General features: G+C 45.9%; 3 protein-coding genes across 4 annotated transcripts; 2 read left to right on the plus strand and 1 right to left on the minus strand.

Moving 5' to 3' along the window:
• Positions 1-54,006: 54,006 nt before the first annotated feature.
• Positions 54,007-74,417, minus strand: clip3 (CAP-GLY domain containing linker protein 3; the record flags this gene model as incomplete). The annotated part of the gene is made up of 13 exons (XM_079245901.1): positions 54,007-54,061; positions 55,539-55,611; positions 55,693-55,760; positions 55,835-55,958; positions 60,105-60,236; positions 60,305-60,460; positions 60,557-60,692; positions 63,307-63,543; positions 63,629-63,747; positions 63,866-64,027; positions 67,261-67,354; positions 69,353-69,492; positions 74,045-74,417. The coding sequence occupies 13 exons, from the start codon at positions 74,415-74,417 to the stop codon at positions 54,007-54,009; spliced, it is 1,869 nt and encodes a 622-aa protein (XP_079102027.1).
• A 5,652-nt stretch (positions 74,418-80,069) lies between these two features.
• Positions 80,070-87,636, plus strand: LOC306760284 (E3 ubiquitin-protein ligase TRIM7-like; the record flags this gene model as incomplete). Its single annotated transcript, XM_079246084.1, has 2 exons — positions 80,070-80,274; positions 85,886-87,636. 2 exons carry the CDS (start codon positions 80,070-80,072, stop codon positions 87,634-87,636), a joined length of 1,956 nt encoding a protein of 651 aa, XP_079102210.1.
• A 1,690-nt stretch (positions 87,637-89,326) lies between these two features.
• Positions 89,327-121,656, plus strand: timm50 (translocase of inner mitochondrial membrane 50 homolog). Of its 2 annotated transcripts, none has more exons than XM_079246806.1 (11): positions 89,327-89,568; positions 92,896-93,052; positions 95,118-95,149; positions 101,882-101,903; positions 109,986-110,044; positions 110,220-110,339; positions 112,864-112,968; positions 113,237-113,335; positions 116,256-116,412; positions 116,506-116,612; positions 117,012-121,656. In XM_079246806.1, exons 1-11 carry the CDS (start codon positions 89,338-89,340, stop codon positions 117,108-117,110), a joined length of 1,188 nt encoding a protein of 395 aa, XP_079102932.1. In that variant the 5' UTR covers positions 89,327-89,337; the 3' UTR covers positions 117,111-121,656. The 2 variants fall into 2 exon arrangements, with proteins under 2 accessions (XP_079102932.1, XP_079102933.1); XM_079246807.1 differs by lacking the exon at positions 89,327-89,568 and adding an exon at positions 92,700-92,812.
• Positions 121,657-121,896: the final 240 nt, after the last annotated feature.

A 121,896-nucleotide genomic window follows, 5' to 3' on the forward strand; every position in this document is an offset into this window, starting at 1 on the left:
GCAGCTCTACGTTCCTGCTGGACCTGCTGGAACGTAAAGCAGCTCTACGTTCCTGCTGGACCTGCTGGAACGTAAAGCAGCTCTACGTTCCTGCTGGACCTGCTGGACCATAAAGCAGCTCTTCGTTCCTGCTGGACCTGCTGGACCATAAAGCAGCTCTACGTTCCTGCTGGAACGTAAAGCAGCTCTACGTTCCTGCTGGACCTGCTGGACCGTAAAGCAGCTCTACGTTCCTGCTGGACCTGCTGGAACGTAAAGCAGCTCTACGTTCCTGCTGGACCTGCTGGAACGTAAAGCAGCTCTACGTTCCTGCTGGACCTGCTGGAACGTAAAGCAGCTCTACGTTCCTGCTGGACCTGCTGGAACGTAAAGCAGCTCTACGTTCCTGCTGGACCTGCTGGAACGTAAAGCAGCTCTACGTTCCTGCTGGACCTGCTGGAACGTAAAGCAGCTCTACGTTCCTGCTGGACCTGCTGGACCATAAAGCAGCTCTACGTTCCTGCTGGACCTGCTGGACCATAAAGCAGCTCTACGTTCCTGCTGGACCTGCTGGACCATAAAGCAGCTCTACGTTCCTGCTGGACCTGCTGGACCATAAAGCAGCTCTACGTTCCTGCTGGACCTGCTGGACCATAAAGCAGCTCTACGTTCCTGCTGGACCTGCTGGACCATAAAGCAGCTCTACGTTCCTGCTGGAACGTAGAGCTGCTCTACGTTCCTGCTGGACCTGCTGGAACGTAAAGCAGCTCGTGGTAATCCTCCGGTTGGAGATGTAGTGCTGCACGAACACTGAGCCGAAGCTGAAACTTAAAAGATTTCATCTCAACGTGACGTTTTTCTTTAAAATCCTGTTTTTAAAAGAATCTCCTGCATGTTGGTCATCTTCACTGCGGTTTGTTTGACCTTGTTGACCTTGTTATTCTTACATTTAATGGTGTTTTGTGTTTTACTGAGCTTTTATTTATTCTTATGGGTTGTATCCACTTTACAACCAAACTTCAGAGTTCTCGCTATTCATCTTTGAGTGTTTTTATTGGGGGTTTATTTGTGTGTGTGTCTCTAATGTGTTGCTTTTTATGCAAACAATGGCCTCTCCCACTTTACTGCACAACAAATCAACCCTTGGGTATCAATAAAGTTACCTTAAACTTTAAAAAAAACCCTCCATATTCAGGGCAACCCAATGTTAGGAGAAACCGGTATTACAATGGTCCCTATCAGCTGAGAGTTCCCTGAATGCAGCACGTCTTTGGTGACTTGCATCTTTTGGATTGAAATCATTGATCAGGATCAATGTTTCCAGTCTGACCAGCTTCATCTGAGTGCAGAAAGCAGCTGATCCTCCGTAACGCTGCGTTTTGATCAGAAAGGTGATTGATTTTGATGCTAAAGGATCAGATTATCTTTTCCTGCCCCGCTGGCAGATTGACAGCGCGATACCTGCAGCCGTCTCTGCACATCGTCCGGCTTTAAGTGCAAGACGTTTCCGCTTGTGCTGCTGGAGTGAAACCAGGAACATCCACAGATCATCACTGAAGGGAGGCGGTTCATCTTCGCCGTTAAGATGATGAGGATCTCTCTTCCCTCAGGTGAGCATCGCACTGCTGGATGGTAGAATTTATGTTATTAAGATAAGGAAAGGAGCTTTTGTTGGACCTGATGTTGATCTTGAGCTGAGGGAGAGATTATGCAAGTTTGACTCGAAGGGCTCAGCTTCGTCTAAGCTGCAGGATTCTGGGGGGCGGGGCTTCTGCACGGCTTCGTTATCATGGCACTCAGGTGGATTTACACAGCTGGATCATTTAGCACTGGAGGAAATTCAGCTGTGAAGGAGACGGAGGTGAAAAGAGGCCAGTTGAGAGAGCGGTAATGTCCCCACGGTGTCTGCTTGCTGAGACAATGTTAACTCAGCTCGTTGGAGCTGATGGGGAGCAGAGACGATCGCTCGCCGCCGGAAAATGAAGCCATCTCGTGAATATTGGAGCTAAACTCAGAGCAGGACATCACTGAGGTGCAGAAACTGTAGAGTTTTACAGCCACAACATGAACAAAGCTGCCAATAAAAAGAAGACTCTGTAGAGACGAGTCCAGAATAGAGACTTTAATTCATGGTTGCAGAAGAAGATGCTCCGAGTCCCGTTTTGGATTCAGGGAGAAAAATTATTATATATTTACACTTTTTTTCTATTTCTAGTTGTTTATACAAGTACTATTTAATAAATCTACATCAGAAGCGTCTTCTTGGCATTTTTGACGCAATAGAAGATCAATATTTTCCTTTTTCATTCTCACTTATTGATCTTTGGCTGCTCCTGATTGGCCCTTTTAATCATTCATGCAAACGTCACCAACATGTGCTCGTAACGTTCCACGAATAAACTCTAGATATTGTGGATGGATTGTAGACATCCTGGACAGATAGAAATGCTGGAAAACTTCCATAGATCAGCGAAACCAGGGGGTGTCCAGCTCCAGTCCACCAGGGCCACAATCCTGTAGGTTTTCCATGTATCCCTGCTCCAACACACTTGACTCAAACTAATCAGTCATTGTGCAGAACTTCATTGACTACTGGATCCGTTTAATGGAACCCAGGTGTGTTGGAGCAGGGACACATTGAAAACCTGCAGGATTGTGGCCCTGGAGGACCGACTTTGGGCATGCCTGGTCTAAAGCGTCACAGTTTAGCCCTCAGATATAGACTACTGTTCCTAAGACACTGGTGATGATATGAGTTAAGTTTCATCCATCCAACTTCTGCTTATCCGGGGTCGGGTCACTGGGTCAGCAGCCTAAGCAGGAAAACCCAAACTTCCCTCTCCCCAGCCACATTTGCCAACTCTGCGGGGGGATCCCGAGGCGTTCCCAGGCCAGCCGAGAGATGTAATCCCTCCAGCGTGTCCTGGGTCTTCCCCGGGGTCTCCTCCCCGAGGGACGTGCCTGGAACACCTCACCAGGGAGGTCCAGGAGGCATCCTGACCAGATGCCCAAGCCACCTCAACTGGTTCCTCTCGATGCGGAGGAGCAGCGGCTCTACTCTGATCTCCTCCCGGATGACCGAGCTCCTCACCCTATCTCTAAGGGAGAGCCCGGCCACCCTGCGGAGGAAACTCATTCCAGCCGCCTGTATACGAGATCTTGTTCTTTCGGTCACGACCCACAGCTCATGACCATAGGTGAGGGTAGGAACGTAGATCGACTGCTGAAAAGGTCTTCAAAATTTTCCTTCCATCAACCCAGAACCTGCCGAGCCGCGGTCAGGATATATTACAAGGTTAAAGAAAATATCAGGAAGTTTTTACGTCAGGCAGAATTTAGGCACCAAAACAAGAAATCTAAATGCTAACGTTAGAAACATGGCGATGAGCTAATTAGGCTTCGCTGTCACACGAACCGTTACAGGAAATCATTCCTGCCCACCTCAAGAAGACTGTTCAATGCTTCTTGCTCGAATGTCACCAATGTTATTTATCTCCTCTCAACCGTTTTGCTAAAACTTTTTAACTTTATACTGTTCTGCTGTTGTGTTTATAACACAATTGTACATGGAGCCTTCAACTACTAAATTCCCCAAGTTGGGATTAATAAAGTACTTCTATTCTATATATTCTAATTCATGTTTAATGGATAAACTGAGCAGTAATTTCACTTTTCTTTTCATTTAAAATGATGCTTTTACTTAGTTTTGGTCCGTTTTTGGTTGTTTTCTTCTTTCTTCTGTTTCCTGTTAAATCAAGCCTAAAGGAAGCGTCGAAGAAGGTCATTATTCAGTGAGTTAAACAAGGAATCATTTCCTCCTGGGAAATTATCAAAGTTCTGCCATGTTAAATTAAGTTTAACCCTCCACCACTGCAAACCTGCTGGCCGTTTAAAGGCTTTAATGGTGAACAGATTGTTAATATGAGTGAATTTTGCCTCAGCTTGTCAAACAAAACAGGTGGAAAGCAGAACCTCTGACAGCTGAAAACTAGCAGGAGGTGTTGGAGCGTGCTCTGCTTCAGCATTTCTACTTATTTCATGTTTCATTACCTTTAACTTTTAGAGCTATAGGGCGGCAGAAAAGAAATGCTGAATATGAGGTTTCTGCTTTCTGTGAATGCACCAGTACACCTACTGGTTCATTCCTGCAGAATGAAGCCGAAGGAAGAAGTTCAGACGTTTTCATTTCCTCCTGAGTTTAATATTTAGAAAGAAGAGCAAAGAAACGAATCATTCCTGAAGATTCAGGAGAAAAGATCCAACTTTACTGAAACATGACGAAGTCATCACAAGAGAACTGAGATTCTGTTTAAATCAAGACTCCGTCTGGACCAGAACCAGAACCAGGAAGCAAAACCTCTATCAGGACCAGAACCAGGAAGCAAAACCTCCATCAGAACCAGAACCAGGAGGGAAAACCTCCATCAGGACCAGGACCAGGAAGGAAAACCTCCATCAGGACCAGAACCAGGAAGCAAAACCTCCATCAGAACCAGAACCAGGAAGGAAAACCTCCATCAGGACCAGAACCAGGAAGCAAAACCTCCATCAGGACCAGAACCAGGAAGCAAAACCTCCATCAGGACCAGAACCAGGAAGGAAAACCTCCATCAGGACCAGAACCAGGAAGGAAAACCTCCATCAGGACCAGAACCAGGAAGGAAAACCTCCATCAGGACCAGGACCAGGAAGGAAAACCTCCATCAGGACCAGGACCAGGAAGGAAAACCTCCATCAGGACCAGAACCAGGAAGCAAAACCTCCATCAGGACCAGAACCAGGAAGCAAAACCTCCATCAGGACCAGAACCAGGAAGCAAAACCTCCATCAGGACCAGAACCATGAAGGAAAACCTCCATCAGGACCAGAACCAGGAAGGAAAACCTCCATCAGGACCAGAACCAGGAAGCAAAACCTCCATCAGGACCAGAACCATGAAGGAAAACCTCCATCAGGACCAGAACCAGGAAGGAAAACCTCCATCAGGACCAGAACCAGGAAGGAAAACCTCCATCAGGACCAGGACCAGGAAGGAAAACCTCCATCAGGACCAGAACCAGGAAGTAAAACCTCCATCAGGACCAGAACCAGGAAGCAAAACCTCCATCAGAACCAGAACCATGAAGGAAAACCTCCATCAGGACCAGAACCAGGAAGGAAAACCTCCATCAGGACCAGAACCAGGAAGGAAAACCTCCATCAGGACCAGAACCAGGAAGGAAAACCTCCATCAGGACCAGAACCAGGAAGGAAAACCTCCATCAGGACCAGAACCAGGAAGTAAAACCTCCATCAGGACCAGAACCAGGAAGTAAAACCTCCATCAGGACCAGAACCAGGAAGTAAAACCTCCATCAGAACCAGAACCAGGAAGCAAAACCTCCATCAGAACCAGAACCATGAAGGAAAACCTCCATCAGGACCAGAACCAGGAAGGAAAACCTCCATCAGGACCAGGACCAGGAAGGAAAACCTCCATCAGGACCAGAACCAGGAAGTAAAACCTCCATCAGGACCAGAACCAGGAAGTAAAACCTCCATCAGAACCAGAACCAGGAGGGAAAACCTCCATCAGGACCAGGACCAGGAAGGAAAACCTCCATCAGGACCAGAACCAGGAAGGAAAACCTCCATCAGAACCAGAACCGGGAAGGAAAACCACCATCAGAACCAGAACCAGGAAGGAAAACCTCCATCAGAACCAGAACCAGGAAGGAAAACCTCCATCAGGACCAGAACCAGGAAGCAAAACCTCCATCAGAACCAGAACCAGGAGGGAAAACCTCCATCAGGACCAGGACCAGGAAGGAAAACCTCCATCAGGACCAGAACCAGGAAGGAAAACCTCCATCAGGACCAGGACCAGGAAGGAAAACCTCCATCAGGACCAGGACCAGGAAGTAAAACCTCCATCAGAACCAGAACCAGGAGGGAAAACCTCCATCAGGACCAGGACCAGGAAGGAAAACCTCCATCAGGACCAGAACCAGGAAGGAAAACCTCCATCAGAACCAGAACCAGGAAGGAAAACCTCCATCAGAACCAGAACCAGGAAGGAAAATCTCCATCAGAACCAGAACCAGGAAGGAAAATCTCCATCAGAACCAGAACCAGGAAGGAAAACCTCCTGGTTCTGGTTGTGGTTCTGCTGGAGGTTTTTTCTTCTATTTAAAAGGCAGACTGTATTCTGACTGGACAAGAGGGAATTTTCCTGCATTTAAAGTCTGTAAAAGCATCAAGCTGCTTCAGTTTTAGGTAAAAACTCAAAATGAAAAGTAAATTTCTAGACGTAAAGTTTCCCGACGTTGACGATCTTGCTGAATAAAAACCAGAAAACTTCTGTAAAACTAGAAACAGTTTTTTCTAGAAAGAAACACAACCCCCCCCAAATCACTGCAGGGAACTTAAACTCCTCGTTTTCTTTTGTATTTGTCCCTTCAACTTATTTCAGCTCATTGCCCCACCATCATCCTCCTCCTCTTCGTCCTCTGCCCCCCAGAGTCACTCTATTGTCTTCTCAGGACAAAAGCAGGCAGACGGAGAACAAAAGTCTTTCTGTCGTCCTCAGAAAGAGAGAAAGGTGACGTCAACGTTGGGCAGAAAAAGACCGAACGGAGGATGACAGTTGAAGGTGTAGAGTTTACACATCATCCCTTAAATATCAGCCAGGAGCGGAAAACGACGCGAGAGCCGGAAAGACGAGTCGCTCTTCGACCTGGACCTGCATGTTCTTCACGTATTAAAACCATCCGGGATTCATGTTTTTCATGTGTGATTTGCAAGCGGATTTATGTCAGACACATGGGATTCACATGTGGATTGCAAAAATATTCCAACAACACGTTTTGCATATGTGAACACATGAATCACATGTCACAAACATGTAATTTAAAGATCCTTTGTATATGATTTACAAGTGGTTTTCATGTTTTTCAGCTATATGTGATTCATATTCAGTTCTCCTGGTCTTCACATGTGATTTACATGTGTCAAACACACATATTCACATGTGGATCATATAAAACAGGTTCCAAACACGTTTGCACATGTGATTCACATGTAGATTACATATGGGGAATCAAACAGGTGGTTTGACACATGATTTACAAGTGATTCACATTTTCTTTACATGTGGATAAAACCTTTCCAAGGACACAGTTGTAGTTCACATGTGCATGTAGGTAAATCACGATTTTCGGTGGGTGTCGTTACGGATCATATCCATGTCACCATTACACCTCCTCTACCGCCATCAGCTGATGTTTGGAGGTTCCACATCAGCCAGCATCAGTCATTCATCAAAGAACTTAATCTATAAGTAAATATAAGCCAAAAGTTCCCCAAGGCTCTGTTTTTGGAACATCTACATCGTCTCACTCACTCAAATTATGATTATAGAGCTATACATGTTGCCATGGTTACATAGATGACACACTTATTTACATAAATGTCCAACAAGCAGACTAGTCTGATCCAAACTGATCGGATGCGTTGATCAGGTTAAGAATGCGATGTTGCAGTGTTGTTAGCATTAGAAGGAGAACATCCACTAGTGTTGTTAGCATTAGAAGGAGAACATCCACTAGTGTTGTTAGCATTACAAGACTGTGAACATGCGCTAATGTTGTTAGCATTACAAGACTGTGAACATGCGCTAATGTTGTTAACATTACAAGACTGTGAACATCGCTAGTATTGTTAGCATTACAGGACTGTGAGCATGCGCTAATGTTGTTAGCATTACAATACTGTGAACATGCGCTAATGTTGTTAGCATTACAAGAACCAGAATATGCGCTAGTGTCGATAGCATTACAAGAAGCCAAACATACGCTAACGTCATTAGCATTACAAGGAGCACATCTGCTAGTGTTTTTAGCACTACGAAAAGCAAATTATTTGCTAATGACGTTAAGGCTATGAGAAGCAGAACATATGCTAATGTTGGTAGCGTTGGTACATGGGGCCAAATCACCAGCCAGCATCCTCTGTTGTGCCACGATGGTGGAATGATCTCCCAAACTCTGTCCGCTCTGCAGAGTCCCTGTCTACTTTTAAGAGCAACCTGACGACTCAGCTCTTCAAGGAGAACTTCAACACTTAGTTTAATTATACTTGTCAGAAAAGTTGTAGAACTTAGCCCAGTTCTTTGCAACAAATATTATGGTATTAATTTTTTGTATTTTAACAGAGAATATTGTGGAGCGGGACAAAAAAAAAAAAAAAGCCTGTGGTACCACACGTCAAGACTGGCATCCAACTGGACTCCAGCAGTCCACCAGTAGTCCAACCAGCACCTTCCTACAATGCCCTCTACTGTTTGATTTTGTGCTTGTGTTGTTCTCACCCTCTTATGTAAGTGGCTTTGGACACAAGCATCTGCTAAATGACTGTAGAATAGAATAGAATAGAATAGAATAGAATAGAATAGAATAGAATAGAATAGAATAGAATATGCGTTAACTAAACTAACTAACTAACTAAATAGCTAACTAATGTACGTTGTTAGGATTCCAAGGAGAACATCCACTTGTGTTGCTAGCATTACAAGACGTCACATTTAGTTTTAGGTTAAATTGGACTCAGAAGAGCCTTCATGCTGAAGAGATTTAAATCTTCTTGTGTTTCACCTGAGATGTGAACATTAAACAAACTCATCTGGACGAAAGCAGCAGTGCAGAGGAAGAGAAACGCTGGAGTCTGCAGATGGAGAGCTGGAGATGGCAGACACTATCAGAAGGAAAACAGAGAAGCTCGCGTTCTGTGGTTTGACCAGTTAAAAGCTGAAAACCAACTGGGACCAGTTTCCCTCCATCAGTCATCCTGAATGACCCAGTAACACAGTTTGTGTTCGGCAGCATCCTCATTATCACGAGGAAGAAATGAGAACGGAAAAACGATGAAGACGAAAGACGAACAACCATAAAAATAGGCTGAAAAAATGTTTATTCAATATTTTGCCTAAAATTTTCAGTTATTGATATTTATCTTTTTTTTTTTTCTCTTGATTAATTAAGTGAAATTTTGTGATTTGATTTAATTTTTTTAATTTATCTATATATGTGATAAATGAAGGGATGGGATGTATATGCTGGAAACCTTCCGTAGATCAGCTGAAGGGTCCGATGTTCCACACTGCCGTTCCTGAGACACTGATGATGGTAGAGGTGATGGCGTTCGGAGAACGACGGACATCTAGCAGTTTTATTCACACATATTCAGACCAGTTAGACCATTTAAAAATAGATTACAACTCTAGAAAGTGTCTGAGCAGCAGGTCAGACTGAAACCAACAGTCCAACACAACCAGCTCAGCCTTCGTCCCCCAGCTGAACAGGTTTGTCTTCGTCTTTACGAGTCTGCGTCACAGATTTTCACCAAAAGACCCAAACAATGCACAGGAAGCTGATCTGGGAGTGGAAACCAGCTGGAGATGGTGCAGCAGACGGAAACATGTCGCTTCACATCGCAGCACCTTCATCCAGCAGAATCCGCAGGCTGGTCTGCAACGGCTAACATGCTGCTGTGGAGCAGCAAAGAGTCTCCAATGAAAACAGCTTCCAGGTGGGAACTGGGTCAGAGAGATTTCCCAACATCACAGCACCTCTGCTGTAACTGGAAACCGTCCACAGCGAGTCAGGCTGCCATGAAACACCGTGGTCATGTGATACACGACACAGTTACAGCTGTAGGTGTTCTGCAGGTGTCAGTCACACAGGAAACCTAATGACCACAAACGCATCGTAGCCGCTTCTCAGAGCCAACGAACGCTTTCTAAGATGCTGCATCTCTAAAACACCTCCAATCCTTTGAGCTAATCAGAGACGACAGACACAGGATGAACCCTTACGTAGCGCAACACACCGTTAGCCTCATAGCATATTAGTATGAAGCCTCCTGATTCCACGTCCACGTTTAAGCCAAAAACCCTGGACGCAGCAGTCCTTTTTGTCCAGGACTTAGTGTCCACAGCATAGACTGTATAAAAAGAGATGGGCGGAGCCTCCGCGACGTCACCCGTAGTTCCTACCATCACCATCTTGGCAGGGGCATGCGCGTCGTCTCACCCTGAAAATACAAGTATGGACAAAGAGGTGGAGCTGAGAGGGGGGCTGTGAGCGTCATGGTGGATGATTGGCATCGAGCGAACTCCGAGCTTTCTGTAGCTAAGAGCTAACCGAGCTAACCCGGAGATAACAGGAGCTAACCAGCTAACAGAGGTAAGCGGGCTAGGGCTAAGTCATGTTGTTAACCTGCTAAAATCCGCGTTTTCTACGTTCTTCTTACTTGAAGCGGGAGATCAGTACCTGTCACTCAAAATGACACGCCCCTAAATGCTCTGATTTGGAGCCCCTAGTGGATGAAGGGGGAACTGCAGTTTTATGCACTTCGCATAGGCTTCACTTTTAACCGCCAGAGGCTCCATCCATCGTTCACATATGGTCTATGGTCGACAGCCTTGTTTCCTTGGTTACCACATAGATTAGAAACCAGCACGTCTCTACTACATCTGCACAACTTCACTTTACAGAGCAACAATGCCCACAAATAAACAAGTTAAATACCTAAAAAAAAAATTAAAAAACCAAATCAAAGCCAAACAGCCCAACTTGTACACTTCAAGCTAATGTGGCTGTTATTTCTACCATCAGGACAGATGCCACATTGTATCTAGACCTGACCTGGAACAAATCCTTACACACCAAGATTAGGTGCTGAACTGCGTATAATGGCGTCAGTCTGGGCTAGCCGTTAGCATCTGCCATGGCATCGTGTTGCCAATGTTCCTGGGTATTACCTGTTGAGTTGGAACCTCTAATGGTAAAATGATCCTTATTTCATCATGGTAAAGAATCCTTTCAGACAAGTCCTGGATCCAGACGGTGATCCGGATCGGACTCTCATCATTGATTCCTTTATTCCACTTCTGATGGTTGTTTCATGTCTCCAACATGGTTCAGCTCTCATCTGAGGAGGCGTCAGCTGGTCTTCCATGAAAGGATATTTAACGCAATACGTCAAAACGTTGATTTTTTTATACAAAACGTAACATTTTCCCAAATTTAACCACATTTCACTTTTCTAAAATGGGTACAACCTTCCGATATGTCACCGAACGTGCAAGAATACAGCGACACAAATAAAGAAAATGCTTTTTAAAAAAAGGAAGAATAAAACAGCAGCTGAGTATAAAACATATAGAAAACATGAAATTAACAAAAAAAAACAAAAAAAATCTGGTTTTCTGGATGATATTTGTTGTCTTCCACCATCAGACCCTCCTGCCTCCTAATGCAGATTATTATTATTATTATTATTATTATTATTCACCCCAAACACCAGAAATCATAATAAAATAAGAATTGATCTCAACAAAAATACAAAGAAACTGAGTTTCTGATGTTTTGGGAACAGAAAAGCAGCTAGTCATGTATGAACATGTAAAAACCACAACCCGCTCTTATCGCTGATCGCTGTAAATAAGTCGGATCAAAGCGTCTGTTTGCCGGAGGATTCGCCAACATGTCAACACGTTAAGTCAGGTGTGTCATCAGACAACTAAACAAGCTGTTGGGTGGAGAAACATTCCTGCAGAGGATGGAAAGATTCTCCACATCGCTACAGAAAAACTCTGCAGAGACTCCATAACAGCATTCAAAACATGTCATCTGACCAGCCAATCACACGGCGGCAACTTCAGACGGCAGTTCGCGCTCAAACTGAGCATCAGAACGACCAGGAAAAGGGATTTAAGTCACTTTGAACACAATCACATGATTGTACCGAAGCTAAGAGCTAATTAGCATCGACATTAGCATTGACGGCAGGTAAACAGTAAACACAAAAGAGAAATGCATTAAATAAATACAGAAAACATTAAGTCATAAATACAAACATAAACTGTAAAACACATATCCTATATCTTTGTTTTATTATTTATACACTGATATAAATTTATACAGATATATGCGGGGCTCTCTCATCTGGAAAATAAACAAAAAACTGGAACAAAGACGCCAGTTTGGATGGCTATGTGTCGACACGACTTGATGATGTCATCAGATATGGCCGACAGACGTTAACCTTTAAGGTCGGCTCAGAAATGCAAAGCAGCAGAATTTATTGTTATTTGAGGCAAACAAACAAAAATTTCTCTAAAACTCTACGTGGCTCGTCTCATATGTCGACACTTTGACACAGAGGAAGAGTTTGATGTTTAACATGTTCCCAACGTGTAAAAGTTGTGTCATTAAAAAATTAAAAAACGAAACTAATAATTTCCAATATTACATTTTAATGCTGATATCAGATGATACTGAACATCTCTAACATGTATTTACTCAGGTCTCAGGTAGATCTTCTGCAGTCATAAGCTGCTAAACTGCAACAGTCATAAAGATCTTCCTGTCTCCATTTAAACCATTAAAGCAGATAAATCTGATAAATTACCGCCTTCATTCTTCGACATGTTAACTCATAGACAGCAAAGTTACACAGTAAAAACCCAAAGTGGCGCCATGTCTGTGATGGAAGCTGATTCCAGGCTTGTAGGCGTCTCATCACAGCGGTGAAGCGAATCCACTTCATCCTGCGTGTTTCTGAAGATTCTGACATTTTTCCACATTTAGAGGATAAAACGTCTGATTTATCACATTAATCAGTCGTTGCATCCCCTCCTGCTGCGGATCAATAACCTGCCATCCAGCGCTCTACGGTTAGATTATAAACTGTACACGGTGTAAATAGTGAATCATGATGGCCGATACAACCTCAAACCAATGACACCATTAATTCCACGTGTTGTCACCATTAAATTAATCCGCAGTTATTTTTAGTTCACTGAAAGTTTTGGTTGGAAATTTCATCAGTCAACCTAAACGTCGTTGTTTAATGAATATTTTCAAATATATCTAAGATAAATCAATCAATGAACTGACATGAGGGAGATTGATGATTGATCCTGAATCTCGGTTTTGATTCGTTTTTTATTTTGAATCAAATTAAAATCAAATTAATCAATCAAATTAAAAACTCAGCAGAAACTTCATAAGGATGAAGATGTGAAGAGGATTTAAAGGAGAAAAACAGTGTGAAGACAGTCAGATGTCAGCAGGACCCCCCACCACCACGAGGACCCCCCGACCCTGAAACCGTCTCTGGTTTCTACTCTAAATAAAACCCGTCTTTACTGCAGCCTCCGTGGTGCGTTCAGGTGCTCCTCTGAAGGAAGAATGGCGTCATTTTAATTGATCTCTGCATGACTGGTTTCTGTCTCTGCTGCCATGGCAACACAGGGGACACCTGCTGAACGCGCGCGCGCGCACGGAAGTCCGGACACAAACAGAAAACCGGTTTTAAATAAATGAGCTCCTAAAGCAGCGCGCGCTGAAAACATGCAGTGAAGCGAAGTTTCGGGTCAAAGGAAAAGCAAACAAACACGTTCAAACTGAGAAATGGATCCTAAAGAGTTTAATCAGCTCAGGTATGATGGCGGACTCACCTGGTGCACGCGCTGACTTCCGAAAACAGTGAAGAAGAAACCGAGTTAAACTTCAAACTTTGAGAGTTTCAGTCTGAAACCTGCTGATCTGCGGCGATCCTTCATCTCTGAAGCACAGAGGGAGAATAGAGCAGCTGGAAACCCGAAACTACCTGCTGCAGGTAGCTTCCAGGCCACGCCCCCAATTTCCTGCCTGCCTGCCTGCACGCACACACACCTGCACACCTCATCCCAGGCGCCTGTTTCACCTCCTTTCGGACCATTTCGCTTCCTGGCAGCTCTACAGGTAACTTTCCCCCAGTCACGCGATCATTTCAGAGGGTTTAATGATACCTGACGTCCACAGGTGTCCGTGAAGGAGGCATGGAAGGACACCAGACTTCAGAATGGAACGCAGCCTTCTGTCGTCAAACAGTAAAGACTCAGAACTTCAGCATCATCAGACACTTGTAAACATTTATATTAATATTTAATCACAAAGCTGCAGACCTCATAATGTCCCTTTTAATTGTCTCACTCTTCATTCTAAAACACATTTCTCTCTTTAGAAGGAAAAATCTGCATTTATTCATCACACAAACCATAAAATGATTTTACTGGGTTTTTATTCTAACAAAGTAAAGGGAAAATAAAACTAAAATGCTGTGATTTGTAAATATTAGTAAATATTTTATTCCCAGTAGAAGATAAACAACATGTCAGATGATGAAACTGGGACATTTTATCATTTCCGATGCAGCAACACATCTGGAAAACACTGGAACAGGAGCAACAGAAACAACTGGAAGAGTGTTTCATGTCACTAACACAACGGACCTGAACCGATTCAGAGAAGCAGGAGGAATCTCTGTATGTCAGGGGACAAAGTTGGATGTTGGTGAAAACATGTTTCAGCTCAGAGGCTGTCCAGCTTTAGGAGGAGCTCCCAAACTTCATGCAGCTGGAGGTTTGTCTGGTCCAGCAGGATGCATCAAGATAAAAGATAAAATCAGCCGTTTTATTGGTTCAGACATTTAACAACAAGCATAAAAATCACAGCATCATAAAAGGCTTGATGTTTCAGCCAACAGCACATTAAACAACAGACTGAAGTTCTGATGGGCAGCGGTACCCGGGTCATGATGCTGCGGTGATAAATGCAGGATGAGGTTCAGCCTTGTGTTGCTGAAATCTGCAGGATCTTACCTGAAAGAAACGCCTGGATGGTTTTAGTCTGCAGGACGCCGTCCACGCCATCGGCACTAATGCAACCCCATCCCATCAGAGATGCAGGCTGATAAGAAGCTGGATGCTCCCTCTCCTCTTTAGTCTGCAGGACACGCCGTCCATGCTGTCCACAAACTATTCCACATCTTCATCCAGGTTTCCACTCAGAACGTTTTAAATGAGCTTTGGTCCAGAGAAGACGGCGTGTTTCTGGATCCTCTTCACATATGATGGAGCTTTAACCTGCATGTGTGGATTTCAGCCTGAACTGGGTTCACACTGGTTTCTGGAAGCTTCCAGAGTCCATGCACTGGTTTCCAGCAGAGAATCATGTCTGGTTTTAGTGCAGATCTGCCTGAGTGAAGACCCTGACATACAGAGATTCCTTCTCATTTTGATGTTGGAGGGATCTTCAAAGTCGAGGGAATGTTTTTCTGAAACTGTTCAACCATTTTTAAATCTAGTTTGTCTCAGAAGACAAGACGCTGCCTCTCAGAAACGGCTTGACGACTTTTCTAAAACATTCAGTTCTCTTTATACTCTGAACTGGAGTTGTGTTTGAACATCTCCAAGGAGTTTTTATATAATGCAAAATGAAGGATTTCTACTAAACACGTTGCTTAATATGATTAAAACCATCTGCATCGTTGATATGCTGCCTGAGGGAACATTGTCACCGACATACAGAGATTCCTTCTGATTCTATTGATGAAAATATACATTGAAAATAATGAGACAAGTCTTTGTTTGGGATGATAGGTGCTGACATCAGTCCTGCTTTTATAACCTGAACACCAGTCACCTCTGTGCTCCGTTTGCTTAATGGTTTGTTTGCTTTACATGTATGAAGAAACTGCTTCTCTTTCATCACGCAGCCTAGCGATGAAGTCTGAATGTGTTGTCGAGGCGTTCCTTTCAGTTTTAATCCCTTCCTGGAGCTTTACATTCATCATCTTCCCTCCCTGCAGAGCTCCATACGTTGTGTTGGGGATGGGATGGAAGCGGCTTTCTTCAGGCAGACATGTAGAGGCGTGCCAGCTGAAACCACGGCCCACACGCCAACCGCACACGCAACGACAGTCCACATGTTTTCCTCACGCAGCTTCAGAAGAAGACGCACCCGGACACACCTCCAGCCGCCATCACATCTGTTTTTTAAGGTTCTGGTTTGGTACGTTAGCGGCGATACGACAGGACGCACCTGAACGATGAACAGGACTGGTCACTGGTCACCGCTAGCTTCAGGAAACCGCCACCAGTCAGCAGGACCCGTCTTTACTGTAGCTGTGGAGAGGAGGGAACTGGTGGAGACGTACTGGGAGGATCACTTTGACCAAACTACAAAGTTCCTTCTGAGAGAGACTCCTTCACATGTGAAGGAACGCTGTCGCAGATCCATCCTACCTGTGGCAGGTGGACTGTAAACCAGTAACGCTCCCAGTAGCACAAAACACACACCAGGCAACACAGGTTATTATTGTACATATCGTAAATAACGAACAAGATTTAATTCTGATTCTTTCTGTCTGCTGCCAGTAAAATTCATCTCGTCTGATTTAATCTCATCTCATGTCTTCTTTCTCATGTATAGTCATCTCATCTAATGTCTTTTTATGTCATCTCCTCTAAATCAATCCAATCTCACGACATTCCATGTCATCTCACGCAATCTCATATCATGTGTCATTTTATGTTGGGTCATGTCATCTTATGTCATGTCATGTCATACCATGTTGTGTCATTTTATGTCGTCTCATCTCATCTCACCTCAATTAATCTAATCTCATCTCATGTCTAGTCATCTCATCTAATCTCATTTTATGTCATCTCATCTCAATTCATCTAATCTCATACATTCCATGTCATGTCACACCATATCATGTTGTGTCATTTTATGTGGTCTCATCTCATCTCATCTCATCTCATCTCATCTCACGTTATGCCATGTCATCTCATCTCATCTCATGTTATGCCATGTCATCTCATCTCATCTCATCTCATGTTATGCCATGTCATCTCATCTCATCTCATGTTATGCCATGTCATCTCATCTCATCTCATCTCATGTTATGCCATGTCATCTCATGTTATGCCATGTCATCTCATCTCATCTCATGTTATGCCATGTCATCTCATCTCATCTCATCTCTTGTTATGTCATCTCATCTCATGTTATGCCATGTCATCTCATCTCATCTCATGTTATGCCATGTCATCTCATCTCATCTCATCTCATGTTATGCCATGTCATCTCATCTCATGTTATGCCATGTCATCTCATCTCATCTCATCTCATGTTATGCCATGTCATCTCATCTCATCTCATATTATGCCATGTCATCTCATCTCATCTCATCTCATCTCATGTTATGCCATGTCATCTCATCTCATGTTATGCCATGTCATCTCATCTCATCTCATCTCATATTATGCCATGTCATCTCATCTCATCTCATCTCATCTCATGTTATGCCATGTCATCTCATCTCATCTCATCTCATGTTATGCCATGTCATCTCATCTCATGTTATGCCATGTCATCTCATCTCATCTCATCTCATGTTATGCCATGTCATCTCATCTCATCTCATATTATGCCATGTCATCTCATCTCATCTCATCTCATCTCATGTTATGCCATGTCATCTCATCTCATCTCATCTCATGTTATGCCATGTCATCTCATCTCATCTCATGTTATGCCATGTCATCTCATCTCATGTTATGTCATCTCATCTCATCTCATCTCATCTCATCTCATGTTATGCCATGTCATCTCATCTCATCTCATGTTATGCCATGTCATCTCATCTCATCTCATCTCATCTCATCTCATGTTATGCCATGTCATCTCATCTCATCTCATGTTATGCCATGTCATCTCATCTCAATTAATCTAATCTCATCTCATGTCGTCATCTCATCTAATCTCATTTATGTCATGTCATCTAAATTAATGTAATCTCATGACATTTCATGTCATGTCACGCCATATCATGCTGTGTAATTTTATGTTGTCTCATCTCGTGTCGTCATCTCATCTAATCTCATTTATGTCTAGTCATCTCAATTAATCTAATCTCACAACATTCCATGTCATGTCATGCCATCTCATCTCTTGTCATGTCATGTCATGTCATTTTATGTTGGGTCATGTCATCTCATTTCATCTCATCTAAATGAATCTAATCTCATCTCGTGTCTATTCATCTCATCTAATCTCATTTCATGTCATCTCATCTCAATTATTCTAATCTCATAATATTCCATGTCATGTCACGCCAAATCATGTTATGTCATTTTATGTCCTCTCATCTCATCTTGTCTCATCTCATATCATGTCATTTTATGTTGGGTCATGTCATGTCATGTTGTGTCTTCTTTTCTCGTCTCATCTCAATTAATCTAATCTCATCTCATGTCTAGTCATCTCATCTAATCTCATTTAATGTCATCTCATCTCAATTAATCTAATCTCATGACATTTCATGTCATGTCATGTCACACCACATCATGTTGTGTCATTTTATGTCATCTCATCTCATCTCATGTCATACCATGCCATTTAAACTTATATCGTCTAATGTCATGTCAGTTTTTTTAATCATTCATTTTATCTCATATAATCTTATATTGTGTCATTCCATTTCATTTTATATCATCTTACTTAATCTTTTCTAATGTAATCTCATCTCATCTTGTGTCTTGTCATCTCATCTCATGTCAGGTCATGTCATTTAATCTAATCTTCTCATTTAATCTCATCCATGCCATTTCATCTCATCTCATGTCATTTGATTTAATTTCATGTCATGCCATGTGATGTCATGTCATGTCATCTGATCTCATCTCATTTCCTTTTTCCTTTTTGCCATCCTTTTTGTCTTGAACAAGCGGATTTAACTGAATGAGTTGATCCTGCATATTCAGGCTCTGTTCACACTGCAGGTAAAAGTCACCAGATCCAACTTTTTCTCCATGTGACCCACATCGGATCTTTTACTCCAGAACCCGACGGTTTGTTGACTTGCAGGGTTTTATCCATCTGTTATTCGCATGTTTCTGAAAAGGAGGAACATCCACCAAACAGCAGGTCAATACCGACGTTTGAGACTTAAACAGGCAGAAACATCAAAACCCAAACTTCACTGCTCAGCAGCTTGAAGGATATTAAGTTATTAACCCTTTAATGCTGCATGCATCATATCTGATACAGTTTCTGAGATATTTTGCATCACTTTATGGTAAAACCTTCGGTAAAAACACCTTTAATACTTAAACTCTTCTCTTCTTCCCCCGTTGGACACCTTTTGCACTACAATCAGTAGTTGTTCGAAAAACTATTTTCTTCTTGCTTTTTTCTTCTCTGTCTGAATTTTATTTATTTTTCTTGATTTTAAAGAGTTAATTAATGTTTCAACATCATCATGATGAGCATGGTTTCTCTTCTTGTGTTTTTATTTACATTTACAGGTGCGAAACCTGAGAACTTCAACATAAATAAAAACTCCGACATGCTGGAAAAAGCTGTTAGACGCACGCGCTCCGTATCGCCCCCTCTGGTCACAACGTGGAACTTCATGTATTCACTCTGCTTCACCTTTCCACCATCAGATGATTGGCTCAGATTTGCTTTACTAGTAAAAAGATTACTAATGCCTAAACTGAAGAGAAAAGTAATAACAATGGCTGCAGAGACGTTTCAAAAGGAGGAATCGGACCATCGGACGTCCTCTGGATCGGTGAAACTGTCACACAGAGGGTCTACATGAAACATGCAGACACCAGCAGACACAACAAATCAATCCCTCATCTGGATGCAGCTCTCTCAGCACACGTGTGGCCAATCTGCATGTATGGAAATGAGTGAGCACACATAGTTATGTAAATGAAGCCTGGTTTTTTTAGGCTGGTTACGTCACGCGGCGTATTTCAGAAAGAGGTTTAGTGAGGAATTACATAAGAAGGTGGTTCTGTTTCTATTTACAGCCACGCTGTGACGATCCACGCGGACAACGTGAAGCGTTTACGGCTCAGAGTGAAGAGATTTTAACACCAAACGGCCGCCAAGCGGCTGCGAATGTAGGTCAGAGGGTGCTTTGCTTTCTGGAAGTCTTTATTTTTGCCAGATTAAAGCTTCAAACCTCAGAAATCATCTCCTGCTGGTGTGAAGAGTTTTATGTTTTACCAGAAACTTTCCACCAGATTTATGATTTCTGGCTTTTCTGGCTGAAACGTTTTAAATCCAGTCCGGTTGCTGCTTTGATCTCTGATCAGGTCCGATCGGACATTTATTTCAGATTCATTTTCACTGGAACTCAAACCAGGTTTTTATCACTTTAACAGAAATTTGATTCTTCATTTAAACCATTTTTAACCTTCTGTTGTTATTTTTTATTTCACGCTGTTGGCTTTTAGATGAGCTTTATTTTGTACAGCTGAAATGTTCTGTGTGTTTCCTGCACAGGACGTCATGTCTGACTAAATAAAGAACCAGAATGACGCCTCTGAGGCTTGATAACTGAGGCTTGATGGATGAAAGATAAACAGGTGTTAGCTGGACAATCACCGAGCAGACGGACGACATGCAGGCCATGAGTCCAGTCCCGTTAGCTATAGCATCACGCTGGATGTGTTTCTGAGCTGGAAACGGATCCGTTGGCTTCCAGCAGCTGTCTGAAGGCCTCCTTCCGAGGTGCATGTGGCTTTTCTGCAGTTGATTAAGCTCACTTGGAGCTAAGTAGGCCCACTTTGTGGTGCGGAGCTCTCTTTAACACGGTGGATTGGGTTTATCCCGTTACTGAGCTGAGCAGAGGCACCTCTGCGGCGGCGATGCTGCAGAGGATTAACCGATGGCGGCTGCATCTCTCGGATCCACTGATGATGTCCCACACGGTTCGCTGAGCTCAGTCCACTGAAGCCTGGGGGGGGGCGTGATAGCATTAGCAATATGGCGTCCTCTGAGGGCTGAAATAATATGTTTTCATGGGTTAAACGTCCAGACAACCAGTTATTTCCTTTTGGCTTCCGTCCTGCAGTAATCTGGTCCTGATGGGGCCTTAATGCAGCATCTGTTGCTGTAACATCTCAAAGAACTTTCCTCCATTTCTTCCAACAAAGACCTCCAACTTCTGCTGTTGATGGTCCATCCCAGACGCCTCCAAGTCCAGGAAGCAGAACTCTACTCCAGGAAGGTCCAACGTGACAAATTCCTCCAGACTGATGATATCTGACCTGAAGAGGGAGAAATGTGTAAATCCCTTCCATCTTTGGGGCTTTTTTGTCCATTTTTGCTCCTAAAAGACTCGGTTGATCATGGCTGCTGCTTGGAAGCACAAGTTATAATCTAACGTCTTTAACAGCATCCTTTTTATTTCCCTCATTCCTGTTCAACACTAGATTCATGTAAACATGTTCTGAAACATGTTGCTGCCCTGAAAAACAAACATGGTTGCATGTTGACATCTTCATCACGACAGCCTCCTTCACACGGGCCAGCATGGCAGACCAGGTTAGCAATGCTAGTATGTAGCATAGCAACACGAGGAGGAGGCTAACGGACTCGACCAGCATCAGCATCCAAAACCAAACACAGTTCAAACCCAAACCGAAGATATGGGAACATCCTGGAACATTTCTCCACTCAGAAACTCTGCTGGTTACAGAGACGTCTGTCTCGTCACGGCGGGACGGAAACTCTGGAAGACGTCTGTCTCGTCAAGACGGGACGGAGACTCTGGAAGACGTCTGTCTCGTCAAGACGGGACGGAAACTCTGGAGGACGTCTGTCTCGTCAAGATGGGACAGAGACTCTGGAAGACGTCTGTCTCGTCAAGACGGGACGGAGACTCTGGAAGACGTCTGTCTCGTCAAGACGGGACGGAAACTCTGGAGGACGTCTGTCTCGTCAAGATGGGACGGAGACTCTGGAAGACGTCTGTCTCGTCAAGACGGGACGGAAACTCTGGAGGACGTCTGTCTCGTCAAGATGGGACAGAGACTCTGGAAGACGTCTGTCTCGTCAAGACGGGACGGAGACTCTGGAAGACGTCTGTCTCGTCAAGAAAGGAAGGAAACTCTGGAAGACGTCTGTCTCGTCACAGCGGGACGGAAACTCTGGAAGAAGTCTGTCTCGTCAAGACGGGACGGAAACTCTGGAGGACGTCTGTCTCGTCAAGATGGGACAGAGACTCTGGAAGACATCTGTCTCGTCAAGACGGGACGGAGACTCTGGAAGACGTCTGACTCGTCAAGACGGGATGGAAACTCTGGAAGACGTCTGTCTCGTCAAGACAGGACAGAAACTCTGAAAGAGGTCTGTCTCGTCAAGACGGGAAGGAAACTCTGGAAGACGTCTGTCTCGTCAAGACGGGAAGGAAACTCTGAAAGACGTCTGTCTCGTCAAGACGGGACGGAGACTCTGGAAGACGTCTGTCTTGTCAAGACAGGAAGGAAACTCTGGAAGACGTCTGTCTCGTCACGGCGGGACGGAAACTCTGGAAGACGTCTGTCTCGTCAAGACAGGACGGAAACTCTGAAAGACGTCTGTCTCGTCAAGACGGGACGGAAACTCTGGAGGACGTCTGTCTCGTCAAGATGGGACAGAGACTCTGGAAGACGTCTGTCTCGTCAAGACAGGAAGGAAACTCTGGAAGACGTCTGTCTCGTCACGGCGGGACGGAAACTCTGGAAGACGTCTGTCTCGTCAAGATGGGACGGAGACTCTGGAAGACGTCTGTCTCGTCAAGACGGGACGGAGACTCTGGAAGACGTCTGACTCGTCAAGACGGGACGGAAACTCTGAAAGACGTCTGTCTCGTCAAGATGGGACAGAGACTCTGGAAGACGTCCGTTTGGTCACGGCGGGACAGAAACTCTGGAAGACGTCCGTTTGGTCACGGCGGGACGGAAACTCTGGAAGACATCCTTTTGGTCAAGGCTGGACAGAAACTCTGGAAGACGTCTGTTTGGTCACGGCGGGACGGAAACTCTGGAAGACGTCCGTTTGGTCAAGGCTGGACAGAAACTCTGGAAGACGTCCGTTTGGTCACGGCGGGACGGAAACTCTGGAAGACGTCTGTCTCGTCAAGACGGGACGGAAACTCTGGAAGACGTCTGTCTCGTCAAGACGGGACGGAAACTCTGGAGGACGTCTGTCTCGTCAAGATGGGACAGAGACTCTGGAAGACGTCTGTCTCGTCAAGACGGGACGGAGACTCTGGAAGACGTCTGTCTCGTCAAGACAGGAAGGAAACTCTGGAAGACGTCTGTCTCGTCACGGCGGGACGGAAACTCTGGAAGACGTCTGTCTCATCAAGACAGGAAGGAAACTCTGGAAGACGTCTGTCTCGTCAAGATGGGACAGAGACTCTGGAATACGTCTGTCTCGTCAAGACGGGACGGAAACTCTGGAAGACGTCCGTTTGGTCACGGCGGGACGGAAGCTCTGGAAGACGTCCGTTTGGTCACGGCGGGACGGAAACTCTGGAAGACGTCCGTTTGGTCACGGCCGGACAGAAACTCTGGAAGACGTCTGTCTCGTCAAGACGGGACGGAAACTCTGGAAGACGTCCGTTTGGTCACGGCGGGACGGAAACTCTGGAAGACGTCCGTTTGGTCACGGCGGGACAGAAACTCTGGAAGACGTCTGTCTTGTCAAGATGGGACGGAAACTCTGGAAGACGTCTGTCTCGTCAAGACGGGACGGAGACTCTGGAAGACGTCTGACTCGTCAAGACGGGACGGAAACTCTGAAAGACGTCTGTCTCGTCAAGATGGGACAGAGACTCTGGAAGACGTCCGTTTGGTCACGGCGGGACAGAAACTCTGGAAGACGTCCGTTTGGTCACGGCGGGACGGAAACTCTGGAAGACATCCTTTTGGTCAAGGCTGGACAGAAACTCTGGAAGACGTCTGTTTGGTCACGGCGGGACGGAAACTCTGGAAGACGTCCGTTTGGTCAAGGCTGGACAGAAACTCTGGAAGACGTCCGTTTGGTCACGGCGGGACGGAAACTCTGGAAGACGTCTGTCTCGTCAAGACGGGACGGAAACTCTGGAAGACGTCTGTCTCGTCAAGACGGGACGGAAACTCTGGAGGACGTCTGTCTCGTCAAGATGGGACAGAGACTCTGGAAGACGTCTGTCTCGTCAAGACGGGACGGAGACTCTGGAAGACGTCTGTCTCGTCAAGACAGGAAGGAAACTCTGGAAGACGTCTGTCTCGTCACGGCGGGACGGAAACTCTGGAAGACGTCTGTCTCATCAAGACAGGAAGGAAACTCTGGAAGACGTCTGTCTCGTCAAGATGGGACAGAGACTCTGGAATACGTCTGTCTCGTCAAGACGGGACGGAAACTCTGGAAGACGTCCGTTTGGTCACGGCGGGACGGAAGCTCTGGAAGACGTCCGTTTGGTCACGGCGGGACGGAAACTCTGGAAGACGTCCGTTTGGTCACGGCCGGACAGAAACTCTGGAAGACGTCTGTCTCGTCAAGACGGGACGGAAACTCTGGAAGACGTCCGTTTGGTCACGGCGGGACGGAAACTCTGGAAGACGTCCGTTTGGTCACGGCGGGACAGAAACTCTGGAAGACGTCTGTCTTGTCAAGATGGGACGGAAACTCTGGAAGACATCCGTTTGGTCACGGCGGGACGGAAACTCTGGAAGACGTCTGTCTTGTCAAGATGGGACGGAAACTCTGGAAGACGTCCGTTTGGTCACGGCGGGACAGAAACTCTGGAAGACGTCTGTCTTGTCAAGACGGGACGGAAACTCTGGAAGACGTCTGTCTCGTCAAGACGGGACGGAAACTCTGGAAGACATCCATTTGGTCACGGCGGGACGGAAACTCTGGAAGACGTCTGTCTCGTCAAGACGGGACGGAAACTCTGGAAGACATCTGTCTCGTCAAGACGGGATGGAAACTCTGGAAGACGTCCGTTTGGTCAAGGCTGGACAGAAACTCTGGAGGACGTCTGTCTCGTCAAGACGGGACAGAGACTCTGGAAGACGTCTGTCTCGTCAAGACGGGACGGAAACTCTGGAAGACGTCCGTTTGGTCACGGCGGGACGGAAACTCTGGAAGACGTCTGTCTCGTCAAGACGTCACGGAAACTCTGGAAGACGTCTGTCTCGTCAAGACGGGACGGAAGCTCTGGGAGACGTCTGTCTCGTCAAGACGGGATGGAAACTCTGGAAGACGTCCGTTTGGACACGGCGGGACGGAAACTCTGAAAGACGTCTGTCTCGTCAAGACGGGACGGAAACTCTGGAAGACGTCCGTTTGGTCATGGCGGGACGGAAACTCTGGAAGACGTCTGTCTCGTCAAGACAGGAAGGAAACTCTGGAAGACGTCTGTCTCGTCACGGCGGGACGGAAACTCTGGAAGACGTCTGTCTCGTCAAGACAGGACGGAAACTCTGAAAGACGTCTGTCTCGTCAAGACGGGACGGAAACTCTGGAGGACGTCTGTCTCGTCAAGATGGGACGGAGACTCTGGAAGACGTCTGTCTCGTCAAGACGGGACAGAGACTCTGGAAGACGTCTGTCTCGTCAAGACAGGAAGGAAACTCTGGAAGACGTCTGTCTCGTCACGGCGGGACGGAAACTCTGGAAGACGTCTGTCTCGTCAAGACGGGACGGAAACTCTGGAGGACGTCTGTCTCGTCAAGACGGGACGGAAACTCTGGCAGACGTCTGACTCGTCAAGACGGGATGGAAACTCTGGAAGATGTCTGTCTCGTCAAGACGGGACGGAAACTCTGGAGGACGTCTGTCTCGTCACGGCGGGACGGAAACTCTGAAAGACGTCTGTCTCGTCAAGACAGGAAGGAAACTCTGGAAGACGTCTGTCTCGTCAAGACGGGAAGGAAACTCTGAAAGACGTCTGTCTCGTCAAGACGGGACGGAAACTCTGAAAGACGTCTGTCTCGTCAAGATGGGACAGAGACTCTGGAAGACGTCCGTTTGGTCACGGCGGGACGGAAACTCTGGAAGACGTCCTTTTGGTCAAGGCTGGACAGAAACTCTGGAAGACGTCCGTTTGGTCACGGCGGGACGGAAACTCTGGAAGACGTCCGTTTGGTCAAGGCTGGACAGAAACTCTGGAAGACGTCCGTTTGGTCAAGGCTGGACAGAAACTCTGGAGGACGTCTGTATCGTCAAGACGGGACGGAAACTCTGGAGGACGTCTGTCTCGTCAAGATGGGACAGAGACTCTGGAAGACGTCTGTCTCGTCAAGACGGGACGGAGACTCTGGAAGACGTCTGTCTCGTCAAGACAGGAAGGAAACTCTGGAAGACGTCTGTCTCGTCACGGCGGGACGGAAACTCTGGAAGACGTCTGTCTCGTCAAGACGGGACGGAAACTCTGGAAGACGTCCGTTTGGTCACGGCGGGACGGAAACTCTGGAAGACGTCCGTTTGGTCACGGCCGGACGGAAACTCTGGAAGACGTCCGTTTGGTCACGGCCGGACGGAAACTCTGGAAGACGTCCGTTTGGTCACGGCGGGACAGAAACTCTGGAAGACGTCTGTCTCGTCAAGACAGGAAGGAAACTCTGGAAGACGTCTGTCTCGTCACGGCGGGACGGAAACTCTGGAAGACGTCTGTCTCGTCACGGCGGGACGGAAACTCTGGAAGATGTCTGTCTCGTCAAGACGGGACGGAAACTCTGGAGGACGTCTTTCTCGTCAAGATGGGACACAGACTCTGGAAGACGTCTGTCTCGTCAAGACGGGACGGAAACTCTGGCAGACGTCTGACTCGTCAAGACGGGATGGAAACTCTGGAAGATGTCTGTCTCATCAAGACAGGACGGAAACTCTGGAGGACGTCTGTCTCGTCAAGATGGGACAGAGACTCTGGAAGACGTCTGTCTCGTCACGGCGGGACGGAAACTCTGGAAGACGTCTGTCTCGTCAAGACAGGAAGGAAACTCTGGAGGACGTCTGTCTCGTCAAGATGGGACAGAGACTCTGGAATACGTCTGTCTCGTCAAGACGGGACGGAAACTCTGGAATACGTCCGTTTGGTCACGGCGGGACGGAAACTCTGGAAGACGTCCGTTTGGTCACGGCGGGACGGAAACTCTGGAAGACGTCCGTTTGGTCACGGCGGGACGGAAACTCTGGAAGACATCCGTTTGGTCACGGCGGGACTGAAACTCTGAAAGACGTCTGTCTCGTCAAGACGGGACGGAAACTCTGGAAGACGTCCGTTTGGTCATGGCGGGACGGAAACTCTGGAAGACGTCTGTCTCGTCAAGACAGGAAGGAAACTCTGGAAGACGTCTGTCTCGTCACGGCGGGACGGAAACTCTGGAAGACGTCTGTCTCGTCAAGACAGGACGGAAACTCTGAAAGACGTCTGTCTCGTCAAGACGGGACGGAAACTCTGGAGGACGTCTGTCTCGTCAAGATGGGACGGAGACTCTGGAAGACGTCTGTCTCGTCAAGACGGGACAGAGACTCTGGAAGACGTCTGTCTCGTCAAGACAGGAAGGAAACTCTGGAAGACGTCTGTCTCGTCACGGCGGGACGGAAACTCTGGAAGACGTCTGTCTCGTCAAGACGGGACGGAAACTCTGGAGGACGTCTGTCTCGTCAAGACGGGACGGAAACTCTGGCAGACGTCTGACTCGTCAAGACGGGATGGAAACTCTGGAAGATGTCTGTCTCGTCAAGACGGGACGGAAACTCTGGAGGACGTCTGTCTCGTCACGGCGGGACGGAAACTCTGAAAGACGTCTGTCTCGTCAAGACAGGAAGGAAACTCTGGAAGACGTCTGTCTCGTCAAGACGGGAAGGAAACTCTGAAAGACGTCTGTCTCGTCAAGACGGGACGGAAACTCTGAAAGACGTCTGTCTCGTCAAGATGGGACAGAGACTCTGGAAGACGTCCGTTTGGTCACGGCGGGACGGAAACTCTGGAAGACGTCCTTTTGGTCAAGGCTGGACAGAAACTCTGGAAGACGTCCGTTTGGTCACGGCGGGACGGAAACTCTGGAAGACGTCCGTTTGGTCAAGGCTGGACAGAAACTCTGGAAGACGTCCGTTTGGTCAAGGCTGGACAGAAACTCTGGAGGACGTCTGTATCGTCAAGACGGGACGGAAACTCTGGAGGACGTCTGTCTCGTCAAGATGGGACAGAGACTCTGGAAGACGTCTGTCTCGTCAAGACGGGACGGAGACTCTGGAAGACGTCTGTCTCGTCAAGACAGGAAGGAAACTCTGGAAGACGTCTGTCTCGTCACGGCGGGACGGAAACTCTGGAAGACGTCTGTCTCGTCAAGACGGGACGGAAACTCTGGAAGACGTCCGTTTGGTCACGGCGGGACGGAAACTCTGGAAGACGTCCGTTTGGTCACGGCCGGACGGAAACTCTGGAAGACGTCCGTTTGGTCACGGCCGGACGGAAACTCTGGAAGACGTCCGTTTGGTCACGGCGGGACAGAAACTCTGGAAGACGTCTGTCTCGTCAAGACAGGAAGGAAACTCTGGAAGACGTCTGTCTCGTCACGGCGGGACGGAAACTCTGGAAGACGTCTGTCTCGTCACGGCGGGACGGAAACTCTGGAAGATGTCTGTCTCGTCAAGACGGGACGGAAACTCTGGAGGACGTCTTTCTCGTCAAGATGGGACACAGACTCTGGAAGACGTCTGTCTCGTCAAGACGGGACGGAAACTCTGGAAGACGTCCGTTTGGTCACGGCGGGACGGAAACTCTGGAAGACGTCCGTTTGGTCACGGCGGGACGGAAACTCTGGAAGACGTCCATTTGGTAACGGCGGGACGGAAACTCTGGAAGACGTCCGTTTGGTCACGGCGGGACAGAAACTCTGGAAGACGTCTGTCTCGTCTTGACGGGACGGAAACTCTGGAAGACGTCCGTTTGGTCACGGCGGGACAGAAACTCTGGAAGACGTCCATTTGGTCACGGCGGGACAGAAACTCTGGAAGACGTCTGTCTTGTCAAGACGGGACGGAAACTCTGGAAGACGTCCGTTTGGTCACGGCGGGACAGAAACTCTGGAAGACGTCTGTCTCGTCAAGACGGGACGGAAACTCTGGAAGACGTCCGTTTGGTCACGGCGGGACGGAAACTCTGGAAGACGTCTGTCTCGTCAAGACGGGACGGAAACTCTGGCAGACGTCTGTCTCGTCAAGACGGGACGGAAACTCTGGAAGACATTTGTCTCGTCAAGACGGGACGGAAACTCTGGAAGACATCTGTCTCGTCAAGACGGGATGGAAACTCTGGAAGACGTCCGTTTGGTCAAGGCTGGACAGAAACTCTGGAGGACGTCTGTCTCGTCAAGACGGGACGGAAACTCTGGAAGACGTCTGTCTCGTCAAGACGGGACAGAGACTCTGGAAGATGTCTGTCTCGTCAAGACGGGACGGAAACTCTGGAAGACGTCCGTTTGGTCACGGCGGGACGGAAACTCTGGAAGACGTCTGTCTCGTCAAGACGGGACGGAAACTCTGGAAGACGTCTGTCTCGTCAAGACGGGACGGAAACTCTGGAAGACATCTGTCTCATCAAGACGGGATGGACACTCTGGAAGACGTCCGTTTGGTCAAGGCTGGACAGAAACTCTGGAGGACGTCTGTCTCGTCACGGCGGGACGGAAACTCTGAAAGACGTCTGTCTCGTCAAGACAGGAAGGAAACTCTGGAAGACGTCTGTCTCGTCAAGACGGGAAGGAAACTCTGAAAGACGTCTGTCTCGTCAAGACGGGAAGGAAACTCTGGAAGACGTCTGTCTCGTCAAGACGGGACGGAAACTCTGGAAGACGTCCGTTTGGTCACGGCGGGACGGAAACTCTGGAAGACGTCTGTCTCGTCAAGACGGGACGGAAACTCTGGAAGACGTCTGTCTCGTCAAGACGGGACGGAAACTCTGGAAGACGTCTGTCTCGTCAAGACGGGACAGAGACTCTGGAAGACGTCTGTCTCGTCAAGACGGTACGGAAACTCTGGAAGACGTCCGTTTGGTCACGGCGGGACGGAAACTCTGGAAGACGTCCGTTTGGTCACGGCGGGACGGAAACTCTGGAAGACGTCTGTCTCGTCAAGACGGGACGGAAACTCTGGAAGACGTCTGTCTCGTCAAGACGGGACAGAGACTCTGGAAGACGTCTGTCTCGTCAAGACGGGACGGAAACTCTGGAAGACGTCTGTCTCGTCGAGACGGGACGGAAACTCTGGAAGACGTCTGTCTCGTCAAGACGGGACGGAAACTCTGGAAGACGTCTGTCTCGTCAAGATGGGATGGAAACTCTGGAAGACGTCTGTCTCGTCAAGAAGGGATGGAAACTCTGGAAGACGTCCGTTTGGTCAAGACGGGAAAGAAACTCTGGAAGACGTCTGTATCGTCAAGACGGCACGGAAACTCTGGAAGACGTCCGTTTGGTCACGGCGGGACAGAAACTCTGGAAGACGACTGTCTCGTCAAGACGGGATGGAAACTCTGGAAGACGTCTGTCTCGTCAAGACGGGACAGAGACTCTGGAAGACGTCTGTCTCGTCAAGACGGGACGGAAACTCTGGAAGACGTCTGTCTCGTCAAGAAGGGATGGAAACTCTGGAAGACGTCCGTTTGGTCAAGATGGGACGGAAACTCTGGAAGACGTCTGTCTCCTTCAAGACGGGACGGAAACTCTGGAAGACGTCCGTTTGGTCACGGCGGGACAGAAACTCTAGAAGACGTCTGTCTCGTCAAGATGGGATGGAAACTCTGGAAGACGTCTGTCTCGTCAAGAAGGGATGGATACTCTGGAAGACGTCCGTTTGGTCAAGACGGGACGGAAACTCTGGAAGACGTCTGTCTCGTCAAGACGGCACGGAAACTCTGGAAGACGTCCGTTTGGTCACGGCGGGACAGAAACTCTGAAAGACGTCTGTCTCGTCAAGACGGGACGGAAACTCTGGAAGACGTCTGTCTCGTCAAGACGGGACGGAAACTCTGGAAGACGTCTGTCTCGTCAAGACGGGACAGAGACTCTGGAAGACGTCCATTTGGTCAAGACGGGACGGAAACTCTGGAAGACGTCTGTCTCGTCAAGACGGCACGGAAACTCTGGAAGACGTCCGTTTGGTCACGGCGGGACAGAAACTCTGAAAGACGTCTGTCTCATCAAGACGGGACGGAAACTCTGGAAGACGTCCGTTTGGTCACGGCGGGACAGAAACTCTGGAAGACGTCTGTCTTGTCAAGACGGGACGGAAACTCTGGAAGACGTCTGTCTCGTCAAGACGGGATGGACACTCTGGAAGATGTCTGTCTCGTCAAGACGCGACGGAAACTCAGGAAGACGTCTGTCTCGTCAAGAAGGAATGGAAACTCTAGAAGACGTCTGTCTTCATCAAGACGGGAAGGAAACTCTGGAAGACGTCCGTTTGGTCTCGGCGGGACAGAAACTCTGGAAGACGTCCGTTTGGTCAAGACGGGACGGAAACTCTGGAAGACGTCTGTCTCGTCAAGACGGCACGGAAACTCTGGAAGACGTCCGTTTGGTCACGGCGGGACAGAAACTCTGAAAGACGTCTGTCTCGTCAAGACGGGACGGAAACTCTGGAAGACGTCTGTCTCGTCAAGACGGGACGGAAACTCTGGAAGACGTCTGTCTCGTCACGGCGGGACAGAAACTCTGAAAGACGTCTGTCTCGTCAAGACGGGACGGAAACTCTGGAAGACGTCTGTCTCGTCAAGACGGGACGGAAACTCTGGAAGACGTCTGTCTCGTCAAGACGGGACAGAGACTCTGGAAGACGTCTGTCTCGTCAAGACGGGACGGAAACTCTGGAAGACGTCTGTCTCGTCAAGAAGGGATGGAAACTCTGGAAGACGTCCGTTTGGTCAAGACGGGACGGAAACTCTGGAAGACGTCTGTCTCGTCAAGACGGGACGGAAACTCTGGAAGACGTCTGTCTCGTCAAGACGGGAAGGAAACTCTGGAAGACGTCTGTCTCGTCAAGACGGGAAGGAAACTCTGGAAGACGTCCGTTTGGTCACGGCGGGACGGAAACTCTGGAAGACGTCTGTCTCGTCAAGATGGGATGGAAACTCTGGAAGACGTCCATTTGGTCAAGACGGGACGGAAACTCTGGAAGACGTCCGTTTGGTCACGGCGGGACGGAAACTCTGGAAGACGTCTGTCTCGTCAAGAAGGGATGGAAACTCTGGAAGACGTCCGTTTGGTCAAGACGGGACGGAAACTCTGGAAGACGTCTGTCTCGTCAAGACGGCACGGAAACTCTGGAAGACGTCCGTTTGGTCACGGCGGGACAGAAACTCTGGAAGACGTCTGTCTCGTCAAGACGGGACGGAAACTCTGGAAGACGTCTGTCTCGTCAAGACGGGACGGAAACTCTGGAAGACGTCTGTCTCGTCAAGACGGGATGGAAACTCTGGAAGATGTCTGTCTCGTCAAGACGCGACGGAAACTCAGGAAGACGTCTGTCTCGTCAAGAAGGAATGGAAACTCTAGAAGACGTCTGTCTTCGTCAAGACGGGAAGGAAACTCTGGAAGACGTCCGTTTGGTCACGGCGGGACAGAAACTCTGGAAGACGTCTGTTTCGTCAAGATGGGATGGAAACTGGAAGACGTCCGTTTGGTCACAGCGGGACGGAAACTCTGAAAGACGTCTGTCTCGTCAAGACGGGACGGAAACTCTGGACGACGTCTGTCTCGTCAAGATGGGACGGAAACTCTGGAAGACGTCTGTTTGGTCACAGCGGGACGGAAACTCTGAAAGACGTCTGTCTCGTCAAGACGGGACGGAAACTCTGGAAGACGTCTGTCTCGTCAAGAAGGAATGGAAACTCTGGAAGACGTCTGTCTCGTCAAGACGGGAAGGAAACTCTGGAAGACGTCCGTTTGGTCACGGCGGCACAGAAACTCTGGAAGACGTCTGTCTCGTCAAGATGGGATGGAAACTCTGGAAGACGTCCGTTTGGTCACAGCGGGACGGAAACTCTGAAAGACGTCTGTCTCGTCAACACGGGACGGAAACTCTGGACGACGTCTGTCTCGTCAAGACAGGACGGAAACTCTGGAAGACGTCTGTTTGGTCACAGCGGGACGGAAACTCTGAAAGACGTCTGTCTCGTCAACACGGGACGGAAACTCTGGACGACGTCTGTCTCGTCAAGACGGGACGGAAACTCTGAAAGACGTCTGTCTCGTCAAGAAGGGATGGAAACTCTGGAAGACGTCCGTTTGGTTAAGACGGGACGGAAACTCTGGAAGACGTCTGTCTCGTCAAGACGGGACGGAAACTCTGGAAGACGTCTATTTGGTCACAGCGGGACGGAAACTCTGAAAGACGTCTGTCTCGTCAAGACGGGACGGAAACTCTGGAAGACGTCTGTCTCGTAACTCTGGCAGCTTGCAGCTATGAACATACATCATGTTTCCATTCCTGCTGTAAAAACTGCTGATGTGTTTGAAATTAAATGGTTTTTTTTATTCATTAATTTACTCTATCATAGGATTACTTTACTTACGGTGTGTTCAGAACAAACAAGCGTTCAGCGTTTTGAGCGTTTTCGACGCTTTAAACGCTGAACGCTCGACGCTGGTCACTAAACTCCCACTTTTGTGTCCAACGCCCAAAACACTCCTGTCTGCCGCTTGTCTGGAGCGAGCAGCAGACGCGGCGGAAAAGAGAGGGGAAAAGGCGGCGCTTTCCTTCCGGTCTGTCTAAATAATGGCGGATTCAGTAGAGAGATGACATGGTTTTATTTAATAAATAAAACTAGAGAACGTCGTCGTAGAGCAGTGATATTCCCTGTTAATGCAACTTGAGTCGCACTCAGCAGAGAGCCGCTCCCCTCCTCCAAACAAAGCAACGTATCCTGCTACGTTGTCAAATCAGTAACTTTCAGCTTTTTAGCAAGGAATGGTTATCCTAAATATTGCACGGAGTAATGGCGTCTCAGCCCCGTGTCTGGGTTCACCACAGGAATCCTCCAGGAGCTGCGAGCTGATCGCTCTGATTGGTTGACGTCCCGCGTCGAGCTTTGGCCATCTCTTGCTTTTGATGCACGTTCCGCGCCTCCACATAGACTTTACATGGAAACCTGCCGCTCTTGATGCTCAAAACACGTTTGGTCTGAACACATTAGTCCTGGGATTATTTTACTCTATCATAGGATTACTTTGCTTAGTCCTGTGAATTCTTTACTTAGTCCTGGGATTATTTTAGTCCTTCCTGGGATTACTTTACTCGATCATAGGATTACTCCACTTAGTCCTGGAATTACTTCACTCATTCCTCGATGAATTGAGCTGCTGTTTTCTGGTTTCCACAGACAGTAAAGTCGTTTTCTTTCAGAGGAAAACACAATCTGTTCCGGGTTAACTTACTTTGAAATAGGAACAGAAGAACAAGTTTCTGGAGTTTTGCTTCCTGACGTGTGTGTTGCGTGCAACAGAACCCTGAGGTCCACAGTGAATGGTTCAGCCCTGCTGGACCTGTACATATATTGAATCTGATACGTCTGTAATCATCTCACATGTGTGTGTAGAGACCAGGATGACACACATAGCCCTTGTAGTTGTAGAAGAGGTAGAAAAACGAGGCCTCATAACGAATGGATCAAATAAAACAAAGTTTATGATGTATCATCTCATTTTATGGGTTTTTATGTCGACGTGAGATTCAGACGAGAACTGCAATCATTATAAAACACGTAATGTTTTTTTAATCGCTCGATGTTTTGTGAAGAAATGAGGAAACAACTGAGAACACAATCGACTGAGTTGGATATAAAACCATCCAGACTCACGTCGCCTTTACACACAACACACACACACCAATAACACACTGACCTCCTCACCTTTCCGCCTCGCTGCCCCCCTTTGTTCTCTTAACAGACCAATGACATGGCCATTGTCAGCCTGTCAACCAATCACCACCTCTATTGTGACACGAACCGGCCAACCAGAGAACCACAGCTACCCCCAAACGCACCAATCAAAACATACTTGTGGTGAAACTGAACTTGTCTTGCTTCACTTCGTATTTTGTTGAAGCATACATGAGCTGCACGGTGGGTGTGCGGATATCTGTCTGACCTTTATGGTTACATCACTTCCAACCTTTTAAATGGCAGCGAGTGGGAGCATTCGCCACTTTTATCTGACACATTAACGGGAGAGAAATGACAAAAGGGGTCAAATGTCATGTTTTTGTTGTCCCGTTGTTTATAGCTGACATTTACACCGAGCAGGCTCGAAGCATTGAGCACAGGAGTTAAAAGTGTCTTTTTTAAACACACCTGTAGAGTCGTATTGGTCAAACGGACAGGAGAGGATGACAGCGATGAAGAAACCCATGTCTGGGTCTGATGTATCTAGTTAATACAGGGCTGGTCTGAGGAACACAATGGTCCATATGAGGAATCAGGGCTAGATGCTCGTACTGAGACGAAAGAGAAAACAGCAACATGTCATATCTCTGATTCTGGAGGGAAAATTGTCTCCGCAGAGCGGTAACTGGTCAATTAGTAATAATTAGTACGACGGCCACTTGCAGGTGTTTCCACTGAATGGTGTTTGGTGCAGAAGCCCTAATGACTACCAGGTATCAAGGTAACGTCGTTGCAGGGTTCTCATGGCTTTTAAAAGATATCCGGGTAGCATCATTTCAGGATTCTCCATGGCTTTTCGAAGGTATCTAGGTAGCATCGTGTCAGGGTTCTCCGTGGCTTTTTGAGGTATCCAGGTAGCATCGTGTCAGGGTTCTCCGTGGCTTTTTGAGGTATCCAGGTAGCATCGTGTCAGGGTTCTCCGTGGCTTTTTGAGGTATCCAGGTAGCATCGTGTCAGGGTTCTCCGTGGCTTTTTGAGGTATCCAGGTAGCATCGTGTCAGGGTTCTCCGTGGCTTTTTGAGGTATCCAGGTAGCATCGTGTCAGGGTTCTCCGTGGCTTTTTGAGGTATCCAGGTAGCATCGTGTCAGGGTTCTCCGTGGCTTTTTGAGGTATCCAGGTAGCATCGTGTCAGGGTTCTCCGTGGCTTTTTGAGGTATCCAGGTAGCATCGTGTCAGGGTTCTCCGTGGCTTTTTGAGGTATCCAGGTAGCATCGTGTCAGGGTTCTCCGTGGCTTTTTGAGGTATCCAGGTAGCATCGTGTCAGGGTTCTCCGTGGCTTTTTGAGGTATCCAGGTAGCATCGTGTCAGGGTTCTCCGTGGCTTTTTGAGGTATCCAGGTAGCATCGTGTCAGGGTTCTCCGTGGCTTTTTGAGGTATCCAGGTAGCATCGTGTCAGGGTTCTCTGCGGCTTTCAAAAGTATCCTGACAGCGTTGTTTTAGGATTTTCCGTGGCATTTCCAACCCCTTCTCCCTCATTTGCGAACCCTTTACTTTCCAATTCCTATACAAAAATTCACATTTTGTTTTCTAACAAGGATGGATATTTTATTTTTCTCTCTAATAATATATAAAAGGCTTCCATCTTCTCCATCCATACCCGCGTCATCTTTACCTGATATGAAAAGGTCATGTGACCCCAACATCACATCTAGCTATGCTTCAAAGTAAAATAAAGTTTCTGTTCCGCTTTTGTGATTAAATCAACATAAACATGTCTGAAAACCTCCTGATCAGAGCAGCAAAACCTTTTCCTGGTATCTGAGGTTTTTCTACATGTAGGTGTTTCGTTACCAGTTTTTTCTTGCGATATTTAGTTTTTGTGTGACACTACAGGTGATGGAGACGCAGCTGTATCTGTCCATAACAAACCCGAAGCAACACCTGGCGAGACGACGACTGCAGTTTTACCTAACCGAGGTTTGGGAGACAAAATGTTTTGTGGAGACGTTCGAGGCAGCCAGGTGGAAAACTTCACTCTGAGGCATCAACTGCGGAGATCCAGGTAGAGTTGGAAACATCTATGATGAAGATGATGATGACGAAGGAAACTGAAGAGGAGCACCACAGGTGGATCAGATAACTGAGTGTCCTGATCCTGTTTTCATGCTGACTGCTACATTTTTGCTACGTTCATAATTTTTGTTTTTTAAGTTGTTGTAATGTATGTTATTTATTCCGTTTTTTTTAAACCCCCACAATGTGACACTTTGGTCAACATTGTTGCTTTTAAAGTGTCTTATAAATAAAGTTGTATTGTATTGTTTTACTACAGTTAGTTTACATCCTGGTTTTCTCCTTCATTTATTTTGAAAATAAAATTAAAATGTTCTTTATTTCAGGATTAAATAGCCCGTTTGGAACAGGTTTGGGTTGCCAGGTCTGAAGCAGCGTCCTTCCATCTGCATTTGCCTGTGTTTTGGTCATTTTGGTCCCGTGGAGTCAGTTTGAGTCCAGCCAGGTGGACGTTTCTGAGGCCTGCAGAGGGACGACATCATTCAGAGAAAGAGTGTTCGCTCCGCCTCAGGTGGCAGGACGGAGGCGGAGTGTGTTTGTCTCCGGCGAGTTGCGTGATGAAGGTCGGACAGGCGTCTGGAGACACCAGAGAGCATCCGAGTCAGGCAAAGAGCAGAGGCTGAATGTTTCACACTTCTTTCAGACCATCTTTCCACGTCACAGGTGCTGAAAAAGGAACGATTAAGAAAGAAGCGCTGCATGACAGACAAGATGAAAGATGAAAGAGAGGGAGGAGAGGGGAGACGTTACATAATGTCTTCTCCGGCTTTGCGTCTGCACCGCCTCCTGCTGGTCAAACAGGCAAACTGCAGCTGGAGATATGGACTCGTTATGTAAGAGGCCTCAGACGAGTCAGGGTGCATGAGGAAGAGGAGGCTCTCAGACATCACTTCAAAGGGACTGTAGCATGTTGAAGCTGAAAAAACTCTTCACTGCAGCGTTCATCGTCCGCATGTTGTCTGGCCGATATGGAGAAGATAAACAAACAAAGCCTTTTTTGTTTATTAGAATTACAAACACCTTTAAGTACATTTGAAATATTGTAAATGGCACTAAATGCATGGATTTCACTTCCATACAGTTGTCTCTGTAAGAATATCTAAATCTGGGGAGTTTCCATGGAGAACCTCACATTTTCCCGCCAGCGTGGTGAAAACTTCCTACATTCAGTCTGAAAACATTTTAATAATTTCTATGATGCATCGAGATGCGGACGTGGACGATTCTGCATCGATGCAACTAAATATGATTATAATAATGTAATGCATCTGTTTGCATGTGGCGTGATTTATCCTGCTGCAACCGCTCAGATAAAAAATCTCCCGAGGAAGAGCCGAGGCCGAATCCGTTCTCATGTAAACAGTAAAACTCAGCAGATGTGCAGAAAATACGGGAAACACATTCATCGTCTCACATCAAGTGACTTCGCGAACCAACGCGTATAAAACCGATAAGTTAGCTTAAGGCTAAAGTAACTTGAAGCTTACACTTTATCTAAAATACAAATTTGTTGCAACGTTCCATAAAGCAAATGTTTTGTTTACATGAAAAGTTTTATTTTCCTGATTTAGGCATCAAATACATATTTCAGCTTCAACGGTTTGGCTTTTGGTTTAGTAAGTTTATTCGTTCATGGTCAGGATGCCTCCTGGACCTCCCTGGTGAGGTGTTCTGGGCACGTCCCTCTGGGAGGAGACCCCGGGGAAGACCCAGGACACGCTGGAGGGATTATATCTCTCGGCTGGCCTGGGAACGCCTCGGGATCCCCCCGCAGAGTTGGCAAATGTGTCAAATGTTTACAATGTTGTGGTGGGGAAAGGGGCCCTTGGAACACTCTGGGCCCAAGGGCCTGTGCACTTTTAATCCGGCCCTGCCTCTTGCATGCTCAGGATGGGGGATTGGATCCAGGTAAAGATGCTGCTGGTTTCTCTCAGCTCGGCTGTTTACTATGAACTGACTTGAATTGATGTGTCTGTAAAGTGTCTTAAGACGACGTTGTTGTGAAGTGGTGCTTTATAAAGTTTGATTGAAATGAATTAAAACCAGAGAAGAAAACATGACGAAGCATATCTGCTCCTGCTTGACCAGGTAACAGTCAGGAATCAGTCAACAGTGGGTGATGAAGAGACCACAGTCTCTGGCAGGAATATAGATATTATTATCTGATGGCATGAAGCCAAACAGGTTCGAGCCCCTCGTGGAGGTTTTACATCCTGGACACAAAGAAGCCTGAAATAAACCACCTAGTTTTCACACACAGTTCTTTGACTGAAACTCAGCGAAAACTCACCTGAAGTCGTTTGCAGATTCTTGGTTTCACACTGAAGCTGAAGAATGACAACACTGCATTTCTTTGTGTGTTTCTTTATCTTTGTGTGTGTGTGTGTGTGTGTGTGTGTGTGTGTGTGTGTGAGTGCAGAAAAAGTTTGGAACCTTCTTTGAGGTCACAAACCCTTATGAACACAATCTGATGCGTGTCTTCTGCCCCCTGCTGGACACCTTTTGCATTACAATCAACTTCACCTGTCAAACAACACGCGCGCGCGCGCGCCATTCTACCAGCAGCTGCCTGAATCCATGTTGTCATGATGATTCCAGCACATTCGGATCCTACCATGTGAATGTGGAGCTGAAATTCTGGTCCAGTTCTGGTGAGTCCGGAACCGAACCGACCTGCGCGTGAACTCCCGCCTCTGCAGCGCTGAGGAGGAGGAGGAGGAGGAGGAGGAAGAGGATGAAGAGAGACGTCTGGACTTTCTGCTGAGTCATTCTGTGCAACCAGACAGACGCACGGCGTGAACGTGTACGACGACTGGAGCGCGTGAGCAGACAGGAACACCTGAAATGATCCACCTGCTGTTTGATCTTCAGTCACGTTAATGATCCATCAGATCAAAGACAGCCGCTAATCTATCTGTTATTGATCACTGATTGATGCCGTCAGAGCGCGCATTTGTTTCCAACCTGATAACTGAGTGATCAATAAAACAGCTTTTCTGAAAAACTGATAACAAAACAATCAAAAGATCAAAGCTTTGCGCGTCTTAGCCGCGTTCACGCGCAGAAGCACGCTATTGGTTTGCAGCGAACAGGAATAAAGTTTTTCTCCATTGAAAGGAAACATGGCGGGTTTCTGCTCGCGCACGGACAGGCTGGAGTTTGGCGCCATCTGCAGGAAAAAAGCGGGAAACCCAGCGGGAAAAGCGCGCGACTCTGTTCGACGCGTCCAGACGTAACAGACGAAGAAGAAGCAGATTAACAATAAACCTGCAGGAAAACAAAAACAGGATTTTAGCAGCAAAAAGCTGGTTCTGGAAAAACTGCATCAGTCTGAGACCTGAACCAGAACCTGAGAGACGGCTCTGGACCTTCAGCTGGTCCATCTTGGCTGAAACCAGAACTGGTCTCCATGGAAACGCAGCTTCAAGGAGCCATAAAAGGTTGAAGGTCACATGACCCAAAAACTGGACTGAAAATCAGTAGAAACAGGTCTGAGGGAGGGACGGATCCACTTCAAACCAGAACCTCAGTGGGTCTGATGGAGTGATGGATCCTCCCCAGTACCAGAACTTCAACAGGTCTGATGGAGGGACAGATCCACTTAGAACCAGAACCTAAACAGGTCTGATGGAGGGACAGATCCACTTAGAACCAGAAGCTCAGTGGGTCTGATGGAGTGATGGATCCTCCCCAGAACCAGAACCTAAACAGGTCTGATGGAGGGACGGATCCACTTCAGAACCAGAACCTCCACATTACTGGAGCGATGTGGGATCATCGGGACAGAAGACGGGAAAAACAGAGAAATCCAACATAAAGTTTTGGAAAATCTTTCAAGGACCCTGGAACTTCCTGGAGACTCTTAAAGGTTCCAGACTGGGATGAAGAATGAAGCTGCTCAGCACCAGAACCAGACCGGCTGGTTCCGATCCAAATACTTTTAGGTTTATGAAACTGTGTCATTATTTTAAACAAAACAAAATGAAGATAAATGTATAATAAGCAGAAAACATCAATTCACACAAACTGACAATAAAAGTTTCCTGTAAAGAAATAAAACATTTCTTTGTTTTTGTTGTCATTAAAAGAAACACCGAGTCCAGTTGAGTTCATTAAAGCTCCAAAGTTTCCTCTAAAAGCCTTTTAAAGCTCCAAAGTTTCCTCTAAAAGCCTTTTAAAGCTCCAAAGTTTTCTCTAAAAGCCTTTCAAAGCAGATGTTTTATTTTAAAGATGGAGATCAAAGCTTTTGTGGAAAATGTGCTGTGATGATGAGCTCAGCGGCTCTTTGATGAAGCGACACTTCTCAGCTTCAAATCACCAAAAGCTTCAAAGGTCAGATCAAAGTCCGGGTTCCCGACTGGACTCGGACCATCAAACGGATCCAACAGCTTCGTTAGCAGGTGTGAACAGAACCCGGACTCTCTTTAAAACCGGATCCTGGTGGACCCTCCTGGATCAGTTCTCATGAGAACCATGGACGGAAGCAGAGTGTCGGACTTCAGCATCGCGCGCATCCTCTCCAAGCCGCAGGTGGACTTCTCCCCGGACCGGTACCCCCCAGAGATCCCGACTGGGTTTAGTCTGGAAGCAGGAACCCATAGACCTCCTGCGCCGGTTCCGGTCCCTGTCCCGGTGCCGGTTCTGGGCTGTCTGCAGTACCAGGGGGTGAGCTTCGGAGAGTCCTTCTACGCGCACGGAACCGCCTTCCACCACGCGGACTTTTCTAGACTTTACCAGAACTTCAGCCCAGAAGCTGCAGGTTCGACACGTCTAAACTTTTTTACTTTCAGAGGATTTTTCTGTTTCCAGTCCAGAAACTGGAATTCTGCTGGTTTCACTCCACATCCAAACTGGTCATTTCTGGCTTTTATTTAGTTTCTATTCTAAACTTTGTTTGTTTGTCCAGCAGATGCTCGGCCCTTTCCGGGTCACCAGGCGGTCCAGTCCCGCCAGAAGGTCCGCATGAGGACGGTGTTCACCGACAGCCAGACCAAACAGCTGGAGGCGCTGTTCGAGCTCACCGACTACCCGACGGTAGAGGCGCGCGCGGAGCTGGCCGGGAGCAACGGACTGAGCGAGGAGACCGTGCGGGTGAGACAGAGAGCGCGTGCTGGTTTTACGGTCCTGTGCGGGTTTGGTATGAGAGCAGGAAGAAGCTGAGGCGTGATTGTGCGTAAAAAGCTTCCCAAGTTAAGCACAGTTATTATTATTATTATTATTATTATTATTATTGTTATTATTATACAAAGGATAAACCTTGTTGAGGTTTGCAAACACGTTTCTTCTTTTTTTAGCATCAGATTCTGTTTTTATAAAGGTTTTCTTTTAGGTGTTAGAAAATCTGATTGAGATTTCTGCAACAAAACGTAAGAAAACCCGCCGTAAGCTCAGGAATCTGAACCTGCCTCCTTCCTTGTCTGCAGGTCTGGTTTAAGAACCGCAGAGCCCGGAGGAAGCGGCAGCGCAGCGCCTGCAGGGTGAAATCCCCCCGACCTTCATCCCCCTCCGCCGTAGCAGAGAAGAAGCTCTTCACCGCCTTCCTCTGAGTCCCAGGGAGTCTTCCTCATCCTGGGGATGTCTCTCCTCTGCAGAGACCAGGCAGCTCCATGAGGACTGAGATGAGACGTTCAGGGACTGTCTGGCTCCAGTTTTTCTCCATGAAGACTGAGATGAGACATTCAGGGACTGTCTGGCTCCAGTTTTTCTCCATGAGGACTGAGATGAGACGTTCAGGGACTGTCTGGCTCCAGTTTTTCTCCATGAGGACTGAGATGAGACGTTCAGGGACTGTCTGGCTCCAGTTTTTCTCCATGAGGACTGACATGAGACGTTCAGGGACTGTCTGGCTCCAGTTTTTCTCCATGAGGACTGAGATGAGACGTTCAGGGACTGTCTGGCTCCAGTTTTTCTCCATGAGGACTACTGACATGAGACGTTCAGGGACTGTCTGGCTCCAGTTTTTCTCTATGAGGACTGACATGAGACGTTCAGGGACTGTCTGGCTCCAGTTTTTCTCCATGAGGACTGAGATGAGACGTTCAGGGACTGTCTGGCTCCAGTTTTTCTCCATGAGGACTGAGATGAGACGTTCAGGGACTGTCTGGCTCCAGTTTTTCTCCATGAGGACTGACATGAGACGTTCAGGGACTGTCTGGCTCCAGTTTTTCTCCATGAAGACTGAGATGAGACGTTCAGGGACTGTCTGGCTCCAGTTTTTCTCCATGAGGACTGACATGAGACGTTCAGGGACTGTCTGGCTCCAGTTTTTCTCCATGAGGACTGACATGAGACGTTCAGGGACTGTCTGGCTCCAGTTTTTCTCCATGAGGACTGACATGAGACGTTCAGGGACTGTCTGGCTCCAGTTTTTCTCCATGAGGACTGAGATGAGACGTTCAGGGACTGTCTGGCTCCAGTTTTTCTCCATGAGGACTACTGACATGAGACGTTCAGGGACTGTCTGGCTCCAGTTTTTCTCCATGAGGACTGACATGAGACGTTCAGGGACTGTCTGGCTCCAGTTTTTCTCCATGAGAAATTCTCTGCTTTCACTTTAAACTGTTTGTTTTTGTGTGTAATTTATTGAAACTGATCAGGTTGTAAAAATGACTTTATGACCTCTGGTGGTTGCAACTAAAATAAATTGACTTGTCATGATTGAGGTCCAGTTTGCTATTATTTCTGTTAAAGGAACCATCAGGAGACAAACGAAACGAAACTTCTTTTTACCATGTGCAGGGATGAATCTAGAGAATCTGTTGACCGGGGCAGCTAGTAACTACCAGGATGTTTAGTGAGAGGACATAAATCATTCACTGGGGTTTCTAAAAGACTGGCAGCGGGAATATATTTCTGTTGTACATAAGCTGGTGTGAAATGGTCTCAATTGTACTGTCCTAACCCGTCCTCGGTCTGTTTTAGAGCCCCTAGTGGACGAGGAGGGAACTGCAATTGTTGGCACTTCGGCATCGGCTTCACTTTGTACCGTCGGAGGTTGCTGGTTTGTTTCCAGTGGGACTGAAACAACACAAAGCAGATTTTACCAACATGCTCCGGAACAAAGTTTGGCAGACTAGTAGATTTCAACTTCCAACAGCAGTTTTCTCCCATGATGCATCTCTCCGTAGCAACAGCTATAAGAGCTTCTTGCCACAACGGGGTGAAAAAACGGTTGCCATGGTGACCTCAGGGCTGGCTTTTTGTTTTACACCACGTTCCCACGGAAACACAAAACGTTTTTCTTTGCGTGTTTGAAATTATAAAGAGGAGAACACAGAAATCAGACCTGACACAATGTAGTGCACACGCCAGGCCTCTAGAGGGCAGTAAAACGAACAACACATCCAGGTGTGCGTCGCATCCTCGTGAACACAACAGAGGAGTTGGATGCTAACCGCTAGTTATCTGGCGTGTGTAATGAAATTAAATGAAATGAAAAATACTTTATCAATCCCCAAAGGGAAATTCAATATTGTAGTATATAATAATAATAACAGTAACGCAGTAACCGCTGCGTCGTAAATTTTTCTGCCAAGTTTCAACAAACTAATGATATAAAAACACGCTGATGCATAAACACGACACATCATGTTGTGCTTTTGCGATGTGAAACGTCACCGTCACTGATTCTGATTTCACTTTACACACACAACTCACCGTGCTCACTCTGGAGGCCATCTTTGTAGTTTTATCCACCCAAAACTCTGTAACCATGGAAACGAGACGCAGAACCCCAACAAAACTTTTCCATTTTACTGCATCAGCGTTGTGGTGGAAAAAGGACCTAAAAGCAGCTGATCTGGAGATGAAAACTGGGACCGAGTTAAACCAGTTTCTGACCAGTCTGCGAGACCTCCTTCCCGGACCAGATCCCTGACGTCTCCTCTGGCATCTTTAAAAGGCATCTGGATCAATATTTCTAAAACTTTCTGAAGTTTTTCTTTGGACATTTTCAGCTTTTTTCTGCTTTCCTTAAGCTAGAAATTTGTTCAACGGAATGTTTTTTAAAAAAGGACGCCAGGAAATGTTAAAGTGGAGGAGGAAGAAAGCATAGGTAACAGGTCCTCCATGGAAGATGTATTATAAGATGTATTTTGGACTCACAAAAGCTTTCTGTCCTGGTTCTGCTGGATCTTAGCCGCCTTTGACACAGTAGACCACCAGATCTTGTTAACCAGACTCAGAAGTCTGGTAGGCAACTCAGGTAATGCCTCTAAATGGTTTGACTCCTATTTCACAGATCACAGTTTGGATACATGCTCCTCAGGAACCCATGAAATCCAGTGTGGGGTTCCCCAAGGATCTATTTTAGGCCCAATACTTTTTAATCTGTACATGTTTCCCATTGGGAACGTCATCAGGAGACACAGCGTTGCCTTTCACAGCTATGCTGATGATACGCAGCTTTACATCGCCGTGTCTCCTGATGACCTAGAGCCGATAACACCCTTTTAAACTGTATTTTAGATATAAAGTCATGAATGGCAGAGAATTTCTTACAGCTCAACCAGGACAAAACTGAGGGTTTAATTATCGGTCCTGATAACTAGAGAGAGATCATTTCACTAAGCCTGTGAGGTTTCCATCCCTCTCAGTGTGAGAAATTTGGGTGTTTTATTTGTCTCTGAGCTGAATTTTATTCCATATATCAGAATTGTCACAAAGACGGGATTTTATCATCTTAAAAACATCGACAGAGTCCGCCCATTTCTCTCTCTTGCCAGTACGGAGATGCTAATGCTTTTATTTCTAGTAGAATAGATTACTGTAACTCCCTGCTCTCTGGTCTTCCAAAGAAGAGTACCTCAAGCTTGCAGTTACTCCAGAACTCGGCAGCACGAGTCCTGATGAGGACCAGAGGGCGGGAACACATCACACCTGTTTTAACGTGGATATGGATCGGTGTAGGGCTGTGGAGTTAAAAAGGCACTGTCAGCCAGTCACTATGGGTTTTGCTGGTTGATGCAACATTTTGGGTTGCATCATATTATACTGGTGAAGTTACATCGTATTGTATGTAACAGTGTTCAATAAACAAATCTACGATATCTGTGACCTATGTGCGTCATTTGGGAACCACCAACAGCGCGTCAAACAAAAAGACCGGACCCAGTCGTCACCTCAGTAGCTACTGTGGAAGTCGCTACACGCTGCATTGGCTCCCCGTGCGTTTCAGGACTGATCTTAAGGTTCTTTTAGTCATTTATAAATGTCTTAATGGTCTTGGGCCTTTTTATCTGACCTTGTTTTAAGTTAAGACCCCTCGTGGACCCTGAGATCTTCTGGTACCGGCTTTTTAAATATACCAAAGGTTAGAACTAAAACATACGACAAGACCGCGTTCCAGTTTTATGGTCCTCGTCTTTGGAACAGCCGGCCAGAGGACCTCAGGGCTGCAGAGACTGTAGATGGTTTAAAAAAAAAAGAGGCTCACGACCTTTTTAGTTTAGCTTTTACTTGAATTTCTTATCTGTCTGTTTATTTATTTATTTTTAAAGAAATACATTTATTTACGTATTTATTTTTTCATTCATTTTTAATCTTTTAGATATCATGGTCTGACCTAATTGTTTGACATATTTTATGTACTTTTTATTATTTTTAATTTATTATTTATATTAGTTAGGTTTAATCTTATTGTTCTAATGTTTGTTTTACAGAATTATTGTGTGTCTACTTTATCTATTTAACCTTTTAGCTCCAGTGTTTTTTCTTCCTCATGGGGATCCTCCGTGTTGGGGGCTGCACCTGTTTGACGGACGGGGTCGTTGTGGCGGGGGTCATCCTGTCGGGGATGTTGGTAGGGGTCCTGCACTGCAGCCATATGGCTGTGGTATGGACCCCGGCCTGGGAGTTACCTGTGTCTCTGTTGGTCACTCCTGGGGGGGCTCCTGACATGGACGGACTCCCCAGATGACGTTTCCTCGCAGCAGTGTCGAGCCAGACACAGAGATAGAACCGTGAAGTTATTAGTTTTTATTTTGGCATCAATGGTCAGGGGAAGGGTTGGGTCGTGTGTGTGTGTGTGTGTGTGTGTGGGAAACGTGTTTGTGTGTGTGTGTGTGTGTTTTTAGGTGTGAAACCGTTTTTAATTTTTTAATGTTAAGCACGTTGATATGCTTTTGTATGAAAAGTGCTATATAAATAAAGTTTGATTTGATTTGATAGACAGGAACATAAAAAACATCGGCTGCTGGGACATAAGAGGAACCACTGATCAGAAGTTGAACCAAAGTGTATGTTCACATAACATGCAATGAAACATTTGTTTCTTTTCCACAACTGTTTTTACTTTACATTTATGTTTAATGATTGTAATCATGAAGCAGCAGACAAGCGTATTATAAAAACATCAAATTTATTATATTTAGAATTCACTGTTATAATTATTATTATTCGAAGCATTTTCATGCTGATGCGAAGAAATACACACACTGAAAACCCCAAATCAGAAAATACTGGAGGAGGTTACAGATGAAGAGCATGCAGGGAGTATCTGTCAGCGAGAGGACGTCCAGGTTCCTTCTCCCCTCCTGTTTCCACGTCAGCATCAAACAGACGTTTCTATGTCCGCTTGATGCTGACGCTTCTTAAAAACAGGAGGGACTCACACACATGGACTGTAACCAAGCTCAAAGTAACACACACACACAATACAAAACCAGAGAACAAAAAGTACACTTAGTGAAGTTATCAAAATATAGGCTATATACTGGAGATACTTCCGACTCGCTCATGTTTAAACCACCAGAGATGAATTGGTTTCCGTGATATTTAACCAGCAGGTTTCCAGGTCTGAAGCAGTCTGAAGGCTGAACAGCTACAAACAGATGACATTCCACTTTCCTGCTGACTGAGCTTTCATCATTTCAGGCCACAGTATCGGTTCAGCACGGTGAAAATCCGCCAACATTTCAGCCATTTTTAAACCGACCGACTTCCGCGTCTGAAAGCAGAATTACCACCTTGTTTTCTGGGAGGAAAACCCGCCTCTGATGCTTGAATTCAGTGCCAGGCGCTGAATGTTAAAGCATCTGCTTGATGTTTCAGGCTGGTAACAGATGCATCCACACGTTCTACCTAACACTAGTGATCTTAAGTTTTGAGACAGTTTCCCATGAAATCCAATAAGAAAGTGTCCTAAAACTTATGGTCGCTTGTGTAATTCCTCTATGAATTCCTTGCAACACTGCAGCCTGCTATTGATTGTGAAATGTTACCACATACTCACAAGCGATGGCCAATACCAGCAGCTACATGCAAACAGGGAGATTCAACATTAACCCTTAAAACTCCACCAGATCTCCAAACAGTGTGTGTTGTGTGTGTTTATTCAGACGTGAGAGAATAACGTGCAGATGAGAAAAAGCTTGGTCACTGCTGATCTGTGTGTTATTTATACAAACTTCTGGTTGCTCTTTATGCTACTTTATCTATTTATACATTCATTTCACATCATTTTAGCCTCAGAATCTGACAGCTGAGGCTGGAAACGTCACGTCTGCATGGAAACATCACATCTCTATGGAAACATCATGTCTGCATGGAAACGTCACGTCTGCATGGAAACATCACATCTGCATGGAAACATCACATCTCTATGGAAACATCATGTCTGCATGGAAACATCACATCTCTATGGAAACATCATGTCTGCATGGAAACATCATGTCTGCATGGAAAAGTAATTTCTGCATGGAAACATAACATCTCCATGGAAACATCATTTCTGCATGGAAACATCACATCTGCATGGGAACATCACGTCTCCATAGAAATATCATTTCTGCATGGAAACATCACATCTGCATGGAAACGTCACGTCTCCATGGAAACATCACGTCTCCATGGAAACATCACGTCTCCATGGAAACATCACGTCTGCGTGGAAATATCATGTCTCCATGGAAACGTCACGTCTGTATGGAAACATCATGTCTGCATCCTGACTGGGATTAAAAGGACTCAGCTTCTCAATGTAGTTTTATGCAGAGTCTTTGATTTTTCTGTTTTTGGAGTTTTAGGGATTGAAGTGACGACAAATGGGAAAACAAGATATTCTAAAAGCAGTCAGCAGACAAATAAAACGGTTTGCAGCTGCAGCGTTAAACCCCAGACGACTAATGCTTCAGACCCCGATGCGCAGCAAACAAAATGCAACATATGGAAAGGGAGTCATAGTGACACCTTTTGGCCAAACCAGAGAAAGCTCCACATTTACACAGTATGTTAAAACGGACATGGCTTCACAGGACTGACTGTACTGTAACTGTACGTTTACTGTACAAACTTCCACCATCACTGTGGCCCACTAACGCTAATGTTCAGCAAAGATAAAGAAGAAGAATCCTGAAATATTACAGTTAAACTGTGTGCTATGGCGGCGACACGTTTACTGTGAAAATATAAATAGGTGGTGACTACAACAGGTGCGGTAACGTAAGTTTATCAGGCAGCGGGATGAGAGCGACCAAAGCTAAAAGCAGAAAGTTTAGGAAGATTAGGCAGTAAATCATCTGCATATTGGAGTGTATTGGATCAACATTTACCCCTTAAAGTCTGATTAAGTTGGAAAGAAGCAGCAAATTCCTTTAGCATTGAAAGGTTGAGTTTATGCTAAACACTAATGCTAAAACTGTCATCTTTAAACAAAGGAGAAATTATTAATAAATTCTGGATGTAAGATTAGACTGCGCTTTTCTGATACTTTTAGATCTTGAGTTTAGTTTTTAATTTACTTGTAAGTAAACATACTGTTAGCTAATAAAACCACATGACTGTACAGATTAAGGACATTTGGTTTCATGGTGGAGACCACACCACTCATCCTGTTTGACCCAGTTAGCATTAATGCTAAGATGTAACCTCTGAGTGTTTGCTAGTTTTCTTCCGTCATCTTCTGCTGGTTGAGCCGAACGGAGTCCCATCATGAGCGCAAAGCAGAAGCGCTGTTGTTATCATTACAGATGAAGCTGATTCCACAGACACAAACATTTATCCACAGCAGTGTGCAGGAGCAAATCACAAAGTGTTTCTTTCAGCCGAGGCTGTAGACGTTTTGGGATATTACTGCAATTTAAGAGCAAATTTCCGCTTTAATAGCCTATGTGATGCTATTGGATCCTTATTAGGAGGTGAGACATATCCAGTCATCTGCAGCCTCGGCTACCGAGTGTTAACGTGTTTGTCTCTCTGTTTATGTGCTTATAGAGTGGAAAAAGACATGAACACACCTAACTGTTCCCACAGAGATAAGTACACTGTTTACATTTCGTTGTTTATAGTTATGCACACAGCAGGAGACAGATTTTAAACATGAAGCGCACAGAGTAGGTTAACTTGTGTTTCTGTTTTGTCTTTACGCAGATGCTCATGTTCACATAAATGGACCGAAGAAGAAGAGAGGAGGACTGGTGCAGGGTTTAAACTTCTATGTTACGATATAAGAGATAAATGATATGAAGCAGAAACACAAACAGAAAATTGGGGCTGAAAAGTCTGAACATTTAGGATTTTTACGTTTGGGTTAGTTAGCAGTTTTGGTTAAAACATGACAGCAGCTCTTTATGGACCCTCAACATATTACATTTGGCAAAATACATGAGCTACGTTATTCTAAACTTATGTCAAAAGTCAAACCCAGTTGCTTCACATGACGTCAGATTTACTGGAAAATGGCAGCAAATCGTGTCTGTATGATGCCACGTGTCATATCTGATACCTTCAGAGACCAGTAAACTTTTACTTCACCTCTAAATGTTGGAACTGAAGCTTTTTAGAATTATAGAGGTGGTTGAACCTTAAAACTCCGCCTGATCCATCCAAGCACCATCACTCAGTGTCTCAGTAACAGTAGTCTGTAACTCTGTGGATTGTGATGGATACCTCACCCTTCAGCTGATTACCAACGATCTGAGCTGAGTGTCGTGTTTATTCAGACTCTTTGTGGTAAATCCACAATGATCCACCATTATTTATCACCTTTTAATCATAAAAAGGCAGTGGGTCCGCTCCTTTACCTTCAGCTGGACAATAAACCTGGGAGAAGTGACGACGAGCAGCTGCTCAAACGGAGGCGAGAGGCTTTGTCAAAACAAAAGACGCATTGATCTTTCAGGGCAAAAATCAATGAAAAAAGTAATAAAAACCTAATAATTAGACATAATTTTGTACATATTTCTTTCAGGTTGTTGTGTGTAAAGTGCAACAGTGTCCATTTGAGGAGAAATGAGGACATTGAGTTGGACTGGAGCAGAACTTCCCTGCCTGGAGCAGCTGGAAAAACGCTAAAAGCAGCAGAAGTTGCTTTAGGAATTAAATGCAAAGTTAGTTACTGAGCTGAAACAAAGACCACACATGACTGGCCAACTGACTGATAGTGTTTTTTCCACCCATGTGGCCGAACAAGCGTCAGATCTGAGCAGATCATCCAACTGAGGGAAAACTCCTCCCACCCGGCTGGCCACTGGGTCACCTGGGCCGTAAATGGTGCGGACCCACTTCTATGTTGCTCAGAGACCTCTATTTTCCCCCGAAAATGATGATGAAGCCATTTCCTCTCAGCTTTCCACTAATTTCCAACTTCTGCTGCTTTTAGGACGTGGTTAAGGACATTTTCCCTTTAATTAATACATCACTACTAAATCTTATCAATATGTCTTTAGTGACAGGATATGTACCACAATCATTTAAAACTGCTGTAATCAAGCCTTTACTTAAAAAGCAATCTCTGGATCCAGAGGTGATAGCAAATTATAGACCTATATCTAACCTCCCGTTTATGTCCAAAATTCTGGAGAAAATAGTTTCAGCTCAGCTACATGCCCACCTGAGCAGAAATAATTTATGCGAGGAGTTTCAGTCAGGATTTAGAGCTCATCATAGCACTGGGACAGCATTGGTGAAAGTTACTAATGACCTTCTTATGGCCTCAGACAAAGGACTTGTGTCCGTACTTATCTTGCTTAATCTTAGTGCTGCATTTGATACAGTCGATCATAACATTCTGTTACAAAGACTAGAACAGGTGATTGGAATTACAGGTACAGCGTTAAGCTGGTTTAAATCATATTTATCTGATAGACTTCAGTTTGTTCATGTAAATGACAAGTCCTCCTCCCAAACTACAGTAAGGCATGGAGTTCCTCAAGGTTCTGTACTTGGACCAATACTCTTCACGCTATATATGCTCCCTTTAGGCAAAATTATTAGACAGCATGGAATAAACTTTCATTGTTATGCAGATGATACTCAACTATACTTATCCTTTAAACCAGATGAAACAAATCAGCCCAATAGGCTACAAAATTGTCTCATAGACATAAAGACTTGGATGTCTAGAAATTTTCTCCTCTTAAACTCAGATAAGACTGAAGTAATTCTCGTTGGATCTGAAAAACTCAAGAGCTAAATTTTCCGGTTTTGTAATGAACCTGGATGGCATTACTTTAGCTTCCAGTGCTACAGTGAGAAACCTTGGAGTAATATTTGACCCTGACCTGTCCTTTGGCCCACATATTAAGCAGGTTACTAAAACAGCCTTCTTTCATTTACGTAATGTAGCCAAAATTAGGGACATTCTGTCTCAGAGTGATGCAGAAAAACTGGTTCACGCTTTTGTTACTTCGAGACTAGATTACTGTAACTCTCTATTACTGGGCTGTCCTAAATATGCCCTGAAAAGCCTTCAGCTGATCCAGAATTCTGCAGCCAGAGTCCTGACCAGAACCAGCATGAGAGATCATATTTCTCCAGTTTTAGCCTCTCTTCATTGGCTGCCTGTTGAATCTAGAATAGAATTTAAAATCCTTCTCCTTACATATAAAGCCCTCCATAACCAGGCACCACTATATATCAAAGACCTCATTGTTCCTTATATACCAAGTAGAGTACTTCGTTCGCAGACTGCAGGCTTACTTGTGGTTCCTAGAGTCTCAAAGAGCCAAGCAGGAGGCAGAGCCTTTGGTTATCAGGCCCCTCTCTTATGGAATAAGCTCCCAGTTAGTGTTAGGGAAGCAGACACCCTCCCCACCTTTAAGACTAGGCTGAAGACTTATCTTTTTGATAAGTCCTATAGCTAGGGATGGTTAGCATCCCTTAGTTATGCTGCTATAGGTTTAGACTGCTGAGGGACATTTCCTGATACACTGAGCTTCTTTCTTTTTCTCTTTATCTCTTTCTTTTACCCCCCCCCCCCCATAACAGTGTTGCATCATTAACATGTATGTCTCCTGTCTCAGCAGGTCTCCCTGGCCGGGAGTAGCAGTTCCTGTTGTCTGTTGTCTTTCTGTCCTCTTCCCCCCACACAGCAGAGGCAGATGGCTGCCTGTCCTGAGCCGGGTTCTGCCGGAGGTTTCCTTCCTGTTAAAAGGGAGTTTTTTCCTTCCCACTGTTGCCAGTGTGCTTGCTCAGGATGGGAGATTGAGTTGGACTCAACTCAATCTGTTGGTTTCCTTATATATGCTGTTATGAATTGGCCTTCATTATGTTTTCCCCTCTGTCTGTAAAGCGTCTTGAGATGGCATTGCCGTGATTTGACGCTATATAAATAAAGTTGAATTGAATTGAATTATAAAGCTTAAATTGATGGTAACTTCCAACCAGGAGCGGCCACAGTGAACAGAACGGTGGACTGTTGCTCCCAAAAGCAGCTGAGTTGGAGTTTTGTTGGGAAAGTGAGTAAATAACAACATAAATAACTCTAAGTTGTAGAGTAAATATGTCTCTCTACATGAAAAAACATCATGTGGACCAAAACCAGCAAAAACAGCTGGAGTTTTAAGGGTTAACTGGGTTTGTGAGATGAACACATGCAGCTCAGATCGTTGTTTATGTGAAACCAGATCACTCAGCGGTTTTAAGTCCCAGCACATGAAGATCTGGATTCAACACTGCAAACCAACATGCATGAAAGGTTTTCTGCAGCAACACTCGGAGCTTCACGCACGGCCTCGAAAACTTCAGGATTTCACCAGTCTGACGATGACAAACCGCAAACCACAAAGAAAATAGTTCCAAGCAGCAAAAGAAAACAGGTAGCAGCAACAACAAACAGAACAGCTGGTTTTTTTTTTCTGCCCCAAACGACGGTAAAACCAGGGCAAAGAGCATGGAAGAATGTAATGATGGTTTGATTCAGGGAGGGAAGGCTGATTCCTGGGGATTTGCATCAGCAGAGCTGGATTCTCAGTTAATCGAAGGAATGCATGACATTTAATCAGATACAAGGCACTATAGATTTTGCTATAGAACTGCTAAATAAGGAGGATTTGGGCCGAGTGAGAGGAAAGGACGAAGTTTCACCACGAGAAGTTGGACCGACGATGGCAAAAACTCTGAAGAGGAGAGAACAGCAAAGAACGAAGAGAAAGTAGAGCAGAGGGATCGGTCCGGCGGAGGAGTACAGGACGGAAAGAAGGGCGTGGTTAGGACTGCATCTCAGCGCGAAGCATCCATGGAAACCAGCAGCAGAACAGTAGCCTGGAGGAGGTGAAGAGAGGAGGAGGAGGGACGAGGAAGGAAAACAAGGAGAGAGAAAAATTCAGGTTTGTCAAGAAGTTTCATCGATTTCCTTCTTTTTCATTCTAAACGTCTGAATTAAAAACAAACCCTAACAGTCACGTTCTATTTACGTCATGAAAACAACATCAGAAATTCTATAAAATGACGATGAAAAACTATAATATTTTTAAAAATATCGCCTTCAAATGAGATCGCAGAAATCCCTACAAACACGGAAGTAGTCACACCTGGCCAGTAGGGGGCGATCACACCTCCAAAACTAAAATGACGGCTTCTCATTTCTTCTGATTTTTACCATTTTTTCCTGAAAATGTTTCAAGCTGAATGATAAATTCAGGAGGAAACAATATAATGTCGTGATCAGGATTTTGCACCTCTGAATATCGGCCGATACCGAGTCTCGATCTGACGCATGAAACATGAAAGAGCTGAGAAACCGATGCAGGATGTCCCTTTATTTATTTATTCATGCTATTTCCATTTAACACTTGCAGTACCTTGAAGAATAAGAAAATAAAATATATTCTATGTAATTAATAAATAAAAATCATTTCTTGGAGTTTAGCTTTTTAGTTTTGCGATCAACAAACAGCCGAACCAAACACTCAACAGGCATGTAAATAAACAAACGACTAAAAGTGACACATTGCTGGAATGGAATGTGCTTCTCTGGAGCGGCACTGCTGATCCTAACTCGCGTCGTAGCGCTGTTAACCTTACCCCTCTTCACGGTGCTGCTAACTTTAACCTGCTTTGCTTCACAGCACTTACAAACCGTAACCTGAACTGGTCCGCTTCTCGGCACTGCTAACCTTAACCGACTTTGTAGCGCTGTTAACCTTAGGCTGCTTTGCTCACTGCTAACACAAACCGACTTCGCTTCGCAGTGTTTAGAAACCCAAACCCGTAACCAGTCCGCTTTGTGGGGCTGCTAACCCAAACCTGCTTCGCGACACAAAACGCAGTGTTGTCACTGCGTCAAAGTGTTGACGATGTGTTGCTGCCTGACTCCCACATGAACGCAGTAAATGCTGAGCTGCTTTTCCACATTTGTTTTGAAATATTTTAGATCTGATGATAATAAGAATAAATACACACACATATATCTGATCCCTGATCGGGATTTAACAGCTGATCGTGTCTGAACCCACGTGATCCGCCCCGATCATGTGATCAGGTTGGAACGTCCCTAGTTGGTAGTGTTGCTCCTGAAGTCTACCTGATACAAACATCATGTGAAGCAGACAGACGTCATCATCCTCCCCACATCGCAGAGGGAAGAAAACAAGTTTTTAAACCTTTACTTCCTGTAAAACTCAGTGTTTCTGACGAACACGGAATCACAAGTTAGTTCTGCAAAGATTTCTGCATTAACTTCGGCTGTTAGCAGAAGACGGCGACTTTAACTTTCACGTCATGATTACGGGATAAAAACCTGGATATGGAGCTCTCAGAGGTCAGGTCTTTAGGAGATCGCATTGTGTTGAAGTTCCTCTTGGGCTGTGACACTGCAGGAAGCAAACAAACAAACGGGTAAATCATCAATCATGATCAAGTAAAAGGTTTAAAGCAGGACAAACAGGACTTACTTGTGACCTGGTGGACTTTCTTCACCATGGAGGTGTCATTCTGTGAGCCGTCTTTAGGGCCTCCAATTCTGACAAATAAAGTCTCATGAATAGAATGAACGAATGGCGATTAGAGTGAAATGATGTTTCTGTGGAGGCGTACCTCTGGACACGCGAAGGTGGCGCAAACACTCCATATTTAGGCAGGCAGCTGAAGTAGCGGACCCCAAACACCGACCCGTCATGTTTCCCTGTGGGCTGATCCAACTCTATCCCGAACCAGAAACCTGCAGGGACATGAGCAGACCGGGTCACACCGGTCCAGCATCAACCAGAACCAGAACCACCCAACACAGCAGGATTCAGACAAAACCGTTTACACCTCATTGGCCTACTGAGAAAACACACGCAGATCACATTTGCAAATGTAGGCTTGGAACATTTTCATGTGATCCACATGTGTAGAACACGTGCAGCACATGTGGACTACATGTGAAGAACGTGTGCAGCACATGTGGACTACATGTGAAGGACATGTGCAGCACATGTGGACGACATATGAAGAACACATGCAGCACATGTGGACTACAGATGAAGAACACATGCAACACATGTGTACTACATGTGAAGAACACGTGCAGTACATGTGGACTACATGTGAAGAACGTGTGCAGCACATGTGGACTACATATGAAGAACACATGCAGCACATGTGGACTACATATGAAGAACACATGCAGCACATGTGGACTACATATGAAGAACACATGCAGCACATGTGGACTACATTTTGAAAAATGTGTGCAGTACATGTGGACTACATTTGAAGAACATGTGCAGCACATGTGGACTACATGTAAAGAACACGTGCAGCACATGTAAACTACATGTAAAGAACACGTGCAGCACATGTGGACTACATGTAAAGAACGCATGCAGCACATGTGGACTACATGTAAAGAACATGTGCAGCACATGTGAACTACATGTAAAGAACATGTGCAGCACATGTGAACTACATGTGAAGAACACATGCAGCACATGTGGACTACATGTGAAGAACACATGCAGCACATGTGGACTACATGTGAAGAACATGTGCAGCACATGTGGACTACATATGAAGAACGTGTGCAGCACATGTGAACTACATGTAAAGAACACATGCAGCACATATGGACTACATGTGAAGAACGTGTGTAGCACATGTGGACTACATGTAAAGAGCATGTGCATGTGGACTACATGTGAAGAACATGTGCAGCACATGTGGACTACATGTGAAGAATGTGTGCAGCACATGTGGACTACATGTGTAGAACACATGCAGCACATGTGGACTGCATGTGATGAACATTTGCAGCACATGTGAACTACATGTGAAGAACACGTGCAGCACATGTGGACTACATGTGAAGAACGTGAGTAGCACATGCGGACTACATGTGAAGAACATGTGCAGCAAATGTGGACTACATGTGAAGAACGTGTGTAGCACATGTGGACTACATGTAAAGAGCATGTACAGCACATGTAGACTACATGTGAAGAACATGTGCAGCACATGTGGACTACATGTAAAGAGCATGTGCAGCACATGTGGACTACATGTAAAGAGCAAGTACAGCACATGTGGACTACATGTGAAGAATGTGTGCAGCACATGTGGACTACATGTAAAGAGCATGTGCAGCACTTGTGGACTACATGTGAAGAACATGTGCAGTAAATGTGAACTACATGTGAAGAATGTGCACAGCACATGTGGTCTACATGTGAAGAACATGTGCAGCACATGTGGACTACATGTAAAGAGCATGTGTCGTACATGTGGACTACATGTAAAGAGCTTGTGCATTACATGTGAACTACATGTGAAGAACATGTGCAGCACATGTTGACTACATGTGAAGAACACGTTCAGCACATGTGAACTACATGTGAAAAACATGTGGATTACATGTGAAGAACACATGCAGCACATGTGGACTACATGTGAAGAACGTGTGCAGCACATGTGGACTACATATAAAGAACGTGTGCAGCACATGTGGACTACATGTGAAGAATGTGTGCAGCACATGTGGACTACATGTAAAGAACATGTGCAGCACATGTGAACTACATGTAAAGAACACGTGCAGCACATGATGACTACATGTGAAGAACACGTGCAGCACATGTGGACTACATGTGAAGAACATGTGCAGCACATGTGGACTACATATGAAGAACGTGTGCAGCACATGTGAACTACATGTAAAGAACACATGCAGCACATATGGACTACATGTGAAGAACGTGTGTAGCACATGTGGACTACATGTAAAGAGCAGGTGCATGTGGACTACATGTGAAGAACATGTGCAGCACATGTGGACTACATGTGAAGAATGTGTGCAGCACATGTGGACTACATGTGAAGAACGTGAGTAGCACATGCGGACTACATGTGAAGAACATGTGCAGCAAATGTGGACTACATGTGAAGAACGTGTGTAGCACATGTGGACTACATGTAAAGAGAATGTACAGCACATGTAGACTACATGTGAAGAACATGTGCAGCACATGTGGACTACATGTAAAGAGCAAGTACAGCACATGTGGACTACATGTGAAGAACGTGTGCAGCACATGTGGACTACATGTAAAGAGCATGTGCAGCACATGTGGACTACATGTAAAGAGCAAGTGCAGCACATATGGACTACATGTAAAGAGCATGTGCAGCACATGTGGACTACATGTAAAGAGTAAGTGCAGCACATGTGAACTACATGTGAAGAACATGTGCAGCACATGTGGACTACATGTAAAGAGCAAGTGCAGCACTTGTGGACTACATGTGAAGAACATGTGCAGCAAATGTGGACTACATGTGAAGAACATGTGCAGAACATGTGGACTACATGTAAAGAGCATGTGTCGTACATGTGGACTACATGTAAAGAGCTTGTGCATTACATGTGAACTACATGTGAAGAACATGTGCAGCACATGTGGACTACATGTGAAGAACACGTTCAGCACATGTGAACTACATGTGAAAAACATGTGGATTACATGTGAAGAACACATGCAGCACATGTGGACTACATGTGAAGAACACGTGCAGCACATGTGGACTACATGTGAAGAACGTGTGTAGCACATGTGGACTACATGTGAAGAATGCGTGTAGCACATGTGGACTACATGTAAAGAGCATGTGCAGCACATGTGGACTACATGTGAAGAACATGTGCAGCAAATGTGACCTACATGTGAAGAATGTGTGCAGAACATGTGGACTACATGCAAAGAACATGTGCAGCACATGTGGACTACATGTGAAGAACATGTGCAGCACATGTGGACTACATGTGAAAAACATGTGCAGCACATGTGACCTACATGTGAAGAATGTGTGCAGCACATGTGGACTACATGTGAACAACATGTGCAGCACATGTGGACTACATGTGAAGAATGTGCAGCAAATGTCGCCTACATGTGAAGAACACGTGCAGCACATGTGGACTACATGTGAAGAACGTGCAGCAAATGTGGACTACATGTGAAGAACATGTGCAGCACATGTGGACTACATGTAAAGAACACGTGCAGCACATGTGGACTACATGTGAAACATGTTCATGAACATGTGAGTTACATAAGGGTTTGCAAGCATTACGTTCTAGCACATCTTCATATCATATGAACCGTATGAGATTCACAGACATTAACATTCCTTTCAAGTGAAAATCATGTGTTTCACATGTGATTTACAAGCAATTTGCATTTGAATAAAAAGTTTCACTTAAATTCCTCTAAAAACATTTTCTAATCAAAGAGCCTTTTTCTCCGCAGTCACTTTTCTCCCTGAAATTCCATTTCACACATTTTTTCATCACACTATAACTTACTTTTGAGACGCATTATGATGTAATACGTACGTAACATTCGTACGTAACATTCGCATGCAACATTCGCACGCAACATTCGCACGCAACATTCGTACGCAACATTCATACGTACGTAACATTCATACGCAACATTCGTACGTAACATTTGTACGTAACATTTGCACGAAACATTCATACGCAACATTCATACGCAACATTTGCACGGAAAATTCGCACGCAACATGTGCACGTAACATTCGCACGTAACATTCGTACGTAACATTTGTATACAACATTCGTACGTAACATTTGTACGTAACATTCGTACGTTACATACGTATGTAACATACGTACTTGACTGTATGTAAAAGGGTTGAGATTATACATGCATTAATGGACAGAGATGTCAAGCACACAAAAAATAGCAATAAATGGATTGGAGTTTTTAAGGTTAATAGCCTTGTTAAAAAAAATGACTGATTGGATCGAATCTTGCCGATTCGATGGCCGCAGCTACAAAACTCGTCATATTGAAAGGGAACCCACCAGGAGCGAAGTCTGTCTTTCCGTAGAAGCGGATGATGCCGTTTTTCTGACCAGCTACCAGAACTTGATCTCCGACCTCCACGTTTGTTCCCTCTGGGTCCAGACTGGCCACCGATGCCTTCTTCCTCTGGGCTGAGAAGGCACTTTGTGACCAACACAGACCAACATTTTGACGTCCGACTTGCGGGAACTTGGCTTACCTTTTTCTCTTTCTTTCTCCTTCTTTTCCTTCTCCTTCTTGGTCTTTCCGGCGAGGCGGGAAGCCAGGTCCATGCGGGGAGTTCGGGGGGTGGAGGTGACCGATGAAACTGTCTGATCCACGGCTTTGGAAATCTTTGAAACTGGAGCGAAAATGCCTGCATGTCCAAAACATTAAAATATTTACTTTCTATTCATTTTATTGAAAGAATTGGTCAGAAAACCTCTGGCTTCATCTCTCCAGCCGTTGTCACCTAGTTTAGGAGGGCAGATGAAGTAGCGAACCCCACCTACGCTGCCATCGTTCTTCCCCTCCGGCTCGTCCAGCTCCACGCCGACCCACTGACCACTGGCGAACTCTGTAGTGCCACAAAACCTCAGAGTTCCCGTCTAGAAAAGAAACAGAGGAAATCTGGAATCTGCTGCATGAAGGCAGATGTATGTTGGTGCTTTATGGAGAGGAAATGGAATCAGTGTTTTCATGTTGTGGTGAGTCAGCTCGGTTAGTCTATGATCCAGCCGGCGTTTAACCAACCTGTTTGAGGTTTTCAGCCGGGCTGTCATCTTTGCTTTGGTAAGACATCTGAAAGAAATGTTTTTAGGTCATAAATAATTATTAGATTAAGAAAAATCATTTAACCTGGAAAAGTTACTGAAGGCTTCAGGTTTAATTTATTTGAAGCCTTTTTCTTTTACCAGCCGGAGAAGTTTGAGACATTTATGAATTTGAGCCAAAAACCAACACAAAAACTCAATATTCCTGCTTTTAAAAACGTATCTAAAAAGTTTTAGTACAACTAAAAATGTTTTTCTAATTAAGTTTTTAATTCAAATATAGTACAGGTTATGAAAATGGAATCACTCTATTGTGAGAAAAAAAGAAAAATCTCTTCTTAAAAAAGGGAAGATGGTTAAAGGTCAAGAAAAAAGAATGGACGCGTTTTGAGCGTCGAGAGCGGCAGGTTTCCATGTAAAGTCTATGAGGAGGTGCGGCAAGGGGGCGTCGAGCTCTTTGGCGTCGGCGTTCCGCGCAGAACAAACACGCCAAAAAGTTTTTTTAAGTTCGACGCGCGTTCCGCGTGTCAAAAGCCAGAGATGGACAAAGCTGAACTTTGGCCGCTCGATGCGGGGCGTCAACCAATCACAGCGATCAGCTCGCAGCTCCTGGAGGATTCCTGTGGTGAACCCAGACACGGGGCTGAGACGCCATTACTCCGTACAATATTTAGGATAACCATTCCTTGCTAAAAAGCTGAATGTTACTGATTTGGCAACGTAGCAGGATATGTTGCCTAGCAACGCTTTGTTTGGGGGCGGCTCTCTGCTGAGTGCGGCTCTTGTTGCATTAACTGACTATTACTGCCCAACGACAACGTCCTCTAGCTTTATTTATTAAATAAAACCATGCCGTCTCTCTACTGAATCCGCCATCATTCAGACTGACCGGAAGGAGCGTTGGGAGCGTTTTGGGCGTCGGACACAAAAGTGGCAGTTTAGTGACCAGCGTCGAGCGTTCAGCGTTTTGAGCGTTTTTGCGCCCAAAACGCGTTTGGTCTGAACACACCATTAGAAACTTTTCAAAAAACAAAGCACACAAGATGAGTTTCATCAAAATACTGTTATAAATCCAACATGTTCACAACATGTTCATAGATCAGTCTCGAGTTGGAAAAAAGGACCCAGTTCTTTATTTTGTTATGCATCTTTCTGTCTTTCAGAAATGTTTCCATTATCCTGAACAACTTTACTTCCATAACATCACAGCCGACATGTGTACCACAGGGATCAATCCTGGGCCCCTTCGGTTTTCTAATTATACCTCTAAGCAGCTTAATAAAAATCTTTACGCTGATTATACTCTGTTGTATGTGATCATAAAGCCAATAGATCCCAGCAAGCTTCCCAAACATACAAGCCAATTTTTTTTTTTTTAAATTTACACTTTTTCCTCATTTACAGGTATTTATGCCACTATTTATTGACTATCCTCACAAAGCCAACCCAACACAGCACGTTTCTGGCACCACTGTGCATCTTTCTGCTCACTTGTTGATCTTTGGCTGCTCCTGATTGGACATTACTGCCATTTAAAGCTCTCCTATTGGTAGAAAGTTGGACAGGAAAAGGCTTTACCATCATTTCTAGGTGAAAATAGTCATGGTAGTGATCTTTTTTTTACCACGAAAATGTGATAAATAATGGTGTTCTCGTAGATCATGGTGGATTTAACATATAGAGACTGAATACACACTACATGTTGTGGCTGGATTTCTAAACCTCCTGGATGGGAAAGAAATGCTGGAAAACCTCCGTAGATCACCTTAAAGGTCACATGTCCATCACATTTTACCCAACAGAGTTACACACTAACATTCCAGAGACACTGGGGATAATATCAGTGAGAGTGCTCTGGGGGGACAGCAGAGTTTTAAGGGTTGTTGGCCTGATGCCTCATTTATAATGACTATTAACACACAAAGTCTGCTGCTAGCTTCAAATCGCTCTGCTGTTCCTGTATAGCATTGTAATGCTGTCAAGATAAGTAACGTACAAATATAATCTATCATGTTCATATAAACCAGTGTTTTTCAACCACTGTGCCGTGGCACACTAGTGTGCTGTGAGAGATCATCAGGTGTGCCCTGAGAAATGATCCAATGTCACCTGACTGGTCTGAAAACCAGCTTTGTGTTCACCCAGGCCCCAGGTGAAAGACAATAAAATTCCTTTTTCTTGTTTATATCTTATTTTTTTAAAAAAACAAAACAAAAACATTTTGGTCTGTGTTGTGCCTTGTGAGTTTTCAGTGAAATAAAGTGTGCCTTGACTCAAAATAAGTTGAAAAACACTGACGTAAACTGATGTGAGCTGCAGCAAAAAGTGATGCGTGAAGCATGGAGGAGGAAGTATGATGGTGGGTTGTTGGTCCGAGTAGATGACTGTTGGTCATCTACTCGGACCTGAAGTGTGCTATGATGTGACCGTTTAATGTAGTTTTCCAAACCTTCATGTCGTCCAGCACCACGCGGTCTCCCAGCTTCAGGCCCAGAGACGACAGCATCAGGTTTCCGGGGATGTTGTCGTAGTTGGGCAGTGTGGCTCTGGGAAGGTTACAGCTCAGAGGTACGGCATCCAGCAACAGCTGCTTCAGCTCTTTGGCCACCATGGCGGCCTCCGCCTTGTCCAGGCTCATGTCCATGGGATCAGGAACCACCTCTGCCGGAACCTGGCCTTTATCGTTCTGCAGAAACCAAACAAGACGGCTTGTGAATCAGATTTCGTGCAGCAGGACATTTTGAGTTGGGAGGAAGGCGAGGTGTTTTTACCCGGACGGTGGGGTTGGCTCCGTGCTCCAGCAGGCATTTGACTGCACCCAAACAGAGGTTGGAGGCAGCGATGTGGAGAGCTGTTCCGTAATGGAAGTCGCTGCAGGTGGAGTTCAGCACTGCGGGGAACAGGGAAGAAGAAGAAGCTAACCTCCACTCCTGCGGTTTCTCCATCAATTATTGATTTATTGCTAAATATAGCTGGGGACCACGGCAAGAGCGAGCAGTCACGCGTACCTCTGGGTTTAGCTGCTTTGAGCAGGACTCGGATCAGTTCTGGAACGTCGAAGTAGGCGGCGTAGTGCAGAGCGTTCATGTTGGTCCAGCGGCTCCGCAGACTCACGTCGGCGCCCAGGGAAATCAACTGACTGGTGAGACGCAACGCCGCAGACGGGTCGCCTGAAGACACAGCGAGGACGAAAGTGAGACCGGTCCAGAACTGGACTCTTCATTGGAACAACCGTCCTAACAGGCTTGACAACTGAAGCTGGATTTAGATTCAGGACAGAAGATTTTCTTATAAACTGGAGTCAAAAGTAATTTACGTTTGCATATCAGTCCTCTGCGTTCAGCACATAGACCGTACATGAAAGATGGGTGGAGCCTCTGGCGGATAAAAGTGAAGCCTATGCTGTCATGATTTTTCCCAACTGTCCCTGAAGGCATCCTCCTGTGCTGATTAGCTGATGGCTTCCACATGTGCCTCCCTCTATTTAAGCAGCAAGCCCAGGATTGTCAGATGTACTTTGTTCGTTTCCAGCCTACTTCAACACTCTAGCTCACCCTGCCCTGTTTCTCCTTCTCCCAAGTACCTGCCTGCCCGGCGTTTTCCCTTATCGCTTCCCCTCGAGAGTCAGCTCGGTGTATGGACCATGGACTGGTTTGGTTCGGTGTATGGACCTTGGACTGGTTTGGCTCGGTGTATGGACCTTGGACTGGTTTGGTTCGGTGTATGGACCTTGGACTGGTTTGGCTCGGTGTATGGACCTTGGACTGGTTTGGCTCGGTGTATGGACCTTGGACTGGTTTGGTTCGGTGTATGGACCTTGGACTGGTTTGGCTCGGTGTATGGACCTTGGACTGGTTTGGCTCGGTGTATGGACCTTGGACTGGTTTGGTTCGGTGTATGGACCTTGGACTGGTTTGGCTCTGTGTATGGACCTTGGACTGGTTTGGTTTGGTGTATGGACCTTGGACTGGTTTGGCTCGGTGTATGGACCTTGGACTGGTTTGGTTCGGTGTATGGACCTTGGACTGGTTTGGTTTGGTGTATGGACCTTGGACTGGTTTGGCTCGGTGTATGGACCTTGGACTGGTTTGGTTCGGTGTATGGACCTTGGACTGGTTTGGCTCGGTGTATGGACCTTGGACTGGTTTGGCTCGGTGTATGGACCTTGGACTGGTTTGGTTCGGTGTATGGACCTTGGACTGGTTTGGCTCGGTGTATGGACCATGGACTGGTTTGGTTCGGTGTATGGACCTTGGACTGGTTTGGCTCGGTGTATGGACCATGGACTGGTTTGGTTTGGTGTATGGACCTTGGACTGGTTTGGTTTGGTGTATGGACCTTGGACTGGTTTGGCTCGGTGTATGGACCTTGGACTGGTTTGGTTCGGTGTATGGACCTTGGACTGGTTTGGCTCGGTGTATGGACCTTGGACTGGTTTGGTTCGGTGTATGGACCTTGGACTGGTTTGGCTCGGTGTATGGACCATGGACTGGTTTGGTTCGGTGTATGGACCTTGGACTGGTTTGGTTTGGTGTATGGACCTTGGACTGGTTTGGTTTGGTGTATGGACCTTGGACTGGTTTGGCTCGGTGTATGGACCTTGGACTGGTTTGGCTCGGTGTATGGACCTTGGACTGGTTTGGCTCGGTGTATGGACCTTGGACTGGTTTGGCTCGGTGTATGGACCTTGGACTGGTTTGGCTCGGTGTATGGACCTTGGACTGGTTTGGCTCGGTGTATGGACCTTGGACTGGTTTGGCTCGGTCTATGGACCATGCTTCACAATGGTTTTCCTTCTCTTAACAAACTACTGATAATCGTTGTCGTCAGAAGGACGGCTGTAGGATCACTCTGGATGGTATGACTTTGGCTTCCAGCCTCTAGTGTTTCTGGACCAGGATCCTTATACGTGACCAAAAACAGGTTTCTAGGACCTCCTCCTTCCACAGAAATGGTTGTCCATTATTAATGAGCATCCTATCTGAGTGATGGAGAAAAACTGTCCATTGTTCTTCCGGATAGGACGACTGGTTATTGTTCTAAAATCTGTTTTCCATCTGATCCAAAATGAAGAATTATCATCAGAAATCATATTTCTCAGGTTTTCTCCTCATCGGTTTTCTGTTAAATCCAGATTGGAAAGTAAAATTCTTTTTTTCCTCAAATAAAGTTGTTAGTTTGGCTTCAGTGGCTGTTAACCCTTTTTCCTGTCCTCTCCACCCCCAGCCAGACCACATAGATGGATTTCCTTCCTGGTTCTGGTCCCGATGGAGGTTTTCCTTCCTGGTTCTGGTCCTGATGGAGGTTTTCCTTCCTGGTTCTGGCCCTGATGGAGGTTTTCCTTTCTGGTTCTGGTCCTGATGGAGGTTTTCCTTCCTAGTTCTGGTCCTGATGGAGGTTTTCCATCCTGGTTCTGGTCCTGATGGAGGTTTTCCTTCCTGGTTCTGGTCCTGATGGAGGTTTTCCTTCCTGGTTCTGGTCCTGATGGAGGTTTTCCTTCCTGGTTCTGGTCCTGATGGAGGTTTTCCTTCATGGTTCTGGTCCTGATGGAGGTTTTCCATCCTGGTTCTGGTCCTGATGGAGGTTTTCCTTCCTAGTTCTGGTCCTGATGGAGGTTTTCCTTCCTGGTTCTGGTCCTGATGGAGGTTTTCCATCCTGGTTCTGGCCCTGATGGAGGTTTTCCTTCCTGGTTCTGGTCCTGATGGAGGTTTTCCTTTCTGGTTCTGGTCCTGATGGAGGTTTTCCTTCCTAGTTCTGGTCCTGATGGAGGTTTTCCATCCTGGTTCTGGTCCTGATGGAGGTTTTCCTTCCTGGTTCTGGTCCTGATGGAGGTTTTCCTTCCTAGTTCTGGTCCTGATGGAGGTTTTCCATCCTGGTTCTGGTCCAGATGGAGGTTTTCCTTCCTGGTTCTGGTCCTGATGGAGGTTTTCCTTCATGGTTCTGGTCCTGATGGAGGTTTTCCATCCTGGTTCTGGTCCTGATGGAGGTTTTCCTTCCTAGTTCTGGTCCTGATGGAGGTTTTCCTTCCTGGTTCTGGTCCTGATGGAGGTTTTCCTTCCTGGTTCTGGTCCTGATGGAGGTTTTCCATCCTGGTTCTGGTCCTGATGGAGGTTTTCTTAGCTCGCTAATGATGTTATTCTGGTTTAAATGAAGACAGGTATAAACTGGACTAACATGGATTACATAAAGCGGTTTTAGTTGGAATATAACCAGACTACAATGAACCGGACTGAGTCTGTAAAAGTCCGTTTACATCATGCTGAAAGTAGCACGGCTAAATGTTCTGAGTTTCAGGATCCTGGTGTCAGAAGGAATGACCCTCCCTGGTCTAGTTAAACAGCATGATGCGTTCAGACCTGATTCAGGTTCGATCCAGACTGGATCTGGATTAAAGAGAGCTTACCGACTCCATGAGCGCCGGCCTTGCAGCTGTAGTGAAGCAGCGTCATGTCCGTCAAACCATCCCGGTCGTTGACATGGCAACCGCGCTTCAGGATCTGAGACACAGGAAGAGAAGAGGATGGATGATGACATGACGCCTCACAGCTGCTGGTTTCTAATGAAAACACATACAGCTAGCAGCTAGCTAGCATAAAACAGGCTTTCAGCATATTCCTTATAAAACTGCGTGTTTTTATGCTCGTTGGGCTGGTTCCAGGAACATGTTGCAGAAAGAGAAAGGAAACATTCAGAGAAACTTGTGAAAAACTGAGCAGTTATACAACGAAGAGCTGCGGAGCAGAAGAACATCCAACACTCAGAACTGGTGAAATCACGCTGAGTTTTCCATCTCAGTCCATTCTGACTGAGTCCCTGCATCATATGACCGTCCAGTCCTCATGCTGAGTCATGGACGAGTCTCAATGCCTTTCAGTCTCTCTCTCTCTGCACCACTTTCCCTCCCTGCATGCAGCCTTTTCAACTGGGTCATTATCAGCTCTGAAGCTGGTGTCCGACCGAGAAGCCACTGCATTTATGTATTCATCCCCTTTCATTAAAGAAAAGGCTGAATTTACAACAGTCACTCAAATAACTGGAGACTGAAAAAAGGAACAAGAACTAAAAATTTGCAAAAATATAATTTAGTAATAAAAGACACTGTTTTTTCATTAAATTGAGTTGAAGAAAGAAAACAAACAAATAAACAAATGTGTCCTGGACAAATTAGAGACTTTTCTGTTGAACAGTGGGACAAAATACCTGTCAAAAGGTGCAGAAAACATCTGACTGGAGCGGAAACATTAAAGGATTGTTCAACTAAATATTAGTTTTATCTTATTTGTTTGCTTTTTAAAAAACATTTCTATTGAACTAGAATTAGAAAATAATGTTGTGATTTACATAAAAATTTTATTTAATTATTACTTTAGTCAATTTCAGCTTATTTTACAGGCAGCTGTTTTTTTCCTTCTTTAATGAAAGGTATGAATAAATATGAGCACAACTGTAAATAAAATGCTGTTTTATGTGGAGACAAGGAGAAGTTTAGGATGGAAGTGAATCTCCTGCAGTTTTACACATGAATGACTCAAACCAGAAAGCTTTCATGCAGTAAAGGAATAAACAAACGGGATTCAGACTCTGCAGCAGCAGGAACTCCTCGCTGCTCACAGGGATTCAATCGTTCATTATCTCACTGTGTGTGTGTGTGTGTGTGTGTTTATGTGTGTGTGTGTTTATGTGTGTGTGTGTGTGTGTGTGTGTGTGTGTGTGTGTGTGTGGAGGTTGAATCTGGGTCAATGTGACAACTTAGTCAGGCTTCATGCATACAGAACAACGGCAGCTGATGCAGACCTTCCAGAGAACGGCCATGTTTGCCTGCTAGCTTACTTAGCTTTAGCATTAGCTTGTTTCACCGAAACAAAAAGCTAAAGCTTTGAAATATTGAAAATAATGAAAATGAAAAGATTAAACAAAAATTTATTTAAAATAGAACATTAAAAATAAATATGCAAAAGAAACTAAAATAAATAAATAGAACTGAATTAAATGTAAACATACAATGTAAAAAAATCATACAAAAGTAAGAAAAATTCCAAATGAACAAAAATTAAATGAAAACGAAAATAATTAAATTAAAATAAAAAATTAACACTAAATTAAAAATTAAATAAATGAAAATAAATGTGATCAAATTAAACAATAACTAAACAAATCAAATTAAAATTTAAGTAAATAATAATGTCAGGATAAAAATTTTAAAAATATGAAAATAAAAAAACTTAAATTTAAATATATGAAATATATATTTCAATATATATTATTACAAATATATGAAAATTTAAACAAAACTAATATATTTAAAAATAAATAGAAAAAATAAAAAACAAGCAAACGTAAAATAAAAAATAAAATTAAAGTAAGAAGAAAGTCTAATAAATGAAAATAAAATGTAAATTCAATGTTAAAACTTTTCTCTTTATTTAAAAAGAAGATAATCTGATTTTTTTTATTCATAAAAGTGAAACAAGAAGAGTTTCTGGGTGTGTTCTCACCTCGTTGCCAATGACGTCGACCTTGTGCTGCACCTGAGGAACCCACTGACGGACGATGGCAAACAGCTCGGGGATGGAGGTCCGAGGATCCATGAGGATCTCCAGACAGGCCGGGTCGTTCGGGTCGAAGAAGGTGAAAGCTGGAGACAGAAATGTTCAGGAGAAGTTAGACCAGGACGGGTTAGACCAGGGTTAGGGTTAGACCAGGGTTAGACCAGGGTTAGGGTCAGACCAGGAAGGGTTAGACCAGGGTTAGACCAGGGTTAGGGTTAGACCAGGGTTAGACCAGGGTTAGGGTCAGACCAGGAAGGGTTAGACCAGGGTTAGACCAGGGTTAGGGTTAGACCAGGGTTAGACCAGGGTTAGGGTCAGACCAGGAAGGGTTAGACCAGGGTTAGGGTCAGACCAGGACGGGTTAGACCAGGGTTAGGGTTAGACCAGGGTTAGGGTCAGACCAGGGTTAGACCAGGGTTAGGGTTAGACCAGTGTTAGACCAGGAAGGGTTAGACCAGGGTTAGGGTTAGACCAGGGTTAGGGTCAGACCAGGGTTAGACCAGGGTTAGGGTTAGACCAGTGTTAGACCAGGAAGGGTTAGACCAGGGTTAGGGTCAGACCAGGAAGGGTTAGACCAGGGTTAGGGTCAGACCAGGAAGGGTTAGACCAGGGTTAGACCAGGGTTAGGGTCAGACCAGGACGGGTTAGACCAGGGTTAGGGTTAGACCAGGGTTAGACCAGGGTTAGGGTCAGACCAGGACGGGTTAGACCAGGGTTAGGGTTAGACCAGGGTTAGGGTCAGACCAGGGTTAGGGTTAGACCAGGAAGAGTTAGACCAGGGTTAGACCAGGAAGGGTTAGACCAGGGTTAGACCAGGGTTAGGGTCAGACCAGGGTTAGACCAGGGTTAGGGTCAGACCAGGACGGGTTAGACCAGGGTTAGGGTTAGACCAGGGTTAGACCAGGGTTAGGGTCAGACCAGGGTTAGACCAGGGTTAGGGTCAGACCAGGACGGGTTAGACCAGGGTTAGGGTTAGACCAGGAAGGGTTAGACCAGGAAGGGTTAGACCAGGAAGGGTTAGACCAGGGTTAGACCAGGAAGGGTTAGACCAGGGTCAGACCAGGAAGGGTTACACCAGGGTTAGACCAGGAAGGGTTAGACCAGGGTTAGACCAGGGTTAGGGTCAGACCAGGGTTAGACCAGGGTTAGGGTCAGACCAGGGTTAGACCAGGGTTAGGGTCAGACCAGGAAGGGTTAGACCAGGGTTAGGGTCAGACCAGGACGGGTTAGACCAGGGTTAGGGTTAGACCAGGGTTAGGGTCAGACCAGGGTTAGGGTCAGACCAGGAAGGGTTAGACCAGGAAGGGTTAGACCAGGGTTAGACCAGGGTTAGACCAGGAAGGGTCAGACCAGGGTTAGACCAGGGTTAGGGTCAGACCAGGAAGGGTTAGACCAGGAAGGGTTAGACCAGGGTTGGACCAGGGTTAGACCAGGAAGGGTTAGACCAGGGTTAGACCAGGGTTAGACCAGGGTTAGGGTCAGACCAGGGTTAGACCAGGGTTAGGGTCAGACCAGGAAGGGTTAGACCAGGGTTAGGGTCAGACCAGGACGGGTTAGACCAGGGTTAGGGTTAGACCAGGGTTAGGGTCAGACCAGGAAGGGTTAGACCAGGAAGGGTTAGACCAGGGTTAGACCAGGAAGGGTTAGACCAGGGTTAGACCAGTGTTAGACCAGGAAGGGTTAGACCAGGGTTAGACCAGGGTTAGGGTCAGACCAGGGTTAGACCAGGGTTAGGGTCAGACCAGGAAGGGTTAGACCAGGAAGGGTTAGACCAGGGTTGGACCAGGGTTAGGGTCAGACCAGGAAGGCCGGAGGAAACGAGGAGAGGAAGGAAAACTAGGAGCCAAGAAGTTTTTAGTCTCTATCATCTCATCAGAAGAAACCTGCGAGTTCTGCAGTTTCTCTTCTCGCCGACTCTGCAGCTCGCAGGAGGATTTTCTTTCATCCTGACAGATTTCACTTGTGATGCACCTCAGGAGACTTTCAGTGAGCAGAAAAGCGATTTAGTGTGTTTTCTGGAAGCAGTTTGTTGGCTGGAACTGGATAAAAGTCATTAATGACACCAGAATCTACGGAGCCATGACACGGACAAGTTTAGCGGCTCGTTTCCAACTTGTATCTCAGTTTTCAGTGACGGTCGCGCTCGTCGTGGTCCGACGGCTGCAGTGGTGATTTTACACACAACGTAAATTTGGTTGCAGAGGAAGAAATTCACAGCCTTCCTCTATTTGATTGGTCAGAGATTAGACCAATCTGATTGGTTCTGAAGGAGGCACGTAAATATTTGGGATAAATCTTCTAACTTGTAAGTTTTACTTGTAAAAATGTAATAATACTGTCAAAGTTGTTAAATATACTTGTATTTTCTGGTGTTTAAAATTTGTTAATAGTTTCTACGTTGTAAAATATACTTGTACTTTATTACTTGTAAAATTAAATGGTATTATCTACATGTAAAAAAAAATGCTCTAAGATTTACTAGTTAAAAATATTCATATTTTTCTAAATTGTTAAATTTACCTGCATTTCAGGACCTTTAAAAATGTAACCATAATATCCTAATTGTATTTCTAAATTTTTACTTGTAAAAAAAAAAAAACTAATATTTTACGAGTTGTAAAATGTACCCATATTTGGTCATTTGTAAACATTTATTTAAATTTTTTTGTTGGATAATTGTTTAATATAAAACATTTTCTAAAACGCAAAGTTTACCTTTACTTGATTGGCAGTAAAAATGTACTTTAATTAGTAACTTTTTAAAATGTTTTTCTACATTTTTTTTATTGATCTGAACTGTCTGTCTTTTCAGGTTTTATTGGAAAAACTTATATTTTCTTTACTTTCTAAGTTGTAAAATTTACTTTTATTTTCTAAATTGGGAAAATGTTTGAAAATTCCACTGAAAATTTTAAGTTTGAAAATATATTTGACTTTTATTGTATAACTTATAATTTCTTTTTGTACTTCTCACTTCTGTTTTACTTGCATAATTAATTCAGACTTGTACTTCAGGGGTCCACCAACTGCCCTGCAGATTTTAGATGTTTCCCTGCTGCAACACACTTGATTTAAATGGATCACTAGCAGCTTGTTATCCAGTGTGCAGCTGGAAAACATCTAAAACCTGCAGGACAGACTGGAAATCACTGCTGTAGGTGTTCCAGTCTTTAAATGTGGATCTCTAAGTGATAAAATTTATGTCCCTGTTGTAGCTCCGTAGATCCAGCATCACCAAAGCCTCTCAGCTGCATTACGTATGGATGGTAACCAGATGAAGTTATGAAAACTGTGAAAAACTGACTAAATGTCATGATATGATATTTTATTTATCTTTAGTTCTGGTTTCCTGTTTTGTTTAGTAGTTTTCCTTGTTTAGTTCCTTCTTGTCTCGGTTCCTGTTCATTAGTTCACCTGGTTTGATATTCTGATCCTTTTACCTGTGTCTAGTTACTTCCTCTGTGTATTTATACTACTTGGTTTGTGAACACAAAGTGTTCAGCTGCTGGATCATTGTGTTTAGTCCTTTGTTCGTCTTGTTAAGTTCAGGTGTTTTTTGTCATGACTCCTTCAGTGTTTCGGTTTACTTTGGAATAAACAGTCAGACTCTGCATCTCTGGTTCCCGTCTCTGCATTTGGGTCCTTAACACCAATCGTGACACTAAATACTCTGAAATCAGGCTTTTCTGCAGGTCTAGGCTGAAGGCGGGGAAGGAGGCTGTTCCTCGCTTGGACCGTCTCCCAGCCGGCATGTGGGCGGTAATCTGGTCCCACGCTGCAGCCGATATGAAGTCTGAAGTTGTTTTTTATGTACATAGGTCTGCATCACGTCTGAAGAGCCGAACACCTTCTGATCATTTCATGTTCATCATTTGGTCCCATTGACTCCCATTATAAACATGTTTTTGATGCACTGTAATCCGGATGTATTACGATGCAGATTCTGTGTTTTTATGACAAAAAAGTTTTTAAAAAATTAAATTTTTCTATTTGATATCTGTGGTTTGGTCTGATGTTGTTGAAAAGATGTGAAAAATGACAGACAGAGGGTGAAAGTGGAAGTTTAGATTAAAGCTGAAGGGTTGAGGTGGTGATAAGGCCGGGCGGTTTAAGTATCGACAGTATTGATACCACGGTTGGTATCAGGAGCTGAGATACTTTTCTTGCAGGATTTGGGGATAAAAGCAACAAAATGCAGGTTTTTCTTCTGTTTAGCTATTTTTTGTTGTTGACTTTGATTTTGTGGAAGTTGTGCGATGAAAGGAAAAATAGAAAACAGGAAAGAAACAGAAATAGGAAATGCAGAATTATTTTGTTACGTTTCTTTGTTTACAAACAAAAAGGCTTAAATATAAAATTCTCAGCTTTGTCGTTCAGTTTGTTCAGACAAATTGTTTCATTTTAAAGAAACATTTAATTTTTCTCGCTTATTTCTTCCTCATTCTGACTCCAGTTCAGACATACAAACATCATAATCGATCATTTTAAATGAAACATTGATTGATTGTGATATTTAAGCAGAGAGTACGGCTTTGTGTGATACTTGGCTGGATTTGGTTGTCGTAGCGATACCGGGGTGTGCGATATCGGCGCTGCGTGTCAGAAGCACGTTCAGGTATTTAAGGCGGTATGACGTACCGTAGTCTTTGGGCAGCGGCGCCTGGGCGGACGGGTGGACCATGGCTCGGCGCCGTGGCTCCTGAACCGGACTCTGGTACTCGGACACGGAAAGTGGTTCCGGTTCTGGTTCCACAGGAGGATCCTCCTCCTCTTCCTCTCTTTCCTCTCGCTCCTCCTCTTGCTCGTCCTCCTCCTCATCCTCCACCTCAGCTCTCTCCTCCCCCTCCCTCTCCTCCTCTAGCTCATACTCCTCCTCCTCTTCCTCCTCCTCATCTTCCTCCTCCTCCTCCGTCAGCGCCTCCTCCTCCTCTCTCTGGACCCTCCCCTCCTCCTGCTCCTCGCGGTCGTGCCTCTCCTTCTCTTGCACCTCCAGGTTCTCCTCTTTTGTCATGATGCTGGCCTGACAGAGACGCAGAATCAATCAATCACAAGTTAATCAATAAATAACAACAACAAACAGTTTGGCTGAAAAGCCGTTAACCCTTTCATGCGTACAAATGCGTATAAATAAACGCTGTTTTACAAACGTTTATTTAGCATATTCATGACTGAAGACGGTATTTCTGTAGATAAACCGCTCCAGTGGATGTTAGAGAGTCATCAATACATTTCTAATCACTGGAAAATAAATAAATATCTGATCTAATTAAACATAACGTAATTACACAAGTTTACCTTTCTGATTAAGAGAAAAAGAAAATGATACATCGATAGTTTATACAAGATTTATATAATTATTGTTATATAATATTTTATAAATATTCTACATAATACATGAAATAAATCATAAATCATGATAAATTATAAACATCACTAAAGAACAAAAAATCATAGCATTTATCTGTAGAGGTAAAATATTTATAAAAATGTTTTCTATTGTTTTTTATTGGAGAAACACGTCAACGGTCCAGGACGCGGTTCAGACCGTTCCAGGATGCGGTTCAGACCGTTCCAGGATGCGGTTCAGACCGTTCCAGGATGCGGTTCAGACCGGACCAGGATGCGGTTCAGACCGTTCCAGGATGCGGTTCAGACCGTTCCAGGATGCGGTTCAGACCGGACCAGGATGCGGTTCAGACCGGACCAGGATGCGGTTCAGACCGGACCAGGATGCGGTTCAGACCGTTCCAGGATGCGGTTCAGACCGTTCCAGGATGCGGTTCAGACCGGACCAGGATGCGGTTCAGACCGGACCAGGATGCGGTTCAGACCGGACCAGGATGCGGTTCAGACCGGACCAGGACCCGGTTCAGACCGGTCCAGGATGCGGTTCAGACCGTTCCAGGATGCGGTTCAGACCGTTCCAGGATGCGGTTCAGACCGGACCAGGATGCGGTTCAGACCGGACCAGGACCCGGTTCAGACCGGTCCAGGATGCGGTTCAGACCGTTCCAGGATGCGGTTCAGACCGGACCAGGATGCGGTTCAGACCGGTCCAGGACCCGGTTCAGACCGGACCAGGATGCGGTTCAGACCGGACCAGGATGCGGTTCAGACCGGTCCAGGATGCGGTTCAGACCGGTCCAGGACCCGGTTCAGACCGGACCAGGACCCGGTTCAGACCGGTCCAGAATGCGGTTCAGACCGGTCCAGGATGCGGTTCAGACCGGTCCAGGACCCGGTTCAGACCGGTCCAGAATGCGGTTCAGACCGGTCCAGGATGCGGTTCAGACCGGTCCAGGACCCGGTTCAGACCGGTCCAGGATGCGGTTCAGACCGGACCAGGACCCGGTTCAGACCGGTCCAGAATGCGGTTCAGACCGGTCCAGGATGCGGTTCAGACCGGTCCAGGACCCGGTTCAGACCGGTCCAGAATGCGGTTCAGACCGGTCCAGGATGCGGTTCAGACCGGTCCAGGACCCGGTTCAGACCGGTCCAGGATGCGGTTCAGACCGTTCCAGGATGCAGTTCAGACCGTTCCAGGATGCGGTTCAGACCGGACCAGGATGCGGTTCAGACCGGACCAGGACCCGGTTCAGACCGGTCCAGGACCCGGTTCAGACCGGTCCAGGACCCGGTTCAGACCGGTCCAGGACGCGGTTCAGACCGGTCCAGGACGCGGTTCAGACCGGACCAGGATCCGGTTCAGACCGGTCCAGAATGCGGTTCAGACCGGTCCAGGATGCGGTTCAGACCGGACCAGGATCCGGTTCAGACCGGTCCAGAATGCGGTTCAGACCGGTCCAGGATGCGGTTCAGACCGGTCCAGGATGCGGTTCAGACCGGACCAGGACCCGGTTCAGACCGGTTCAGGAGGAACCAGTCAGCTCTGGTCTTCCAGACCCTCAGGAGGCACACATCCACCATCAGACCATCGCTGCTGAGTTGGTTCGACCCTTTCCGATAGCGGCAGCAGCTAGACGTGCTAACGCCGGTGCTCGCCATCCACCATCACCACCATCAGCGGTCCGCCAGCCTGACTGAATTAAATCTGTTCTTTAGCAAACGAAGAGGAAGCTGAAACCCGTCCAGCTGCCAACTCGACGCATTTAGTTCACATTGAAGTCCAGACCAACAGAAGCTCTTCGTTTTAGTCATCACTCTGCAGCGATGCTAAGCTAACAGTCGCTATCAGCTGCATCAGAACAATCCTGATGCACATCAACAGATCTGACAAAAGATTGACTTAAAAATTCAGTTTAAACTTTTGTTTTTGTTGCAGAGGTCTCAGAGTACCGGTTTATTACAGTCAGGTGGGAAATAATAGCCCGCTTATCCCGGTTTGACCGCCGTCGCCTGAACCGGTTTATGTAACCGAAGCTGAGATCAAACATGATGCAACAGAACGAGCCAGCAGGGACAGATATAAACGATACGATTCTGTCTGAAACACCCCGGTTGGGTTCCTGTCCTCGGTTCTGACACGGTACCTGGTAGATCTACCAAAAACATCTCAGCCATAAGATCAGAGTTCAGTTCTCTGAATTACCGGACGACATCAAGGCTTTCCTCTACTGCTGATCCACCTGTCTGGATCTGGAAGTCCCACAGGGTCTTATCCTCTCATTCTCCACCACCTTGGGAGGTGTCTCCTCCTGGGACTTGGGGTCTCCGGTCCATATTCTGATGATGCTCCTGCACACCATGCGGCTACTTGGTTATGGAGTTCCTGCCAGTCTCGCACCCTGCTTAGAGATCCTGGATTGTTTCAGGACTTTCTGTCTGGACCAGGAGACCTGCCTGGTGCGGTAGATCTGGGACCTGGTCTGGTGCGGTAGATCTGGGACCTGGTCTGGTGCGGTACATCTGGGACCTGGTCTGGTGCGGTACATCTGGGACCTGGTCTGGTGCGGTACATCTGGGACCTGGTCTGGTGCGGTACATCTGGGACCTGGTCTGGTGCGGTACATCTGGGACCTGGTGTGGTAGATCTGGGATCTGGTCTGGTGCGGGTACATCTGGGACCTGGTGTGGTAGATCTGGGATCTGGTCTGGTGCGGGTACATCTGGGACCTGGTGTGGTAGATCTGGGATCTGGTCTGGTGCGGGTACATCTGGGACCTGGTGTGGTAGATCTGGGATCTGGTCTGGTGCGGGTACATCTGGGACCTGATGTGGTAGATCTGGGATCTGGTCTGGTGCGGTAGATCTGGGACCTGGTCTGGTGCAGTAGACTCGGTCCTATGTTCCTCCTGTACCTCCATGATTAGTGTCTCTGAGGCGTCCTCCAGTCCAGTCCTCTCTTGGACTCATTCACATCGGATATCCTTCGGTGGTGCATCCCATGCGGAGGTTTTTACCTCTCATGATGGATCCTCCTGGTTCCAGCCACTAGGCGCTCCGTCCCTTGGCGCCATCTTGCTGATGTATTTATAGAACTTGGATGTTTCTGCTTGGACGGTGGTCTAATGCGCACCAGTTCTCCACCTCACACTAGATATTTAGCTGGATCATATATGGATCCAGTATCATCTGCTTTTCCAGATGGAACATGTTTCCTTCAGTATGAGTCCACAAGGTTTTATTTAGACGTCATTTAGACGTTTCCTCCATGTGGAACCATCTTGGCAGAATGACGCACGTCGTCTCTCCAAATAGACAAAATGTCTATATAGACGTTTATCACAAAAGCATAAAGGAAACACTTTTCTTCATTTACGGGTCCCTGGATGGGACATAAGGGTCACATGACAGGGTAGAGATGGCGCTGTGTGTATGGATGGAGGAGGAGACAGAAAAATTTTCACAGATAATTGAAGAGAAAAATAAAACCTCCATCCTTGATGGCAAACAGCAGCGAAATGATGAGTTTTACACGGAATTAAAGAAATAAGCAAGAACGACTTTAAAGACCCTGGAAACACCTGAAACAATACCTCGGTACCAGTGTACCAAGATACCAGGATACCTGGATAGCTGGATGCCTGGATACCATGGTACCAGGAGACCAGGATACCATGATGCCTGGATAGCAGGATACCAGTGTACCAGAATGCCTGGATACCAGGACACCAGGATACCAGGAGACCAGGATACCAGTGTCCCAGAATGCCTGGACACCAGGGCACCAGGATACCATAATGTCTGATACCTGGATACCAGGATTCCTGGATACCTGGATACCAGGATACCAGGATGCCAGTGTACCAGAATGCCTGGATACCAGGACACCAGGATACCAGGGTACCATGAGACCAGGAGACCAGGATACCAGTGTACCAGAATGCCTGGATAATAGGACACCAGGATACTAGGATACCAGGATACCAGGACACCAGGGTACCAGGATACCAGAATACCAGGGTACCAGGAGACCAGGATACCAGTGTACCAGAATGCCTGGATACCAGGACACCAGGATGCCTGGATACCAGGACACCGGGATATCAGGACACCAGGATACCTGGATACCATGATACCAGGGTACCAGGAGACCAGGACACATGATACCAGGGTACCAGGATGCCTGATTACCAGGACACCAGGATGCCAGCTGACACCAGAATGCCTGGATACCAGGACACCAGGATACAAGGGTACCAGGATGCCTGGATACCAGAAGACTAAGATATCAGGGCACCAGGGTACCAGGACACCAGGACACCAGGATACCAGGATGCCTGGATACAAGGACACCAGGATACCAGGATACCGGCTCTCCTGGTATCTTGAAGTTCATCCTGATACAGTAGATCCTGGTATCCTGATACTCCTCCATGTGGTTTAGGTCTAGACCCTGTGGTGGAAATGATATCTCCTGTTCCCTGAACCACTCTTTTAAAATCAAACCCCATGAATCCTTGTCGTGCCATCATGAATTTAATTTAATTCTACATAAGGCTTTTACTTTTCCAAAACCTGTAAAACTCAGCTGATAAATCTAAAAACACTGTTTCCGTGTTTACAATTCCCACACATCCTTCTGGGAACCATGACACATCTTAACTGCTCCAATAGAGCTGCGTCCAGGCTAGAAGCTGCTCAGAATTATCTGGATGTTGCTGCAAATGTCTCGTTTTTAAGTTGTTTCCTCATCCTTATCTGTTTCCTGTAACAGTGCCACTCACAGGCCTGGTGGAGGTACTGCAGCGTTTTACATACATGTATATAAAAAGAAATCTTAAAGGAATCCTTTCTGCCTCCCTGTGGAGGAAGATTTCATGATTGTTTTTAAATCATATGATCGTTGTGATTGTTTATATTTATTGTTTTCTCCTGGATTGAACCATTTCTCTCAGAATTTGTGATGTTTGCAAACATTGTGTCGACATAACATCACATTGTGGGCAGTTTACTCCGAAGTCATCATCTGATTCACTAAATAAAAACATTTCTGGAGTTAAAGAAAGAAAATCTGAGCAAATAAACACATTTTTCATTTCAGACACACATTATGAGGCAGATCAGAAAACGGTTGATGGTTTCTCCTGACTTCTAATGACCTTGTGTTGGTGAGAAATACTGTTGCAAAGATGAGCTGTTAGCACCAAAAACACAGAAATCCTGCGCACAAACACGATCATATGGGTGTTTTTCTGCTCCCAGATGACTGGACCTGCGTGCGCTTTGTACGTGATGTGCACGAGCAAGCTGAGAGGCAGCCATGGCAGCACCTTCTTCCTCCTCCTCCTCCATCACTCAGCCTCCATTTTACAACAAACCCGACCAGAAACGCCGCAAAACGAGCAGTTTGCACAGAAAGCGGCTCGTGCGCAGCGTCATCTTCATCATAACTGCGACGTTTTTCATCCCAAACCGCAAAACCCGCAAACCGAACCACCTGGCCTGGGTTTGCGGTTTCAGTCAATGTGCGAAGTGTGAGGGGGGAGGGGGGGTGGGGGGGTGTGAACGCCCCACGGAGAAACAATGCAAACACGCGCACGCGTTGGAAAACACAACAGCTTCACCGACCCGTCCATCATCCTCATCATCATCAGTCCAGAACAGACTCGTGTCGCATTTGGATCTAAAACTGATTTATTTCAGAGGTTTCATCCCAGCAGCTCTTCATCATCCTCACTGCGCGCAGACCCGCGAGGACCCAAAATCAGCTGATGAAGATCAATCAGTCTGAAAGAAAATGATTAAAGATGATTTTACCTGAAAACAAGCCGCTGGGGGGTGTTCTGGCAACGCTCGTGCCTCCTCTCTGATCCGCTGCACGAGCGACTCTGACGCACGCTCCCTTTCTCTCCCTCTCTCTCTCTCTTTCTCCCTCTCTTTACCTCTCTCTAGCTCTCTCTCTCTCTCTCTCTTCCCACTTCACGACTCGCCTCTCCTGCAATCTTCGCATCAGAAACACGTTTTAAAATCAGTTCATTAAAGATTCCAGTGAAAAATAAACATTGATCAGTTGATCAGTTTCCTCTGATTCTCATTTAAAACCTGTTTTCCAGAAGATGACCATACTACCACTCAACTCTCCCCCTCAAACGTAGCACCCTCTCGTGACCCTTCTGGTAAAAATGTCCAAGCATAAAAACTGAATTTCAATGATCAATATTATTCTCTTCTTTTAAAACAACCTCTGTCATCAAAACTTACAAACATTTAATGTTTTTCATAGTTTTAACCTCCCTTCCTAAGCCGTCACCTTATCGTGATGGAGGGGTTTGTGTGTCCCGAAGATCCTAGCAGCTATGTTGTCGGGGGCTTTATGCCCCTGGTAGGGTCACCCATGGAAAACAGGTGTCTAGGGGAGGGACCAGACTAAGTGCAGCTCAAAGGCCCCTATGATGAATACAACCATGGGCATACATGTTCCATTGCCCAGATGCGGGTCACCGGTGCCCCCCTCTGGAGCCAGGCCTGGAGGTGAGGTACGACAGCAAGCGTCTGGTGGCCGGGCCTTTACCTGTGGGGCCCAGTCGGGCTCAGCCCGAAAGGGTTACATGGGCCCCACCTCCCGTGGGCTCACCGTCTGCAGGAGGAGCTGTAGGGGTCAGGTGCAGTGTGAGCTGGGCGGCAGCAAGGGGTGGGTCCGATCCCCGGCTGCAGAAGCTGGCTCTAGGGACGTGGAACGTCACCTCTCTGGTGGGGAAGGAGCCTGAGCTTGTCCGCGAGGTTGAGCGGTTCCGGCTAGATATAGTTGGACTCACCTCGACGCATGGCTTGGGCTCTGGAACCAATACCCTCGAAAGGGGCTGGACCTTCTTCCACTCTGGAGTTGCTCATGGTGAGAGGCGCCGAGCAGGTGTGGGCATTCTCATCAGCCCCCAGCTTGGTGCCTGCACGTTGGGGTTTACCCCGGTGGATGAAAGGGTAGTTTCCCTCCGCCTCCGGGTGGGGGGACGGGTCCTGACTGTTTTCTGTGCTTATGCCCCGAACAGCAGTTCAGAGTACCCACCCTTTCTGGAGTCCTTGGAGGGAGTGCTGGAGGGTGCTCCGTCTGGGGACTCCATTGTTCTGCTGGGGGACTTCAATGCTCACGTGGGCAATGACAGTGAGACCTGGAGGGGAGTGATTGGGAGGCATGGTCCCCCCCCTCTGAACCCAAATGGTGTTTTGTTATTGGACTTCTGTGCTCATCATGGATTGTCCATAACGAACACCATGTTCCAACAAAAGAGTGTCCATATGTACACCTGGCATCAGGATTCCCTGGGCCGCAGTTCGAGGATCGACTTTGTAGTCGTATCGTCGGACCTGCGGCCACATGCCTTGGACACTCGGGTGAAGAGGGGGGTGGAGCTGTCAACTGATCACCACCTGGTAGTGAGTTGGCTCAGATGGTGGGGGAGGAAGCCGGTCAGAGCTGGCAGGCCCAAACGTGTTGTGAGGGTCTGCTGGGAACGTCTGGCTGAGTCCCCTGTCAGAGCGAGCTTCAACTCCCACCTTCAGCAGAGCTTCAACCATGTCCCGAGTGAGGCGGGGGACATTGGGTCTGAATGGGCTGTGTTCCGTGCCTCTATTGCTGAGGCGGCCAGCCGGAGCTGTGGCTGTAAGATCGTTGATGCCTGTCGTGGTGGTAATCCCAGGACTCGTTGGTGGACACCAGCAGTGAGGGATGCCGTCAAGCTGAAGAAGGAGTCCTATCGGGCCTTCTTGGTCTGTGGGACTCTGGAGGCAGCTGATGGGTACCGGCGGGCTAAGCGGCATGCGGCTTCGGCTGTCGCCGAGGCAAAAACTCGGGCATGGGAGGAGTTCGGTGAGGCCACGGAGAAAGACTTCCGGATTGCTTAGAGGCGATTCTGGTCCACCATCCGGCGGCTCAGGAGGGGGAGGCAGTGCTCCATCAACACTGTGTACAGTGGAGATGGGGAGCTGCCCTGTCAGACTGGGGTGGTGGACCGGAGGGTGTGTTCCAATAACAGGGGAATCACACTCCTCAGCCTCCCTGGTAAGGTCTATTCAGGGGTCCGGGAGAGGAGGGTCCGCTGGATAGTCGAATCTCGAACTGAGGAGGAGCAGTGTGGTTTTCGTCCAGGTCGCGGAACAGTGGACCAGCTCTATACCCTCTTTGGGGTCCTGGAGGGGGCATGGGAGTTTAGCCAACCAGTCTACATGTGCTTTGTGGACCTGGAGAAGGCATTCGACCGTGTCCCCGAGGGCTCCTGTGGGGGGTACTGCGGGAGTATGGGGTACCGGACCCCCTTGTACGAGCTGTCCGGTTCCTGTACGACAGGTGTCAGAGCTTGGTCCGCATTGTCGGTTGTAAGTCGGATTCGTTTCCGGTGAGGGTTGGACTCCGCCAAGGCTGCCCTTTATCACCGATTCTTTTCATAACTTATGGACAGAATTTCTAGGCACAGCCGAGGTGTTGAAGGGATCCGGCTTGGTGGCCTCAGGATTGGGTCTCTGCTTTTTGCAGATGACGTGGTCCTGTTGGCTTCATCTGGTCATGATCTCCAGCTCTCACTTGTGCAATTCACGGCCGAGTGAATTGCACGTGGCTGGGATGAGAATCAGCACCTCCAAATCTGAGACCATGGTACTCAGCCGGAATAGGGTGGATTGCCCTCTCCGGGTCGGGAGTCAGGTCCTGCCTCAAGTGGATGAGTTTAAATATCTCGGGGTCTTGTTCATGAGAGAGGGAAGGATGGAGCGTTGGTCGACAGACGGATCGGTGCGGCGTCTGCAGTAATGCGGACTCTGCGCCGGTCTGTCGTGGTGAAGAAGGAGCTGAGCCAGAAGGCAAAGCTCTCGATTTACCATTTGATATAGTTCCTACCCTCACCTATGGTCATGAGCTGTGGGTCGTGACCAAAAGAACGAGATCTCGTATACAGGTGGCTGAAATGAGTTTCCTCCGCAGGGTGGCCGGGCTCTACCTTAGAGATAGGGTGAGAAGCTCGGTCATCCGGGAGGAGATCAGAGTAGAGCCGCTGCTCCTCCGCATCGAGAGGAACCAGTTGAGGTGACTCAGGCATCTGGTCAGGATGCCTCCTGGACCTCCCTGGTGAGGTGTTCCAGGCACGTCCCTCTGGGAGGAGACCCCGGGGAAGACCCAGGACACGCTGGAGGGATTATATCTCTCAGCTGGCCTGGGAACAAAGGCCAGTGTCAAAGAGAAGCAATGAAATTAATTTAATTCTTTTTGTGTTTTTTATGTTGCATCAGAAACTCCTGGAACCTTCACCATGAACTGTATATATGCAAAAAATGGCCAAAGCCATACTTTCGACATGCTCAAAACATTCAATAATTTTAGACTTTTAACCCTGTTAATGCCAGTTAAATTGTTACAATAATAAATTATTATTAATCCTGTTTGAGGCTGACGTTGAATAAACTGGCGTTGTTTACAGGTGTATTGTCTCATCATGTGACCACCAGGGGGCACGAAGGGAAATTTCTTTGCAGATGAGTGTGAAATTATTCCTGATTATCACAATGCGGATTAGAAGCTTGTTTTACACACACACACACACACACACACACACACACACACACACACACACACAACATAATTTTGGCTTCCCCAAACATCTGACAGAAAAACACAATGGATTTAAAAAAAAAAAAAGTAAAATACCTAAATTATGATAATAATAATAAAACCAGCTAATTGCTGGGATAGATTCCATTCATGGTTCAGACTATTTCTTTGTTTCTGTGATTAATTACCTTGTTTTTGTTGTTGTTTTTAAAGCAGCATGTTGTAGACTAACATTACATAATAAAAAAGGAGCACATTAATATAAAAATAAAATCATTAGGACTCACATATAGACTTACATAGATAAGACTCAGGTGGATCCATGAACCAAGATCTGTGGGGATTTTACCTCAAAGCTATCTGCTGCTGCTGGGAAAAGTGAAGGAAGTTTAACCCTGAGCTAGCTGCGGGTTCTCCTCCTCTTATCCTCCCGATATAGTTTGGAGGTTGACAGAACAGCTGCTTCTATCAGTGTTTTTAGACCATAGACTGTATATAGCGATGTACGGCGTCTCCGTGACGTCACCCGTAGCTTTCCTATTAAACCGAAAATGGATTTTTGTACCAGACTGTAAACATGTTTATTTCTGCCCTAAAATGTTTGATTCTGCTGTAAACATGTTTATTTCTGCTGTGAAGTTTGTCTTTTTAACACGGGAGTCTATGGGGAAGCAGGAAGTAAACAGAACGTGCTCTACAAAATAAAACAGGAATTGTAGTAAAAGAATTAAAAAAGTAAAAGCTAAAACTAATCCAACTAAAACCCCCAAAACAATGGTACTTGTGTGAAATTATTACTATCTTATGATTAATTAGTACTTTTTATTTTTTATTTATTTTATTTTACTGCCATTTTAGGGAGAAATGCCTGAAACAGAAAATTCCAAGCAACAGTGAAGTAATCCAGAAATTTCCACTCTGTTTAATTGTCCGCTCTGTTTACTCTGAAGTGAAACTTATCCCTCACACCCTGCTCTTCTTCAGACATAAAAACAACAATCTTAATCACTGAAAGGTGAGTTTTGACCTTATGTACGTCTCCGACATGTTTTAACTCTCATGAAGCTCTTCCCTCCTGGAGCTTCCTGTCCGAGTCCGTCTGGAAAACCACGAATGTTGATGTTATTTTCCTCTTAGGAGCCACAAGCTGCAGTCACACGGCTGTTTCTCCATGGAGAACAGAGTGATCCATAATCCTTTTTAACGTTTTGTCAATTAAATAAATATTCAGTGTTCAAACTGGTAAACTTTATTGGTTTTTTTTGTAAATATTGACTCAGAAACCCAAATGATGTGTCTTTGTAACAAAGCTTGAAGTTCCAGTTTAAACCAGTTCTTTGCACCTGGATATTTTAGCAGGTCGAACTTTACCGGTTCGTTCCTTTGAACAGATTCATGTTCCAGGACCATCGATGAAAACAACCCAACCCTCAGAAAGACCGAGACCTGAAGACCACTGTAAATGATGTCAGACGAGTCCAACATGAATGAATGAGGTCTGAACTGTTTTTTTTTTATCTCCTCTCTCTCTACGTTTTCAGATATGGCTTCATTCCACGATGAGTTTCGCTGCTCAGTTTGCCTGGATGTTTTCACCGAACCCGTCTCCACTCCCTGTGGACACAACTTCTGCCGCGGCTGCATCACCGGCTACTGGGCCACCAGGAAGGCCAGCAGCTGCCCGCTCTGCCAGCAGACCTTCATCCAGACACCCGAACTGCGAGTCAACACAGAATTCAGAGACATTTTAGAGCTTTTTAAGAGGACGAGAGCTGCAGATGAGGACGGCAGCCCCCCCGTCCAGCCCGGGGAGGTAGCCTGCGACATCTGCAGCGGGGTGAAGCGGAAAGCTGAGAAGTCCTGCCTCGTTTGTCTGGTCTCTTTCTGCACCGTTCACCTGGAGCCGCATAACCAGGTCCAGGCACTGAAGTGGCACAAGCTGATCAACTCTGTGAAGTCGCTGGAGGGGAGAGCGTGCAACACTCACAACAAGCTGAAAGAGTTTTTCTGCAGGAGCGACCAGAGCTGCGTGTGCGCCGCGTGCATGAGGGACGACCATGCCATGCATGATGTGGTCTCCCTGGAGGAGGAGCTCAAAGAGAGGAAGACTCAGCTGAGGCATGCGAAAAGGAAAATCAAGCACATGCTAGAGGAGAAGAGCATCCAAGTTCACAGGATCGAAAACTCAATCGAGCTACAGCTCCTGCAAGTGGAGAAAGCTAAAGCAGAAACTATCAAGGCTTTCGCATCTCTAGTGGCTTTGGTGGAGACCAAGAAGGCAAAGCTGCTTCAGGTGTTCGAGGAGATGCAAAAAGCAGCAGCGCAGAAGGCGGAGAGGTTCTTCAGACAGCTTCAGGTGGAGATCAGCGAAACCAAGAAGATCAGCGTGGAGCTGGAAGAGCTCTCCAACACCGACGATGATTTCAGGCTCCTGCAAGGCCTCCCGACCATCTCCCCCACTTCCACCCCCAAAGCCCTCCCACCTGGACCCCAGAAGCTCCACCACGCAGACCTCGTGAGGATGGGAGTAGCAAAGATTAAGGACATGCTGTCTGATCAGATGGAGAACATCATCCGAGAGGTACATCTAATGACAGAAGAGGAACCACAAGATTCGCCATCAGAGCGCGTGTTTGGCGACGAGCTTGAGACGATCCAGACTGAGTATGCAGCAGAGGTCACTCTGGATCCCGACACAGCACACCCCTCCCTCATCGTCTCAGGAAACCGGAAACAGGTGAAGGACGGCATCTGGAAGAGAAACGTCCCTGACAACTTGTCCAGGTTCGACTGTCTTCACTTTGTCCTGGGAAAGCAGGGCTTTTCCTCCGGCAAGTTCTACTACGAGGTCACGCTGAAAGGACAGAAGACGTGGGAAGTTGGCGTTGTGAGAGAAAATGTCAAGAGGAAAGGTTCAGATTTATCCCTCAGCCCTGAAAATGGATGCTGGACTCTGGGGTCTTACTGGGGACGCTGCCAGGTCAACACCAACCCACCCCTGGTTCTGCCTACAAAGCCTGAGAAGGTCAGGGTGTTTGTGGAATATGAGGGAGGGTTGGTTTCCTTCTATGATGTGGACACCAGGACCCAGATTTACTCCTTCACGCAGTGTGGCTTCACAGCAAGTCCACACTCATACTTACAAAGTGCCATCGGACGTTTGGTTTACATCGGCCAAATTACAAAGACCAGTGTTTACCCAATATTTAGACCCAGTTCTGAAGAAGGGGCTGCTCCATTGCAGATCTGCTCTCTCAGGGCCACAAAGAAAAGATGTAATTCAACTAGTTAAGGCTGTTATTAGACACAGAAACTAAGTGGATCGACCACGATTGCAAAGATAAAAGTCCAAATTGTGTCAAGGTGTTTAATTTATACAGCAAATCCAAGATTTCTGCTTTAATTTTATATTTGGTTCCTTTTGGGTTGAAATATAGAGAATTTATCTGAATTCCAGTGTTAAAGGGATGCAGATATTTATTTTTTAATTATTACAGCCATCAAACTTTTTTTGTTTTCTGAAACTTCTGACTGAGTCTTGAATTTTTCTCGTCGCAGATCAAATTATAAGAAAGATTAAAATGAAGCAGGAAAACTGAAATCCTGTAATAAGATATCTTGATTATCTATGTGTGCTATTAGATGAATTAGAAAGATTTTTTAAGCTTGTTTTCGTGTCTGAATGCTGCCTTCCGCAGGTTATTGTGTGTTCTGACATTCTTCAGTTAGAAACGGGTGTGATTGCAATTCCTGACCACAGATTATAAACCTAAAAGGTATAAAAGCAGCCATGCAGTCAGTTTTATCAGCAGGACATGTGTAAAAATAAAATAAATGTGTTTAGAAGGAACGAAGACGCGTTTTTCCAACATATCAATGCATTTACACGCAGAGGTGTATACTGCCCTCATGTGGTCACTCAGCGGAACTACACTGCTCTGAATTTATACCGTTTACAACATTTATCCAGAAAAAAGTAAAAATATCACTAAATCAGGTCAGAAATGAGCTTAGTCATCAGTGATCTGGTTTAAAGTTAGTAAGATTTGTTTTCTGTATTCATATGAACTGTTGGACTGTTGAGCTTTGTCATAATTGATTGACTGAAACAAAGTCTTACAGATTTAAGGACTGATTGAACAACAGATCAACATTTATGTTGCGTTTAAGTTAGTCTGAATTAACCTGATAATAAACTTTTATCTTTATACCTTTGCTGTTCATTCAAAAGACATGTTAGAAAAATGCTAAAAAGTGTAAATGTGTCATTGTACTGAATCCATTGTACACACTATGATCAACAAAGCAGAATAAATGGTTCAAAATATATAGAGAAAAGTGCTTATCATAGTTTATTTATATTTTATACTTTATCTGTATACCATACTATACACCTTTTATACTATGTTATAGTTTTCTACTCTTGCTCTCTTATCTATCTATCTATCTATCTATCTATTTATTTAATAGAACTTTTGTTTCCTGTTTTATAATAATAATCCAGTAAATGCAGTCAGGTTATCTGCTAAAACAAGATGTGCTACATACGTTTTTTTCATTTAAGTAATTTAAAATGTATTTATGATGGAAATATGACTTTTATCAGTTAAAAAATGACATTTGTTATTATGTTGAATAAAATATTTTTCTACCAAATTATTAAATTTAAGTTATGGCAGACAACTTTTTATTTTCTCTGTTTTATTTGATTACTTTTTATGTTATGTATATGTATTTACAGGTGACATAATTGACCGCAGTTGGGGCATTTTGCCATCAACCATCATGGTAGTCATGCGTCGAATCGAAGGTCAGACTCCCTTTTACCTCTGATTGGTCTAAACGCTGTAAGACCCGCCCTTCTTCTAAACCACGTGGTCTCTCGCTGTTCCGTGTGCTTCTCTCGCCTGTCAGTCAAATCAACCCGAGCCAATCAGAGGCTTTTGTCCTTTTGACTCGCGTCACACACCGGCAGCTTCTGCTTCAACCCAAGATGTCGGCTACGTCTGTGTTCCCCATGTGTGTGCGAGCGAGCAGGGGCCTCGTGAGGCTCAGGAGCGGGACAGCGGGTGTATGGACACCGACAGCGGTGAACATCACTCGGACACTCTCTACGGAGAAGCCTTCAGTCGGGACAGGCGGTGCGACGGGCGGACTAGCCCAGGCTATCCTGCAGGAGAGGCTCCAGCAGCAGCAGCAGCAGCAGCAGCAGCAGCAGCAGCAGGTGAGGGGCCAGCCTACCGAGGTGACATCGTTTAGTACTTCAGCTCCACGCAGAGACAAAGCCGGGGACAGTGACAGGCCGGTTAGTGGGTTCATGTGTTAAACCCCGCCCGCTCGAGCTTCCCCAGTGAATAAAATCGATCCATTTTCAGGCTTGGCTGTCAGCTGAACGAGTTTTAATATTAATCTGAGACGAACATTCAAAGCTGTTTGTTTCTAATCTTTATTTGGAGACAAATGTCAGTCTCCACTTAGTGTGTCCCCGCGAGCCGTGCTGTCTAACGTAAATGAATGAATGAACCGGGGAGGAGTTAGCCTATGAAGCTAACTGGACAAGGTTAGCCTGGGATTTAATTACGCGCCCACGTGCTTTTACAGAGACACGCTGATTAAATGGTGTTTCCGGAGCTGATCCATCCCGTTTCCTCCTGGAAAGCCCTTTAATGTGGACGCTGTTCAGCTCTGACAGTTAGCATGAGGTTAGCATGGGTTTAGCTTGAGGTTAGCATGGGCTTCGCGTGAGGTTAGCTTGAGGTTAGCATGGGCTTCGCGTGAGGTTAGCTTGAGGTTAGCATGGGTTAGCATGAGATTGGCATAGAGTTATCATGAGGTTAGCATGAGGTTAACATGGTGTTTGTATGAGGTTAGCATTGGTGTTTGTATGAGGTTAGCATTGGTGTTTGTATGAGGTTAGCATTGGTGTTTGTATGAGGTTAGCATTGGTGTTTGTATGAGGTTAGCATTGGTGTTTGTATGAGGTTAGCATTGGTGTTAGTATGAGGTTAGCATTGGTGTTAGCATGAGGTTTGCATGGCTGCTCCACCGGGATGTTGTGGTGTCCGCTCAGCCTCCACTAAGCTTGTGTTTTTATCTCTGAGACCTTACAGATAAATAGTGCAAACTCCCAAGGTTTGTTTGGCTTGAAGATCATAACAGACCCCCACCCTCCTCCTCCTCCTACTCCTCTCCACATTCAGCCCATCTGCAGCTGACCAGTGGATCCATTGAAACCAGTTTCATCTGAGTTCTTATTGGTGTTTTTATTTTAGAAGAAGCTTTGATGTTGTCAACATTTCAGCAAGTCATAATTCAGGAATATAAGAATAAACTTTGTGCATTAATGATTAATATGTAATCGCATAACCATTTGAAGAAGCAGCACAATTATCCAACCTAATTTGTTATGGTAACTCATCAGGATTTGAAACCAAAAACATTGGAACAAGAGCCCTATCTTTATCCACCACACCAGCACAGCTCTCCTCTGCATGTCAAGTAGCACACAAGATCTATTAGATATAGATCAGCTTTAGGAGAAGTAGTACAACTATCTGATTTGATTCATGAAGATCCAGCACCTGGATTTGAACTTGTGACCTTCTGAATGAAAGGCAATTCTTTTTACCACTATGCCACTACAGTTCTTCTTCACATCCTGGGAGAAGCGCCAATATTTTTTGCTATTGGTATGGGATTGCCTTTGCCTCCAGTGTGTAATCAGCAGAATTGCAAAAAGATGTGAAAGGTTGAACTGCTATCAATCATTCAGCATAAAAGGGCATTCACATTTGCCCTTCTGCAAGAACAATTTTCTAGTTATTATTATTCCGCCAAACTTTGGCTTGATATTCCTCCTGTTCCGTTCTGGTCACTTCAACCATTCACATCTTAAACCCTGCAGCTCCTTCAGGAGAAGTGTGCTATGACGTTTGTCATTTTAAATCTTTGTAGTGTTTGAGATATTTAACATATTGCAAAAATTAATTCAGCCTTGTGATTGGATGAAAGTCTTTCAAACCCACTGTGCATTGGACGTTGCAAAAATTCAGCTCTGCGATTGGTCAGTTTTTGCACAATGAGCTGAAAACAGCTTCAACAGGGTTTCAGAGCACTGTGTCAGTTCGCAGTGTCCCGTTCATAAAGTTCCTATCCCCATTGTCTTTCCCGCAAAATGTTTGGCACGCTACTCCTCCTGCACCTTTTGCCTCACTTCAACCATTCAAATATCAAACTGTTCAGTCCATTAAGGAGATATGTGCTATGACTTTTGGTCTTTCTAATATGTAAACTTTTCAAGTTATTCACATTTTTGCCAAATGTTAAAATCCTCTCCAGTGATTGGACAGAACGGAAGTCAGCTCAGCGATTGGTCCATTTTGTGCACCGGTACACAGGTACACATACAAGGCACGGGTTCAAATGCAGCATTTAACATACAGCTCCGTTGTTTGTCAGCTGTTGCTTGTGTGATGCCATGCAGTTCTGCAGGCTGCTCAATGTGAACTGTTGGCCTCAGCTGCACACTTCAAGGAGCAAAGGAATTTATTTACAAATGTCCCAGTTAAATATGAAGGATTTGTTCCAACAATGCTCCCTGCAACATTTCAACACTTTGATAAATCTTAAACACATTGAACAAAGTTTTTCATATTGAACAATAAAGTCTGTCACATCTTTACTGGAATTTAGTCCAACCTCACACAGGATTTTACAATCCCACTGATTTACACCCTGCTGGAAGTAAATAGAAAAAAAGCGTTCCCGTCTCAATGGCAAAAAATGTCTAAACTTCTGCCAAGGTGGAGGTAAGACTGGTGGTGGTGTAGTGAGTAACTGAGAGTGCTTCAATGCAGACCTTCATGGGTTCAATCCCGGTGTTGGACAATGACAAGTAATGTTGTGCTTTTTTCCCCCCAAAATTCTTACACTTATTCAATTTCATTTCAATCATTCAGCATAGCTCAGTTATTTCAATAACAGACACCGACAAAAAAAGCCTTCCTATCCCAATGGCAATATTTCAGTGCCTCTGCCAGAATGCTATGAAGAGCTGTGGTGGTGGAGTGGTAAAAGGACAGCACTTCAACGCCTGAGTACCGGTGCAGAAAATGGACCGGTTCTCAGGTACTATCGCTGAGCTGAATTCCATTTTGTCCAATCACAGGAACGGATTTGAATACATTGACAAAAACTTGAATAAAAGTTTAAAAGACCAAAAATCGTAGAACATATCTCCTGAATTGGCTGAACAGTTTGATAGTTGAAGTGAGACAAAAGGTGTAGGAAGAGGAGTAGCGTTTCAAACATTTTTCAGGACAGACCATGGAGACAAACCGGACACTGCAAACCGGTGCGGAGCTCCGAACCCCAGTTGAAGCTGTTTTCAGCTCATTATGCAAAAACCGACCAATCGCTGAGCTGAAAGAAAACCAGAAGATCGCTGATTTTGTCTTGGAATTACTAAAGTAATCCTGGAATGATGTAATCCTGAGTAGCGTAATCCTGTAATGAGTAAAGTAATCCTGACAGTAGAAATAAATCCTTTCAGGGTCAGCCTCCTCCAGACGGAGGCGAGGGCCAGAAGGAGGGGGAACAGACGGAGGACAGGAAACAGAAGGAGAACACGGCCTACGCTAAAAAGATGGTCCTGCGGCTGGCGGGGTTCATGGGCCTTGGCGGGATGGTCGGGGTCGTCTACATTTTCGGTGAGTGGGAAACGTCCGGTGGAATTTTCTGTGAAAGCTTTTGGACTTTCAGAGCCTGAATGTGGAACGCCGCTGGTTAGATGTGGGACTTGTGGTTCTGATCAGCGTCCAGCGAAGCACTGCAGTCACCTGGGGCTGACGGGACTGAGTTGGTATGGACCGATTTGGGTCGGTACTGGTCGGTTTGGGTCGGTACTGGTCGGTTTGGGTCGGTAGGGACCGGTTTAGGTCGGTACTGGTCGGTAGGGGCCGGTTTGGGTCGGTACTGGTCGGTTTGGGTCGGTACTGGTCGGTTTGGGTCGGTAGGGGCCGGTTTGGGTCTGTACTGGTCGGTTTGGGTCGGTACTGGTCGGTTTGGGTCGGTAGGGGCCGGTTTGGGTCGGTAGGGGTCGGTTTGGGTCGGTAGGGGTCGGTTTGGGTCGGTTTGGGCCGGTAGGGGCCGGTTTGGGTCGGTAGGGGCGGGTACGGGTCGGTACTGGTCGGTACGGGTCGGTAGGGGCGGGTTTGGGTCGGTACAGGTCGGTTTGGGTCGGTAGGGGCGTGTACGGGTCGGTACTGGTCGGTACGGGTCGGTAGGGGCCGGTTTGGGTCGGTAGGGGCCGGTTTGGGTCGGTAGGGGCGGGTTTGGCTCGGTGCCGGCCGGTTTGGGTCGGTAGGGGCCGGTTTGGATCGGTACTGGTCGGTAGGGGCCGGTTTGGCTCGGTACTGGTCGGTAGGGGCTGGTTTGGCTCGGTTTTCGTCGGTATGGGTCGGTAGGGGTCGGTAGGGGTCGGTTTGGGTCGGTACTGGTTGATTTGGGTCGGTAGGGGCCGGTTTGGGTCGGTACTGGTCGGTTTGGGTCGGTAGGGGCCGGTTTGGGTCGGTAGGGGTCGGTTTGGGTCGGTAGGGGCGGGTACGGGTCGGTACTGGTCGGTACGGGTCGGTAGGGGTCGGTTTGGGTCGGTACGGTTCAGTTTGGCTCGGTCCGGGTTGGTTTGGGTCAGGAACCTGATCTATTGCTACCCTGCAGGCTATTGGCTGATTGCGATGGAGGCATCAGCTGTGTGATGTCATAACGATGTCATGCCTTCCTTGAATTATCGGAATTTTTCTTCTTCTCTTTTTCTTCTTTCATTTCTTCTTCTACCATCTTTTGTCCTCCTCCCCAGTTTCTGCTACATCCTATTTAGTTTTTCTACTTTTGTCTTCTTCTTTTCTCTCGCTGCTTCTCAATCGCCCCCAGAATTCTGCAAAACCTAAATATCACCATAAAAATTAAACACCTGCGTTTAGATAAACCAGCTACGTATAATTAAAAGGCTTTTACACCTTATGAGGTGTTTTTTTCCAGATGTCTCCATATAGAAATATACCGCATATACGTTCACGTGACCATGTCAGGCAACGATGGCGAGGTGTTTATGGACGGATGGCAAACAACAACGACATGCAGAGTTTTAGAAGGAATTAGAGGAAAGCCTGAAATGCTACATGGATTCTCGTTATAAGCTGTAATTCTCATAGAATGTGACTCTGTAAATGAGATTTTTATGAGAATTGTAGCTTCAGACTCACTGATGCTGGACGCAGAAGACCGATTCGCTGACGGAGGAGCAGTTTTAGTTCGTCCGAAGTCGAGGAGCTTTGCTGAAAGTGGAGCAACACCACCAGAGACCACCAGGAGGCAGCGTTAGGTTGTATGACTGACACACAACCAGAGAAAGGAGCAAACAGAGAAGAGGAGGAACAGGAAGAAGACAGCGCAGAAACCTCCAAAATAAAAGCCTCTGATGGAGATGAGAAAGACCAAAAAGAACCTTGAGGTTTTGTTCTTCTTCTGGTGTTTTTGGATGGTTGTAAACAACGTACTGGTGGCGCGTTACCGTGACAACCAGTGTCAGGAGGTGTAAAACTGTAATGGAAATGCAGCTTTGTCTTATACAACCAAATCTTCCTCTACTCTTCAGGCTTTCCATGCGTGCATGAACATCATATTATTGTCGTGAAGAAAAATAATGAAACGCAGAAAGGAAAGCTGTGATGTTTTTATTCTAAAAAAATAACATTTTCTTTTGTTATTTTTCAGGCACAAATTCTGTGGACGAACAAGGCAACAGGGTGAGTTTCTAAACACTGAACCTAGGGCTGCACGATTCTGGATAAAATGAAAATCACGATTTTTTTACTTAGAATTGAGATCACGATTTTTTTCCTAATATAAATATTTATTACACGTATTACCGGCACATCAACTTTGCAACAGCTGACACTGAACATAAAAACAATAAAAGTCTCTCTTGTCTTCTCTTACACACACAACCTTAGAATCATTTTAATAGGAACATTTTTTAACAATATATTTTCTGTGCATAAGGTGATGAGAGGTAGCTATGTTTCTTAAAATGCAAACATCAGGAGGGTTAGAGATGAAGCTAGAAACTTAACACAGCGGTCCTTTGGTTGAATTTGATATTCTGACATTTAATAATGGAGGACAAAAGTGATTTATGCAATGTGGGTCTAAAGGGTTTCAAAATCTCCTTTTTAAAAGTCATAACCTATTTCAATGGTAAAATAATAAACAGAACAGTTAATTCATAGAACTAAACAAATTTAGTGTGGTTTTAACTCACCTTTTGTTTCTTCCACAACATTATTCCTCTCTCCTACAACGTCCATTACATTACACGCATTTGGCCAATTATGCAAATTAGGCGATGATGTCATTCAGTGACTTTTAGAACAGCCAATAGCTGCTTTCTTTACTTTGGACCAGCAAAGAGACCCAAAAGAGACACTTTGGCAGAGTTACTTCGTTTTGTTTGTTTTTTGTAGTTTTCTTACTTTTGGTTTGTTTTTAGTCAAAGTAAAACATGAACATATGTCGGCAAAAACACAACTTTTTAAACTACTTACTGGACAGACAGTTTAAACTGGACATTAACAATCTAAATGGACCAAACAGAGACAACAGAAATGATGTTAGTTTACATCCCACTCTGTAAGCCAGGCTGGGATCAGCTGTGGATTTGCACGTGCACTATTCATTGTGACTGTGCACGTGGACTTGTGCAGGTGTCCTCTCTGCTCCTCTGACCAGCTGGGAGTGCTTTATGATGGGGAGAGGCTCCCACCGCTCGTTCCTGACAGTAACTGCTTAACAATACGTGCTTTCTCACAGTAAAACTCCAGTAAAAGTCACTAGATTTGTCGCTAGTCACTTTGACAAAAAAAGTCGCCAGATTTCGCGAGAAAGTCGCCAAGTTTTTCCTACCAGCCGGCATCTGCGTCGCGTGGTGTAAGGATCCGCGTTGTTGGTTGTTGAGGGAGAAAGAGGAAGCGCTTGTTTTGATGCAGGTGATGTCCGGGTTAGAAATGCAACACATTCGTGGTCTTTTGTCGTAGTTTGAAAATGAGATCGTATGAGTGGCGATTTTTTTTTTTAACGATTAATTGTGCAGCTCTAACAGAACGGCTGCAGAACTTCCATGTTTAATCTGAATACGCTGCGTCCATGCAGGCTGGTGACACTCCTCCTCCAACAGCCGGGTTTCTCTCAGCAGATGTTCTCAGAAGAAAGCAGCGTTTTTTCTTTTCATTAGACGTGCCGAGCTGCGAAGCTGTAGACGACGCTGTAAATCGCACACTTCTCCGGTCGTTGTGACGTTGATGTGTCTGACGGAGGTGTGGCGATGGGAAAGGAAGAGTCTCACGTATCCCTCCTCCTCCTCCTCCTCCTCCTCCTCCTCTGCTTTGTTGGTGCTGTAATTTAAGGCGGCACACTCGACATACAGCGGAGAGCTTGTGTTGGTCTGATCATCAAAGCTCCTCTTATCACACGTTTCCCAGCGATCAATCAGCAAACTGATTAGAAGAAATCATCGTTTTAAAGAACTGTGAGGTGCTTTCATCGGTTTTACCACAAATATTAGCAAAGAAATGTGCTTTTATTGACTTTTCATGCAGATCTGCAAGAGTTTGTGCTCGATCTCCTCAGATGCTCCGACTTCGACCATCTGTCTCAGAAACGGCATCATCGGTCTGACCTCCAGCTGGTCCGGTTGGTCGCAGTCCGTCGCTACGCCCAGATTTCTGGTCCGAGTCCGTCGTCCGAGTTTCTCCAGTTGTTCTAATAATTTTTTAATTTTTATGATTCATTGTTTTTTTTCATGTTGGACAAGAACATGGATATTTCCCATCCCAATTTTCCTCCGTTCTGGATGTAAAGGACTTTGTATTTTATTTGCGTAATTTCGGTTTGGGACTTAAATTATTGAGCAATGATCAGTAAATATTACTGTTCAGAGCAAAATCATTATGTTTTAATCCTCACATTGAAAATCTCTGGACTTTTAGGGAATATTTCATTTTTATTTTCTGAATTATTCTGAATATTTGAGTGGAAAACTTCTGTTTATTTCTTCATTTAGTTTCTGATTGAACAGAAATTAAATTTCATTAGTTTTATATTCAGATTTGAACACATTTTGTTTCAACTTGTCAGCGATTAAAACGTTTCAGGAGGAATTACAACCATTGTGCTGCTTCTGCCTGCAAACCTGAAGCAGCTCCTTGCTGTCGCCGTCGTCGCCAGCCTCATCCGCCCCGTCGGCAGCGGCGCACTCTCTAGCGGCGGCCTCGGCGTCGTTCAGGATCTGGTTGAAGTCGCCGACCTGCAGAAACTGTAACTGCTGTAAATTCAGGACGCGGGAACCAGAAGCCGTCGTCTCCTACATGCTGCTTTCTCCTCCAGATCTCACACACGTTAACGCCTCTGCTTTTATCCTCTCAGTTCACAGCTGAGGCACACTTCTCCCACCTCCTCCTCCTCCTCCTCCTCCTCCTCAAAAGGCGCATGCCCTGGCTGAGAGGGGGGAGGGGGGGGGGGGGGGGGGGGGCCTTCAAAGGGGCTTATTATCATCAGATTTCCATCTTTTTGTTCTTTAACTTCTTTCTGGAGGTCGTTTCTTTGTTTTTAACCGTCTTAAATCTGCCGTCAGACTCGATGGATTCTCACACATCCTGATCCATGAAAACACATTTTCGTTTGTACCAAACCCAGCTTTCTTTTTTTTTTTTTTAACTAATTTAAGCTTTATTTAGTGTGTTATTTCAAAACTTTTCATTTTGATCCAGTTAAAACAAATCTGCATAAAGTCTTCAAAATAACAGAAAAACGTTAAAAACCAAAAAAATTCTCTTGGAGCTGGTTAAAGCTGGTTGGAGCTGGTTAAGATGGGTTGGCGCTGGTTAGGGCTGGTTGGAGCTGGTTGGAGCTGGTTAAAGCTGGTTGGAGCTGGTTAAAGCTGGTTGGAGCTGGTTAGGGCTGGTTGGAGCTGGTTAGGGCTGGCTGGAGCTGGTTAGGGCTGGCTGGAGCTGGTTGGGGCTGGTTGGAGCTGGTTAGGGCTGGTTGGAGCTGGTTAGGGCTGGCTGGAGCTGGTTAGGGCTGGCTGGAGCTGGTTGGGGCTGGTTGGAGCTGGTTGGAGCTGGTTAGGGCTGGTTGGAGCTGGTTAGGGCTGGCTGGAGCTGGTTGGGGCTGGTTGGAGCTGGTTAAGACGGGTTGGAGCTGGTTGGAGCTGGTTAAGACGGGTTGGAGCTGGTTGGAGCTGGTTGGAGCTGGTTAAGACGGGTTGGAGCTGGTTGGAGCTGGTTAAGACGGGTTGGAGCTGGTTGGAGCTGGTTAAGACGGGTTGGAGCTGGTTGGAGCTGGTTAAGACGGGTTGGAGCTGGTTAAGACGGGTTGGAGCTGGTTAGGGCTGATATTCCTCCTTTTTTTTTTTTACTTATTTTATTTCATCATAAAAACAAAAAGATTAGCTTAATTTAATGGAAGAACCAAAGAATCCCAGAAGACAAAAAAAGACCAAATTATATCAGATTATTCATGTCTGCTTCTAAATTTTCATTATCTAATTTCCTGAGTTGTTCCTGATTTTAAAGTTGTTGTTTTTTTTAGTAAAAATCATTTATATTCTTTTATTGATGTGAAGACCATTTTAAATGATTAAATGTTTGCAACATTGATGTAATTTAAGATGATAAATGGATTTTACATTTGTTTAGAAATAGTTTCTAACTACATTTGCACAAAACTTTAATTCTTCTGAATTTAAAACATTATGTAATTTTAAAAAAATGTTGTGTTACAACATGGAAATAATCTATCAGGACACAGTATCTAGTAATATTTAGGATTATTACATATGACAGTATCACGTCTACATTTTAATGAAGAAGTTTATTTCTTTTTAAAATTAAATGGTTTATTTTAGATACAGTTCAAACCACATTTACTCATTTTTCATTATATTATTTTACATTTTTATTCATATCTTCACCTGAAACCGTTTTTGTAAACATGACCGTTCTCTTTTTGCCTGTTTCTGGACTAAATTATTCATTCATTCATTCATTCATTTTCCGAACCGCTTATTCCAATTCAGGGTCGCGGGGAAGCTGGAGCCTATCCCAGCCGGCTTTGGGCGACAGGCAGGGTACACCCTGGACAGCTCGCCAGTCCATCGCAGGGCCACACAGAGAGACGAACAACCACACTCACGCTCACACTCACACTCACTCCTAGAGTGACCAATTAACCTAACATGCATGTCTTTGGATGGTGGGAGGAAGGGCCCACGCATACACTGGGAGAACATGCAAACTCCACACAGAAAGGCCACTGACCAAACCAGCCAAGGATCGAACCAGCGACCTTCTTGCTGTGAGGCCACAGTGCTAACCACTGCGCCACCGTGCAGCCCTGGACTAAATTACTGCACAAATAATCTGATTATGTAACATATTATTTAAATAAAACCAAACTGGGGTGTTGTACTGGTTTCTGTGGGACACTCAGGTTTCTATTTGCCTTCCTCAGCTGTGATGTCACACCATTAAATTCACACGTCGAATATAAACTGTTTATTTTCACTCAATTTTCTCTTATCTGGTCCATTAAAGAGTAGTTTTTATGTAACATTTGAAAGGTTTTAGTTTAAAAATCCTGAGATTTTAGTCATGAAGCAGATTTAATGTCAGCTGATCAAAGCAGGAAGGTGCGTTTCACTGTGCGACCACCAGGTGGCAACATCAGCACACCTCCAACTAGTCAGACAGTTTATTCGCCTTCTGCGACCATTTAAACCATTTTAGTCAATTTTATTCAGTGTGAAAGTGATTGGCTTCTTTTATTATCTTCATTTACTTATCAGTTAAAAGAAAATTGCATGTTAATGTATATATAAATGTAATTATGCAACAATAACGGCAGTCGAAGACAAAATTCAACCCTTAAAACACAAACAGTAGATGAAAAAACAGTCGCTGGTCTGATTCCTCTTCAGCCAACGTTTGAGTTTGATTTGAACCGTTTTGATTCGTCGTCTTTCATCAGCTGGGATTTAATCTGTCCGCTTCAATCGGTTCATAGATTCCACATGATGGGCTGTGTGTTCACCGGACGGACAGATTTAACATGATTTCAACGTCCACAGTGTGTATTAATTCAGAAAATTTCTTCAGTTTTACTTTTATTTTGAAGCTTTTTGACCATCAGGACTCTATTCTATTCTATTTTCTTTCGGCCGATGCTTTTATCCAAAGCGACTACATGTGGTAAGTAACCAGTTGACCCAACATGCATGTCTTTGGACGGTGGGAGAGAACCCACACACACAGCTAGAACATGCAAACTGCACACGGAAAGACCACCATTCAAACCCCGCTGTGAGGCTCAAACCAGCAGCCTTCCAGCTGTGAGGTCACAGTGCTGACCACTATGCCACCGTGCCGACTATATACCAATATACGTAATATTTCCTTCCTCTCAGGCGGCGTCGCTACAGAGCGACGACTCCAGGTGTCTTTTTTTTTTTTTTTTTAAATCAATCAAAACTTCCTTTATAGTGTTCTTATATTATGTTATTTTGTTATTTTCATAGAGCAGCACAACCTTTGATATTTATTTTTTCACATAAAAATAAATATCAACAATAAAAACAAGCCTTGACCCGCCATAGCACATGAAAATCACCAGGTGGATGCTCGTCCACTGCGTGTCCTCAGTACCGGGATTTTATCTCGTTCTTCATTCCAGTCCAGCCTGAATTATTCAGGAGTTTCTCTGTATGGCTTTACTTTGAAAAGCCCCACCGGCAGGAAGGAAGTTGAGTTTAACCCGCCGCTGTTGGGATTTCTATCTTTAATCTACACGACCTTCCTGACCAGGACTTTCCAGAATAAAAGCCTTTGTGTCTCGGCTGGACTTTCCGGGCTGAAAACATGATAAACAGCAGAAGGCAGATGATGTCAGCGGCGTGGAAAGGGACTTTAGATGTCGCTCGGAGCAAAGTTTACAGGAAATCCACACAGTCGTAACGGGACGAATGAGCCTCAGACAAGGTGCTGGTGTCACACCGGATCAATCCGATGTCTTACAGGACCTGATTGGTCCACAGATAATCAACGCAGCCTGTGATTGGTTGGCGTTGGCTGGAAAGTTTCTCTGTTGATGTTGAGCTCCGATTCTTATCGTTTTCCTGCTTTCGTTGTCGTCGCTTCTCTTTTATTTACTCTTCAGATTCTTTTCTTTTGACTCTCCTGCTGCTGGGAACACGTTAGCGTTTGTTTTGTCTTTATAAGGCATGAAAACGCTGCGATGACTGGATGACTTGTTGTAAAACAGCTGGTCCATCCGTCTGGGACACATCGTCGCTTTTAGCATCAACAGTGAAGTTTTTCCTTTGCAGCGTTTTGTCGAGTTTTCACACCAGATTACGGCAGAAAAGATGACTGATTATAAACCAGCTGTTTTTAAGTGTTTTAAAGTTGTTCTTCTGCTTCTTTCTACAGATTCCAGATGAATTCGACAGAGGTGAGTCTCAATTTAAATTAATTTGATATTTTGGTGAAATCGGGGTTTTATTTTTGACAAGTTTAGTGCCAAAGGTTAAAAGAAAAATCTGTAAAGTAAAACATTCGCTTTTTAAAGAATTTCAGCATCTAATTCCTCTGCAGGTTTGACTACACCCAGAAAACATGCGTCTCAATCGGGGATGGTTACTATGGTTGCTGAAAGAAAAGTTTTACAGTGTTTACATAATTCGCAAAAAACTGCGACACTTTTCCTGTAGGAATGACATGATTAGGCCTACATGATCTTAAATCGCAGCAGACATTGGAAACGTGCAACAGAGGCCTACTTTCATCCAGAAACATCTTACGGAGTTTAAACAAGTCGCCAAAGACGAAACTTTGACTAAAAGCAGATTGTTTTACAAAAAATCGGAAGTCTGCTTAAAATCCTAACCATGCTAGCATTTCCTTAAAATGTGACCCAACACGCATGTCTCACGTTGTTTTCCTGAACACAAACAAATTGCACATCGAAACGTTGGGATTCAAACTCGGCTGGAAGTCTGCTTCCTCCCATCAGATCCGTGGATTCTCTGATGTCCGCGCGGTTTTCTGGACATCTTTTTAGTTCCGTTCACATCGGGTAAATCGTTACACCCTTGAGTTCTTCTGGCTCTCCTGGTTCAGGAATGTTTTTAACCGACTTTTTGTTTGACCAGCTGGAGGAGAGCGTCGTGGCTGCGGAGCGACTCGGTGACAGCAGAGGGAGCATAGAGCGGACATAGCGCCCTCTGCTGTCGCGGAGGTCATTTTTCTTGTTCTTTAGGCTCCGAGAAGAAAATGACGTCATTTTGTTCTGGCGGACACGTTTGAAGACAGTTCTCGACACATCGGGCTGCAGAACTTTTTCTTGTGGGGCTGCGAAAAGTATCGTGTGATTGGTCGGACATGTGAGGTGGGCGTGGTTAAGAAAGCAGGAAGCGGAGTTGCTGCTTCCGCGTTTTTACTGTTGCAGGTAAAACGGATTGTTTTGATAAAACAGCTCATCGAGGTGGTGAGAAAGTACCAACATTTTTACATGTGGCATTAAAACACTGGGACCCAGCCGCGTGCACGACCGGCCCTACCGCGTGCACGACCGGCCCTGCCGCGCGCTTCCTCACTGTCCATTTTTAAAACTTAATTTTAATTCCTTGACCTTTAACCCAACGTTAGACAGTCTCTGGTCAGTGTGCTTTAGTTTATTTTTATTGGTTTTTACTCCCTATTTAATCAGTTTGGTTTATTGTTTTAATTCCGTATTCCTTGTATGACCTGTTTTATTGTTATTTATTTGCTTTTGAACTGTTTTATTTAGTTTTTATTTTGGCTGATTGTGTACAGCACTTTGTTCCGACTCTGGTTGTTTTAAATGGCTTTATAAATAAAGTTGAGTTGAGTTGAAACGAGAAAAGCACTGAGAGCAGAAACCTCCGTCAAGCACGATGTTAAAGAATCCTTTTAAAACATTCCTGGATCCAAACGGTGATCCGGATCACCACCAGAATTTAATCAGTTCTCCATTTTCTCATTTCCAACAACTTTGGAAGTTTTTATAAAAATCTGTCCGTAACTCTTTGAGTTATCTTGAGCACAAAGACGGCGGGAAAAACATGACCTGGTGGAGGAAACAACCGGGTTCATGGCACATAAAGCAGACATCGCCCCCGCAGTGATCCCTCCCCGCTGCAGAGTACGGCTGTGACGATATGCTTTCGCCCCCATTCAGTTCCTATTTTTTGCTGATTCAATTTAATTTGGGATTCTCACAATTCTTCAATATTGCTAATTTTTTTAGATTATAAATAAAAAAATGCATTTTTTTTTGCTCTTCGTTTTCCTTGATTTCAATTTGGAAAAACCCAGTAGCCAGACCATCATTCTGCTGCTGTAATGCCCAAGAAGACAAGTAAAAAGATCAACAAAAACAATAAAAATGATAAAATAAAATTTTCATGGATTATTTTTGATTTGGAAAAAAAAAACAAAAAACTTTTTTTTTTTTTTTTTTTTTTTTTTTTAAAAACAAAAAATTTATTTTAAAATTGTGAAGCAAAAAAATCCCAATTTTCGATTTTTCGCTTGGATTTTCCCACCCTTACTGCAGAGGATGGATGGACCTGAAGCTTTTTCTTGTTCCCCTTCCCGTGGAGGATGGAAGGAGCTTCAGGCCACGATGCCGACTTTCAGATTGACCCTCCTGGTTCTGCGTTGTGCGGGTTACTGCAGTCTGATCATTTTCTCCATGAACTGGTGGAATCTGCTGTTTGTTTACAAGCTCCGGAATAAACTGTTTCTGGTTTTCCTCACAAGTCAAACACTTCATTATTTCTCCTCCATTTCCTTTAATAATCAGCATCAGCAGGAAAACTGTTCATTATGTTGGAATAAAACCTGATTTAAGCTCTTCGGATCGATTGGCTTTCCCCTCTGAACGATCTCTGATTGCTTTCTGCTGCTGCCGATCACTTCATCAGTATCTGTGTCCCTGAGGTCTACTTTGTCCTCTTCCCTCTGTCTGCGTCTTTATTTCCTCCGTCTCTACCTGTCCGCGTCTGCAGTCGTCCGAGGCAAAAAGCTTTGGTTTGGAGGTGCAGATGGATGCATTGATTGATTGATTAGCCAGGGCACACAGATGCTGCTTGTATCGGCAGCTGATTAGAACTCCTTTCTGAGGTGAAGCGGACAGATGTCCATCAGTCGCGCTCTCCGGTGCAGCCTGGAGGTTTCACTGGACCAGTTTTATGTTCGATGTGGTGTATCGAGTTGCAGCGCAGATTTACTCCAGAAATTTTCCGGGACGTCATTATTATACATTTAATTATGTAATAAATTATGTTTTATTTATGTAAAATAAAATTAGGTTTAATTAAATTTTTTTTTTTTTTTAATTAAAAAAAAAACCTTTTTTTTAAATTTTTTTTTTTTTTAGCAAATTAAGATTATTTTTTAAAATCTTTCATGCTGGATTCAGATTTTTGCCTTTTGTCTTCAGGTTTATAAATTATCTTTCTGTAAAATAACCAACTCAAAATGCAATAAAATAAGTTTTTTAAAAATTCTAAGGTGAAACTTTCATTATAAAAGTAATTTAAAATGTTTTAGGTTCATTTGGGGATGTAATTATTCATAAATAGAACTTTATTAATAAGAAATAAAATTGATTCTCTGCAGTTTTTGTGTAGTTTTCTCCCTAAAACCTGCAGGAAAGAGCTTAGCTGACTTGTTTATTTATTCATGTTGTTCTGAGAGCGATTTTCTGCATCATATGTTGGATAAAATCTTTTTATTTTCAGAGTTTAATTAAAATTTCTTCCAGAAAGCTGTGTGTTCAGGTTTTTGGCAACTTTAACTTTTTATTGTCTTTAAAACGTCTGAAATTCAGACGTTTTTTCTGCTGCTGAAGGTTGGAAACGTCTTTGTCACCTGATGACTTCTTCATCAAATATTGATCCTTCTGAAAGGGGATCGATCACACTAGATGCTTTCAGAAATGTGATGAGGGCCAATCAGGACCTTCAGGGCCTCCTCGGGGCCAAATTATTTCTGATGAGCTTAGGGACCAGGGTGAAAGTTGATGATCCAACGGGGAGAGGAGGATGGATAATCTCCCTCCCCTCATCTCCTCCTCCTCTTCTTCCATCCCTCTCCGTCTTGTCCTCCGTCCCTTAGACCCTCCTCCTCCTCCTCCTCCTCCTCCTCCTCCTCAGCAGCAGCAGAAGGTGGATGAAGGGACGGATGGATGAGTCCTGTGGGACATGTTTGGCTACAGACTCCGTTTGTATGTCGAGTGGCGGCATTTGTGTGGCCGATGCAGAGGCGCGTCGGTTACCGTAGCAACCAGGTTATGTGACGCCACCAGTGTCATTAAAGAGGCCTCGCTTCAGTTTTTCAGGCAGGAGGAAGAGGAGTGTTGCAGCAGATGCTGGACTGGATCACAGCTTTTTTGTTTAATCTCTCCACACTTCCCTTCATCCCTCCTTCATCCACCTTTCTCCACCTGGTTCCACTTGTTTTCCTCCTGCTTCTCATTCCTCCCGGGTTGTTTTTCCCTTCATTCCTCTTTCCTGCCTCTTTAACATCCCCCTTCCCTCCTTCCTCCATCATCTTCATCACATCTACATGTTTTCTCCTCCTCTTCTCCTCCTTCACCTCCTCCCTTCTGCATTGAATTATAAACAGCTGCTTTCATCTTTTTTTTAAAAATGTATTCCTTCTCTTTCCATCCGTCCTTGGCTGTGGTCGTCTAGTATTCTTCCTCTTCTCCTCCCTCCCTCCGCTGATCAACAAAAATGAAAGCAATTCTAAATGCAAGGTTAGAAAACTGTCAATCTCTGATTAGCAGCTAACTGCATTGGCACTTACGCTAAGACTGCAGGCTCTCATATCAGCAGCTAATGCTAAGACCATAGGCTCTCACATTAGCAGCTAATGCTAAGACCATAGGCTCTCACATTAGCAGCTAATGCTAAGACCATAGGCTCTCACATTAGCAGCTAATGCTAAGACCATAGGCTCTCACATTAGCAGCTAATGCTAAGACCATAGGCTCTCACATTAGCAGCTAATGCTAAGACCATAGGCTCTCACATTAGCAGCTAATGCTAAGACCATAGGCTCTCACATTAGCAGCTAATGCTAAGACCATGGGCTCTCACATTAGCAGCTAATGCTAAGACCATGGGCTCTCACATTAGCAGCTAATGCTAAGACCATGGGCTCTCACATTAGCAGCTAATGCTAAGACCAGGGGCTCTCACATTAGCAGCTAATGCTAAGACCAGGGGCTCTCACATTAGCAGCTAATGCTAAGACCAGGGGCTCTCACATTAGCAGCTAATGCCAAGACTCATACAAATATGGGCAAAGAGGTGGAGCTGAGAGGGGGGCCGTGAGCGTCATGGTGGATGATTGACATCGAGCGAACTCAGAGTTTTCTGTAGCAAAAAGCTAACCGAGCTAACCCCGTGATAACGGGAGTTACCCAGCTAACGGAGGTAAGCGGGCTAAAGCTAATTCATGTTTTTAACCGGATAAAAACCGCCGTTGTTCTACATTCTTCTTAATTAAAGGCAGAGATTGGTACCTGTCAATCAAAAGGACACGCCCCTAAATATGCCGAATTTCGAGATTAAATTACTTTAAAATGGGCGAGTTAGAAAAAAATTCACTCCCCCCACAGTTGTCATAGAGGTAAACCTGACCTATTAAACTTAAAATGGATTTTTGAACCAGGCTGTAAACATGTTTATTTCTGCTGTAAACATGTTTATTTCTGCTGTTATTTCTGTCGTGAAGTTGGTCTTTTTAACATGGGAGTCTATGGGGATTTGCTTTTTTTGCAGGGATGAAAGGGGAACTGCAGATTTATGCACTTCCGGATAGGCTTCACTTTTAACCGCTGGAGGTTGCTGCTTGGCTAATACTCATGTTGATACTGATGCATCTTCTAAAGTCATATAAAGAAATCTGTTTGCAAAAACAACCAACTTGATCTAAAAGTTTGGAGTTTTCTTTCATAAGAGATCAAACGCTTTCCGTTCAATTCTTCTCGGTTCTGATGAAAAGATATTCTGACATCAAAGGAGAAATGTGTGTTTCTGAGGGCCTCACGATGACCTCATCCATCTCGGCGCGTGACCGCCAATCCAACAGGAGCGTCGTTTCGCCCACCCAGGCCGACTTGGAGGAAAACATAAACAGCCCTGATGTGAGCCAGACCTCACACACAAACAGCTGATGTTGGCTAAGAAGGAACGGCCGATACCGAGGAAGAGATGAAAGGAGAGGAAGAGGAGGAGCAGGGAATCGTTGCTTTCCAGCAGTTTTACCCTCAAGCTGCAGGCTGGTTTAGATCATAATGTTCAATCGTCCATCTGCACATCCATCTTCTACATATCCGTCCGTCTGCGTATACGTCCGTCTGCGTATACGTCCGTCTGCGTATACGTCCGTCTGCGTATGCGTCCGTCTGCGTATGCGTCCGTCTGCGTATACGTCCGTCTGCGTATGCGTCCGTCTGCGTATGCGTCCATCTGCGTATACGTCCGTCTGCGTATACGTCCGTCTGCGTATACGTCCGTCTGCGTATACGTCCGTCTGCGTATACGTCCGTCTGCGTATACGTCCGTCTGCGTATGCGTCCGTCTGCGTATACGTCCGTCTGCGTATACGTCCGTCTGCGTATACGTCCGTCTGCGTATACGTCCGTCTGCGTATGCGTCCGTCTGCGTATGCGTCCGTCTGCGTATGCGTCCGTCTGCGTATACGTCCGTCTGCGTATGCGTCCGTCTGCGTATGCGTCCGTCTGCGTATGCGTCCGTCTGCGTATACGTCCGTCTGGGTATACGTCCGTCTGCGTATGCGTCCGTCTGCGTATACGTCCGTCTGCGTATACGTCCGTCTGCGTATACGTCCGTCTGCGTATACGTCCGTCTGCGTATACGTCCGTCTGCGTATACGTCCGTCTGGGTATGCGTCCGTCTGGGTATGCGTCCGTCTGCGTATACGTCCGTCTGCGTATACGTCCGTCTGCGTATACGTCCGTCTGCGTATACGTCCGTCTGCGTATACGTCCGTCTGGGTATGCTCCGTCTGCGTATGCGTCCGTCTGCGTATGCGTCTTCTGCGTCCCGTTTTAATGGACCTTTAAACGCTCCATGTAAACGTAGCTCTTTGCTCTGAATGGCCGAAGCTTCGGGGACCCCCCGTGCTCTTTGGGGGACCCCAGGTTGGGATCCACCAGTCTAGATGTTGCTTCTTGCCTCGCATTTACCACCCGATGTAGTACTGTCTACATCCTCCACCGCTCAGCTGTGTGTTTGTAGCAGCTTCGTGTTGTCACAGCAGGACTCTAACAGATGGCTTCTACTTCCTGCTTCTGCATGCTGAACTGACCTCTGGGGGATTGCATCCCCCAGGACCGGCGATGCTTCCCCCTTAGCGTGTTTACAGACAGAGATGTGTGTTTATCTTGCGATCGTGCTCCCATTTGCAGTAATGAGCCTACGGCCTCATGGGAAGCATCATCTTTATTATTAGTCATTAACAAGCTGACAGCTGGATTCATTGTTGGTCATTCGGACCAATCGCATGCGATCCAGCTGAGAGCAAACAACATCAGGGACGGACACGAAGCTGTCTGATGCGATGCTGAGAGTCCCGGTCCAGACAGCCTCATCGAGCCGCTCAGATCTTATCAGTCGATGGGGATGATGGTGCCGTCTCCTGAGGGAGTTGTAGATTTTTAGGGCCCTAAACGCAACAGCTGTGCTCTGTTGGAGGAGATCTAACCTTTCAGACATGACATGTCTCTTTTTTTATGTTTTCTGGTCATTTTTAGGTGAAAAAACAGGAGGAGATTTTTAAAACACCTGAAACAAGGAACGATGAAACACAGTAGAGCTGGAAGTAAAATAGAAAAAGTATCAGGAGTTCAAAAGTTTTCTGGATTCTGAAAATGAGCTGATTTTAGGGGATTTGAAGCTCCGGCTGCAAACGGCTGAGTAACTGCTGTCGCTGCTGGTATTCAACCTTTAAAACTACAAGCAAGGTCACTTACATCATCATCAGCGTCTCAGAAACTCTGTGATGGACATGTGACCCTTCAGCTGATCTACGGAGGTTTTCTATCCCGTCCAGGAGGTTTACAATCCAGACGTGTTTATTCAGAGACTCTACATCCATGGTAGCACCATTATGTATCGTATTTTTACTTAGAGACCTCTATTTCCACCTGGACATGATGATGAAGACACTTCCTGTCAGACTTTCCACCAATCAGAGAGCTTAAACTGACGGTAACGTCCAATCAGGAGCAGCCAAAGATCAACAAGTGATGAGAAAAGCAGGAAAATAATGATCCTCTATGGCTGGAATAAAGCCAAGAAGACATTTTATGTGCACGGTAGCGCCAAAGAGAGGAACCCGGTGCATCATGGGACGTTCCCTATCAGCTTAAAGCAGCAGAACTTAGAGACCGAGCGAAACAGAAAAATGATCGTAAAAGCTGTTTTTTTAACTTGTTACATGTATTTATCCTAAAAATGGTTCTTTCTTTTAGATCCTCCAGTAGTCCAGCAGATAAAACGAACCTTCAAATACTTCAAGGACTACAGACAGGTGAGTCGACTGACTTGCTCTGAAAAGGGCTGTAAAACCTGAAGTATGAGCTGTAGCTCCCTCTGAGGAGAGGAAATCTGTCGGTAATACATGACCCATATCATGAGTTCTGACGGAGCTGATGGGAAGGAGGAAGAATCAATCAGAGCTGACAGCAGTTTTTCTTCTATCTCAGATGATCATCGAGCCAACGAGCCCGAAGCTGCTGCCGGATCCCCTGAAGGAGCCGTACTACCAGCCGCCGTACACCCTGGTGTTGGAGCTGACCGACGTCCTGCTGCACCCGGAGTGGTCGGTGCGTGAACGTAAACGCAGTTTGAGGCAGAACCTATGGGACGCTCGTCTTCCAGAGCTTGTTGGACACGTTTCTCAGATGTTGGTCCATGTTTATACGATAACATCCCTCAGAAGATGCTACACTGTGGTCACAATGATGTTTGCAGGAGTTAAGAGCAGCAACAGGTGTTTAGGTTTAGCATACGTCATCATGACCCATCATGGCGACTTATATCCAGTCGACTGTGTTGCTAGCCGCTAGCTTTGAATGTTTTATGCAGGTTATTGCTCTTTTCTGACTGAAACTGAAGAGTAAACGCCTAAAAACCCATATGAAGTGAATGAAACTGCGGTTTTCCTATTAAAAATTAGGTTGTAATGCTGTTTAAACACGTTCTAGCATTGACCAATTAGCATCCGGTGCTTTCTCTGATACTGTGTGAGGTTTAACATGTAATGATTAACTTTAAAATTACTGTTGCTAAATAAAATATTAGCTCTAACTGTAAGTCACTGATCAAACAGGTGTACAGTTATTTGTTAGGATAAGGTTTACCAAACTGCCGAGCTGTTTTTTGGCCTCTTAAACCCTTTGTTTGTGGTATTAATATTGTATTTTACTTCATCTTTAAACATCTTGCAAGTGGAGTAAATCTCATCCAGGTTGTCTCCATAAAAAGCAGAAAGTTTCCAAACGCTGGCCGTCGAACCTGATGAGTGAAGACCCGTTTCTGCTCCCGTACACGTAAATCAAGTTGCCATCCTCATACTTCCATTCGTCTTTTACGTTGTTAAGTCAGTCAGTCCACCAGGGGGCAGTGCGGCGTTAACTCCTGTGTTGTGACACGGGTTTGTAGCGATAATGCACGGCTATAGTCGTTCAGAAACATCTTGTTCCTCTTTAGTTTGTTCCTTTTGCTGGCTGCATGTCAGTTGTACAGCGTAACGCTGACCCCGGTGGTTTCCTGTGGTATTGCTCCGTTTTCTGCAACAAGCGACGGAGAGCTAAGCTCCTTAAACGGACCAGATTACTCAGAACCGACTCAGGAGACGGACTAAACTGTCCGTCCAGCTACGTGTCCATTAGCTGCAAAGCTAGCTGCTAGCTTCCTGGTATCTCTGTGGTTTAGCACCTGCTGCCGTGTTTCCGCCCCAACCAGAAAAACGGACTAATCTGTCTTTGATGGATTGATCCGCCCATGTGGAGGGTTCCTGTCATTTAATTAATCGTTTAATCATTTGAGTCTATATTTAATCGGCACGTGTTGCATTGCTATGATTTGATTTAATAGATGTGCGGTCGTCTGTCCAAGGTTGAAGATCAGACGTAGACAGAATCAGCAGTCCTGGGATTTCCTTAAAGATGACTATTTTTTTCATTTAATTTCAGTTTTATTTATTTAATTTAAAACAACATAAAAATAAATACAAATCAGACTGCCAATTAAATGTGGCTTGAATGAAAAGGAGCAGAAAGAAGAGCAATCTTACATCTGCCCTTGAATTTCATGATCATCCATTTAACTTCTCTCTCCTAGCGAGCTCCTAAAACTGACGACTTACATACCCCATAAGACACACCTGAAACCATTTCCCCATATCACCATACCCAGCAACCTTATTCTACACCAACATCAATAAACAAACCAAATTCCTAAACAAGCAAAAATACACAAAAGAAATACCAGTTCTAAAACACTATTTCAAATAAGTCCAGACTTAAAGAAACTTCAGAGGAGGAAATCCTCCACTTGGTTTCTCCCAATCAACTAATCTAGGAAGTCCCTCACACCTGCGATGAGGAAGTGTTGGGTTGGCCACTCCCCAACACCGATCCTGCAAGGTGGAGTTAAATAAAGAATAATGTTGAATGGTAACACAATGAAAAATGCAACACAATGCAAACACTAACAACCTGGGGTAGTAAGTGCAGCACGGGTACCTGGCAACAGAAATAACAGAATAAAGTTAAATATGAGAAAAGGTAAATGCTAGGGACAAGTGGTGAACGATTAGTCTCACCCACTTGGTCACAATAGTAAACTGATCCATTCCCAGTTCAGTCTGTTAAATCTCCTTTTTTCCTCATTCTCAGTTCGAACTTCATGCCAGTGTGCTGACGTGTGATTGGCTGGTTAGAGGTCTGTGTTTACTGCAGTTAAACGGGGAAAGTGGACGATTAGTGTAAAGAAAGTGTCAGACTGGTGGAGGAAATGGGACTGGATCAGAACTCTGCAGAGACCTTTAAATGGGCCAAACCACATAAATAAAACCCACCAACCAGGATGACACAAACGAGACGCTGCAGCCGTCTGTTGGAAGACTCAGAACTTGGTAGAGCAGCAATAAAAAGCCTCATCCAGAGCCGTAAAGTCAGTAATGAGTGTTTTTACCCAGCGTACAGCAGCAGGTTCCTTTCTGTGACGTGGAAAGAAGCTTGAAACCACAAACGGCAGAAACCTTCGTTAATCGGCTGCTTTCACCTGCTCGCATGGATCCGACCGGGTTCCTGTCGACGAGTAACGGCGTGTTTCTGTGTCCAGCTGTCCACAGGCTGGCGATTTAAGAAACGGCCGGGAATCGACTACCTCTTCCAGCAGCTGGCTCCGCTCTACGAGATCGTCATCTTCACCGCGGAGACCGGCATGGTGAGAAACAGGTTTACGATGGCCTGAAAGCAGGACCTTTTAATGCAGCATGTTTTCTACGGTTTCAGACCTTTTGCATGTGACCTGATGTGTGTTCTGCCCCCTGGTGGACGCATTTAGCACAACTTTAATGTAACTAAAAGGTCCAAATGAAGGCTTTAGATTCATAAAATTAAAATCTTTTCTCCATTTTCCTCGTCTTAAAACAGAAAAGGCATGTTTGGATATTTAGCATAATTGTGGCTAACATTGATCTCTGTGTGTTTAGACGGCGTATCCTCTGATCGACAGCATCGATCCTCAGGGTTTTGTCATGTATCGGCTCTTCAGGGATGCAACGCGCTACATGGAGGGTCACCATGTGAAGGTACATGTCTGAAGTAACGTGAAGTCATTTCTGTAGTAAAGGAAAATATTACCGACATGCGTCACACTTTGTGTTTCTGCCTCGAATTCTGAGAGGGTTTTGGTTGTTTTTGCATCATTTCATCTATTTCCAGAGATTATTGCTTCATCTCTTTGGTTCCGTATCAATCAGATTGTACAGAATTAACTGGGTCCACATGGTTTAATCCACTGGTTTCCTAAACTGGGGGGCAGCCCCCCCCACTGGGGATGGTCGGAAAGGTTTGATAACCTCTGATTTAGTCTTTTAGTTTGGAGGAAAAACTCTTCCTGTGCTGAAAATAAGCGGGAAAAGTCCACTAATGCAGGACGCTGGAGACGGTTTGTCCATTGCAGCGCTGCTTTTGCTCGTAATTTGGTCCGTTACCAAGGCGATTAGCTACCCGCCACTTGACGCATAAAACAGAGCGAGACCACCATAATCTGACGTGCTACCAGTGACAGAAAAAACCAGAGAAGAAGAGACGGAAAGAAGACGATGCAGAAACCGCTAAACAGCAGAAAACTTCACTCTTTTTTTCTTCTTCTGGTGTTTTTGGACGTTTGTAAACAACTGTTTAGTGGTGCGTTGCCGCTACCAACCGGTGCCACAACGTGGAAGTGAACTCTGACCTCACCGCTGCCCCCCCGGTGGAGCAACTGACCTGATCACCATGGCAACGGAAAAGACGCGTGGAAGTGTGAGGATGTGACACGGCTGCAGAAATGGACGCGTGTTTTCACCACCGTCTCACCTCCTGATCTGATCACATGGTCCGGTCTGATCAATACCTGATCTGATCACATGGTCCGGTCTGATCAATACCTGATCTGATCACATGGTCCGGTCTGATCAATACCTGATCTGATCACATGGTCCGGTCTGATCAATACCTGATCTGATCACATGGTCCGGTCTCGTCCTTCCTCTGATCAGTTATTGATCAAATCGTCTCAAATTGAAACTAGATTTGCATAAAAAATTGATCTGAATAAATGAAGCTGACAGAAAACACCTTAACATGTCGGAGCAGCTCTACACACACACACACAAACACAGACACACACACACACACGTCTGCCTTCTGCTGCCGCCATTGATTCCTCCTCCTCTTCCTCGCCACAATAGACCCCTCCTCCTCCTCCCCTCTGTCTCCGTCTCAGGCCTCATTAACCTTCTGCCTCCTCTCTCTCCTTCCTCTAATCTCACCTCCTCCACCCCCCTCCCCCGTCCCCGTCCCTCCCCCGTCCCCGTCCCTCCCGTCTCCCTCCAACTGCCATCTCTGTTTCCATGACGACGGTTCTGCTGGTTTGCAGGGATCCGGTTAACCTACTTCCCAGCCAGAAGACACGTCTGATCTCCATGAGACGGATCTGAGCAGCAGAGAAAGTTGTTTTCTGCCGTCCTCCAGGAGGAACCCGCAGAAATCCTCGGAACCAACGCGCTGGGTCTCCGACGGGTTTCATGTGAACGTTCAGACGGATATCCTGGTTCCAGTCGGCTAGCGTAGCGATGTGACGACATGGCCTGATCCGGCCCGACGCGGCCCGGCGCGGCCCAACACAGAGCGAAGCTGCAGTTGGAACTTGTGAAAGTATTTTTGGAGGAGGAGGGAATTTTCCGGACGGCTAACGAGCAGAAAACGCTGTCAGGGTTTTAGTCTAATGAAGGAGATTATTCCAGCAGCTGTTTCTCCTCCTGGAAATTTAACGCCTCAAACTGAACTCTCTCCTCGTTAGGCTGACCCTCCGTCCTCCTGCTGCTATTGTCTTCTGGCCCGCATCTGAGCGTCGCCGGCGGTCCGGACCGGATCAGACGTCTGATTGTTTCAGGGCTGCAAGAGGCAGCAGTTGGATTATCCGTCTTCTGCCGGGTCGTCAAGCCGGATGTTTCATTTACAGCCGAGACCACTCGGACCAGATCCTACTCCTTCTGATCAGCATTCACTGAAATAACGTCCAAAACTCCTTCATGGGAGTCCTCCCAGAACCTGGACCTGAAGGGGTCCGTCAGAGGGACGGGTCCTCCCAGAACCTGGACCTGAAGGGGTCCGTCAGAGGGACGGGTCCTCCCAGAACCTGGACCTGAAGGGGTCCGTCAGAGGGACGGGTCCTCCCAGAACCTGGACCTGAAGGGGTCCGTCAGAGGGACGGGTCCTCCCAGAACCTGGACCTGAAGGGGTCCGTCAGAGGGACGGGTCCTCCCAGAACCTGGACCTGAAGGGACCTGCAGCGTCTGCTCGGCGGACCAGTGAATGTTCCTCACAGCAGCAGCCGTCGGTCCGCTGTCTGATCTCCACACGCAGACTGTCGCCACAGATGGCTGCTGCCAATCACACGGCGGACTTGAGGAGCGGGGTTGGCGTGAGAGAGAGGCCGAGAGAGAAGCGAGGCGCCCTGGAAGTTGTTGGGCCGCGACCTCTTATTGATCCAAATCTGCAGGCCAGCAGGGTGAACCACCTCCGCCCTGCAGCAGCTGCATCCAGCTGTTAGCTAAGTTGTTTATTATGAACCCGCCTGCAGACACGACGTTTCCAGGACAGCCAGATTATATCGTAGGGGTGTAACCGTCCACCAGAATCACGGTTCAGTACCTAGCTTGGTTTTAAGGTCGATACCTTTTCAGTCATGTGGAGGAACAAATGCAGAACGATGCTTAACTTAAGCCGGCGTGTCGATGGACCTGAGGAATCTCAGCTTTGTCTTGACCGACTGGTTCCAAACCAGAACAAGCTGAAGGAGGGCGCGAACAGCGTCCCTGTCCGTCCGTCTCACACACACCAGCTGGGTTAACAGGAAGTGTGTGAAGGATGATTGATGGTTGTTTATCTTGCTGAGGTCGTCGGCGCCGCTGCGACTGCGGCGGAACTGGGACAGAATCACCATTTTCCCTCTCCCTGCAGGACGTGTCGTGTCTGAACCGGGACACCAGTAAGGTGATCGTGGTGGACTGGAAGAGGGAGGCGTTCCAGCTGCAGCCTTTCAACGGCATGGCGCTGAAGAAGTGGGACGGGAACTCGGACGATCGGACGCTCTACGACCTCGCCAGCTTCCTCAAGAGTAAGACGGCGAGGCGGCGTTGTTATTAACAGCTGTTTAACGTCCTGATGATGGTTCTGATCCGATCGGCTTCGTCCTTCTCGTCTTCGGCAGCCATCGCTCTGAGCGGCGTGGACGACGTCCGCACGGTGCTGGAGAACTACGCGCTGGAGGACGACCCCATCGACGCCTTCAAACGCCGGCAGGCTCAGCTGGCGCAGGTAGGTGGAGGAATCAACCGCTCCTGGTCCTGGTCCAGGTCCTGGTCCTGACTCTGGCCCTGGCCCTGGTCCAGGTCCTGGTCCTGGTCCTGAGTCTGGTCCTGGTGCTGGTCCAGGTCCTGGTCCTGACTCTGGCCCTGGTCCTGGTGCTGGTCCAGGTCCTGGTCCTGGTCCTGACTCTGGCCCTGGTCCTGGTGCTGGTCCAGGTCCAGGTCCTGACTCTGGTCCTGGTCCAGGTCCAGGTCCTGGTCCTGACTCTGGTCCTGACTCTGGTCCTGGCCCTGGCCCTGGTCCTGGTCCTGGTCCAGGTCCTGACTCTGGTCCTGGTCCAGGTCCTGGTCCCGGTCCAGGTCCAGGTCCTAGTCCAGGTCCTGGTTCTGATGTTTCTCGTCCCGCCAGGAGGAAGAGCAGCGATTGGCCGAGCTCTCCCAGCAGAAGAAACCGGGTCTCTCTCTCGGCTCCATCGCCTCGCGGTTCTGGCGGTCCAAACAGCAGTGAGCCCCGCCTCCACACACTTCCACCAATCACAGCTCAGCGCTGAGGGGAGGGGCGGGGCCAGCGTCCTCCAGCTGAGCGGCAGATAACGCCACCAATGAGAGGAGGACTTCCTGGTGTTGTTGGAGGCGGGGCCTCGGCGTCCCCCTCCCTCCGGCGCCGCCGCCGCGTCACCTGACGCTTTTCGAAGCTGCTGATTGGTTCCTACAGACAGCGACCCGGGTCAGTTTGACGTCTTGTTGTTGGTGGTTGGAGGCCGCTCCGGGACCAGCGCCGCCATCGCCTCTTCGGCTCTGGTCTGGCCCGCCGCCCGCAGGATCTGACCTGGGGACAGAAAGCGTTTCTTCTTCTGTGTCGGCTGGAGGCCGCGCTCGCCATGAGCATGAACTGGACGTGGCGTTTGGACGTTTGTTGAATCTGTCGGAGCGTCTGGACTAAAGCGCCGGCGGACGCCACCTCAGCAAACCGCCGTCCAGTGTTGGGAACAGGAAGCTCCTCATGTTGAACTTTGTCGCCAATAAAGCCGAAACAAAACGCCATCATGGCCGCCGCTCTGCTCCTTCTTCTGTTGTTTTTCAGGCGAATCCGGAGGAAAACGTCTCGTTTCCACGTTAGACGTCCATAAAGGCCTCGTTTCTGCTTGTCGACAAGCGGCGGAGTTCCCTCCAAACGCCCCGCCTCCTGCAGACGCCATCCAGCCGTAACCCGGCTGCGTTGTGAGGCTGGCGTTTTAACGTTCAACACATAAAGTTTATAATCAGCCCAACATGTGGATTTAAAGCCTTTTCTTCCTCCGCCACACCCAGAACCTCCACCAGGAGCTGAAACACGGCCAAACAAACACAAAGTCGGACCTGCTTTTATTTTCTACAAACCAACTCCTACAAAGCTGCGGAAATGTAAATAAAACCAGAATTCAGTGATTAGTAAAACCCGTCAAGCCGTATTTTATTCCCAGTAGAGACCCTGGGAGGCGTTGGCGTTAGAAACCGGGAGCATTTCAGAGAGGAAGATGGACGGTCTGGGACAAACTAACAATCCCACCAGCTCCATCAGATTTTGTTCAGAAAGATCTTTTCATAACTTATGCAGAGAATCAGAAGGAATCTCTGTACGGAGGGTACCAGTTTACTGGGAAGCTCATCAGACGTTCAAGCTGGAAATTCACCAGTTACTGGGAATAATGAGTCCAGTTTGAGCTTTTTCGCCCAAATGAAATACGTTTTCGCCGAAGGGCCGCGTTCCCGCAGGTTTGCAATGTGTCCCTGCTCCAACGCAGCTGACTCTGTTTATCAGACGCTCTGAGCTTCAACAACCCGTCGCCGTGTTTGTTTACAGCAGAGTTACGCTTCACGGCCAAACACAACTGACCGCGCGTCTTTACACTTCCTCTGTAAATCTGAATTTAGATGTTCTGAGACGACTTTCAGCGACAGTTTCTGCTCCTCACCTCCTCCAGCAGCAGCTGATCGATCCAGGCGCGTCTGCCAGGAGCAGGGATGGCGTCTGAAGGTAAAACCGTGCTTCGCGCTCTGCCAGACTCCGGGCTGGAAACATGTTGAAGAACATGAAAAGCAGCAGAGGCTCGTAAAGTGTTGCTGGAGAGGAAAGAAAGGAGCCGCCCTGTTTAAAGCAGAAACTTTCCAGGTTCCGCTGGTTTCTGGAGGCGCGGCGTGAAGAGTTTCCTGCTGCGTTCACATATAAACCAGGATAAACACGAAACAATAAATGTTTGCAGAAGTGAGTTTTCCTAACTGTCCTGCGTTGGATTCTCATCAAACTGTAAAACTTTCCACGGCTTCTGATCCACAAAGCGACTGAAAACACCTCCTCAGGTTTACCAGCTTTTCTCCTTCAGACCTGCTCAAAACCAACACATTCTCTTATTTAATCAGAAAAACAGTATTTTAATCCTGATTATCGGCTGAACTGATTAAATTTTCATGTTGTATCAGATTCAGTTCAGCTTTATTTGTACGACGTTTTCCCAGGACACTTTACATACAGTTCATACATATCCTATAATAGAAACCAACTGATTGCATCGAGTCATGACTTGGATCCAATCCTCCATCCTGAGCTGCAGGAGGCGACAGTGGGAAGGAAAAAACTCTCCTTTAACAGGAAGAAAACCTCCGGCAGAACCCGGCTCAGGGAGGGCAGCCATCTGCCTCGACTGGTTGGGGTGGAGAGGACAGGAAAGACAGATCAACATGTACAACTGCACTTATTCAGGAAGACCTGCGGAAAAAAGGAGAAATAAGTTAGAGACGGCCATGTTGTCATATATTTATACATTAATATATTAGAGAAATAGAGCGAGGTACTTCTCAGCCGATCCAGAACAGATGGATCGGCATCAGGTAACATCCACATTGCTACATAAGTAATGGATGGCTAGACTACCCATAACTATAAGAGCAATGAGCAGAACCTGGACAGGTGGGTCCCGTACATGCAGACTCCAACTCAGGAGATGCTCATATCCTAACTATAAGAATCATGGAAAAGGAAGGTTTTCAGCTCCATCTTAAAGGTGTGGAGGGAGTCTGCCTCCCGAACCCACGGATGTTCCGTTCTGCTCCTCAGCAGCCAAAAACTTCCCATTAACGTCCATTAAAACGGCATATTTTACGCTCCGTCCCAGGAAGCATCGATTTTTCATGTTGGACATTTTCCCTGAATTCCACCAGATTCCACTGGTTTCCTGTCGAAACGCCGAAGCAGGGAATTCTTCTTCTAGACCAGCAGGGAAACTTGTTTTTGTATCATTTAGAAATGATTTTAGATGTTTATCAGGAAATATTATGACAAACACATCTTGGGCCTCTCATTGCTGCATAATGTTGGAAAAATCAGAAAGTTTCCGGCTGTTGAACGATCCGCCCAGTTTCCGCTCTGAAAGGAGAAACTGATGTCGTCCTGGAAGCTGCTGGCAACTCTTTCTCCGCTTCCTTAACAGTTAACAACAAGCAGATCTTAAACGTTTCAAAAACATCCGAGTTTTTCCAGTTTTTCCACCAAGTAAAGGTTGGATGCGTCGTCAGCTGTTGCCATGGTAACGCCTCCCAGCTGGTTGCAGGCTGGGTGGCCACGTCTCCAGCCTGGATTCCCCCGCAGCCTCTGGGCCGGTGTGGAGGTGCGAACCTGGGAGCGCCGAGGCTGCTTGCAGCTTTACGAGCCGCCATTTGCCGCCCAGCAGCGGTTGGTGGAGGAGCCAACAGACTGCTGGGTTGTTTACAGCAACGTGCAAAGGTTTGGGCACCCCAGAAGGGAGCTCCAGAGAGTTAGTTGACTCACTTTTTTCAGCATTTTAATTGTATTTTACTCTGATTTGTTACTTTTTAGAGAAGAAAACTGGATTGAAAGCAGCTGAAGAGGAGAGAATGACTAGAGAGGTTTGTTCTGACCTTCCCAATAAGCCAATAAAACGTCTTTAATCGCAGTTTTGTCGTCACCAGCCCACCTTGCTGTCAAGCCACAGATCCAGCATCAGCCATCGTGCGTTTAAAGATCCTTCTCTAGTGTTTCTGATGATTTCTGACAACAGACTGAAAATCTATTTGATGTGGATGGAAGAAGATACTGGTTTGTCATCTCAACTCATGAAACATCTGGTACAAAACATCCTAACTGGAAAGAAAACCAGTATGAGCCCAAACACGGGACAGACTGGCATTTTCCTGCTGCTCAGATGTCCCATATTTCTGGGACTCACTGGGTTTACTGGTCCCACTGGTTGATGAATCCAGTAGATCGCTGGGAACCAGTAAAACACACACAACTCTGGTGTTGTATATTTCTGACCTTCATGAGTGGTTAGGAGCACGCATGACTGATGTACGAATAAATTATGAAAAGGGTCCGTCACTGAGTCCTGAAGCCAGAACTGAACGAAGATCCTGAATCTGTAAATTAAAAACTTTTTACTGGTAAAACTGGGTGTGAAGGAATTTAAAATATCCCATGTTTAATTCTCTGAACATAATTTTTCATCTTTCATCTCTGGTTGCATTACGACCACGACAGCATTTCTGGACGTAAAACTAAGAAAGCAGGCTAGCTGCTAGCGGTTCTCCTGCTACAGCAGGCTAGCTGCTAGCAGTTTTCTTGCTACAGCAGGTGAGCTGCTAGCGATTTTCCTGGTACAGCAGGCGAGCTGCTAGCAGTTTTCCTGCTACAGCAGGCTAGCTGCTAGCAGTTTTCTTGCTACAGCAGGCTAGCTGCTAGCAGTTTTCTTGCTACAGCAGGCGAGCTGCTAGCAGTTTTCCTGCTACAGCAGGCTAGCTGCTAGTGGTTTTCCTGCTACAACAGTCTAGCTGCTAGCGGTTCTCCTGCTACAGCAGGCTAGCTGCTAGCGGCTCGTTCACTGCAGCAGGCTAGCTGACCCTGAACGATGAGATAAATGTGTTTCTGCATCAGATACCCGGAAGCCTCCCAGTTGTATTAGCAGCACTTTGTTGCTGCTCAGCATCAAATGAAGTTTCTTTCAGTGGAAATGTGATGAAGATGGTTGGATATGTGAGCAATTTAATGTTCACTGTGTTGTAAATGCAGATGTTGAAACGAGAGTTTCCGTGTTTCATTTTACTTTGTGGTGTCGATGTTTTAATGTTTTTTCACAGTAACTTTAACTCCTAAATAAAACACAGAGGCGTCCCCCATTTCTTCACCATGTTAAAGTTTCGCTGGTTTTTACTCTGAAGGGGAAAAACTTTACACAGCCGGAGGTCTGATTCCCGTCCTGCCACCAGACATAAATAAACCTCTAATCACTTGGAGGATTTTA

The sequence above is a fragment of the Telmatherina bonti genome (genome assembly GCF_933228915.1).
Source record: "Telmatherina bonti genome assembly, chromosome: 9".
Lineage (NCBI taxonomy): Eukaryota > Metazoa > Chordata > Actinopteri > Atheriniformes > Telmatherinidae > Telmatherina > Telmatherina bonti.

Bases quoted from the DNA above. Each gene is read 5' to 3' on its own strand.
- timm50 (XM_079246806.1), top strand. From the start codon at position 89,338: ATGTCGGCTACGTCTGTGTTCCCCATGTGTGTGCGAGCGAGCAGGGGC. The intron at 112,969-113,236 runs GTGAGAAACAGG...CTGTGTGTTTAG, and splicing joins TCACCGCGGAGACCGGCATG to ACGGCGTATCCTCTGATCGA. The intron at 116,613-117,011 runs GTAGGTGGAGGA...TCGTCCCGCCAG, and splicing joins GGCAGGCTCAGCTGGCGCAG to GAGGAAGAGCAGCGATTGGC.